Genomic DNA, 144,179 nt, shown 5'->3' on the forward strand with positions numbered 1-144,179 from the left:
TCTTTCTGATACAGTTATTTGATTTTGATATTTACTAAAGCAATTTTCTGTCTTTGTAGCTCACAACCATCCTTTCATGACTAGGACACTCAGAAACATATGACTTCAGTATGGAACTTGAGACAGCAATGGCAAAGGCTTTTGATGACATTTCCACCCAACTGACCCCTCAAATCATCACCGGCGAGGGAAACACTGTTTTTCATAGCGAGTGGGAATCTGAATAGAATCACAACCAATGTTCATGGCTCAAATGTTGTAAATAGCGCCGGGGGAATTATGATTCAAGAGGTGAAGGAAAGCCATGTGAGTACCAAGAAAAGGACCCTTCCTCTTTATGACAGGTCATCCAAGATGAGAAGCCTTAAGATCACGCCTCCCAAAACGTTCCCAGAGCTGGCCTTCAAAAGAGTAGGCCCCAAATTCCCCAACAATGCCAACTTTACCCCTCCTGCTGAGAACCAAGAGTCATATGATGCCTCAATGTTGTAATACAACACTCATCTCCTCTGCAGATGGTTAAGCGGCCAGGGCAAGCAGCAAGTGCCTGGATTTGGTGGTTTTATTTCAAGCACTGGGAAAGTAACTCCTAGGAAATCTACAATTGACTTTTATACCCCCATCAACCAGCCCATTACAGACAACGCAGTAGTGTATGAGATAATCAAGAGGTCCGAGGTCCGACAGCCATACACTATCAGCACGTTTGACCTGGGAGTGGTCATGAAGGCCTGTCCTATAGTATGGAAGTATGAGGAGGAATTCAGAAAGCATGTGATCCTCATTGGCAAGTTCCATACAGCCATGAATTACAGTACATGGGCAAGCTCACTGGGCGCAAGTGTCTTGGAGCTGGCTATGCAGAGATCCTCATAGAAGCTGGCCTCGCAACCAGTGGTTGCCTGAAAAGCATTCTGAGCGGCAAGTCATAGGTCAAGGCTCTCTTTAGTCTGAGGGCGGTCACAGAGGCGCTTGAGAGGTTACTATAAGATGTTTTCCTGGAGGAGGAGGACCCAGTCATTCCACAAGAGACCCTCATCAACCTGCACCGCTGTAGTGATGTGTCGGTCGCGAACGAATCAGTTCTATCGAACGGGTCTTTAAAAAGAACGACCTGAACTAGTTCACGTTACACTTTTTCTTCGTTCGTCCCTTCGTTCGTGCCTTCGTTGCTGTGTCCACGTCAACCTACTGCTGCTGTGCCAAAACAATCATAAATGTTATCTGTACTGATTCTAAGACGTTCTCATCGAATTAGCCAATGAGAAGCAGGAAAGCATAGCAACCGTTTCCATTAAAGAAAACAAATGTATTTCGCGAGTGCCAGAAACTTGGTTGCTAACTACATATTAGCCGAGTGTTAACGTGGGATAATGAAGGATCTTTGATATTAGTGGTGGATTGTACATGGCCATGGTAGTTCAAAACCTATGGCGTCAAAACGCTGCCAGTGTAATTGAGAATCAAAATCCAAAATTTGAGAAGCAAAGGCAAAAATCTGAGAACCAAACAGCAGAAAACAATCGCATTCAACAAAGAATAGGCCTGCAAATCTGTCTTTTTTTTTTTTTTTTTTTTTTTAAAGATTATTTTTTGGGCTTTTTATGCCTTTATTTGGACAGGACCGTAGAGAGAATGACAGGAAGTGAGTGGGAGAGAGAGTCGGGGTGGGATCTGGAAAGGACCACGGGGCGGGAATCGAACCCGGGTCGCCAGCGTACGGTGCAGGTGCCCCAGCCAGTTGCGCCACTACCGGGGCTGCAAATCTGTCTTTTACATTCGCTTAACAATCCCCGCTTTCAATTGTTCTTTCTCGGTTACGTTTTCGCCCTTTCGCTTTCAATTCTTGAAAGATTCTCGCTTTCAGTTTTTTTTTTTAAGGTTGGCACTGTTTTGACAGACATAGGGGCATGGGGGCGAGGTGTAGCTGCTGATTGGCCACTGAGCTTTTTACCTCAGAACCAGCGCGTGCTTTAACGTTTGGATGGCTTTCTGATCACTTGGATTTCACTTGCTGGGACGAGATGGCGGACCAACGAGAACAAAAAAGTTGTATATCTTCCTGCCGTATCAAACATTGTATTTGTTGATAATATAAATATATTATGGTTAAAATGGCATATTTTCACAGTGCTAGCACAGGCAAGTTTGTGCCTGGCTAACGTTAGCTAGCAGCTTGTTCACGACGAGTTGTTGATGCTAGCTGCTAGTCCCGCTAAACCAGCTACGTTCAAGCGTTAGCTACCTCTGCCGTTTCACTCCTACAGTATATTACAGACAGTTGTTACTATGTCTTGATATTATCAACAGTATTATCAACAAATACAATGTATTTGTATATATTATTATTGTATAATTATTACAGTGCATGAAAATGCACTGTACTGTTATCCCTAGGCTTCTTCTTCTACTACTTCTTATTATTACAGTGCATGAAAATGCACTGTACTGTTCTTCCTATTCTTCTTATTATTACAGTGCATGAAAATGCACTGTACTGTTCTTCCTCGGTCTTCTTCTTATTATTATAGTGCATGAAAATGCACTATACTGTTATTCCAAGTCTTCTTATTACAGTGCATGAAAATGCACTGTACTGTTCTTCCTAGGCTTCAACTTCAACTTTTTATTATTACAGTGCATGAAAATGCACTGTACTGTTCTTCCTATTCTTCTTATTATAGTGCATGAAAATGCACTATACTGTTATTCCAAGTCTTCTTATTAGAGTGCATGAAAATGCACTCTACTGTTATCCGACATCTTCTTATTATAGTGCATGAAAATGCACTATATTGTTCTTCCTAGGTTTCTTATTATTAGAGTGCATGAAAATGCACTCTACTGTTATCCGGTTTTTTTTTATTTTTATTTTTCCTCTAACGTTTTTGTGCGTGCAATTCAGCTTCAACCGTTTAACGTAGAAACTTCATTCAAACTGCAGTGCGTAGGTCTTACTTAGGTGACTTCAGCTATGTATTTTTCAACTTTGTAACTTTTATACTTTTTGAACTATTAAATAAAAACTATTAAAATTTCCCCATAGACTTAACATTACATTATGACATCATAATAGGGCAATTAGAATCTTATGCCAGGTGGCCAGTCCAGGTGCAGCAGCTCTCTCTCTCTCAGGCTTTAAGCATACAATCTCATTAAGACTACAGATCCTGTTTCATACTTCCTCTGTCCACAACTGTTTCAAAATAAAAGTCCTCACTGCAATAATACACTATTAAATCATTTAACCATTGAAACTACTCAACTATTGAACTGTTCAACCATTCCAACTGTCAGTTATCATCCACTATGCCTCCAGTCAACTACATGAAACCTCCATGTACCTAGCAACCAACATAGCAACCATTAAAATTAAGTGTTTATGACCGTTTCCATAGCAACCAACATGATTATACTGCAGTAACTTCTTGTTTCTTGATAGTGGCCACCATGGATACCATAGCAACAAATGTTTCAAAATAAAAGTCCTCACTAGCAAGTTAGCTAGTTAGCATGGTTAGCATAGTTAGCATAGTTAGCATTTTTAGCATAACTGCAAAAAATCATCAACTAAGTTAGCTAATCAACCTGGTTAGCATTATTAGCAAATTTAGCATTGTTAGCATAGTTAGCATTTTTAGCATTACTGCTAGAAATCATCGGTTAAGTTAGCTAATCAACCTGGTTAGCATTGTTAGTAAAGTTATCATTGCTAGCATAATTAGCATTTTTAGCGTAACTGCTAGAAATCATTACCTAAGTTAGCTAATCAACATTTTAACATGAATAGAAATCATTAGTTAAGTTAGAGCTGGAATGTTTCATCTTTAAACTGTCTACCTTCACACTATCAACTCTCTGTAAACTATGCAACCACCATGTTTACCCTAGCTACACCTTAGCAACCATATCTACATTATCTATCTATTTTTGCATTTTCATGCACTGGTAATTCCTTGGAATTGCATTTCTAGTTATAATTCTTTTTCTTCTAACGCTCGCAATTCAGCTTGAACCGTTTAACGTAGAAACTTGATTCAAACTTTGCTACGTAGGTCTTACTAAGGAGACCTGTGCAATATATTTTTCAACTTTGGAACTTTTATACTTTTTAAACTGTAAATTAAAAACTATTAAACATTTCCCCATAGACTTAACATTGCTCATTATGACATCACGGCAGCAATTAGAATGTTACGCCAGGTGGCCAGTCCAGGTGCAGCAGCTCTCTCTCTCTCTCAGGCTACATACACTGGCTCTCTTAAGACTAGCCAGTTAAATTGATTACACCTGTATCTGTATCCACTACTCTCAGTAGAGAGCTGTGTCTCTCCAGTCTACATTATAAGGCACATTCCATCCAACTTTCTATCCATTCATCTTCTTCAGACCATTCACTCATCCACCCATTAAACTGTCTATCAACATCTATTAAACAATCTGCCTATCAACATCCATTAAACTCTCTGTCTATCAACATTAATTAGACTATCTACATTCAACTTTTAAATGATTTACTCTGTCTCAGGCTTTAAGCACACTCTCTCTTAAGACTAGCCAGTTAAATTGATTACACCTGTATCAACTACTCTCAGAGAGCTGTATCAGTGTCTCTCTTAACAAGAATATAAGGCACATTCCATCCAACCTTCTATCCATTCATCTTCTTCAGACCATTCACTCATCCACCCATTAAACTGTCAATCAATATCTATTAAACAATCTGCCTATCAACATCCATTAAACATTCTGTCTATCAACATTAATTAGACTATCTACATACAACTTTCAAAGTATTTACTGTGGGTGCCTCTCAAGCAGCGTTTATATGTCCTCCCTCGCTCCTCGATCCTCAATGATCTACATAAAGAAAGATAGAAGAAGGGCTAGACTATCCCATTGTTGCCGCTCCATCATTCTTTATGTAGATCAGTGAGGATCGAGGAGCGAGAGAGGACGCGTAAACGCTATATGAGAGGCACCTTCTGTCTCAGGCTTTAAGCATACAATCTCATTTAGACTACAGATTCTGTTTCACTACTTCCTCTGTCCACAACTGTTTCAAAATAAAGGTCCTCACTGCAATAATACACTATTAAATCATTTAACCATTGTAACTACTCAACTATTTAACTGTTCAACCATTCCAACTGTCAGTTATCAACTATGCCTCCAGTCAACTACACGAAACCTCCATGTACCTAGCAATCAACATACCAACCATTAAAATTAAGCGTTTTTGACCGTTTCCATAGCAACCAACATGATTATGCTGCAGTAACTTCTTGCTTCCTGATAGTGGCCACCATGGATACCCTAGCAACAAATGTTTCAAAATAAAAGTCCTCACTAGCAAGTTAGCTAGTTAGCATGGTTAGCATAGTTAACATTGTTAGCATAGTTAGCATTTTTAGCATAACTGCAAAAAACATCTAACTAAGTTAGCTAATCAACCTGGTTAGCATTGTTAGCAATTTTAGCATAGTTAGCATTTTTAGCATTATTGCTAGAAATCATCAGTTAAGTTAGCTAATCAACCTGGTTAGCATTGTTAGTTTTAGTTAGCATTGTTACCATAGTTAGCATTGCTAGCATAGTTAGCATTTTTAGCATAACTGCTAGAAATCATTAGCTAAGTTAGCTAATCAACCTGGTTAACACTGTGAGCATAGTTAGCATAGTTAACATTTTTACCATTACTGCATGAAATCAGTAGCTAAGTTAACCAATCAACCTGGTTATCATTGTTACCATAGTTAACATTTTAACATGAATAGAAATCAGCAAATCAAAATGTTTCAGCTTTAAACTGTCTACCTTCACACTATCAACTCTCTGTAAACTATGCAACCACCATATTTACCCTAGCTACACCTTAGTAACCATATCTACATTATCTATCTATTTTTGCATTTCATGCACTGGTAATTCCTTGGAATTGCATTTCTAGTTATTATTTTTCCTCTAACGTTTTTGTGCGCGCAATTCAGCTTCAACCGTTTCACGTAGAAACTTCATTCAAACTGCGATGCGTAGGTCTTACTTAGGTGACTTCAGCTATGTATTTTTCAACTTTGTAACTTTTATACTTTTTGAACTATTAAATAAAAACTATTAAAATTCCCCCCATAGACTTAACATTGTGATTATGACATCATAATAGGGCAATTAGAATCTTATGCCAGGTGGCCAGTCCAGCTGCAGCAGCTCTCTCTCTCTCAGGCTTTAAGCATACAATCTCTCTGTGAAGACTACATATCCTACCTTAAACTGTTTCCTCTTTCCACAACCGTTTCAAAATAAAAGTCCTCACCGCAATAATACACTATTAAATCATTTAACCATTGAAACTACTCAACTATATAACTGTTTAACCATTCCAACTGTCAGTTATCATCAACTATGCCTCCAGTCAACTATATGAAACCTTCATGTACCTAGCAACCAACATAGCAACCATTAAAACTAAACGTTTATGACAGTTTCCATAGCAACCAACATAATTTTACTGCAGTTACTTCTTTATTCCTGATAGCGGCCACCATGGATACCCTAGCAACAAATGTTTCAAAATAAAAGTCCTCCCTAGCAAGTTAGCTAGTTAGCATAGTTAGCATTGTTAGCATTTTTAGCATAACTGCTAGAAATCATTAGCTAAGTTAGCTAATCAACCTGGTTAGCATTGTTAGCACTGCTAGCATAGTTAGCATTTTTAACATAACTGCTAGAAATCATTAGCTAAGTTAGCTAATCAACCTTGTTAGCATTTTTAACATAGTTAGCATTATTAGCATAGTTAGCATTGTTAACATAGTTAGCATTTTTTGCATTACCGTTAAAAAACATTAGCCAAGTTAGCTAATCACCTTGGTTATCATTATTAGCATAGTAAGTATTGTTAGCATGGTTAGCATTGTTAACAAAACTGCTAGCAAACATGACCTAAGTTAGCTAAGCAATCTGATTAGCATATTAGCATTATTAACATTAAACATCCATTAAACTATATCTATTGGCATCCATTTAAAATGATTTACCTATCAACATCAATTAAACTATCGGTCTGTCAACATTCATTATATTATCTTTTTATCAACAGCTTTTAAGCTATTCACATTTAATTTTAGACTGTCTATCTTCGCACTATCAACTTTCGTAAACTAAGAAACCACCATGTCTACCCTAGCAACACCTTAGTAACCATATCTACATGATTTATCTATACATTTTTGCATTTTCATGCACTCGTAATTTCCTTGGAATTACATTCTCTAGTTATTAAACTTCTTCTTCTAACGCTCGCAATTCAGCTTCAACCGTTTAACGTAGAAACTTCATTCAAACTTTGTTGCGTAGGTCTTGCTTATGCCATATGTGCTTTGTATTTTTCAACTTTGTAACTTTTATACTTTTTAAACTATTAGTTAAAAACTATTACAATTTCCCCCATAGACTTAACATTGCTCATTATGACATCACGGCAGCAATTAGAATCTTACGCCAGGTGGCCGGCCACCTGGGCACCAACTGTCAGTTTCTCTGGCTTTAAGCATACAGTCTCTCTGAAGACTACACATATCCTGTTAAACTGTTTCCTCTGTCCACAACTGTTTCAAAATAAAAGTCCTCACTGCAATAATACACTATTAAATCATTTAACCATTGAAACTACTCAACTATTGAACTGTTCAACCATTCCAACTGTCAGTTATCATCCACTATGCCTCCAGTCAACTACATGAAACCTCCATGTACCTAGCAACCAACATAGCAACCATTAAAATTAAGTGTTTATGACCGTTTCCATAGCAACCAACATGATTATACTGCAGTAACTTCTTGTTTCCTGATAGTGGCCACCATGGATACCCTAGCAACAAATGTTTCAAAATAAAAGTCCTCACTAGCAAGTTAGCTAGTTAGCATGGTTAGCATAGTTAGCATTGTTAGCATAGTTAGCATTTTTAACATAACTGCAAAAAATCATCAACTAAGCTAACATAACTACTTAGCTAATCAACCTGGTTAGCATGGTTAGCAAATTTTGCATTGTTAGCATAGTTAGCATTTTTAGCATTACTGCTAGAAATCATCGGTTAAGTTAGCTAATCAACCTGGTTAGCATTGTTAGTAAAGTTAGCATTGCTAGCATAACTAGCATTTTTAGCGTAACTGCTAGAAATCATTAGCTAAGTTAGCTAATCAACATTTTAACATGAATAGAAATCATAAGTTAAGTTAGAACTGGAATGTTTCATCTTTTAACTGTCTACCTTCACACTATCAACTCTCTGTAAACTATACAACCACCATGTTTACCCTAGCTACACCTTAGTAACCAAATCTACATTATCAATCTATTTTTGCATTTTCATGCACTGGTAATTCCTTGGAATTGCATTTCTAGTTGTATATATTATCAATATATACAATGTATTTGTATATATTATCAACAGTATTATCAACAAGTACAATGTTTGATACCCAAATACAATGTTTGAAATTCGAGAGCTCGATTTTATAAAAAGAGGGCATGATTTAATGAAAACGAATGCACGTTTTATGCAAATCATGCTCACGTTTTTATCTAATCGTGCGCCCGTTTATAAGAAAAACTAAAACGAGTGCACATTTTAGATTAGCGAGACCACGATGTAGTACTGTGAGCGCACGTTTAAGGAAAATGGGCGCACGGTGTAATGAAACGAGAGCACCGGCTGGATCCCGCCCCATGTCAGCTTCATAGACAAGCTGATTGGAAACTTCAGTCAACGATTTGACTGCTTCAACCTTGGGCAGCAGCTCCTCCTGCTAATTGAGAATCCATTCCTTATCAGAGTCAGAGGATTTTCAAAAGAAGTGACACAGACATTCAAGTGGGCACATCCTGGATCTTTGCAGTTAGAGCTCACTAATCTGCAAGCAGATGTTGCCCTGAGAGCACATTTCAAAACAACTGACTCTGCTACTTTCTGGTTACAGATTGTGCCAGAAACCATGTTCCCTGGTCTAACCAAAGTAGCACTACACACCTTAACCATGTTTGGATCAACTTACAGCTGTGAGACCGCTTTCTCTACAATGAACATTATTAAAACAAAGTACCGTTCTAGGCTCACCAATGAGCATCTCCACATGTGCATGAGACTGGCACTAACCCCATTTAAGCCAAGATTCAAACTGCTGGCAGGACAGTTACATGCCCATTTCTCTCACTAGGAAAGGAAGTTGGAAAGCGAAGGAGAGGTGGAAAGGAGAGAGGAAAAGGGAGCCCTGCACTATTCTGATAATTCAGTAAATTCTGCCCTGTTATATTTTACTTGAAATGTAGGCATTGGCCTCCTGTGTTATTTTATTTTAAATGTAGGCATTGGCCTCCTGTGTTATTTATTTGAAATGTAGGCATTGGCCTCCTGTGTTATTTTATTTGAAATGCACTGGCCTCCTGTGTTATTTTATTTGAAATGTACAGTAGGCATAGTTAATGTTCAAAAAAGGGAGTTGGCAGCTCAAAGGTCTTATATATTTTTTTTTTCTTAAAGATGCACTTTTATTTTATTCTAAGTACAAATTATAAGACTCTGAATTATAAAAATGATAATATTCTGCATGTTTTACATAACTTGAGGCCCTAAGTTCAGGCTGCTCTTGTCTGTTGTCTGTTACTTGAAATTGAAAGACAACTACAGTATTGTTTTCCATTCTAGTGCCATACAAGTTCAGATGTTTCGGTATGTTAATAGCATATTACAGTGAAAAAGCTTGAAATGTAACAATAAATTAATATACTGTCAAAATGTACGTGCATTATTGATTTTAGTGTACACTATTTTGAGTGACAATACAGAACTGCTTTCACTTCCCCGAGTCGCCAACGCAACATGCACAACAATATACCAATATTTAGCAAACACATGTATTTCCAGCTCTCAAAACCGATGAGGTCCAGATCTCAGTGGCCTCATAGCTGCCTACAGCCATGCATAGTAAGCCTAATGATAGCCTAATAGTTATGACATTAATAGCCTATTAATGACCTCATGTCGGAATGGCACGTTGTTTGAAAAAAAAAAGTTAAATACCGCCGAGTGGGGATATGTCGGAATGAACAGCGGATACCAGCTGGGTTGTAAAACATTCGAAAACTCTGCAACTGCAATCTGACATGCCGAGCGTCTGTTCAATACGGAAGAAGACTTTAACTTGACCATCTCGTTTCTCCGCGTTTCCCCCAATACCATGGCGACAAAGAGAAATACATATGATTTGACATTTAAGCTGATTGTTGTCAAATTTGATGATTAAATTAGATTAAGGAGTCGACTATTGACGGATATGCGGTCTTCATCATTAAATGCAGCTGAAATGCGGGTTGAAACTTTCTGCCACCTGGTGGTTGTTTGGGTACATTGCCTTAGCCTCGAAAAAAATCGGCTTGACAGCTTGCGGGATCTCTTCGGGAGTCCCGCAGGAGAAGGTGCATTCTCAACCCGTACCCACTGTAGATGGCGCTTCCTGCACGAATCAAATCGTTTGGTCATTCATACATTTGTCAGACCGTGTTGTTGATAGTCTGTGGTTGTTTCATTATGACATACAGCACGTTTGAGTTATCTGTTCATTTATTTGTGTTGATTTGTGTTGTTTGAGGTAAAAACTCTGGAAGAGTTCTTGAACAAACCTTCAGCAAACTTGACTTTCAACTTTTTCATAGTAGGCTGTTTCATTTTTTATATTTCGCTTTTACATTTTGTATGCTACTTAGAAATGTTATTTTAGGCTATTTTAAAACAGAGGCATACGCGTTCTGTGATTAAGAGCCTGACCCGACGGGAGAGGAAGGATGAAAAATGTCGACCCAACACCGGTGTGTTGGATCTCGAGATCCGTAACCCGCAGTTCGGGTTTGGGCAGATAATCTAAGCTCTAAAATGAATGAGTGGCTAGTTCTAATTCACTCCCCAAATTCACTTCTATTCATTTAATAGGTAGCCTATAGGATGTTCGCGCCGCCGAAAATGATCGGACCTGGAATAAAGAGCCTATACCTAGTCTGGTTTCTATTAGGTGTATTTAAAGCGCCCTATGTCACTGTATGTTCCATCTCTAACACACTGCAGGGAATGCAGCAACTCTCGCTGAATCCACCATGCTCCCGGTGTAAAAATGTCACTCTTCTGCTGTCAGGCATGCACAGCTGACAGCGCGGCCGCATAAGTAGGCTATCCTATGTGGTTGGTCATGCATTGTTAAAATTGAGATCTTAGTGTAATAATTTTTTTAAGGAAGGCATGATCAAAAAGTGATCTGTTAAGGCCGACGGTGTTCTTTCATAAATTAAAGGCTGTTTATCAAAGAACACCAGCCTTAACAGAGCTCTTTTTGAACATGCCTTTCGGTCATCGTGTTTGTAGGTTACGTGAGGCTACTATGTGTAGGCCTAGGCCTACGTAAGGACGGGGAGGTCGATTTTCGATTAATATTCGAATGGTTGTCATCGATTTTCGAATTGTGTTTTTGGCAAAAAGTCACATCCCTAGTCCAGGTGGGGCCATGTCACTAGAGTGTGGGGGCAATCTATATTGATGGTCGACAATGTCAAGTGCAGGGGCCGGTGTTCTCAATGCCTACGGCAGGTGCGTGATGTTGCGCATGGCTGGTGTGAGTTTTAGCAGGTCTTCTGTGTATAGGCTACTAGTGGTGGCATTGAGTCAAGGCTACGGTCAGGGAGGTTATGTAGCCTACATCGCGTGTACGTTGCTGAGAGTCTTGGATGTAAACTGGAATAAAGGGTTCATTGTGGTCATTTTCATCAATTTTTTCAGCAGCCGCCTCCAATACATTAGCTTCGACCTCGGCAACAGCAGCTTTCTTCTGCACGGTCAGCCCCATTCATGCTCAACGTAAAATACGGATACGGATACGTGTGGAGTGTTTCAAACGTTCATTCCGTTGATTTCGTCCGTACTTTGACACGAAATTGAGGGGCTTATGATTACGGATGAAACGGATGAAACGTTGCAATACCGAGCACTACCACACGAATACCACACGAAAAAGTGGGGGCGCTATGCATTCACACGTAAAATACGGACGGAGGTATGAATACACCACCGGATTAGCCTATCTCACGCAAAAATGGCGTCTTTCGATTTTCCTTTCCGGTCGCTGGAGCTAAACTTCCGGTCAGGGTAATAGCCGTTCATAGTGAATGACCACGGGGGAGCAGAGAAGCTAGAGGTGGTGTAATAAAACTCTGTGAACCGGTATCAAACAAAAATGTCCCGCTTTTAGCTTTCGTACATTTCTCCTTGATGTGGACCGTCGAAGAAAATGGATTCAAGCCACGAAGAGAGAGGAGGGAACACTATTTAACGTCTAAAATGTCACAGTTGTTTGTAGCATAGCATTTTCGTATTAGCGACCTGTTCGGAATAGCTAGCTTCTAACGTTAGCGCTTTAAGTAAAGCCAGGTAGATTTAAATAAGACGGTGCCTTGTGTTTGTTCAACGGTCTCTGACACAACCCAAGCCAGGACGTCTGTTTTCACGACGACAACGAGGGACTGGGGTTGTTTGAGAAGTCCAACCGTGTGGAAAGGAAGATGTTGCTGTTGCTAGCTTAGCTAGCTCTGCTTCGGACAACGAACGACCGTCCCGGTAAGTTTTGATCAACATTGAGTAGCGTTAAATGAATTGGCAAGGAGATAAATAGCCAGATGTACATTTGCAAATATATTATGTTTGTTTGGAGGTTTTTATTGGCTCTGTGCACTAGATATAGACGAACTTCCGTGTTTGTCTTATGGTTGGCGAACGTGTTTCTTGCCGTCTCTTCGTTGTCATAGCTGTCAGAAATGCACTGACTAATGAGCACTTCAATCATACCAAAACGTAAGAAATACAATGCATGCAACTGTGTTTTGAGCTCCTTAAAACCGTGGGCGACAGCTGTGTGCCAGTTTGCTCGGTTTCAGGTCGATTTTAGCTTCCAGCTTTTTTCTGAAAACACCACCCTGTGTGTGCACGGAGGAGGGCAGGATTTCGGTGCCTGCTTACGTTACACGTTAATACAATTGCTTTTTGACATCGGGACTTTGTCTCTATCTAGTGTACAGAGCCAATAAATTGCCCTAAGTAACAAAGCAAAGATATTCATGGGTTTCATTAGGTCACTTTCGACAGGTGTATTAACGCAGCACTCATAATCTAGGTTGATTTGATACACCTGTGGAAAGAGACCTGATGAGACTCATGAATAGCTAGGAATGTTAGCTCGGTTTAGACAGCATATTGTGTTAGTGTGTTTTTAAAACTAAAGCCTACCTTACACTGACAGACTTTAACAAGATTTGGGAAAGATTCTTGAAAGATTGTAGTCTTTTGAGTAGTTTGGATGAGGGGCATACGTTAAAAGACTACAATCTTTCAAGAATCTTTCCCAAATCGTGTCAAAGTCTGTCTGTAAGGTAGGCTTAAAGCGAGAGATTATTCCATACACGTATAGTTAATACATATTTACTGAAACACATATTTTTGTGGTGGTATTTGACACAGCACTCATAATTTACTGTCCTCATTAATTAGCATTGTTGCTTACAGTTTTTCTCTACTTGTTTATGTGTTTGCATCAGGTGCATTGGATGCAGCTCACACGAGGATAAAGGAACTGGAGGTGCTTGTGTTGACACGTGAGTATTTCTACTTCCCTGCTCTTATGCATACACACACCCATACACTCCCACAAAATCATTGACACATCACTCCCAACCATCACTGATCTTCATCACTCATGGTGTCTGCAACGTGCACACAAAATCATCAGGGACCACACACATCCCAGTCATGGACTGTTCTCCAACCGCCCGTCTGGGAAACGTTACAGGAGCCTAGGAGTTGCACCAGCAGGCTCAGAAACACCATAACACTGCTCAACACCAAGACCCACCACTAACCCCTGCCCCCCTCTCCCTTGCACATGGACTAGAGATGGTCTGACTACCGATGATAACTGCCCTTTATCAAATGCACCTCATCAATGCACTATTATACAGAATTCTGTTAATATGGACTGTCTGATTACTCTATGCACTTTATGTACATAATGAATCAAGCTGCATTTGGTGTTTTATCTATATGTATACTGCTATAAAGAAAATAAGCACTTTTTAATGATTGCACTACTGGTTTGATACTAAACTGCATTTCATTGTACTTACTTTTGCAACGACAATAAAGTTGAATCTAATCTAATCTAATATGTGAAGTTTCTAGAAGTAATCACTGAATCCAAAATCAAGAAAATACATGGAAAAATACCAAATTGAACAAGAGATGCATGCATGTATGCACACACATACACATTATTGAAGAAATGTTCATAAATGTGGAAATGATAAAAACGTACATGAATGTGGAATGATAAAAAAAAGTCTAATTTGTCTTTCAGGACATCAATGAGGGTAATTCGTCTCACCAAGTCCTCCCCTCGGAAATGTCTGACTTGGTGTCAGTGACTGTCACACCAGGGAAGGGAAGGCTAGTGACCACAAGCTAACCTTGCTCCCAGATGGATCACAACAAAGCCACAGAAACCTTGACCTGCCAGAGATCCATGTAGTGATCCACGTACTCCAGCCCCTGCCTCATAGCTGTGGTTTGCCATGTTTCCTTGAGGATCCTCCCTGCCAACCACTGCCGGGTCTTATTCCCCCTGGCAGCAAGGACTTCATGACTTGCTTTGAGCCTGCTCTCTTCACAGGTGGCTCAGAGTGTACATACATACATACATATATATAGATAATTGGGTTATAGTTTGTTCATTGTGTTCATTTTGTGTGTACTTTTCTATGTTTTGTATTTCTATAATGTCCACACGTTTTTCAATAAAACATGTGTCTTGTTGGTACTTTGACACTAACCTTTGTAGCGCATACCGTATAATGTAGATGTCACTTTGCAGCTTCCCAATGTTTTTTTTAAATGACCAACTGGTGTAGTTATGTTTACCTGAGCGCATGGCTTGTGCAACAATGTGATCACAAAATTCTCTACCAGCAGCACACAAAATAGCATATCCTCCGCGGTCTTGCTGGCCGAAGTTAGTGTCAGTAGTAGTGGGGTGAGTGGAACATATTAGCAAAAGTCTCTCAACCTGAACTCGTGGAACAACAACTAAAACTCTGGTGAAAGAAATAAGAGATTTGTCTTGCATAGTGTTGCAACAATTTGCCCATTAGGTGTGTTTCAATGTGGAGATGTTTTGGATACCATACAAATGATGACCATATTAAGGACAGACAGGCACACAAGGCACTTAAAAAATGATATACCTGCTTGGCGTTTTATGTAAGCTTGCCTTTTAGGGACACTCGCAAGTTAGGCTCCCTAATTGTAGACTACTGTTTAGCCTACACAGAAAGGTGCATATTAATACTGCAAGATACTCAAAGTCGCCCAGGTCTTAGACATCGCCCAGGTCTTAGACACTTAGACAACTGGGAATTTCTGGGAAAGCTCTTGACTGGTTCAAGTCTTACCTTAAAGGGCGTTCTTTTAGCGTGTCTTGGCAGGGACAGATATCAAAGTCTCATGACCTCACTACAGGAGTCCCCCAAGGATCAGTATTAGGGCCCCTCCTTTTCTCTATTTACACCACTTATTAGGTGGGATTATTCGCTCTCATGGATTTGAATATCATTGCTATGCGGACGACACTCAACTTTTCCTATCCTTCCCACCTGAGGACTCTAGTGTTTCCCATCGGATCTCTGCATGCCTGAAGGACATTTCAATCTGGATGAAGGATCAGCACCTTCAGCTTAATCTTTCCAAAACTGAGCTCTTGGTGTTTCCAGCAAAAACAGCTATTCCCCAACAGATCAATATCCAGCTTGATTCATCCTCACTGACTCCAACCAGATCGGCACGTAATTTGGGTGTCATAATTGATGACCAACTTACTTTCTCTGAGCATGTTGCCTCAATTGCAAAGTCATGTCGGTATACCCTGTACAACATTAGGAAGATCAGACCTTATCTGACACAAGATTCCACTCAGCTTCTTGTACAGGCAATGGTTAATCTCCAAGCTGGACTACTGTAATTCTCTGTTAGCTGGCCTACCTGCTTGTGTATTAAGACCACTACAGTTGATTCAGAATGCTGCAGCACGACTGGTCTTCAATCAGCCAAAGAGGACACATGTAACCCCTCTCCTAGTTACTCTCCACTGGCTCCCTATAGTAGCCAGAATTAAATTTAAATCTCTCACTCTGGCCTATAGGACACTGACTGGATCTGCTCCCAGCTACTTCAGTTCTTTAATCACGATGTACATTCCCAACCGCCCATTGCGATCTTCTGAGGAGCGTCTGTTATGTCGACCAACCATACATGCTAGGTCAAATTGTAGATCCTATTCTTCAGTGGTTCCGTGTTGGTGGAATGAGTTGCCCAGTGCTCTCCGTTCCAGCAACAGCTTTGGATCTTTTAAGAGGGGTCTTAAGGCATATTTATTTAATATGCACTTAGTCCTTTGAGTTTGTGATGTGTTATGGTTTGTATAATGTATCGTTTTGTTATAATTTGTCTATTGATAGAATTTGAAATTTATTTTGCTATTGTCCTTAAATTTAGCCATACCATGCTTTAGTTATTATTATTATATATAATTAACTGAGTGACTTATTTGATTGCTATTCTCATTTCACTGTTTTATTTCTCATTAGGTTAGTGCTTAAAATTATTGTTTTACTGATAATATTACTATTCTCCCTAGTTTGTAATTGTTCACTGTTAATTTAATTTGTATTGTTATTTATTTGTATGTCGCTTTGGACAAAGGCGTCTGCTAAATAACCATAGCCATAGCCATAGCCATAGCCATAGCCATAGCCATTGTTGCACGGAATGTGTAATCAATCAACTAGGCTTCAGTGACAAGAAACACGGGGTAAGTATAGCGTTTGTTATAGCTAATAGGCTATTGATGCATGCTCTCTAGACAACTCGTTTTGATGGAGATGCGTATGTAAACAATAGTTATTTCGGTGCCGTTGTTCCTTTTGCCCCTGACAGATTCAATGTTTAAAACACCTTGTTTGCGGCTCCTCAATCTTTCTAAGAGATCGGTAGCACAATGATCTCACAACGTCAGGCCTACCACTTTGAAGACCATACAAAGATATGCACATAAAATACTTAATAATTTCGTTACACAGCTTTATTGAAGTGCAATACAAGCTATGGGTTTTGATCTGACGTTAGCCATGTAGCTAGCTGACATCAACATTACCTTCACAACTATACAGATTGTTCATGGAACGATTTATATCCACAATCCAATATTGAACGTGTAGTAGAAGTACATGATACTTGTTTCGTTACGCTGCTTTATTGAAGTGCATTTACAAGCTGTTGTGTCTTATATTATATCTAGAAGCCTATCTGGCTATCTGGTATTAGCCGTCTAGCTAGCCGACTGACCTTTGCCTTCATGATCATATATAAATTGTACATGGGACAATATCCCCGGTCCAGTTTGGATCGCTTAGTTTTCGTGTGGAGTTCCACAATTTCCTCCACCTGTGATAGACTTATCTTTTGAAAATGCCGCAAATTCCTTGTAAACTTGTACATCGCTCCGATTACATTGGACTCTCCATAAGACAGTGTTGACCGGAAGTAGCACGACACCTAGCGAATATTCAAAATGGCGGCGTGATATAGAGAATGGGAATGTGACGTCGCGGACATTTCGCGGTTGCGCCGCGGTGGTGTCTGGGATACATACGTGAGGCCACTTGTACGCTGCTGCCAATGCTGTACCATTGTAAACATTGTAAAACATTGCTAACTCGCTGTTTCTAACACTGTTTTTCACACATCATGGGACGAACCTGTTGTGTTGTTGGATGTAACGTCCGTGCCCACGATCGTCAGGTAAAAAAAATCAACAACGGAGTGTCTTTGTATTACTTTCAGGGTCTCACGTCCACTCTCCAGACGGTCTGTCATAGGGATCCATGTTACCGATCAAAGATATCTTTTCTATATAACGTTTCCTCGCGTCTGGCAGGAGCTTGTCTCTGTACGGTCCATTACTACTTCTACTACTAGTTTTTAGCATAGTAGCCTAAATGTTTACATCTAGTGTTACTGTTTTGGCTAGCCGATCTTGTTCGAAATATCATAGGTTTCCATAGGTTTCTTGTTTATAATTCGCGCCGCGGCCTCACCTAATGGAGGAAAACGCCCTTTTTGTCCCAGAATGCACTGCGCCGCTAACTTCCGTTCCCATTCTCTATAGGCTGATAGAACGTGCGTACAAAATACGGACGTAAATTGCCACACGTTGAGCATGAATGGGCCTTAATGAAGCTTCTATGCGAGCTTTTTCAAACTTCATTTCCATTTCTCTTTCAGCAAACTTAACTTGGACTTTGGCTGCCTCGGCTCTAGCACGGGCTATGGCTGCTGCTGACCTAGTGGACGACACTCCTGATAGCTTTGCTGATCCTGATCTGTAAGATCTGGTTCTGTATGAGGCAGGGGACTGTTGCTCTGACATGGTGCATGGAGCGATCTCACCTGCTTGAGCTGTTGTGATTGTGTGAGCGGGGAGCGTTGTGACTTGGCTGCATTCGAGATATACGGTCCTTGTCTGCCCTCGTGTAGTGATGATGGCCCTTGTTTTACTGTTCTGTCCTCTTCACACACTGAGCATGATTTGACAGGCAGCTAACGCTTCCCAATCAACAAGACGTAAATACAAACTGTTGTTTTATTGGTAGGAAGGTAAAACTGAAAAAGGGAGAATACATTTTCCATTAATCTCTAGACAATCTCATACGTTCAATACAACTCATAGAAATAGCTAGCAGAGCCTAGCAAGGGCTAATGAAACGCACAAGCTAACACTGATAAACAGTTCATACATTTACTTAACTCAAAAAGTAGGTAAAAGTATCACTCAATAACATCACACACTCAGATACTGTATTAAATGAACATACCGAGGATGCTGACACACCGGAGGAAGACGCATAAAACCGGAGGAGAAATATCATAACTTGCGTGAGAATGTGATTACATTACAACTGACATCCACGCCGCTAGGGGGAGACAACACCCGCATTGAAAATACAGAACATAACACTTTATGTGAGAGTGATTTTGTGCAAAGAACTTCATGAACATGTTTTGTAGCCCATAAACCAATTCTAACTTGTTTAAAAAGAGGTATATGTCCCCTTTCATATAGCTTTTAAAAGAACCATATGGAATTCTGAAAGGTTCGAGTTGGGGTATTGAATGCAGTCTAGCTGCACTATTGACTGACTAAATACAATGCCATATGTACCACTAAGTGGTGCTACACGAGTGCCTGCCTTGAGCAGATTTCTGGGGTTTGGACTTCCTCTGGCCATTCTGGGTAACACAGAAGAATGGGGTTTGGACTTCCTCTGGCCATTCTGGGTAACACAGAATCATGGGGTTTAGCCCATGGGCTTTGCCATTTCTCTGCCCATTATGACGCTATTTCCATTTTTGAAAATGGGAAACAAAAAAAAGTACTTAACACATTTAAAGCAACACTAAATCACTTTTCCTCTGTCCCACGCACGCTATTTGTTTATCCAGCAAATAACGATGTCCACAGACAAGGTAGAGTAGGTTGCATGATTTTATGAAAGTATGATGTATTGCGATATCGAAGCAAGTCAAATTTGTAGTTTGAAATATGTCTAATTTCATCAAAACTACAGATACGCTACCCGATCTGGTAAAGTTGCATAGTACAGTTATAGCCGATAGAGGGCCGCAAAGTGAAAGCAGAAGTGCCGTTCACCCTGTTACGAGTTGATGAACTGCCGAAATGATTTTAGAAACATTATATCAAGGTACGAAAAACTCTTTAGTGTTGCTTTACAGCGAGAAATATAAGAATAATGGAAATTAACCATAGAAAGTAAATGAGAGAGTAAATAAAAGTAGATTTTATTTATATAGTTTGAAAAACATCTGTTCCCCTCCTGCAAATTTACAGTGCATACAAAGATCAATTGCAGAAATAATTTGCAGACTAGAATTTCATTAAAGTTTAGAATTTAAAAAAAAAGAATATGCTTTGCCAAGTGACGATACATGAAGAATGTTTTGACAATGTACAGATCACATTAGGCCTTGAGATGGTAATAAACACAAATTATGTTTCTTATTGCTTGAGACTACTACTTCTAAGCTGCAGACAAGGCTCATTCCAAAGTGCAAAGTCATCATACACATGCAGACACTCTTGTGAGGTACCTGATCTGGAATTTGTTATGCTTCAATCTCTCCTCAGAGGTATGATAAGTACACACATTAGCGTACTTTAAAAGAGTGATTTTCTTGGAGGTTAATAAGACATTAGTAAATTCTGAGTAGCTTTTGAAAGAACAAGGCAGATTGCAGAAAGTCACAAAAGGCCTACTGGAATACCCAAGGGCTACCCTGTGAGGACCAGTCAATTGTAGGACCTGTGCTGTAGAACAGTAGCATTAGGGTAAACTGCATTGTGCATATAGTAATAATTTGTGGATTGACACAGAAGTCCATCATCCATGTACAACTCTAAGAACACACTTAATGTCCCCATTTATCTCCCAGTATCTCAAACATGATTTTCAAATACACTTTACTTCTTCTGGCCATGTAAACCTGTAGAAAATCCTGTAACTCTATACATATGAACAAGGACTCACTACTTGTTCCACAGCCACCATAGCATGACTGAGGAGCTGTGCACAAATTCTATTGCATAAAGGCTGTTTTTTTTTTTTTTTTTAGTGAACACCACACATTCATATTTGAATAATTGTTCTGTATTCCAGTCACCAAACCCTCACCAATGTTCTGGTCTTAACCAAATAAGACTTAAATGTACAACATATTTAAAAAGTAAAACACTTGGTAAAATATATGCTTATCCTTTCAGATAGAACCTGTAAAAAGATGAGCCAACATGTAGACAAACACAACACCAATCAACATCCCTTCCCCATTACAAACAATAAAAGACATGATTAGGCTTTTTCCGCCTTAGTCCAAATTACAGGATCCATCCTGAGCTTGAACATTGTAGGGAATAAACAAAACATGACTGCTGGTTCTATTTTTGAATGTATATAACTTGATGTCAAATGAAGGCCATCTTTGGAAATTGAATGGTTCAAAGATCTGTGAAAATGTATGTGTATTTAACATGGCTGCATATCCATTAGCCACAAATATTTACAATGCCATAATTTTGTGCAATGAGATACATGCCATCTCCCAGAATTACCGCTTGGAAAAAGAACATTAGGCACAATAGTGATATCCTTTACAACAAACAAAAAAGAAGACCATCTCCCTTTAAAACAGCAAGGAAATATGTCATATCACTCCACATATATAATCATCTCTAAAGAGAAAGTGAATACATTGGTCCTCTGTAAGGGTGTGTGTGTGTGTATATACATCTATATATATATTTATACGCACACACACACGCACATACACACACGCACATACACACACACACACACACATATATATATATATATATATATATATACATACATATACATACATACACACACAAAATCAAAATGACTACATATAAAAATAAAAAATAAGGAACAAGGAAAATAATTTCCCATAACTTTATACAGAGTCAGTAGTATTTCAAAGCAATGTTCGGACATTCTCTCAGCACAGTAGTAATTTAAGGCCCCAGGAACTTGTTTTGGCAAAATAACCCATACACGTTTCCACTACAATTTCCTCTATTTCAATTACAATGATTATGTGCAAAACTGTAACCATAATGTTAAATAGAGCAGGGAATAAAAGGGCGTGAGAATGGCATCTTTCTCCTGTGGTAGGTCTTGATGACTATGTAGGGTTGCACTCTCATAGGCCATTTCTTTTCAGCTTCATGTTAACTGCAACATCTTCTTTAATTTGTCTATCTCAATCTATCATGAGGGAATAAAACAAGGAAATAAGTTAATCTCCACAAAAAACACAAACTTTTCATGAATATTTCTACAATTCTATGGCATATATGATGTGCTTGAATCAAACTAGAAATATTTGTTTGGAAAACTAAAGCCATGCACATTCTCCCATAGGCATGTATATCACACGCACAATGTGCAAGTTCAGAATCAAGGCGGCCTCATGAAAAGGTGGGATTTAGTTCAAATAGAACCAGACTGTACATTTTGGGACAAGAATACATGGGACATAGACTTTTTTTTTATGAATCTTAACATAAACTACACTTCTAAAAAAGTAAAACAGGTGAATTGTATAGCAAACAACCTCAAACAAAAATATGTATTTGTTTCACATATGCAAAGAAGTCAATTAACCAAATAATACATTGATTAGGAAGTATATTTATAAAGACTGAGGATGATTTAAAACTCACTGTTGAGAAAGAATGCATGTTCCATTGTCCCAACGTATGCATGCAGTGTAACATTGATAAATACTCAATAATAACAAATACCTCTCTATCAAGGACTGAAAATTATGATAGATATGAGCATCATTCCTGTTTTTTTCAGCATTATAGCACGGAAATAGAGGTACAGTACTATCTGAGACTTTTTTCCATGACAAATGAGGATAGCTTCTCATTATAGACTATAGGCCAATCAATTGATTTTTTTACAGCTCACAATTAAATGTAGACAGACACCTGTGGGTTTGAACGGGCTACAGTAGGACACCTGGTCAGTAAAAATTCAATAAAATAAGGACCCTATTCTAGGTTTTTCTTGGCATAATGATTATTAGTGGGCTTACTATAACGATTTTTTGGATCAATGGGCTCGACCACACCTATTTCTTTAATTGACACACCAGTGTTCAATTGAATTGAAGTGCATGGCAAAAATCACTGCCATGGATGGAAGGTAGGAGCAAGACTTGTGTCCTGCTTGGTGCTATGTTGTGTCGGATGAAGGGTCAATAGAGTTTGTAGTGTTCATTGCTAAACTATTTGAGAAAAAAGTGCTGAGCTTTCTACTTATACGGGGGTAAACTTGCTTTTAATCACCAGTGCTTCCCCTTGAAGTATTTCCTGTAGTGGTGCTGTTACACACAGTTATTATATACAACTAATAATTAAAGCTTAATCATAGGCCACATAGGCTCACATGTGAGCTAAACTACTAGACTTATCTTTCATGTCATTACATTGTATTGGTGGTGTGCAAGTCTAATTGAGTGCCTTAGGGATAGAAGAATGCACTATGAATCGTCTTAAAATCGATACACGTGTATAGATTATAACCTGTTGAGACAAAAGATTAATCGGCTTTTGATTTCATTTGTACATCAGATGTTGTAGGCCTATTCAACTGTTGGTTGGTTCAGACAGAAGGAGAGCATTTTGGAATGGGTGCATCAATTAAATAAAGAAATAATATTTTTTCAGTCATCATTTGTCTGCATGCAGCTCAATGTTTTCCTAAATAAAGACCTAAATAGTAAAAATGTCTGGAATATGCTAATTGACAAACATATATTTGTGTAGCCCAAGTATGTGGCTTCAAGGAAAAATAGAAAAATAGGAGTCATTTTTGGCCTATTTATGCCCCGTTGGGAAAAGAGTCTTTTTTACAAGGCAAATTTACTCAATGCACTGGCAGACAAATTTGCTTGCTTTTAGGACAAATTTATTTAACTCACTCATTGGCTGACAGATTTGCTTGTTTTCAGGAAGAGATGTCTTAAAATGAAGTCAAACTCTTCTCAAATTATCATTTATATATTTTTTATTATTTTTACTTATTATTTTTATATTAGATAGTTTGCAGTGTAGTAGGAAAATCACTGGTCACTACCAAAACTATCACGTCACTAACAAAACTTCAGCATTATGTTTCAGCTGTGGCTGTTTCACTAGTGAAATTTTCAGATAACTTTGAGCTTAATGTGCGTAATGCACATTAACACACAGTTGACTAATAGAGATCTGAACAATGAAACACACAGCAACAAGTATTTCAAGGTCACTGAGTACTGTCAGTACTAAAAAAAAAAAAAAAACGTAAACAATCGGTTTTTACTTAGCTCATATTGCTGCAGACAGCAGCTCAAGCAGCCAGGCAGCTCAGCACTACACTCTGGGGGCATGCTCATGAGCCCTCATGTTCATGCCAATGTAACACTGTCTTTGCAAATGTATTTACCTGTAGGGCCATACGCTTTGAACGCTCATCTTCCAAATCATTTCTCAGTTCAGCAAGTTCTCTCCTGTGGAAAGAAACACAGCAGTAATAATGTTAATAAGAACAACAATAATAAACTCCTCAGACTGTTGATCAATCATAAACCTATATTCAGTCAAAAGCTTACCAATACACCAAGTCATTTTGAATTTAAGATGATCAAATTCTAGTTATTAGAAAATGTAGACAATAGTACGAAGGACTGTCCAACTATCAACTGTTCATATGCAGAAGTAGTGTTAATGAGTAGTGTCAGTTCACTGGATATCAGTCACCGAGCAAGTCTATTAGTTTTCTAGAGGTTCATTCCATTCTTATTCACTTAAAAAAAAACGACACAAATAGGCGTTATCACTTGTATCATTACATGCAAATGTGTTGAACAAGTTGATATAGTCTAGCAGTAAGTACAGTGGTGCACAGCTTGGACCAAGGGGTGTTTTACTGTCTATTGGCCATTTTTCATTTGCACAATGCTATGAAAGCCTTTGTTTCCTTCATACTATCACAATGTCTGTCAACAGAAAAGTCTTGATTGAAACAGAAAACAGTGCTGCCTTGCACATTGTTCATTAGAAAATACTTACAGAGTTAACTTTTGTAGGTTGCACAGGTGCAGGTTGCACAATTTCTTTTGAACAATGCATTAACTGTTGTGCAAAAGTTCATTCTGATTCAAGAAATGCACCAAAGCAACTGAAAAAAGAAAATTTTCATTGCCACTGTATACACACACACACACACACACACACACACACACACACACACACACACACACACACACACACACAGACACACACACACAAATGTGACCTTGGATGTGTTTCCTTACATTTGCTGAGTCTTCAGTAACTCTACAGTCAACAGGACCTCCTTCATCTGAGTCCGAAGCTCATCCAGTTCCATGACTTTCTCCTTCTCCCTCCCAGCTCTCGATTTGATTTCAGGCGAGGTTGGTATTGTAGTGTTGACTTTACTGTTCAAGCCTGATGAGGCGGTTGAAACCAGTGGCTGATTGTGAATGACAAAGATCAGAAAGACAGAAGACGTTAAAGTTGTGACATTACATACCTGACTTTTCCACTTGGTCCAAAATGTTAAGAAAAGTGAAAAGGTTAGAAAAGCATTGAATTATTATTTTTCTTTAATTAATGCAAAGAGTACAGGTTCTATATGTATCAAATAGTTTGAAAATAGCGGTAGCCACATAGCTTAATTGATTTAAAATGTTTCAACTGATTTCAGCTTTGCTCAGCTTCCTGTTGTGCGTGGCTAATGCACTGCACATACGAATGTTGTTCATCTTAGAGAGATGTACACACCTACCAAATTTGGTGCATGTAGCTGAAAGTATATGCGAACCATAGGAATACAAATCATAAGGGGGCACCAAGAGTGTCCCTGGGCCAAACCTGAGGTCAAATTATTGTCCCTGAGTGATGACCTTGACCGCTAATGGGTCATTCCATGCCGAATGTACAAATGTCCCCACTCGACCGTCACAGATTTGGCTGAAGAAAATCAAGGTTTTTCACACACTTCTTGTAGTGTGTAATGTAGTGTAGTCCCAAGTATGAGCTCTCTACTCCCAACAGTTTTGTCACAAAACATGTCTTAGCAAGTACTCCCCCCCCCCCCCTGCATTTTTAAGCAGCGTTTTCTGAAGAGCCATTTTCAAATTGCTAATACTATAAAAGTGTTTAAGCTAGCTCATTCAAACTTCCCATGCTTAAAATACACTACCATGACTTGAGGAATATGGATTTCCAAGGGTCAGGGCCTGAATTTCATTTTTCACAACAGGGGGAATTCCCCCCCTCAGTGACTCCAATGGGGGGGATTTATACAGTTTGGGGGGGAGAATCATACAGTTTGCGGGAAACGCTACTTGTACAGTAGGCTTAAACCAGTGGCGGCTGGTGGTTTTAGAATTAACTGAGGAAGGTGTGCGCGCGAGGGGTGGTCTTTCAGAGAGGGAAGTTGTTAAACCCACATTATGGTTATGGATATGATTTAATGCCAAAGTAAGTAAACTGGAATTAAGAAATAAAATAATTTATACCCCAGCTTCTTAATATACTTTTAGTATCCTGTGCTGTTTTATACCCCTCCACTGCAAGACATAGTGCATGCACTGAAAATGTGCTAGGACTTTTATTTTGATATGGGTCCTAGAGTTTCTGAGTATAAAGTTTTTAGCCGTTTGTTAGCAGCTGGGTAGAAGTGTCAAACTTCTAAAGCAAAGGATTCAGGCTCTACTTTGATGCCCCCAAACCAGTTGTACAATCATGGCCTATCCCAAAACAATAACAGACAGAGACATGACATGTAGGCTAGTCTAACAAAAATACAGTATGGAGGCTCACGTTTTCATGAAAGCTTGATAGTGTGTAAAACAGCGACATGACGTTCAGCTAGTTACAATTCAAACCTTGCTAGTTAATCTTGTTAAAATTACTTAAATTTGTTTTCAACTAAATTAGACCTAAATAGTTACAGAAATGTCTTCGTCCAGACGTTCGTTCATTTGCTAGGTAAGCCTACGAGGCTTACCCTAGCTAGCTGCCTGCTACCATTGGAGTTTCGTAGGCCTGATGCGTCTTTCTGCCGCTCTGACCCTGTTTGTAAGTCCAGTGAGTGATACGAAGTTGGATGCTCAATAAAACGTTTGATTTATTAACAACTAAGCAACTGAAATGATTAAGTTAATTCAGTTTATTTTCGATCCACATGCTCGAATTTCCTGCGGCATGACAACTTCTGATATGTACAGTTAACCTGCATTTCTGATTGGATATTAGCAACACAATCAGCTCTACTGATGGTTCATTGACAGAGGCACTTCCGCGGAGGATCTTCCTCCCTTTGGCCATTCACTTCAATGATATTCACGAGCCGCGGGGGTCTGGAGAGTTTATTATGGGCACTTAAGTGTGCGGGAATCTCCCGCATTAGAATCATTAAGGTGCAGGAAATGAAAAAAATATGCGGGATACCCGCAATCCCGCACACAAATTCAGGCCCTGAAGGGTGCTTGGGTATATCATAGTATTTGTGGTGCTTGAATTTGCTTGAAGATTTTACTCTATTATGCTTTGTGGCAGCATCTTTGAAGGCCTGTGGAAAGTTTAATGTTTAAGCTAGAACCTTGAGATTGAATACAGACCTTCTAATGTATGCTCTGTATATTGTGTTAAAAAACTGTCCTTAAGTGCCGAACAGTGTGGAAGATATTGAAGCTTGAAAATTGATGAAAACCCATTTTGTGGCATTTTTTACATGCTGTTGCAAAAAAATGACAGCATCTACCAACATGAAACATTTTTCTTGGAAAGATTACATGTTTATTCTTAACATATAAAAAAAAATGTGATGGTGTTCTGCCCCATTTTCTCAAAATGTTTTTTTTGAAAATGTGGTATTTTTGGACTCGCCCAGCATTCAATGGCCTATGGAAGCATACTCAAATGGCAAAACATCGATGAAACAGAACTTACACTGCACAAAATACTTTATTTGAACTCCTTCATAAAAGATGTAGCAGCTTTGAGGTCATTCTCCTGAAGTACATACACTATTCATTTGTCCCACTGACGTCATTCCAAATTAGAACGCCGGCATTTTTCTGACCTAGCGGGGCGCTATTCTGACCGATCTCGGGCACTTATTATTGCCACGACTGAAATGAAAGAGAAGAGATACCGTGAGAAAATTGCCATTATTGGCAATGACCCTTATTCATTACCTCCGTCTTTGTTTTGTCCCTTATTATCCTCCCCGCGACTACCTAATTTTAATTTTCACGAGCTTTATGTGTACCTTGTACACAATCCCTCCCCTTACACTAGAGAAAGTTTGAAGGCACATAAAAGTACCGATGCCTACCAATATGCCGATGGGTCAAGGACGTCGGGATATGGTACCTGGAGACCAAGGATTTGTATTTAATCATCGGATATGTACGTTTTTTTTAAAAACCAACATTATATGTATATTTTGGGTGGCTTTTTTTACTGGCTGAAAAGCTGCTAACGTTACCTGTTAAGTTAACTCTAACTCCACTGAGCTCGCGGCTAGCTGTCACTTGATAATGTCATTACGTTGATCTCTGATTAGTTGTTGAATGTGTTTATCAGTTGAGAAACAGGTAGGGTTTTGTGTCAATCTTAATGTAAGCATGTTAAAGGAGCCGTATGTAGGAAATGTATTTCAATTAATCATAAAATGGCCCTGATATGTCACTAGACATTTAGAAATCATGCTAATTTCAAATACTTATATCACTGACAACAGTAGTCCGGCCAAGATATTTTCATTTAAAAGTGAAGTTACAGCCCTCAACTGATGTTGATGTTGTTATGTTGTGTTTTGGTTTGATGCGCCGCCCTACACTTATCTACGAATCACAAAGTCAGTAGTATTTCGCCATCCGGGTTGCCAGCTATGCTAGTTACCACCATAGACAGCTGCAGCTACAAACGTGTTGGATAAAATATGTCTACCGTTATGGAACCTAAAAGACCTTGTTATGAATCCGAAATACGTCTAAATAAAACAAGGATTTAGGAGATTGAGACGGCTGAAAACGGAGAAGAATTTGAAGACAGACGTCAGTGTTGTTAATTTGCTCCTGGACAGGTAAAGATTCATCAGTTTGGCTAACTTACTTGTAGGCTTACTTGTAAATGGACATTTTAAATAGCCTATTCATGACAGTTGAACAAATTATGCAAGTTCGTGCAAAGTAACGTTATGTTGACCATATGGAGGAGGTGGGTCATTGAATTGAAAAGGTAGGCTAAGGAATTGTTTGGGAAATAAAAGCAGCTATAGTCATTGCTAACGTTAGCAATGCATTATCAGAGTGAGTTCGTTTCTCTGTCATTATGCTGAGGAAAACTTGCCATTGAAAGCTAGCAGCCTACGTTCCTGCTGAAGCTAGCTGGCAACCGTGACTCAGAGGGGAGGAGGAGGCGATTCACCGCTCTACAGTATTTTGAAAGTAATTGCAGTACTCGTTTTGGCCAAAATCCTACATACGGCTCCTTTAACTAAACTGAACGGTAGCTCATCTTCATCTTAGCTTAATTTCAGTTTAACAACTAGTTACATTAGTGTTGCCCCTACATGTTCGCTACATTCTTCCGATTCAGTTGCCACTTTTTGATTAATTTGTTTCAGTCTTCTGTAGGCTAGATTAGGCCTACCGTAGAGAACAAAATAGGCGCTGTATACCATGCAATCCTGACTAAATTAACTCTTTTGTTTATTGTTAGTTCTGTTTTTGATAGGAGTAGCCTAACCTCGAATTTATGACACATTGTAAAACATGTCTTTGTCATTAGCCTTTCTATGATCATGCAGTAGCCTACATTGTGTTGATGTGTCTAAAACAAGCTGTTTTTTTAGGAGAAAAAAACAGTATGAATGTATTAACATAGCCTGACTACAGACTTTAGCCAGTGGTGTAGGCCTATGTTCATAATAAATTGCCCTCTCCTAAATGCAGTAGCTGCTACTTTTCCATTAGTGTTTTAGGCATAATGTCATTTGACAGCATAAATACATGCATGACCTTATCTACTTTAGCAAAATCAGAATAGGCTGACTAGTGTGTTCTTGATTTAACAGGTCCATCATTCTCAAGCCTTGAACGCTAAACCTACATGGCTATGGATAGTGGTGCAGGAGAATGGAACTGTGGTGATGGCACACTGCACGTGCATGGCCGGACTACGAGAGGTGTGCTCTCATGCAGCAGCACTAATGTACACACTATTAGCTGCCATAGAGCGCAGAGAAGGACAGTACAAGTGAACCATGTTCATGGGCAGAACCAAGCCAGTCATATATCAAATATGACGAGTTAGCGAACATCTTCGTAAAGAAGAAGGCAGAAAACCCACAAGTCAAGTCAAGTCCAACACATGACACCATCTTCTGATGAATTGCAAGACTTTTTTGAGCAGCTATATCAGGAAGCCATCCCCAAGAAAAGTGCCATCCTTTCTGTGATTGAGGGCCATTCCTTCAGATATACACCAAAGACTGCACAGCTGGACATGCCGCCTCTGCTCACCTCTCTGTACTTAAGCACCAGGCTTGAATCAGATTTGCCCGCACTGCTGGAGGAAGGTGCTGAAATATTTGAGGAGGTACTTCTCACACCTGAGCAATTAAGATATTACAATATAAAGTCCTGTGTTAGCATAAGAGAATTGTGGCATCCTTGCCGTTGTTGCATCATGAAATTATAGATTTGTTCAGAAATTAAGGAATTATTATGCTTTATAAAGTTTTTATTTTTTAATAATTATTCCAATTATTTTTTAAGTGCATGTTAATTGAGGAAAAGACAAGGGAACAGAGGAAGTCGAGGGTGTGGTTTGATCACAGAGCAGGACGAGTTACAGCATCAGTATTTCATTAGGCAGCTAGGACAAATAACTCTTCTTCTCTGATTAAGAGAGTTTGATATCCACGGTCTCACTTTTCCACAGAAGCGACCAGGTAGTCCTACAGTTTAAGGAGTAGGACTTGTTAGATTTGCTATCTATTCAGACATGAATACAAGGATATTTTATTATCGCATGCATATGGTCACTGAATGTAAAACATTCTGTGAAATTGTGTTGGTTTCTCAGTCCATTTGTGCATAAATAAGGGATAGGAAAGGTGCTTACTTTTTTACATTTACCCCAGAAACAATATGCATGTGACACCATCATTAAAGGAAAGATAGGAAAATCTGCAAATAATGACATGAGGCATGCTCCATAATATATTAATAAAAAGATAAATTGGGTGTACCAGTATAGTGTGCATGGGGTAACAAAATGAGGGGCAGGATGTTACTACACACCTTTGCAAACACATTAGCAATGAAATTCATTGAGGACTTACTTCGCATACGGGTCAAATATCCTCTGAAAAATAAAGTTTAAAATGTTATAGCTCTGACTATTCTGACTTGTGTTTTCATCAGATGGGATCTGCAAAATGAAGACACTGCGAGGGAGTCATACTGGAAGGCCATGCAAGATGTCCATGAAGACTTCCACATAACAGCATCAGGACTCATGATCAACCCTGACCTGCCGTGGATTGGAGCATCACCAGATGGTGTGGAGAGGTGTAATTGCCATGGGATGGGCGTGCTTGAAATAAAATGCCCCTTCACTGCTAATGGCCGCACTCTCAAAGCATGTTCCCGAGACCCACGCTTCTGCCTTACAGATACTGCAGAAGGTACAATGACACTCAGGGAAGATCAGTTACATGTATCAAGTGCAGACCCAAATGCGTGTAGCTGAGGTCATGTATGCTGATTTTGTGGTGTGGACACCACAAGAACTGTTCACACAGCGAATCTTGTTTGATGAAACCTTTTTTGATCAGGCATACATGAGTGTGGAGGAATTCATCAGAACAGGCATACTGCCTGAGCTGTCAGGTAAATGGTTTACAGTGCCACGCCTCTCCTCACCTGCTACTGCTACGCATTTGTGAAGTCACACACTGATGTTGGACAAGGAGACTGGCTCTCAGTCTCCGCTTTAATTCATCCCAAAGGTGTTCTATTGGGTTGAGGTCAGGACTCTTTGCAGGCCAGTCAAGTTCATCTACATCAAACTCTGTCATCTATGTCTGTATGGACCTTGCTTGGTGCACTGGTACACAGTCATGTTGGAACAGAAAGTGGCCATCCCCAAACTGTTCCAAATTGTCCAAAATATCTTGGTTAATGTTGAAGCATTCAGAGCAGGGGGTCAGGATTTGGAGGGTTAGCTTCAGCCAGTTAGCATGTCATTTGGCCGCCGACATCTTTGAAAAAATGGCGTTCCAAGGTTGCAACATATCCGGCACCAGCGCATGCACGAGACAGCTCATGCACGAGTTTGGTGTTGAGCACGAGCGTCCTCCCGCGTCCATGTTGATAACGCATTCTAGAAGACATAAATAAAATGACTGACGACTAGGATTAAGTTACCGATACTTGATGCCTGTGGATTATCATTATACCAGGCTTTGTGAATAAAAGAAAAAAGCAAATGTTGTTCTAATAGGTTACTATTATTTGCATTAGACTATGTATGAGTTGGCAAGGTATGATAAGACATTTTAGGAAATGCGAAGAAATTCTCTAACTAAACCCAATTATTAACCTACTCGCTGTCGTGTAGGCTAGGCTATGAAAACTATTTTAAAACGCTCAGCTGCAGACCTGTAGCCTAGTTCATAACAACGCAGCGTTGGGGGTCACAGCCTACAGTAGATAGCAGCAAAAGTTTCCGACAGTGACAGCAGACTTAAAATGCATGCTGCTCGAAACACAACACATGGATGCGCACTTCTATCGGTAAGCCTATAATATGCGTTGGCTTCATTTCGTCTGCCTGCAAATGTAGGTTTAAGCTGCAAATTCACACTGGGTGCAGCACAAATAGCATATCAGGTATCCACAAGTTTCTTACATCCCATACTTATTAAGAGTCATTTTCGTTGGGTAGTATTGCGCACATAACATCCTAGGTTCAAAGCATTTACTGTGGGGATCATATTTATGTGTATGCTAAGTGAATTCTTGCTCAATATTGACTCGCCATGTTCATCATATCATGACATATGAATATCACATTAAAGGATTTCGAGACAAGGTGCAAACTTCTCCACCACCATCCCAACTCAAATAATTAAATACATTTGCGCCTGTAACGATAGAAGCGCGTTCACGAACACCTTCTCTCACTCTCCAATCTTCATCAACGATATACCTTATGTTGTCTCGTTGTAACGTGGAACCTAATTGGCTCATTCTAGCTGGTGACGGAAATGAACACCCATGGAACGCCATTTTCTCAAAGATGGCTGCGGCCAATTTCAAACTTTTTTGGCTGAAGTAGCTAGCCTAGCATGGGCCATTGAAATGAATGGGGGCGGGACTTAGTCCCTCTCTCCAGTTCTTATAATACCTCCATAATTCAGAGTTCCTTTCTCTGGAATTAAGAGACCAAGCCCAGCTCGGGGATGGCCACTTTTTGTTCCAACATGACTGTGTACCAGTGCACCAAGCAAGATCCATACAGACATGGATGACAGAGTTTGGTGTAGATGAACTTGACTGGCCTGCACAGGAGTTCAAACAAAGTATTTTGTGCAGTGTAAGCTCTGTGTCGTAGATTTTGCATTTAAATATGCTTCCATAGGCCATTGAATGCTGGGCGTGTCCAAAAAAAATTGAGAAAATGAGGCAGAACGCCATCACAATTTTTTGATATGTTAATAATAAACATCTAATCTTTCCCCGAAAAATGTTTCATGTTGGTAGATGCTGTCATTTTTTTGCAATAACATGTGAAAAATGCCACAAAATGGGTTTTCATCAATTTTCAAGCTTCAATATCTTCCACACTGTTCACCACATAAGGACAGTTAATTAACACAATATACAGAGCATACATTGGAAGGTCTGTATTCAATCTCAAGGTTCTAGCTTAAACATTAAACTTTCCACAGGCCTTCAAAGATGCTGCCACAAAGCATAGAGTAAAATTTTCAAGCAAATTCAAGCACCACTATACTATGATATACCCAAGCCACACCCTTGGAAATCCATATTTCTCAAGTCATGGTAGCGTATTTTAAGCATGGGAAGTTTGAATGAGCCAGCTTAAACTCTTTTATAGTATTAGCAATTTGAAAATGGCTCTTCAGAAAACACTGCTTAAAAATGCATGGGGGGAGTAGTTGCTAAAATATGTTTTAGCAACTTGACTTTTTTCAGCCAAATCTGTGATGGTCGAGTGGGGACATTTGTACGTTTGACATGGAATGACCCTAATGGTAACCATTTCAAAAAAGTAGAAGTCTTTGAGAATGAAACAAACCGGGTAAAGCGTAATAATAACAATAACAATAACAATAACAATAACAAACATAGCTGCAAGCAGCAATGTGGGGGCCAAGCTTTGGAAATTTGGAAAGACAACCCCCCTCCCCCCGTGACCACCATAGAGGAGTATTTGTGTGCTTTTGTCTGGGCTTGAGAGAGAGAGAGAGAGAGAGAGAGAGAGATAGATGAAAGCATTACTGAAAAATGAGCTGACTTCCTGTGATTATAGCGCACCCCTAGCGGAGAGAGAGTGGATTTGAAGAAAATAGCCAAAATTAATTTCTATTTTTTTTTGTTTGTGTGTGTGTCGTTGGGATGTGTTCCTAAGTCCACTTACCAAGTTTGGTTTCGATAGGTGAAAGTGTTGTTCATTATAGCGCCCCTAGTGTTCAAACATTACCAAATTTAGTGTAGGTCCTCAGGATGTGCTCACAAGTCCACGTACCAAGTTTGGTGTTGATACGAGAAAGTTTTGCTAATTATAGCGCCCCTAGTGGTCAGAGTACACCAAATGTATTGTGCGTCCTCAGGGTGGGGTCCCAAGTCCATATACCAAGTTTGGTTTCGATACGTGAAAGCATTGCTGAGATATGAGCCTACTTCCTGTTACTATAGCGCCCCCACAGTTGTCAAAGGGCACCAAAGTTGTTGAGGCTTCTCTTAATTGGGTTCTGAGCCCATGTTCTAAGTTTGGTCTTGATACGTGAAAGCCTTGCTGAGATATAGGTTCACTTCCTGTGTGGCGGCTTTGCCGCCAATTAGGATTGGCTGTTACAGGCGAGCACTTCCGTCAATTGTTCCATAGAACAATTATAAGTCATGGTCTGAAGATGGTGTGTGCAAATGTTGGTGAGAATCGGATGAAATTTGTGACCTGTGAAACTTTTTGACCGTTTTTGACCTTGTCCTGCTGGTGGCGCTACAGCCTGAATGGTAAAGTATTGTTAATAGGTGGGTGGGGTCAGTACTTTTGCCTTAATCCACAGAGCAATTTTCAGCTTGATAGGTCAAAGCATTGCAGAGCTACTTGCATTAATGTTGTTGAAAAATGTATACATTTTGACCTGTTGGTGGCGCTAGAGTTTCGGGGTCTGGAGTCTGTAAATTGGGTAAAGTGGTCATTGGCCATAGAGGAATATGTGTGTTAAATTTCAAAACTTTTTACTGTATGGTTCTATGGCTTCCATAGAGATATAGGTTTAATGTCTGTGTGGCGGCTTCGCCGCCGATTTTGATTGGCTGTTAAGGGCAAATAATTTTGTCAATTCCTCCAGAAAGCAATGCAATAAGAAGGCATGGTCTGAAGATGGTGTGTGCAAATTTTGGTGAGAATCGGATGAAATGTCAGACCTGTGAAACTTTTTGAAAGTTTTGACCTTGGTCTGTTGGTGGCGCTACAGCGTTTGTGGAAAAGTCTTGTTAATTGGTGGGTGGGGCTATACCTTTTGTGTTAATACACTGAGCAAGTTTCGGCTTGATAGGTCTAAGCATTGGAGAGCTAATTGCATTAATGTTGTTAAAAAATTGATGATTTTTGACCTGTTGGTGGCGCTAGAGGTTTGAGGTCTGGAGTCTGTAAGTTGGTGATAGTGCTTAGAGTTGTGAGTAGAATAAGTGTGCCAAATTTCACAACTTTTTACTGTATGGATCTATGGGCTGCCATAGACTTCCAGAGGAGAAAAATAATAGGAAAAGGTACAATCACTATGGGTTCCTCGCAGCTTCGCTGCTTGGCCCCCAATAACAACAAACACCTTTCGAAAAACTGTAGGGCCCTGCGCCCTTCCAGAAAAAAGAGGGCTTTGCACTTCCAGTGCTCGGCCCCTAATAAAATAAAACTATTAAACATACTATTTTACATTAGAATATAATAAATAAAAGTGAGAGTATATGCCAACCATGGAGTCAAATAAGGGGACACTAGCGAGCCTTACATTTTAGTGGATATGGCTTGGTTGTTGATTGGTTGCTTTGGGATATCCCAAACCTATAGCACTAGGAATGTAACATGTCTCCTGTGTATAAGATTGTACAACTCAATCAGCAAAAAATGAACAACTCATTTACCTTCCCAAGGTCTGAAGGCTTGGTCAGATTAGACTGAGAGACTTCGTCCTCCTCTGCCCTCTGACTGGTATCACCTGCCTCTTTGCTTGGCTGGAATAAAATTAAAATATTCATAGATATTTTATAAAAAGACACTGTGCAAATATTTAACAGCAGCCCTTTTTATTCCCTCTGTTGAGATTAATTTACATCCATGCTTTCCCAATAGATTGCTTTTCACATAAATATGGTAGGAGAAAGAGGAGACCTTGACCTAGACCAGTGGTCCCCAATCATTTGTATAATTATTATCTAAGGGCCAAATTATGTACAGCAAGATGAGGCTGAGAGCCAACAACCCCTCCCCGTCCCCCTTAATAACAAACAAACAATTGTACAAATGAAACTTATAAAGCATTATCAGCTGCCACGCATTTATCTAAGTAACTGATGTGAACTGAGGCAAACTGTGGACAATTAAACCATCCACCCATGGGCTTTTTGAAAGACAGGTCAGTGGTGGTCCTGGGGGTTCTCTGGGGGCTCTCTCCCTGAAAGAAATTATGGGCTAGATGCAATTTCCTCAATTCTGGTATATTTTAACAGGTTGTTAGATAGGCTACTTCTATCTAACAAAGTAAAGCTTTTGTTTCAATGACTAATTCGGAACCAGCTTTAATAACCTCATGATAGGCCTAACCTTGCATGCAGTTGCAATATCTGTTAAATTCATTTCTTTAATGTTTTGAATGCAGGCGTCGTGTACGATTTTCACCTCAACGTTACGTTTTTTTTTGTACTTGTCATGATCTGTTATGAGACTGTAATAGATAATCATTCACAGTGATTGAAATGTTATCAGAGAAGTATGTAACACAGATGTGGAGATCGCTTAGCACGCATCGCCAGATAGTGCATGTCTGTTTACCTTTGTTCAAACATCACGTTGCGGGCCAACAAATTCCTGTGCGTGGGCCGGATCAGTGGTCCATTTGGGGACCACTGACCTAGACCTGACCAACCTCTCAATTCAAGTGAATAAATATCAAACATAAAACAATTTGGCAATGTTAAGCTCAAGTTCTTTACTGGATTCTGGGGACTGTTAAAATGTGATCGCTGCCTATAGTCAAGTCAAGTCAAGTCATTTTATTTATATAGCGCATTTAACGTAGCCTGGCAAGCCAAACTAAAATGTATAGTCTGGGGTCGGACCATTCACAGAGCTGAAGCCTGTGGGTGGGATGAACAGTTGTCTTTCAAACTGCCTCTGCACGTAATAGGCCAGCATTTGTGACCAATCGTAGCCGGTTGGTAAAACGGCAAATACATCCTTCTTTAAAACGAATGACTTGAGTGCTTCTTTCTGCTCAACCTTCAAAGAAAAGCCCAAGTCTTACTCATCCAAAGCCGATTCAAATGAGCGCGCTTCGTTAGCCTCATCCATCTTTTGTTTTTCTCTATGGTTGTTCAACAGGGTCTCACACCCAACTCGTCGAACGAGGACGCATGGTCCAGCCCCCTGGCGTCAATGTCGGAATTTGGTGTTGGTGTTTTGTTCAGTTTCGTTCAGTTAGCCTATTAGCCTGTTTGATGCTCATTGAACTCAATGCAAATCAAACAAGCTAATAGGCTAACTGAACAAAACTGAACAAAACACCATGCCTATGTCTAGGTATGGTGAAGGGTGTGTGATGATGTGGGTCAATTTTAGTTCTAAAGACCAAGGGAACTTTATCAGGATGCATAGTATCCTGGATCCATGAAATAAGTAGCCTTTAAAAATAAAAAACTGCCTGCCCCTATGTTAACCCTATGTGTTAAATTCCCATAGGGTTACATAGGGGTGACAAGATTTTTGACCCCACTATTTTGGGAAGAACATTTATCTATTTATGATACATTATTCATTCACATAGAAAATTGGTGCGTCCTTAAAGGTTGGATTTTTCCTAATTTTATTACATAAGCCATTAAAATCAATTTCCAAAAGATGATTTTATATTCCTCTTTTTAGTCAACTTTAGCATGGGGTGCCAACAATTTTGACAATGACTGTATATGAAATAACGTTAGCGGTCATTGAACACTATTATTAGCTATCCTAGCTAATGTTTATCCTAGCACTGAACTCGTTAAACGCGCCGTCCCATTCAGAGTTTATGGTTGCTATAACAACCCTTGCTGAGCTTAGTAGACGTACCAGATGACAGTGCAATCGTGGTTGAAATACTCCCGAAACACTCAAGGAAACATAGCAAGCGGAACGAGTGGAGAGTGTCCTGTGTTGCTATTATCGTTTCGCAACTCACCGAGCTAGCAAGTCAAGCAGTGCATAGATAAAACTGGTGGCACTGGTCAAGATCCCAGAGCTTCTTCGCGCGTATGACATCATTTTATCTGACCAATCAGTGGACAGCACTGTTCACGTGACATTTTAGTATCGACTAGTATCGACTAGACCCACCTCTGAAACAGGTACAAGTAGGTACTAAAAATCGAAACGGGTCCACCCTTCAATCCGCAGTGGAAATGCTCCCAATCAGGGTAGAGTCGCACCGTGCCGTACCGTACCAGTGGAAAAGGGCCATTTGTCATCCTCTGTTATACTCTGTCAACTTTTTCTCCATAACACTCAGTAGACAAAAACAGATCTTTTAGCTTCCTTTAAAGCAGCTGGACACTTCAAAACGAGTTCTTGGATTAGTGTCGTTCACAAGGTGGTGGTGACAAAGCACATGCATAACAACCTGAAAATACTGGACCTGAATGGCACTCACAGAGGGGCCTCCAAACTGTGCAGGAAGTCTTCTCCCAGGCATTTTGGGTCTGTTTGCAGTTGGATGAGAGAGTTTCTCAGAGGTTGCGGAGACGTCATCAAAGCTCATGAGGTCAACTATGGAAAGGAAAATGTCAATCAATAAACAATCATCCAAGCACAACACTAGACTGAAACAAAAGAGAAAGAGACACAACAGCAAAGGTCAAATGAGAAACCTGCAAACATCAAGAAAATACAGCTAAAATTACAATGGAAAAGGTCACATATTGACATAATTTTACATCATACCACACCACATTCACACCAGTTAGAATGAGAGGCTGGTTCTATAGCTGTGCTTTACTGTGCCACACTGGCGTAGGTTTAGGGGGGGACGCATGGGACTAGTCCCATTCAATATTTTAAGATGACAAAATTGTCCCCCCCAATATTTCCGCGAACTTATTTTTGCGTTCCGACGGCCAGCACGGCAGTAGGCCTACAAGGCACGCGCCGTGATTTGATTGGCTGAAAGCGCTACACACACGGGACTCGAGAGCATGGAGGTATTAGCTCGAGAGTGTCAAAGCAGATTAGCAGAGTCTGATTGGCAGACATACGAGCGTGCGGGTGTCGACGATATCGGTAAGTTACCATAAAAGGCCAGAGTAAAACATTTTAACATTCCCTTTGCTCTTCAGCACGTATATGTTTGCCCCTTTTTGTACTTTGTTTGTATATCATCTATGCCACCCAAGAGGGAACATACAAAGCTTGCACATACAAAGGGGACATAATGCTTTTTCACAAAGCAAATAATAGCCACACAAACTAGCAGTGGTAACGTTAGTGACCAGACTTTCAAATTTAGATTGTACCATGGAAAATATTATTAACTAGTGATAGTAGGCTATATGTTACCCAGGATATTGTTACAGCTAAACCTATAGCGTCTGTATTTCAACCAAGGTTAGGAGCATTGATTAGGGGTGTGCAGCACGGATAGTGGCATAGAAGTTGCTCTATCTATCTTGATAGAATGCCAACGTTTCCTTACCAAGTCACCAAGTAGGCTTAATTAGCCTACCTTAAATCTTACAGTCACAATAAACAGTGGATCTGAGACATTTTCGTTTCTATATTAATTCTGTAATGTATTAGTGTGTAGCATACAATGCAGAGAAATAAAAAGGAGACCACCGAATTCACAGTTTAATGAAGAACTGTCATTGCATTGCTAGACAAGCTCTGAAAGTAGCCTACTTCCCTGTGGCAGTACTTTTTGCTAGTATAATGTCCATAATAATTGATGTTAATAAAATGTTGTTTGTTCAGCATTACAGTCTCAGGTATATATGTATTATGTCTCATAAATGTATAGATATTATTCCTAAACTATGGTTCATACCCATACACAGTTACTTAAATAACAGGCTATATGATCTGGACAAATCTAAGATATGCGTAGCTTCTGTTATCTGAGAAACAACATTGCCATCTAGTGGTTAAACAGTGGATACTACATAATAATTGTTGTCCGCACACATTCCTCTACACGTTTTATATTTTATAGTAATATAAAAGCAAGAGGCTATTGTTTAAACTAAACGAAAACAAAAACAAATTACAGTCTTCCCAGTAAAAGTTCACTTCTGGGTGTCCCCCCCAAAGCTGAGACCAAACCTACGCCCTTGCTGTGCCATTACTGTGATCAACTATGATGCTATTTGTGATAATAAAAATTCTGTTTTTATCTTTTTATTTTAGAAGTACAAAGTACATTATTGCCTTATTTGCACATTATATTTTTGTTTGACAGACTTATAACGAATAAACGGCCCTACACATTAAAGGTTAACTATGCAAGTTTTTTTAGCTTAATTTACCCTGATCAGCTTCGGAATCATTGGAATGGTGAATGGAGTCCACAAGATTTCCTGCTTTTAATGAAGTTTTAACCTCTTTCAAATTCCTTTTACAACACCTAATTGTTCTATCTGTTTGTGCTCTTTCTATATTTATACTTTTCTTCTAATTAATATTTTAACATACTTGTTTCAGCGGTTTTCTCCCCCCAGTCACCAGACAATGTTTTTGGTTTTGTGTGTAGTGCTGGTTCCAGGTCTGACTTTGGTCTTGTGGTAGGTACCTCTCCATTATGTCTACAAGAGGACAGAAGAAAAGAAAAATGAAGACTGAAGGACATGTACTGTAGGACACAGTAAACCATTTGCTGTGTAATTCCAGCTCCTGAAAAGTACCCAAGCAACATCAGTCACAGACAGTGTACACTCCATCTCAATAATTAATGTCTTTTCAATATTTACCAACTGTTGCCACTGTGAATAAGTTAAAAACACCCAAATTAAATGAATATTTTTTCAAAAAACATCAACAGGCCTTAAGATCTGATCTGAGAAATAAACTATTTACTATCTGATTATACCACTGTTGTACCCACTAATAACGTCTGATATGTTTGCCGCCAGTGAAACTAATTTGGCGCCACACCAAAAGAGACCACTGGATGCCGTATGCCTCATTTTGTCACATTTCCATAAACGCGAACTGATTGGTTTGTCAGTGTTCAAAAATTTGCATACACAGAATTTCATTGGCTGGCGCTTGCATGATCCGTCAAAAGTTGAAAATTTCTCAACTTTTTAGCGGAGGCAACGTATCCCAGGCAACGCATCGGACCCACAATTCAGTGTGGCATGAAATGAAGTCCAGCCAATGTAAAGTGACGTTGGCGGACGCAAGCGTGTGACTGCACCGTTACTGCTCCCTGCGCACCGCTGTTGGGCAGGCAGCTGACTGCTCTGGGTTAGCGTGTGCTTCACCTCACTGTGTATTCACTGCGTGCTTTATATACTAATTTATGCCGTTAGTCTGCTAGCTTACGTAAGCTAATTTAGTTTAACGTCATGCTTTTGCTAACGTCATACCATAGTGTTAACCAAAACCTAAACAAGGAAGGGCAGGAAGTGCAGTTCAAGTGGTAGGCTACTTACATCTTTTAAAACAAAACAATTAAGCAAGATGCATTCAATGTCAGGGAAAACTGAGTGTATACATATATTGATAATAATGGAATGTGGCCATTCTAATCCATGATGGCCAAAACACGCATTTCCATCTTTGCTAGTAATGTTTCTAAATAAAATTCTATTCTATAATGTTTCTAAATAAAAATGCACTGTACCGATTGTGAAAACACAATGTGCAATTATTTTGGAAAGTAACCATTTTCGACATGATATTCATCGGACAGTGACAATATACTGTAAGTTGCTTTGGACAAAAGTGTCTGCCAAATACCATTAAAAACCCACCACTTGTTGTTGGACAGTTACACCTGAAATCATTGATTAATTTCATACTGATCATTTCATTCTAGGAGTGGTTAAATTTGGGGGACTAAAACGAGTTTGTTAATAGCTAATCTGTAGAAATTATAGAGACTAACTTAGCAGCAGGAGTGGCAGGAGATGATGCTAGAGGTTTCTCAGGTCGTTTGGGTGGTCCAGCTCCTGAGCGCCCTTTGCCAGGCGGAGGGATTGGCTTTTTAGGTGGAACCATAGGAGCAGCAGGCTTTGACGGTTTGTGATCTGGAACCATCTTGTCACCTAAACAGAACAGAAAATACTAAGTGAATGGAGATCACCTACAAACCAGAGTACTTATAAACAGTGTATATGACACGTATATGTATATGTCGACCTATGACACGGAAGTGAAGGTATCCTCAGATGCTGAAAGTGTGTTTGATAAAGTACATTAGGGCTCCACTTGTTCTTTGTCATCAAACTTGTGATCTCTGAATAGATTGGAAGAGTGCCTACTTTCAAAATGACACAAAAACCCTGCCTAGCTTAGCCTAGATTCCCATTTGATCATTTGATATACGTGATGGGTAAACTGGCGCACTACCAACATGCTACCAATCAAATTCAATATTAGTAGGACTACTTAAGACACTTTAGTCATAGGCAACGTTGCCATGTCAATTTGGGATAGAAGCCTTTCACAGCGATACACGTTTCCCGCAAACGCAACAACGCTACATTGCATTATCTTGATGGTTGTAATACATTTACACGATGTAGCCAACAGTGAGTTGGTATTGGTGTAGCCTAATCTTCAGCATGTTCTTTATGCTTGTGGTTGCGCTCCTGTAACCTGTCCGCATCGCATGCGTGTCCTGCATGGCGGTTCGATCCCAGGTGATAACACTGGTGTTTTCCCCAGTACACCTGTTTATTCCTCAACAACACACTTTAAAGCAACCATTCAATTTTTTTTTTTTAAGCATATTTTTTGGCCTTTTTGCCTTTATTAGTATAGGACAGTGAAGAGGTAGACAGGAAACAAGTGGGAGAGAGAGAGATGGGGCGGGATCGGGATATGACCGCAGGCCGGATTCAAACCTGGGTCCCCGTGGGCACTCGGACCCGTAGATGGTACGGATGCTGTAGCCTGCTGTGCCACAGCGCCCCCCGCAACCATTTAAATTATGCCATTTTCGCATTCTCTTTGGATCAACCGAGTAAGTCATGAATCACTGATCTTTATTAAAAAGAAGAATAATAAGGTTACAAAAGATGTTGAGCATATTCAAATCTGAATCCATACAATGCTCAATACTATTGCTATACAAAATATTATCAGGGATGCAGACAGACATGTGGTCAAAAAGGAGTGAGCAGGCCTAATATGGTCACTATGGTCAATATAGGGGGTCATGATAGTTTACCTTTATCCTGTTTCAAAGTTGCTGCACAACCATCATCTTGGTAAACTGTCCTACCTTGAGCATAGACTGTATGCCATAGCCACTGTATTGATGTTCTTACTGCATCTTGAAATGTCTTGAAAGTACACCCAGTGTTTATCCAAAATAAAATGCAAAATCTCTCTAAACCAGCTGTTTAGATACTCAGTAGCTTACAGCCTTTTAAAGTTTTGGTGAATTATTGGCACACCAATAATAATGTAGACAAAACAATGACTGCTGCCAAGTAACAAATGCTGGGAATACCATTTTCAAGGCTATTTATTATGTCCAACCAGCTCTTATATATGACGACAGCTCATTAGGCCTACTGTAGCACCTCTTGCAAGTACCATTGCCTAATAGATTCCTACAAGTTTTTTGTCAAGGCAAATTGCTACACTGCCAGCTACATCTAATCCAAACATAGAAGGCCAATAAAAAATAGAATCTAGTTGGTTGGTAATCCAAATACAAAAAAGTATAAAGGCTAAACCAAAATTATCCTAATTGCGATTAGCCACATTGCTAATAATTACAATGAAAACAGTGCTGACAGATACTGTAATAAGGCCATCATTTCCTATACAACTATAAACAACAGAACACTACTTGAAATTAACTTTACTCACATAATTAATGGGCAAAGTAGGCTAGTCATTGGAATTCTGTTATTCTCCACACAGCAGACAGATGTGCACTCTTTCCAACACTTTTAAGACATGGCTATTTTTGGACATGTTGCGGGAGACATAACGAGCTGATTGATCTGACTTTAATCTTGATTTTGTTGATGATGTCAGCAGAGCCAGCTTCTATAAGCCATCAAGAGGTGTGCATGATGAACTAAACTTATCCATATGCCAAGCGTTAGATGCGTAAGGGGTGTGTAAAATATCCCTTTCAGTGTAAATGCAATACAGTAAGCAGGAGGATGTGGTGCGTGCGCGCGCTGCTCCATTGGCTTTGCGTGCGCAGCTTTCTCATACGGTATACAGGCTACTGTCTCATCAACCGTACATTTACTTATTCGGTAATTTCCATACAGAACTATCTTTGATGAAATTATAATCAGACCCTCCTTTTTTGGTGAATATTTTTTTTTCATAAATGTCAAAGGAATATTATGCAGCGTAACAAACACAAATATAATCAGCTGATATTGGGCAGATGTGCTTCTTGTACTGTAATCTTACCTGTAGTTTTCAAAGGAGGTGGTGGCTTCTTTGGTTTCTGTGAGATAAGCAAAATTATAATTTCATATTGAAACAAACAGGACACACACTCTTAAGACATACAATCGAGATATAGATACAATGAACCTAATTTACAAATCAACTTTTATGCATAAATTCTACGCACTTTCAGTCAGAGATTAGGGCCTGCAATATGCCTAAAACATGCATGCATGGTCTGTCTCCTAAACACTGCTCACCCGTTATCCAGACATACATAAAAACATTTGAAAACAAAACTCACAGCCATAGGTTATTTTGATAATGATCTTCAGCATTGTCCTAACCGTTTAAACGAGGCAGAAATGACAAGGCATTGAAACAATGTTTACTAGGGGTGTAAATCATAGCCTTCATGACGATTCGATACAATATTGATTTCTTAAAGGAACACTCCACTGTTTCACGTAAGACTTGGGAGTACTTTGACTCAGTGCAGTAATATCATCACTCTTGCACTTTCAGTTTCACTTTGGAGTGAGGATATTACTGCGCCGAGTCGAAGTGCTCCCAAGTGCTAGTTCGCCACACATTATAGTTCTTCCTTCTAACCCGCTTAGAAAAGCGCCAAGTTTTATTTTGAACTGATCTACATTGGATCAAAGGAACATGCAAATCCATGACTCCACATTTAGATTTACTTCGTTTAGCCTATGGTAAACAAACATAAATCATTATATCTGAAGCATGTGTAACTAACGGGATAAACATGAAGAATTCCCCAAAACTTTACATTGATTAGTTTAGACACTAGTTTCTCCAATTCTACATCTTCCTCCTATAAAACACCTGCTACTCAGAACCAGAGCATGTGAGCGGAGCTGAGCGGCTAGAATTTTCGCTCCCCGCTTACGTCCGTGTTCTCTCCTTCACTCCATTGCTCAAAGTTGCATCAGACAGCTCCGCTCAAAAACCGCTCTCCGCTCACCTAAAATTTCATCCCGCTCCGGTGAAATCGCTCCTCGCTCGCTCAAATTTAAGAGGGAGCACTATCTGACGTTTTTTTTTTTTTTAAAGATATTTTTTGGGGCTTTTTATGCCTTTAATCGGACAGGACAGTAGAGAGTATGACAGGAAATGAGCAGGAGAGAGAGTTGGGGTGAGATCCGGAAAGGACCACGGGGCGGGAATCGAACCCGGGTCGCCGGCGTGTGGTGCAGGTGCCCCAGCCAGTCGCGCCACGGCTGGGGCCTATCTGACGTTTTTTCACCGAAGTATGCCTGGAAGACACTGCCCGATGTGGCCTGAACTGACGTGCACGGCTTTGTTGCTGGAAAGAGCCTGTGATTGAAACCATTTTCGGACTTTTTTTCAAAGATTAGGCTATGTAGGATGGGTCCTACAAATCATTTCATCTTGTGACCAACAACTCACATGTGTATTCACTTATCAGAGTCATTAAATAGGCTACAACAAAGCTAAATGATCGCACTGTTTTGTTTAATCATTACTTAAAATGTGTCACATAGCCTATGCCGGCGAATTAGGCTAAACAGCATTTTAAAAAGAAACCATTGACGTAGCTCAACATACTAGTGCACTCATCATTGCTATAATCTCACCTTATTTCTCATAATATACAAAATTCAAAAGTTCACCTCAGACATGCGTGGACTTCGAGGAGATAGCTGTAGTCTATAAATAACTCCCAGCAACGCGAACATCAGTAAGAAAATAGAACATATGTGACTCTCCATGGCAAACCCAGTCGCTTGTCGCAACAGACTTTTCTGAGAAAAATTACCATTTATGTCACTGGTGCTAATATCGTGGATTTTTTTTTTTTTTGTGTGTGTTTTGAAACAGTAGGAGGTCTACACTGTACGGCCATGAATACATTTCGCCGAAAAACTGACCTTTTCTAGTCTAAAAACGTGAGTTTCTTGAGGTGAGAAAGTTAGAGGAAGCAGGAAGTTAGAGGCGTCTCGTTTTTGCCGCTCTATTCCAATATTTACGGTAAATGCACTCATTGACAACCACCAAGCCATCCGCGTGCTGTGTCGTTGATACAAGTACTGTAAATCGTGTAATAGCGGTGACCTTACAAAGCGTTCGTGAGTGTTGAGCCGATGGTTAACTTCAGAGGCAGATTTCTCCGTTTTTCTCTTGGCATGACAGAATAAACTCAACTCCTTTGAATGTTTATATTTCAGTAATATGACGTTCAATTCATTAGATATAGGTATCGTTTTGAAGGTTGATTATGCCCCTTCCTGAAAAAGTGATAACTATGATTTTGAAAATTTGGACACTGTGACTGATTTCGCCGTGGAAGGCCACATATTTGTTTCATTTATTTAATAATATTTTAGAAACTCCATCTTTCCATCTCTTAACGAATGACCTCTAGTGGCACACGTGATTCTGTGTGGGCTTGTGCATGCTCTAGACTCGTGGTGAGAGCGGTATCGGAGCGCACACACAGACTGACACACACACACACACACACACGATCAAAATCATACGCCTGACACTTTAGGCTATAGTCTTTCCACAGGGGTTTAGTTAATGATCGGGCTATAATAGGACCACACTTTATTGCTAGCCGGTGTAGCTAACTACAAATACACACTTACCTCTTTGTCAATTTCAGAAATCAAGACCACAAAGTTATCAGGGAAAACTCCTTCTCTGCCATTTATTTCTCCTCTCCACCACCCAGGTTCTCCTGTGTCCTGTACAACAAAAAGACAGAATAGAACAAAATAAACACCAACATAATAATTATGGTTGATTTTACTGGTGTGTTTGCCACCTTCAGGTAGGTCATCCATTGCTGTATACAATTATCCCATACTGTTGCACCAAACTGATACACCTTTAAAAAGTTAGAAAACTACAGCAGTGGTGAACAGTTACGGACAGCTAGGTCTCTGAAGGCCTAACAGGGAAGCTAAACTAGGTGTGTAACTGAAGCATTCCATTCAACGCTGCGTGTGCTGCAACAATTAGCTTCCATTAAAATCAATGGAAGTAGCTACATCAGACATGATAGCTGCATGTACGTTACAAAAAAATAGACCAATCTTCTAAAATGTATTTTATATGTCATGAACATAACACTTCAGTTACGCACCTGATGTAATAATTTTGTAGAAACCTGTATATAAAATATGTAGAAACAATGATGCATTCATTGATCCTATCAATTATCCATCAATGGCTGCCGGTCATCTTGACTGCTTCCTTCTCTCATTACAAGTACACGATGCCAGAGCATGAAAACAGACAGTAGATGGAAAGAAAATTGGCGACCCTTCTTTTTACAATACAATTTACCTGTTCGATATGTGACGTATCATTGTATTGTCGTATATACAGTCTGTTGCATGGTAGTTACAGGCTCTTATCATAAGAAAGAGCACAAGTTATAAAGGAGTGGAGAAACTCTCAAAAGACCTGAGTCTTCAGGAGGTTTTTTAAGAGAGTGGTACATCCCTGCTCTAGTAGTAGAAACTGGTAGTGTGTTCCACCAACGGGGAACAACAGATGCGAAAAGTTTGAAATGCTTTGAACGTACGGGTGGCAGAGTCAGGCATCATTCATTGGAGAAGGGCTGCAGTCGGAATATGTTAAAGAATCATTTACTTTTTCAGAGCGTGAAACAGAGCATGGGAGTGGAGCAGAGTGGCAAGAATTTCCGCTCCCTGCTTATGTGAGTGTTCGCTCCTGCGCTCCATCGCTCAAAGTTACACAAGACAGCTCTTCCTGACGTTTTCCACCAAATTACACCTTGACCACACTGCCCGATGTGGCCTAAATTGACATGCAGCGGCTTTGTTACTGGAGTGGGACAAAGCCCCATTCCGACATTAACGTCTAATTGTCGGAGTGGAAGCCATCGTTTTCAAATGTCCCACCACTCTAACAGTGGGGGAAAAAATGTCGGAGTGGCGGTATTTCATTTTTTTTAATTAAATATTCCGCCACTCCGACATCAGGTAATAAATGTACATTTCCACACTGAGGCCTCGAGAAAGAGCAGAGTCGAAAAAAAGAAGACTATGCAAACATGTTATGTGCAACAACTGCAAGCGGGCCTGGCATGTAAAAATAAGTTGTTATTCTGTGGCTCAATCTATGGGGGGTGTGGTATCAAGGTATCCTTTTCATGCGCTTCTTAATAGGTAGCGTCTTGAAACTTAAAAGTCTTGTCAAAAAAGTCCAATCAAACTTCATCCAAAGGCAGGCCATAATTCAAATGAAAAAGTCCAAACTTCGGCTTCTAGAGCTCTATTTAAGCGCTTCTTCTTTTTTTTTTTTTTTTTTACAAATTTAGGACAGGCCTCCTCGCAAGATCCGAGATACGCTATTGCTTTCGGTTTGAGATCCAGTGAGGGCCAACCAACAAATTATGCCACCCAACCTTTTTTAAGTTGCAGTAACAGAAACAAATTATTTGAAATACTAGATAGGCCTATCCTATGTTAGCAAATTGGACCAGACAGAGTTTGCTGTTTAGTTTTGCAGTGTTAACACTAGAAGCGCCGCGCCGTTCTGACCCACTTATACCTAGAAGCGCTGCGCCCCGGTCATTTGACCGCTTTGACGACCTACTAGAAGCGCCGTGCTGTTGTGAACTACTTAAAGCGCGGCGAGGCGGTCAAAAGACCGCTGAGTCCTTAGACTGGGAGGCTGTTACTTACACAAAATGATCGCTAGATGGCGCTTCGTGCACGAATCAAATCGTTTGGTCATAAATTCAGTTTGCACTAGTATCATTCGTGTCAGACCGTGTTGTTGATAGGCTGTGGTTGTTTCATTATGACATACAGCACGTTCGAGTTATCTGTTCATTTAGTTGTGTTGATTTGTGTTGTTTGAGGTACAAACTCTGGAAGAGTTCTTGAACAAACCTTAAGCAAACTTGACTTTCAACTAAAATGCTCTAAAAGTGAATGGGTGGCTAGTTCCAATTCACTCCCCAAATTCACTTCTATTCATTTAATAGGTAGCCTATCTGTTTGCGCCGCCGAAAATGAACAGTCTGCCGACAATGAACAGTCTGGTTTCAGTTACACAGTAGCCTAGCCAGGATTTCAGGCCGCATTTTACAGGCTACCGTGGCTACTTTCTAAAACATTTTTTATTCATTTAGGGAGAAGCATCTTATAGGGTCTAGCTACATCGGAGGGAGGGAGATAGAGAGCTATGCTGAGCAGAAAGATATTCTCCGTTTTGTGAATGTGTATGATATGTTTGCGATGTCTGCTGAAAAAAGGCTATGGGCCTATTGTTTCTACAATTTAAGCTAACGTCTACGTGAATTCGAGATCCAGCATTGAGATACACATTTTAACCAAACTGCAGAGAAGAACTGTAGTCCACTGGTTAGAGCTTCAGCCCCACATCCAAAGGATTGATGGTTCGATTCCCGATTTGTCCATGACGGAAGTTCTTTTCAGCAAGGCATCAATAAATATAGGCTATGTTCTGTTTTTTCTATTCACACAACTACACGCACGCTGGCGAATTCGAACATTCTGAAATGCGCATATGCGATGAAACATGATTGCGCATTCTTCCACGAGTTGCCTAAATAGCCATGCCTAAAGCCTAGCCTATGCACAGAGAGAGGCGGTGGGGGTGGGGAGGCAGTTAATTGTCCTCGATGCGCGGTGATGTCTGTAGTAGCCTAGCCTAGACGAGTGTATGGGGGAGGGGGAATGATCGGTTTTCAAATAGGCTATGTTGCAATGGATAGTGTGTTATGTATAGACCCCGAAGCCATTTGCTTTGAGAATAACGGCTGGCTGATGAAGTAGTTGGCTGGCTAGCTGGCCCGGCCAAAACCTAAATGAGGCTGCAGCCGCCAACGTTTTCATGATTGATCATGGCTTTAGTTGCCACTTCATGTCTACAGATGTCTATATTGTACTAGATCTCAACACACAATGTTATTGTATTGTTTTGGACAACGTTCTGCACGTTTCACTTCAATGTAGACTGCATGCGTTGTGAACAGGAAAGGAAACGAAAAGGAAACGGTGGAAGTCGCATCACGGACTTCTGTTTTGTTCTGTAATAGGCTACCTCTATAATATCCTCTAGCCGCTATAGTATTTCTATAGCAATCTTGTAGTAGCCTACTTCTGTAGTATGTCCCAATTTACTATAGTATTCTTATAAGATTCCTATAAGATTCCTACAATATTTCCTACAATATTTACCATTTTATTAGTCCCAAAATACTATAAGATTCCTATAGTACTTTTTCGTAAGGGCGTAGCCTAATAACCTATCGCGTTCAATGTAGTAAATCCGTCTGTTCCAGAATATTTGGTTCATATCATCAATCTTTGGTTTTGGTGTTTGTGCAACCTGGCCCTGAAGATTTAACAAAAGTCTGACTAGCCCTACGTAGGAATTAGGAAAGTATGTACAGTGGGTACGGGTTGAGAATGCACCTTCTCCCGCGGGACTCCCGAAGAGATCCCGCAGGCCGTCAAGCCGATTTTTTTCGAGGCTAAGGCAATGTACCCAAACAACCACCAGGTGGCAGAAAGTTTCATCCCGCATTTCAAAATGATGAAGACCGCATATCCGTCAATAGTCGACTCCTTAATCTCATTTAATCATTACAATGAAGGTGATGACTGGCGAAATTATTCAAACAACGTTTCAATGAACCATTGTTGAAATGAATGAAAATGGTTATAGAAAATCGCCTACAGCCTAACGCCGACACAGCTGATTCTTTGATTGATTCTAAGCTGTTTTGATGTAGGGGATGGGTAAACTGGCGCGCTACAAACATGCTACCAATCAAATGTAATATTAGTAGGACTAGCCTACTTAGACACTTTAGTCATAGGCAACGTTGCCATGTTAATTTGGGCTAGAAGTTCTTGCTTGTGGTGGCGCTCCTGTCCGCTGCTTCTCCCGAATTGTGTGGCAAATTTGTCAGCAGTCAGCTTAAATATCAAATCATATTTATTTCTCTTTGTCGCCATGGTATTGGGGGAAACGCGGAGAAACGAGATGGTCAGTCCTCGTATTTTTTCTTCGCGTTTCGTTATAAGAAATATATAAGTAATAGTTAGTCTTCTTCCGAATTGAACAGATCTACGGGACGCTCTTTGTTCCGTATTTTAAGGAACAACTCAATGCACACACACTACAATGAAAAACACACAAAGAAATCACTAAACATATAGCCTACAACCTAATGACACTTTAATGCAGCGTTTCTCAAACTATGGGCCGCGAAAAGTGGAGACTGCTGCTGGTCCGCGAGACATGGAGTGAAATTAGGTCCGGTGATCTGATAATTTGCTGCGCAATTGACCAAGCAACCGCGGACCGACAGAAAAAGAAAGCAAACGTTGCTGCGGAAATGCTTGCTAATTTGATGTGTTTAAACATAGAGCCATACAATTAGGTGTGTCTGTTATTATGATCATTTTCGAGCATAACTGCTTGTCCATAGCTCAGTGACAGGTGTTAATAGCCTTGCCATAAGCACTGCTGCAGGTGCTTCTTTTATTATGCGGTTAGAGCATAAGCGCTTACTCATATAGACTATAACTCAGGGACAGGTGCAAAACCACCAACTGGGATGGATCGAAGGGCAAGCAAGCACTGCCACACAACGTGAAGGCCTTTGTGTTGTCAACACTAAACAGAAAGTTTCCTACGATGGGGAGAAGTGGCCGCAAGGACTGCATCGATAAGATCAACGAATACAGTAATGTTTTACAACCCAGCTGGTATCCGCTGTTCATTCCGACATATCCCCACTCGGCGGTAGGCCTAGGCCTATTTAACTTTTTTTTTTCAAACAACGTGCCATTCCGACATGAGGTCATTAATAGGCTATTAATGTCATAACTATTAGGCTATCATTAGGCTTACTATGCATGGCTGTAGGCAGCTATGAGGCCACTGAGATCTGGGGCCGGTTGCACAAAGCACCTTAAGTTTTGTTCCTTAAGTATCAACCTTAAGGCTTAATTTCTCCTTAGGTAAGGAATTTATTTAAGGGCGTTGCACAACATTTCTTAAATGGTATCCTTAGGTAAGGAACTCCGTTAAGTGATTTACTGCATTGAAAGCGGTTTTCTGGCACGAAAATTCTACAGTTTCCACGGAGATTGTTTGTTTGCTAATTTGCGCTTGCTTTTCTGAGGGTGAAATGCGGGACTGTCCAAAATAATATTAAGCTGTGTGCATTTGTCTATGGGATAGCGAATAACACATTACAAGTCTGAGTGTAACTAGTGTAACTAACTTTGACCAGTTTGACAGGTGACGGCCAAACACGGCGCACCTTCGAGCAGTGACATTCACGAAGTTATCGATGTATCTACCTACCGTTAGCAATAAATAACGTAGCCTAGCTGCTACGTTCAGCCAAGTGCCTCTGGTTCAGCACACTTGTTGTAGCAGCTAACTAGCTTGCTAGTAAGTTATGCTATTAGCCAGCAATCCACCAAACACAATAGCCTAATGATCTTATATTCTTACCGTAATAATTTTCGGTGACATTTATCCATTCATCAAGTAAATCCTGATATAGACATGAACTGAACAATACTAGCTAGCTAGTTATTATCCTGCGCTGTGTGTGCGTTATGATTTTTTGCTGTCATCTGCACCAAAACAAACATTTTTTTGTTACGTGTTGTTGACTGGGGCACCGAACCAAAGCCCATCGTAAGCTTCAGTTAGGGCGAATTGAGTAGCCTATGTTACCATCGCTAGGCCTAAATAAACTAGGCTACATAACGAATTCTGGTCGGCCTATTTGATAGAAGAGTAATGATATTAGCTAAAGTTTTATTTTCAGTTGCCAAAAGTGGTTAATTAACTTAAATTATCAGCATTAACTCAGATAATAATATGCTTAAGGTAGGGTCAGAGGTCCCTTAGGTTTTTCCCCTTACTTAGGCTCTTAAGGTCGTTTGTGCAACGGTTTAAGGGATTTCTTATAAGATAAGTAGAAAACCTTAAATACTTAAGGGAAAATGTTAAGGAAAATACTTAAGGGTGTTTGTGCAACCGATCTTATCTTAAGGGGGCCTTAAGTCAGATTTTAAGGGAAAACCTTAACTTAAGGTGCTTTGTGCAACCGGCCCCTGGACCTCATCGGTCTTGTGAAAGCCGATTGGAGTTTAGAGCGAACGTTTCAACTATGTTTGCCATGGTAGACAAAAACACTCAAATAAAACAATAGCCTAAAAAATAACTGCATGCGTAATGGACACGGCTCTATATCCTAAATAATTTTCGAGGTTCGCCATTTGGTAATATGACCTATCCTTACTGACAATAACTTAGATTGAGCACAACTAAAGTTGCACGAAGGCAAAATACAGTCCTAAAAGCCTATTCTATATAGCCTGGCCAATATTGTAGATGTGCAAAAGCAGCATTTGCGTGCGTGCTTGCCGGTGAGGTGTAGCCTACAAAAATGAGCATAACATCTGATTATTAAAGTATGGCTATAGGATATAGGCTAGAGAAGAGTTGGTTTAAAATTCAAGTGTAGTAAAAAAGTTTGTACACATCCCCGGTCAAGGTGCAGAACAAGAGTAGGCTAAATCATAAAAAAATGGAAAAAGGTTCGCACACTTGAAATCCTTCTTTTTTGATTTGATTGTATTTTCGTGTGGTCTTCTTCAGATTAAAATTCAAGTACGTGCGCTATTTAACCCCTCGAGGCCGACTGCAGTCTGCTGACACAGCCGACTCTCCCAACCCATTCATTCGTTTTGTGCGTATATTCCTGCATGCTGCATTACCGTGACCCTTAGCCTACCTTGTGGATGATTTTTTCTCATTGGAATACAGCAGGGCAGAATGCCTTTTATCTAACAAACGCAAAAGCTGAGATTGTTGGAAGGACTAGGCTACTCAACAAACTTGTTTTTCGCTTCTGGGAGATCTCGTTATCGTTTTGGATTGTCGGATTTTTATACTTATTGTTTGGACTTATGGACAATGAACTTTGAGGGGTGGTTGTTAGTGCTTTACAAAGCTTTGTGTTAATAAGTGTCGGTCCTCCTATCCTTCAGCTCACTGCGCGATGCAGTTGCGCATAGTGGCCACGAAGTCATTAACTGTTTACGACACAATACATGATATTTGTGTTTTTCGTTTCTTAGATCTAATGCATGTTTGACATGTAAACAGGCCTTCAGTCCGTTAACTTAAGGCCTTCTTTTGCATGGGGTTGCTCGCATCCGCCCGTAACCTAGACTATTATGTGCGTGGCTGCATACTCTTGATTATAATAAGAGGCAAATTGTTACAGGACAACTTAAACTGACTTCCCCAATGCTTCCCCGCAGCACATTACATTTTAATATAGGCTAATATAGGATGAACAAATAATATAGGATGCTATATTAAATCCAGTAGCCTAATAATTATATGTGCCACGTCCGATTTCGCAAGTGATGTAGTAGGCTACGTTTAAACATCGACAAACGTCTGTGAGACTACCCATTTCATGAAGAGCAATTGTCTTGTGCGATCATTCCCCCTCCCCCACACTTGTCTAACCAGTTCACTAGACATTATAGCCTAGGCATTGAGGACGATTGCCTCCCTCCCCCCTCTCTCTCGACAGACACTTCCTGACACTAGGGCTCGGGATCATGACATCAAAACTTTGCGGGCACAGCCACATTGGCAGCTTCACTCCTTAGTTTACTATGGATTACTATGGATTTACTCCCGCCTTTTAGTGTGTTCCTGTTACTTAGTTTTTGCCTTCTTGGTAGTATGTTGCTGTGTAGTGGGGTGTAACAGTGCAACCCACGATCGCAAGAGGAAAAGAATAAATCGCTACTATATTTCTGCTTCTTGTCTTGTGCATCTGAATGAATGGATATTACGTTCAGTGCGCTACCAAATGGCGGCGATATTCCTAGAATGCAAGGCGTGTGCCCGAGCCCTATTATGTACAGTGAGGAGCACATGTATTTGATACCATGCTAAAACAGGAATATAAAATCATCATTTGACAATTGATCTTAATGCTTTAATTCAGAAAATGAGTAAAAATCAAACCGCCAAGGACACCAATTTTCTTTGTGATTGAAGAATGTATCGTAAATAGATAAATGTTTTCCTTAAATGCTAGGGGAAGGAAGTATTTGACCCCCTATGTAACCCTATGGGAATTTAACACATAGGGGCAGGCAGATTTTTATTTTTAAAGGCCAGCTATTTCATGGATCTAGGATATTATGCATCCCGATAAATTTCCCTTGGCTTTTGGAATTAAAATAGCCCCACATCATCACATACCCTGGACCATAGCTAGAGATTGGCATGGTGTTTTTTCCAGTGGGCCTATTAGCCTGTTTGATTTGCATTGAGCTCAATGAGCATCAAACAGGCTAATAGGCCCACTGGAAAAAGCACCATGCCAATCTCTAGCTACGGTGAAAGGTATGTAATGATGTGGGGCTATTTTAATTCCAACGGCCAAGGGAACTTTATCAGGATGCATAATATCCTGAATCCATTAAATAGCTGGCCTTAAAAAAATTAAAATCTGTCTGCCCCTATGTTAAACCTATGTGTTAAATTCCCATAGGGTTACATTGGGGGTCAAATACTTCCTTCCCCCTAGCATTTAGGAAGAACATTTATTTATTTACGAAACATTTTTCAATCACAAAGAAAATTGGGGTACTTGGCGGTTTCCTTTTTACTCAATTTTTTAATTAAGACATTAAGATCAATTGTCAAATGATGATTTTATATTCCTCTTTTTAGGCAACTTTAGCATGGTATCAAATACATTTTCTCCTCACTGTAAATGTAAAAATGTGTGTGTGTGTGTGTGTGTGTGTGTGTGTGTGTGTGTGTGTGTGTGTGTGTGTGTGTGTGTGTGTGTGTGTGTGTGTCGCAATCATAAAAAAATCGCAAAACTTTTTAATAAAATAATGCCTCTTGTCTTAATGGGTTCCGGAGGTGCGTAGAGTAAGTTTTGAACCCCGGTCGCTGACGTATGATTAAGATGCCTCAACCAGTTACGCCACAGTTCAAGTGTCAATCTCTTCGCACTTAGCCAAGAAATATAAAGGATTCAGTCAGTCATGTTCATTTATTCGCGGCATGCACTTGAAACGCCGATCAAAAGTTCTGACATGTTAAACTGACGTTAGTCATTAATTCACCACATGATAAAATGCTGTTATATTGACGCACAGTAGCCCACGGTAGTCTATGTCTATCTCGGAATCAACATGAACATGCATAACGAGATCCATATATTCTAAGTTGCTAGAAACTTCTTTTGCGGAGCTAGGCCTACTAGTCGATGGTTACATTGAATCACCCTCACTGCCCTATCGCATATCTGACCATCCATTGTTACAATGTTACAAAATGCGCGATCTTCTCCATGCATGTAGCCTACGGTTATAAGTAAAGTGACATGATAGGCATGTAGGCATATTAAAGATATTTCTGTTAAATACATTTTATTTTCAGTTGTCAAAAGTGGTGGGGACAAAATCTGTGATAAAGTGCTGGGTAAGCTACCCAGCGTCGCCGGTTAAAATGAACATGCCTCCGTTTTAAAATAGCCTATAGGCCTACACATTTCTAAGTATTCCTAGCATAAATGTAGCCTAAATGTCCATCTTGTCCATCTCTTTCGTCTTCGCCTTGACAATAATAGCCTATTCACGGAAATGCGGTCTTGTAACCGTAATGAATTAATGAATTAATCTAAGGTTGCCTATATCGAGTCTTTCAGGTTGAATTGAAGGCTTCTAAAACCATTTTCATTAATTTCAACAATGGTTTATTGAAACGTCGTTTGATTATAATTTCGCCAGTCATCACCTTAATTTTAATGATTAAATGAGACGGATTAAATGAGACGGATATGCGGAGCATTTCTCTCCCTCTCCATTGACCAAAACGTTGCTCTGGCATCTCTGCTGGACTGACTGAGTTATAGGCTACGTCGAGTGAGAGAGCCAGCTGTGAGGTACGCTGTAAAACATTCGAAAACTCTGAAACTGCAATCTGACATGCCGAGCGTGATGTCTCTTTTCTCCGTTTGTCACCAGCGCGGTGTCTTCGGGTTTTTCCGTGTTTTCCGGTATGAGCCGAACCTTCATTTTATTAAGGCGGTCTTATGTTGCCCCCTTGCGGTTGCAGTTTTAATTAAAGTCCCGATGCTTCGGGAGTCCCGATGTGCGGGAAAGAAAGGAGCATTCTCAACCCGTACCATCTGTAAGGCGAGATCAAGATTAGGCTACGTTGCTTGCTTCTTTCCCCCATGTCAACTCACTGTGAGTTCTGTATATCGTAGCAACGAGCACAATACTGATGTGGTGTGTCCAGTGGGAAAATCTCATGTAGCCTAATTTCTAGGCTCGTTTATTTTTCGCGTGTCTCTATGATATAATTATTTTTAGATGCAAAAAGTATAACTGGCTTAGTCAAAGTTTGTCAGATGGCGGCTCAATTTGGCTAGTATTGTGATTCATCAGTTTATTTCAGATAGTTTGTTATGAAAAACCATTAACAAAAAATAATTGTTCGTCGACGTTGAAAAACAGTCTGCGAATTCAGTCTATATAAGCTACATTTTTCGCTCGTGCCAAGCTGCGAACCCAGGTCTCCTGCGTAGTGGTCGAGAGAGTTAACGTTGCGCCACTGAATGAATGCACTGGAATTCTTTGGAAATATATTTCTTTGTCCAGCAAATAGGCTATGTAAGAAAATGCTTATTAGTCTGAGCTTTAAAAGATAGCCTACAAATAGAAGATAAGATACAACTATGAATGTACGTAGGCATACGCGCCCTACGTACATAAATAGGCTTCGACGAATTTCAGCTGAAAATATTTTTTACACACGTAGGCCTGCCTAATAGAACGTCGCAGAACAACGTTTTCAAAACAAACTCGCATTTTACCACTGTAAATCGCCTCCATAGACTATGCCATGTAAATGATGCCATGTAATAGTTATTAAAATAAATCACATATATAATACATATTGCACATATATAAACTATATGTTTCATGGTAAAATATTATTCTCATGCCCGACTGACAGGAAACCCTTGCGACATCTGCTGTGAGAAAAGAGAATAGCAGCCTGGACAAACATGGCCGAACGCGAGACAACATAGTGTTGTCACATAAGTGAGCGCAAAATAGCTCTAAACTAGCTTGTACCGGTGTGCTTTTGGTCATGTAAAAATTCTGGGTGACAAAACACGCATATTTAGGAAAAGTCGTGAACGTAGGGTCCTGGAATTGAATCGAGTGAAAAGATTTTTTTTTTTTTTGTAATCACTGCGGTCAAATGACCGCAGCCCGGCCGTTCTAGGTATATCTAGGTCAAACCTGCACAGCGCTTCTAGTAATACGCGTCAGCGGTCAAATGACCGGTGCTTGGCGCTTCTAGTGTTAATTTCGTTAACGAGAAATATGACGAAAATCTTTCGTTAACAACCTTTTGTCCATGACTAAGACGAGATGTTGACGAGCTAAAAATAGATCTTTGATAATAAAAACTACGACGACATTTAGGTTTCGTTTTCGTTGACGAGACTAGACGTGACTAAAATGATGTGCTATTGGACATTCAAAATGCATGATATTTCCCCCCAATTGTGCTTCTAGTCTGTCTGTCAAAATGCATCCCTGTTTACATTTCAGCATTTGCTGAGCGAGTTTTTAGCATTACAGGTGACCTCAACCATGGTCGTTGAAAGAGCAGGAGTGTTTTTAGAGAGAAGCGCTTCCTCAAATTGAATCGAGATCAGATTCAGTAGCCTAATTCTGCTTTGGGAATATGTGTGTTCATTTTGAAGTTCCAGAAAATACCATTTTCACTTACATGTCCTTAACAAAAGAAGCTATGGCAAGCCCTGAACATGCATTGTAATGCATTACTATCTAGTCAAACTTTAATTAGATATTTCTAAGATTACACAGCAAATATTTAAAAGATATGTGTGACTCTGCAAACCGAAACCAGACGTACGGGTTAAAATGTTGAATTTCACGTTTTCGCATAATTCGACAGTATACTGTCTACACTTTTCACGGAAAAAATACGCTTTCTTTCCTAGACCCGGTGAAGATTCAACACATTACAGTCATGCCCATTGTCCACGTCGCTTAAATAGGTGATTTTCTCCTCTTTTGGCATATCGTGACGGGAGAACCATGCAACTTTAGAACTTTAGAGGTTATCTTAGCGATATAGATTGGCCAAATATAAAGGGAAGCGCTTTCCTCAACTGGATCGAGATCAGATTTAGTAGCCTAAATTCTGCTTTGGAAATATGTGTGTTAATTTTGAAGTTCCAGAAAATAAACATAACCACATTGGGCAAATACAGAAAGTGTTGCTTCTTGACTTAGTAGAATGGTCTTTACTCCATATCACCATGTGTAATGCACTTACTTAGCCTGGCAAGCCAAACTACACAGAAATGTATAGTCTGGGGTCGGACCATTCACAGAGTTGAAGCCTGTGGGTGGGATGAACAGTCGTCTTTCAAACTGCCTCTGCACGTAATAGGCCAGCATTTGTGACCAATCGTAGCCGGTCGGCAAAACGGCAAATACATCCTTCTTTAAAACGAATGACTTGAGTGCTTTTTTCTGCTCAAACTTCAAAGAAAAGCCCAAGTCTACCTCTTCCAAAGCCGATTCAAACGAGCACGCTTCGTTAGCCTCATCCATCTTTTGTTTTTCTCTATGGTTGTGCGATATGGTCTCAATCCCAACTCATCGAACGAGGACGCATGGTCCAGCCCCCTGGCGTCTTATCGGAAGCCGAAGGTGAGCTAAGGCGGGCTCAAGGACTCCGTACACAGATAAAGCATTCTGATTGGCTAGGCTGAACTCCAGCCTAGCGCAGGCTTGGCTTCAACGGTGCGACTCCCATCCCGCTAGGCAAAAGTATTTTTGGCCGCTAGGGTGCGTCTAGATTTCTAGGCTGGCACTTACTACCTTAGTAGATCAGAAAGGACGGCACAGCAGCATCTCGTAGATGGTAAAGTCTAGTCTAGATATTCAACTAAGGTAAGGAGTATGTATATTACAGATTTAAGTGTTAAGAGTGAAATTTCAGCACTTGATACAACTTGTCACCTTTATTGCAATTTCAGATACCTGTATTAGCCTAATTGAATTAGTTTAAAAAGAGAAAACATTTTGACTAAAAGTAATGACTAAAAGTTACCTAAAGTGTAAGGACTTTTCGTCGACTAAAACTAGACTAAAACTAGGAAGGAAAACAAAGACTAAAATGTGACTAAAACTAAAAAGCATTTTCGTCTTAAGACTAAGACTAAATCTTAAATAGCCGCCAAAATTAACACTGCTGTTTTGCTGGTTTCACTTTGCTGGTGATAACATCATCACACAATCAAGACATAACCAAGGTAAAACACAACTGTTGAGCTTTGAGGGCAAGCGACTGGGAGCGTCATGTCTGCATATAGGTTAGGCTACTATAATGAATGATGATGGGTAGCGGGTGGTTGTGGATATCAATTGTTGATAAATTGATTAAGAAAAAAAAAAAAAAAAAAGGCCTACTGTGTGGACATGTGCATGCCCTAGACTCTTGGAGAGTGGTATCGGAGCGGAACTGGAGCGAAACAGAACCATCACTCTGGCCTTTGGATTAAAATGTGCTCTGAGCTCCAATGATATTTCACACACTCTGTTCCTCGCTCGCTCCGCGCTCCGCTCTCTGCTCACATGCCCTGGCGAGAGATGAATAAATGGGCACTGAGTACACAAAGTTGGGCTACTCACGCAAGCAATAAATTCTGCATGGAAATATTTGCATTACTGTATTTTACTGCAAGTAAGTTTTAAACTGCTACAACAAAATTCCATGAGATTCCAAAAATTCCATGACCTGTTGGAACCATGAGGTAGGCAGTGGAGCTCAATGAACAGCCCCACCTGTGCCACCACATTCCGGATCATCTAGAACGGTGTCACGGTGCCGGCAGGGAGACCCAGCAGGAGTTACAGTAGAGGTCGAGTCACAAGATGACCCTAGCCTGTATTTGGAGTATCTGGGTAGCTTGAGTCAGGTACTGTTTTTTCTTTTGTTATAGTGATAAGCGACCCGACCGCAACAGAGGCAACATAATCAGGGACGTTTATAGTTGATCATTGAGGTTAAAGGAGAAATGCGGTGTTAACCCTCTAACCGCCCGGGTTTTTTTGGATTTTTGCATAAAAAATTCAAAAGGCCATGGCTTGAAAGTGGTCAGAGATAAAGTCCTACTGTAAATGTGAAAATCATTGAGTATGAACTAAAGTTTATAAAGGGAGTAAATTTACTCATCTAATTAGCATATTATGACGTCACAGGATGGCAATAGCGTCAAATTATGCACATTTCAGTAAATACTGATTGTTGAACACATTTGAGCAGTTTTACTTTGATTTTTGTAATTTCTCCGACATAACAAACAAACAGGACCACAGCCACATGTAAACCAACAATAGTATTATCACAATCCCTATGTTACTATATAATAAAGTAGCCTGGTCAAATCAGTTCCTATCGCGGATGACTTTGTAGTTCTTCAGAGCCCTATTTTTACTAGACCTGCTGTCTGTACCATGTCAATTACAGACACTATCATCATGATTATCACTGGCACCAAGCACACCATGCTTATTTGAACCCTTTGGTCAACATTGCTGCAGGTAAACATTGACGTACACACGCAAAGACCCACCTCCATTCACAGACGCATCTTGACCGTCACTGCCAATGAACGACCGATCATAATCTCCAAAAGGCAGATATTCTCCTTCAGAATCAGAGTAGGTGAATGGCAGACCCAAGACTTCATAACACACGACTTTGTTTTTTAACATTTGCCGTTTTTCTGCTTCAATTTGTGCATAGCGATCGCGCATTTCACTTCCGCGTTATAAACAGGAAATGCGTCTTTTTTTTTTGTTTCTCGCGAGTAATACAGGCACTTCCTGAAAACTTTTTTACTCGAATTTGGGCTTGAATCGAAGCTCTGGATGTCTGCCAACTAGTGGTGGAGAGTACAAAGGCGATTTGTCACCCTACTCGGATCTACCGTCTGTTTTAATCAGTGATGTTGCTTGTCGCCGTACGGCGCCTTGGGCGGTTAGAGGGTTAAATGGGTTTTAGACATGTTAAGTATGATCTAGTCATAAGCTAGTCATGGATGAGGGGGGACCCTATCCTGACCCGAAGCATTCTGGACCAGTTTTAACCAATTCTTCCATATGTGTTCATATGTTTTCCAGGCGACCCCATTTTAAATTTAAGACCCGATAAGTCTATCGACGAACACAGATCTCATGCTGTTGACGGAAGGAGGACTGTGTGTGTGAGCATTCAAAAAGAGGAGTGTGTCGTGCATGGGAAAAGCAGTTTGCTGGAATGGTGGAACTAGAATCTGGAGTATGCACAGTTCTCCTTCGGCTCGTTCAAACCCTGAATATCCAGAGTTCGAATTTTGAGCCGTATATATGCACTGTTCATTAGGAATTTGGTCCTATTTTTGTCTCATTAAATCAGCCGTTGAAACAATAATGTCCAATCCCTATCTGCTGCTTTGTTGCTGTGACATTTGTGTTAAATGTTGTGTAATGTTTAGCTACGAACTGGTTTTGCTACATTTGGTAACAATCGTTACAGATAATTGCAAACAAATGGTGGCATGTTGTGCTTGCGACAACTGGAACACAACTCCAACTCTGCTTTAACACGGATGTGACTGAAAATGAAGTACATTAATATACCAAATTACACATTTCTAGAACAAAACAATAAGGCCCTTACCATTTTTGCCTAGCCCTGTTCACTATGGCTCTGTTCGAAACAGGAAAAACTGCTGCCTTCTAAGATATCTAACTAGGGAGCAAGGCAGCAAGTGCAGTTCGAAACCGAAAAAACGATTTTTGCTGCCTTCTAAGATATCTTAGATTTCCCGAATAACGGTCAATTTTGAAGGCAGCTTGGATGTACACTTCAAGCTGCCTTCTACCCACAATCCTTTGTGGCAACATCTGAAACAGGTGTGAAAACAAAACAAAACATGGCTGTCGACATCGGTAAATGCCTGCTGAATCTGTTGAAATGTCATTTGTGTGACGGTATTTAGCTTGGATTTGTACAAAGTAGATGACAAATAAACTACTTACAATCTGATTATACCATTGTTGTACCCACTAATAACGTCTGGTCTGATATATTTGCCGCCAGTGAAACTAGTTTATACCGTTAGCCTGCTAGCTTACGTAAGCTAATTTAGCTTAATGTCAGGCTTTTGCTAACGTCATACCCTAGTGTCACTGTTAACCAAAGATTCTAGAGTGCTACGCTCATTTTTAAAAACGCATTTAATCTAAAGTCATTTAGACAGCAGCTGCCTTCCCTTTCGAACAGAGCCTATATTTTTGCTTTGCAATGTTTCACGAGTTACAAGTGTCTGCTGAGCATTCCATAAAACTGACAGCACCTTGGTGAGAATCTCAATGACGTCTCCTTCCTTAATGTCCAACTCATCTTGATTTGTGGCATCGTAAGCATAGGAGGCCTTGCAGTACTCTTTCACTTAAGAAAGGTGAGAAGAAATAGCTTTACATTAGTAAAGTGCCATTTTACAAATGTTACAACATTACTCTTTACACATATTGAACATATAATTGATTATAAACATTGCTCTTTCATCTCCCTCCATAGAGCAGGAAGAGATCTGCCTTGAAATGTGACTGGTAGAAGATACTAACAAACACTAATAAATGTGTCCTTCCCACATCTGAGACTCTAATGTTAAATAATGCATATAAAGATGACCATGTAGCCTGAATTACCTCTTACCTTTTGTTTTGCTCTCCCCATCTATTTTCAGGGACTCTGTCGTGTTGGAATGGGTGATTTTTGCAGCTGATGGTAATGATGGAACTGGCTAAAATGAAGCAAAATCACAGGTGGCTTTACTGATTCTGCAAAAAACATAGAGTCACGGCACAACAAGACCAGAGTTTTTCAAACTTTCTGTAATATCTTTTTAATGTAATAGAAGTCTTGTTTGGAAGTAAGTTTGGAACCATAGACATGAACATGAAAAAGTGAACATAATTTGCTCATTTCAAAAGCCATGGGAGAAACTTTCAGGGAGAGCAAAACAAAGGTGCATGGCTGTCAATGCAGCATTCAAAGAATGAGAGATGCCCAGTTACATTTGATAACCAGATGTGGAAATTTGGTGAAAGGACACGGCAGACCCTGATTCTGTGGCACGGTACATTGGAAACCTACCATAAATCTGTGCCATACCTTTTCTCATAGCTGGGGGAAAAAAATACCATTTACAGCAGATAACGCAATATAGTCTGAATCTGCATGCTGTTGCATATATGCCATTTTTCTTCATCAAAAAGTTTTTTTTAAAAAGTCAGCCTTACTTTCTCTTTCTTCTCATCTACTTCTGTGGGCAGCCGGACCTTAAGCTTCACAGAGCCCTGGCTGAAGATGTCACCAAAGCCAACTCCTTTGACCTTCTTGGGTTGAGCTTTGGTTTCATTACCAGAATGAGGGGACATGGGAGTACTGATGCCATCTTTGCTACTGCAGTCTGCAAACCAAACACAAACACAAAGACGCATAGAACCATGAGAGAGGATACAACACTACATATTGGTGGCTATGGATTTAGTCGTAACAGTTAAGCAGTGAAAACTGCATTTAGTCGTCTAGTCTAATCGGGCTACATGCCCACTAATTTTCATGTGCTCCAGTGTTTCCGTCGTCACAGCCCCTCTACCATGGGCAGGGCTGTACAGTGCGAGCAGGTCGTCGCAAAATATATTAGTGCGAGTAGAAAAAATAAAATGCTCGCACATGTGCGAGTACTGATTTCAACCCTTTCATTCGCATTTTGCTCCTAAAATGAGTCCACACCAAGTGGATCAAAGTAGCCTTTCAGCAATTTCGCGCAAGTCTTACGCACCTGGCTGGACACTCACGCTTTCAGAATCAACCTCATGCTCTCACACACATGCAAGAAATGTCACTCCACATCCATTCTTCTTTTTCTTCAATCTGTTCGTTATCCGTTGGTGACTATGTAGAGATTACCGGTGAAACGGTAAACCATGATAAAAAAGTTGACTATAACAATTACGGTGTTCATTTCAAATATTATTTTTATCACGGTTGATAACACGGTGTGGAAACCGCGTTAAATTCCTCCCAGCTTCACACGAGCCTGAATTTGACATAGCCCTGGTAGACTTCTATGAAACAAAAATGGTATACTGATTCTGTTGTCTAAATGATGGATTTAACCACAATTAGGTGTAGGCTACACCTGCTTTAAAAAGGCGGAACATTTTCATCGCAAATGTGCGCTGTATCATATAGCCACTCTGCGTCTTTTATATACGTTCACATTAAATCCATTCCACTAACGTTATCAGGAGAATACCCTAACGCTTTATTTTGAGCATTGGTTGTCACTCATTGGATATAACAGATATACAGTAGCCTACGAAACTCCAAGTCAAGTCATGGTAGAGTAAGTTAAGCACCCACCCAGCCAATTAAACATGACCAAGAAAAAGTGAACGGGACAACTCACAATGCCATGCCACGGTAGGCTACCTAAATCATAGAAGTTAACATTGCTTGACACTCATCTTTTCTATTACACCAGAAATATTTGTCTTTACCTTTGTTAGTTTTTTGAACATTCATGTTATTTAATGAAAACATGTATCCTTGAACTATGCGTGACTATTTTTCTAAAACCAAATGACACCTAAGTATGTTCACGTAGGCTACGGTTCTTAAAGTGACAGGCACTCAATTAGACCTACACACCACCACTGTAATATCATTAAAGACAAGTGTAATCAATATGAAGTATTCAAATTAGCTTACTGAATATTCTAAGCTATAAGTAATTATGCAGATCCTAAAATGCTACAAATTGTTAACAAAACGTATACAAATTCTGAATTCAAAATGAAATAGAAACAGGACAAGCCATTTTCTGTGTGTGTGTAGGGTTTGAGCAGAGACTAGGATGGCCACTGCTGTGAATGATCTGTATCCTGCTTAAAGGAACACTTCACCGTTTTTTTCATATTAAACTACGTTATTCCCTTCACTAAGACGATTTGATACCTCTCACGTTTCAATGCATGCACTCACTGGCTCTGGCGCGTGGCGCAACTTTGCTAGCATTTAGCTAGCCCAATGCATTCATTAGGATCCAAACAGAGATGAAGTTAGAAGCGACCAAACACCTCCATGTTTTCCCTATTAAAATACAGTTACACGAGTAGTCACACGACCAAGTATGGTGAGACAAAAAAAAACGTGGTGCATTTCTAAGCAGGCAAAAGGGATAACTATATTGTGTGGCGGAATAACATTGGGAGCACTTAGACTCTGCGCAGTAATATCCTCACTCCAAAGTGAAACTGAAAGTGCAAGAGTGATGATATTACTGCGCCACACAGTATAATATACACAATATAAGTAATATCATGACTCTTGCACTTTCAGTTTCACTTTGGAGTGAGGATATTACTGCGCAGAGTCTAAGTGCTCCCAATATTAATCTGGAATTTGGAAAAAAAGAAAACGGGATTTGAAAAGAAAAAAAGAAAGCGGATTTCATAGGGCCCTATAGTAGTCACACCAGGCAGGTAAGAGACAGGCATCTATTTGGGACTTTTATTTGAAGTGTTACAGTAATCGTTTTGAAAAGGCTATAACTCTGGAACATTTATAATGACCTCATATGCTTAAGCAAGAAGTTAAAATAAGTTGGGTGCATCTTTACCTGCTTCTGTGTTACCATTGTCAGCATCTGCATCATCACTTTCCTCCATTTCCTTCACAAAGTTAGAGGGGAAGAGACCAAACTTCCCATTCAACACACCACTCCACCACCCCTCTTCCACCTAAAAAGAGATTTTACAGTTTACAGTTACAGTACACCTTTCACAATATCACTAACTTTGACGTTCTCAATCCTGCTCATAGGACCACATTGTCTAGGAAATGTTCAATCTCCCTGCTCTGTACTCTGGAACAATCCTTAATCAGATGTGCTGGGAGCATGTATAAATAGAAGACTTTAAGTTGGAAAAAGAAGCAGGAATGGGATAAGTAAAGGGAAAAATTGTTTATACAGCGCCCTCCATAATTATTATAACATTTTCAAAATAATAGAGGACCACAATGGAAAAAAAGCGTAAAATCCAACCTTCAAGTGCATTTATTCAGAAGGGAAAAAATCCCACATTAAGAAATAATTATTTTATATCAAATCATGTGTGCCACAATTATTAGCACCCCTGATGTTAACACCTTGTACAACCCCCTTTTGCTAATAAAACAGCACCTAATCTTCTCTTATAATGTTTCACAAGATTAGAGAAAACAGAAAGAGGGATCTTCGACCATTCCTCTTTGCACAAAATCTCCAAATCATCCAGCGACCTGGGTCCTCTCCTCTGCACTCTCCTCTTCAGCTCACCCCACAGGTTTTCAATGGGGTTGAGGTCTGGGAACTGAGATGGCCATGGTAGGAGCTTGATATGGTGTCTGGTGAACTATTTCTGCGTAGATTTGGCCATATGTTTAGGGTCATTATCTTGCTGAAAGACCCAGTGACGACCCATCTTCAGCTTTCGGGCAGAGGTCACCAGATTTTGATTTAAAATGTCCTGGTATTTCAAAGCATTCATGATGCCATGCACCCTAACAAGGTTCCCAGGCCCTTTGGAAGAGAAACAGGTCCACAGAATCACCGATCCTCCCCCATACTTCACAGTGGGCATGAGGTGCTTTTCTGCATACTCATCTTTTTGTTACGCCAGACCCACTTAGAGTGTTTGTTGCCAAAAAGCTCTATCTTTGTCTCATCTGACCAAAGCACACGGCCCCATACCAGTCGAAGGCCCAGTACCGCTTAGCGAACTCCAGACGTTTGCGCTTATGATTTTGAGTGAGAAAGTGTTTTTTCCGTGCATGCCTCCCAAACAACTTGTTGGCATGTAGATAGCGCCTGATGGTTGTTTTGGAGACTTTGTGACCCCAAGATGCAACCATTTGATGCAATTCTGTAACAGTAAGCTTTGGAGATTTTTTTATTTCTCCTACCATCCTCCTCACTGTGCATGGTGGCAAAATAAGCTTGTGTCCTCTTCCAGGCTTGTTTACCACTGTTCTAGTTGTTTTAAAAGATTTGTCTGACCGTAGATATGGGCAGGTGTAGGCGAGTGGCTATTTTCTTGTAGCCATTGCCTGACTTGTGAAGGTCGACACACATCTGCCTTACTTAAATGGTGTGTTACTTTGTCTTTCCCATGTTGAAGAGAAATGGCCTCTTTGTCACGTCATATTTATACCCCAGGGAAACAGAATGTTAAGAATTACTAATCAAATGTTCATCTAATGAAATGTTCATGTACATACTCTGATCAACTTATTCCCAAGGAATTGTCAGGGGTGGCAATAATTGTGGAACAGGTCATTTTATGAACAATAATTATTTCTTGGTCAGGGATTTATTTTTTCCCCTTACAATTCACTTCAGTTTAAGGTTACATCTTTCTACACTGTTCAGTGTGAGAGTATGCTTCTACAATAAAAACTTAATTTATTTTAAGGCTTTTAACACATCTTAACCAGGGGTGCCAATAATTATGGAGGGCACTGTACTGTATGTATAAGACAGTGTGTGTGTGTGTGTGTGTGTGTGTGTGTGTGTGTGTGTGTGTGTGTGTGTGTGTGTGTGTGTGTGTGTGTGTGTGTGTGAATATTTCCCTTTTAAAATAGATGGGGTCACAAATAATCTTATAATTTATCTGAATTTCTAAAAGAAAAGGTATTTAAATATCAGCAACATTTTTACACATGTTTACAGAACATGACACTGAAACCAGTTACATTTGAATATTCATAAGTGTATATATAATCCTAACACAAAAACATAGGTCATCCAACAAGGAAAATTTCAAATTTAAACCAACTCACTTCTTCAGTGATCTCAACGACGTCTCCAACTTTTAACTCCAGCTCATCCTCATTCTGAGGTACATAGTCAAATAGAGCTTTACACTGCCGCTTCTTGAGTTCTAAAATAGGCCAAACAATTTCAGTGAATGATCACTACAGAAGAATATTATCAATGTTCAACTATCAGCATAAGACCTGACATAGATGACAGAGTTAGGTGAAGTTATCTAAAAGGCACTGTCAGGAATCTTAAGTGATAAAATGATGCCCATAAAATGTTTTGTCAAATTCAGCAATCATCTCCCCAAGACTGCTAGCTGCCCATTCGGTGAGTACACTGTAAATAAAAAAGGAGTCTATAAAGGCAGCCCAGGCTCCAACAACTGGAAACAAACAAACCTGTCCCCCAAACAAAAACAAAAACCTGCATGGAGTGTCTCTGGGAATACTTAGAGTAGGGGTGAGCTACCTCTCTAGCATGTTTTGTTTGGCCCTTGGTTAAGATATAATGTATTTTTGAACAAAAGGGTCTGCTATTAAATTTAAATATAAACAAACACAAACAAACGACTTCTGCACAATTCCTCATCTTACCTTTAAAAAGGTCTCCTAAAGATTTGTTTTTTTTTAACCTTAAAATAACGTTTCCAAAATAATTTTGATGGCACATAAACTCCTAATAGGGCGAACGGCAATTCCTCAAGCAGATCGTATCGCTTGTAAATCAGCAATAGGAAGTTTAGTGTTTGGGTAAGAATTGAAATCTCTCGCTTTGGCCAATAGGACACTGACTGGATCTGTTCCATGCTACTTTAATTCATTGATCAAAATGCATATTCCCAACCGCCCACTGCAATCTTCTAGTGTAGTCTGTTGTGTTGACCAGTCATAAACGCGAGGTCATATTAAAGACTCCTTTCCACAGTAGTTCCTTGTTGGTGGAATGAGTTGCCTAGTGGTCTCCGTTCCTTTGATACCTTTAGTTAGAAGCATTTATCCTGGTCATTATAAGTGCCATTCACACATGCTACATATTTTTTTCAGCACAGTCTAGGCTACCTAGCCTGGGTGTTCCCATCCTGCCTTGCGCGGTGATTTCTTTCACGCTGCTATGGCAGTCTGGAAACTAACACCCACATTTTCGCCTGATGTTGGTGGCCAATCACAGAACAGGGGAGAAAGCAAGACCATGATGAGCTATGCACAGACGCATTTGATAGACATCCGTGGCGCCCAATGAACGGATCTGGGCATTTTTTCAAATACGAGAAAATGAACGTCTGGTTGCCAGACCACGTCTCATTTGAGAAGTGGTAGGCACTAGCTAGGCTATAGGCTACCCAGATCTGCCACAATATCATGTATAAATACTTGCATTGATTTGATTTAGATTTTTAAATAATAAAAATGTAAAAAGCATATTATACAAATTCTTACATTTTGACGTATATCTTACCACAGCAAGCTGACAGCTCGACATGACTTGCATGGTTGTGTAGGCCTGACTGTCCTGAAAATGGCAATATAAGAACCGTGGTGGAGGTATATTTTGGGGCTGAGTAATTTACAGAAATATGCGGTGTGTGCCTTCCATAAATAAATGCCAATTTTTATTTAGTGAGAAATTACTCTTTGCTCTCCATATTTGTGACACTAGCTGATCTGACCTGACTTGATGTGCACAGATGCTCTAGCTCTCCTCTTTCATCTGACATGCGTGCCATATCTTTCTGATCGCGGTTTCACGAGTAAATCAAACGAGAGTAATGGTAGCCGAAGCTATATGACATTATTATTTGTTTGTCACTTTGTCTGTTTTTATAACACAAACGGATCGATGTCCATGGTATCAATGGAAAGCTCAGTTTCTCCGCTTTCATTTGATATGCGTGGCATGTCTGTGCGATGCTGGGTTCGCGAGTAATTCAAGCAAGAGTACTGGATGCCTGGGTGAACGCAGAGCAATATAGACTGTAAATATGATATACTTTGATTTAACTTCATGATTTTATTTTATTTTCATACTTGATCATACAGACAAGTGTCTAGTCTCGTTGGAAAGCCCCGGTTCTGCTCTTTCGTGCAATATAGGTCTCATCTCGCTGTGACTAATAATCGCGGAGTAATGTAACAGAGAAGAATGGGTGGTTTTTTTTACGCACTTTGCGTCCGTCAGGCTCATAGGGTTAAATTGAACTATTGTATTGCTGTTATTTGTATGTGTCTTCGAACAATGTAACTTGCACGATTGACTTGCAACAATGCCCATTTGATCCTTAGGATAGAGCCCTATAGCCTACTATTCATATTACAACTCAACCTCTTAAATTCAGCCGTCTGGTTGAAGCCTCTACTGGTTGGACTGTTCAGTTTCCCCACATGTGTTTAAGTTTCAAGGTAAGCTACTTTTTCTCCTTGGGACAGGCCCTTTTAAGCCTTGGAGTTGAAAACATTGGTATTGAGATGGTCAGTCAACTTGAATGCAAGTTTTTTATCAAATGTCTGCAGCATAGCCTTAGCCAGCATAGCCAGCATAGCCTTCTAATGATGCTAACCGAAACGACTGGTTCCGCTTTACAGGGTCACAAATGCTAATAAATACAATACAGCTGTCTCGCTGCCAGTGGCAAGCTAACACGAACTGCTAACCAAACAAACACGAAAAAACTGCAGAGAGCTAGGATAGTTAGCGAGCACTACCGAAGTGCACTCAGCTCAAGCTGCACGACACACTACACAAACGTGAGCATTCCCATATCTTCGACCACCTCAGGTGAGCAGTTTTTCAGGGCTTTTTTGGTTTGAGGAAGTGCGAACTGTATGTTTTGTTCTGTTTTTGTGACTCAAGTGTTCGTTTTTTTTTTTTTTTTTTGACTCGCGTGTTCGTGGCGATATGTCGACGCCTAAATATGACGTCGACGATATTTTGAAGCCGGTTAGTCGACGTCATCGACGCATCGCTACAGGCCTAGTGAAAATGTTCCGCCTTTTAAACGCAGATGTAGCCTAATCAGAATCCCAGTTATTCTCCATTCTCTAAAGAAAATTGGTGTCCTTAAAGGTTGGATTTTTACTCATTTTTTTTAAATTAAAGCATAAGATCAATTTTCAAAAGATGATTTTATATTCCTCTTTTTAGTCTGCTGCATTCAAATATTTATGAGCCTCACTTTATGCTGGCCATTTTTCAAAATGTCCGTCGTGACCGACCCCCCCCCCCCGGGTCCAAATCCAAGGCGCCTACACTCCTAAATCTGATTTGGCCCCCTTTGTGATAAAGCATTTGGTAGACAAACTCACAAAGTAATCAAAGTGATATAGTAGTAGTTATAGTACCGTATTAGTTTACTACTGTTGACATTTTACATTTTATAGATTTCCTATTCATGTTATGTAGATAAAAACCATTGGATCAAATATGTTGAACATCAACTATTTACTGAAGGTTGAGTCATCGTAGATAGCCGCCACCCAGTGACATCATGATATGCAAATGATATTAATAAATTGACCTCTTACACTTTTTTGATCATACTCAATATTTCTCTCATTCACAGTAGGACATTATCTCATTTATCATCATTTTCAAGCCACAGCCTTTTTAAATCGTAATTTTCAAAATCCAACATGATCAAGTTACATTGACAAATTTTAACTACAACTGTAGTTAACAACAATTTCCAAATAATTAGAGCATTTTATTACAGTAGTTTCCTTTACCACATATCTTAAATTAATCCATCTTAACAGTTGTGTCTCAAAACGGCAAATTCCTGTTAAGAGTGTAAATACTAAAATGAGCTCACCTTGATGGAAACCGGTAGTGTGCTGGGTAGAAGATAATGGAGTAGCTGCGAAAGAGATGATGCTTGTAAATAAATGGGTCCCTGATGATCTTTAACAGCTCATATATTGTAATGCAAAACATTTTTTTATATTGTTGAGTATTTTGTTAAGACCGATGAAAGCCAAGGAGTTTGCTGTCAGGGATGTTTGTGGGTAATGTGGAATGTGTGGGCAACCCATTTGATATTTGTATTTCACATTTTATAGGGCTTCTGCATTCTCACAAAATAAGCAGGCATTGCATCTAACTACTTTATATGAATTTCAAATATACACTGGAGAGATGTTCAGTTCCTAGTAGGGGTGCATCCTTAGTACATTCACATGAATCCTTGTTTCAGTATCTTTAGTAGATTTTACTGTTCTTTTTAGTCATGTGGATTTGTTATTTTATCATTCTGTTTAAGTTGTAATGTATGTTGTGTGTGGGGTCATAAGCTACTGCAACCTTGAATTTCCCCATCAATCAAGTATCTATCTATCTATCTACAGTATCTATCTATCTATCTATCTATCTATCTATCTATCTATTATAGGAAGCAACCATCGTGATGGCACACCCCCAGAAGGCAGATCCGCACTAATTCTATAGTCCCTGCTTTAACATAGGCTAAAACATAAAAAATGTTTCCCTGGAAAGGAAACTGAGCCTAGAACTGATGCATATGCAAGGTACTTTGAAGACCGTCAGCCAGAGAGGAGATAAAAATGTGAAATCTATGTGAAACTACCATCTTATACAAATAATTCCTGATTGTGACATTGTCATCGTCTTTTTTTACATGTCTCACAATGTAGGCTACATTGATCTTATATTCAATGTTTCAGCAGAAAATATTCCTAATGAACTAGGAATGAATGCTTGCTGATTGTCATATATAGCTCTAATATTTTTCCAAGGCTACGGCAATGAAGCGCAAAATGCACGCTTCTCCATTGTGTTACAAGAAACCATTTCTTAGAGTTATAGGATCTAAGACTATTTAAATTCTAACTGTAATGGAATACAGTTAATCATAATTTGTGTTCTGAATACATAACACTGATAAATGGTATGTGTGTGTGGCAATGACATGGTCTAGCCAGCTACACTAAAGAAGATGGATATGTGTAACAGTTTCCCAAGAGAAAGTTGAAGCTGAAGTTCCCTTCAAACCTTTACTTAGGATTCAATATAAAACTAAGCAGACCAACAGAGTATGTCTCAGTTATTTCCTTCAATGCTTTGTAAAAGAATGCTTGACGTTAATTATTCAAGTCATAAAAAAAGATTATTTCTTGATATAAAGCATGACATAACACACACACATAAACACATCACACTTTCCCAGATATGGGTAGGCCCAGACAGTCCTGAAATAGGAAGATATAGCATCTATAGGCTTACATTACAATTACATTAACTAGCTGAACAACACAGGTGACGTCTGCATAATTTCACAGAGTGCTGAAACGTAGCCTACACAATGTTTGACTATTTCTGAACTGTAAAACAAACAAAAAGTTGTGAACTTATTGTAGTTTCATCAAAACTATTCCACCCGGTTAAAATTCTGAAGTGCAAAAAAGTTAATAGTTGAAATAATAGACATATTTCCATCCATAGATATAAAAAAAAAAGGCTAACCTGTTTTTTTTCCCCAAAGTGCACCAGATGGATGCATTTAAATGTTTATATATTATGTGGGAAAACTTCTTCTGAACTCTCAATCTGTCAATTTATTTCAATTTCATTCAACAAAATCTGCTAGTCAGTTTAAAAAAAATTTCCTCAAGGGGGCGGAGGGGTGGGCGGGTGATGGTAGGGTAGAGTGCAATAAGAATCAGTGAGTGCTGCTTTTGAACAGCCAAATGTTAGTTGTAGTCAGGATAGTCAGGTTGTAGGATCAGCAAGATTAGTTGTAAGTAGTGCTACCAGAGATATTCTCTTCAGAAGTTTTTTGAAAAAGGAGAGGAAGGTCCCTGCTCTAGCAGGAAGTGGTAGTGCATTCCACCAACGAGGAACAACAGATGAAAGAAGTTTGGATTATCCTGAGTGTAACGATGGCAGAGCTAGGCATTGTTTGTCTGAGAAGCAAAACAGTGAGGCAGTAACATATGCCTGTACGAGGGCATTTAAGTAGGTGTGAGCAGAGCCGGACACTACTTTATAGGCAAGCATTAGAGCCTTGAATTTGAGGTTGACATTATGGTGGTGGTTGCCAGGGTGTTGTTAGGATAGATATGGTGGTTGCTATGCTAAAAACAGCGACTGCTATGTAGGTTGATAGGGTAATCATACTGATTGCTACAGAGGTTGCTAGGGTAATATTATAGTAGTGGTTGCTAGGTTGTTGCCAGGGTATTTGAGATAGCTGATTGGGTGTTGCTGGGTAATCATAGAGGTTAGTATACTATAAAAAAGTTGTTGCTATGGAAGTTACGAGGTAGCAATTGAAGTGGACATGAAATGAATGAATGTTGATACAGTGGGGGGACTCAGTATTTGACCCCATGTTAAAGTTGACTAAAAAGAGGAATATAAAATCATCTTTTGACAATAGATCTTAATGCCTTAATTCAAAAACTGAGTAATAATCCAACCGCTAAGGACAACAATGTCCTTTGTGACTGAAGAATGTATCGTAAATAAATAAATGTTCTTCTTAAATACAGGGGGCATAAGTATTTGACCCCTATGCTAAATTCCCATAGGAGCAGGAGGATTTTTTACACTTTATTTGTTAAGGCCAGCTATTTCATAGATCCAGGATACTATGCATCCTGATAAAGTTCCCTTGGCCTTTGGAATTAAAATAGCTCCACATCATCACATACCCTTCATCATAACTAGAGATCGTAGACAGTATTTTTTTTCTAGTTAGCCTATTAGCCTGTTTGATGCTCATTGAGCTCAATGCAAATCGAACAGGCTAATAGGCTAACTGGAAAAAACACCATGTCAATATGTAGCTATGGTGAAGGGTATGTGATGATGTGGGGTTATTTTCATTTTAACCAATTTAATTATGCGGTAGTGTTCCGCAAATTGAAGCAGAAATACACCAAATGTTGATAAAAAAAAAGTTCACGTGTGGGGAGAAATTGCCCCTCGGGGATAAATAACATTTTTGAATTATATGTTATGTATTTATTATATTATTATCACTTATTTTTTTATTATTATTATTTTTATTTATTTGTATACCTCCTTCCTCCTCACACACACACCTGACTGCCCTCCTACCCCACCTTAACCTAACTCCCCCACTTAACTGCATCATAGAAGGCCACACTCCTTACAGACATACAGCCCACCAACCCACTGTATCATCATAAGACACTGCCCCACATACACAGAAAACCGGCCACTAGGTTAAGTGTTCAACATCAGTGTTCAACATGTATTAAATGTATTCATTGCGTAATTTAGATGGGGGGAGGGGGGGGGGGGGTTATGTCAGGGAGAGTGCTCAGTGGCATGTTTGTACGGGCCTGGCCCCCTAAGGCTCGCCCATGATGCCGACACTGCATATATAAGTCTATAAACAAGAGCTATGTGTAATTAAGTGGAATGACACTTTGTACAATTTCAGCTGTACACCAAAGACATAAACGGACATAATGACAGACAGTAATTAAGAAACAGAAGACATTGTGCAATAAGAGAACTAACTCTTTTTGGAGACACGGGGTTGAGAAGATGGCTGGAAGCCACCCGCTGGAATGCCATAAGTGCTGATTCTCTGGACAAGACTGGCCACATTTCCAGCCCCACGTCGTGTGGGCTGAGATTCTTCTTTGACCTCTTTGGTTTCCTTTGATTCATTTTTAATTTCCTGAAAAATTAAGCGTTGAACGTTAAACGAGTAAAAGTTAAGTGAGTGCAAGATGTGTGGATGATTATCATCTCCGACCTCAACAATACTGACTCTTCAGTATTGCAGAAACTGATGACAAACCTTTCTGTGGTTTGCTTGAACATTTTACATTGCATTACATTACATTACATTACATTAGGCTGACGCTTTTTAGCCAAAGCAACTTACAACATGGTAAACAGTTTAAGCTTTTAAGAGCCAAAAGCACAATATTGTGTTTTTAGCTTAAAAAAAAATAAATAGACACTCTAACACACCTTAAAAGCGATTTTGGGAACTCTATGATGAATTAAAGTGAAATAGATGATGATCGAAAACTCATGACAACATACGATCTGGACATTTTATCATAACTCAAAACTAAATTAAGCTTTTGATGGTTGCCGCTTTGGGTCAAATCATGTCAGGTCAAAACCAGGCCATTTCGTGGGTTTATCACAAGGTGTCAGTATGGCCAGATCTCACTATAGCACTTCCCGGAAACTTTACTGGCATATTCCATGAAAGACGCTATGTCTCCATTTCTAGAAAACAAACAGGGATTGAAAACCTGCTACACTGCTTCTCTGACAAGACTATCCCAGACTGATTTTATGGATTAAGAGTACTGGACAGTTGGTTTTAGACACAGGACTTCCTCAAGGCTGTGTCTTATCTTCCATTCTCTTCTCAGTCTACACTAACAGCATCTCATGTGGCAGTGAAAGAATGATTCTTAAATATGCGGAAGGCATGGCCCAAGTGGCACACCAGACTGGCAATCAGAGGCGATTGCTCTAAGAGTACAGGGGAAGCTCAGCCTCCTCTAAAATATCATGGACAATTGCATCAAATAATGCCTATTACATTAGCCAGCCTAGCCTACAATTACAACTAGAACATGCTAAAAATGTGTTCAATTTAATGACTATTTCGTTCAGCGATAAGGTTTTGCTGGTCATCTATTGTGATTTCGTACCCCTAATACATTGCTGTGATGACATGATCCAGAAAAAAAAAACCCATAGACGCTTGGCTTCACTGGGGTTCAGTGGCACTTCAGAGTGGGCTGGTCTCAGTGAGGAAAAAGCTACATGTTCACTGGACAAACGCAACAAAATCATAATTTCCAAGGAAGCCCAGCTTCTCTGGGAGTAAATGGGACAGTGGGAGGGCCACAGCATAATAATCAAGGAACAGCATGGGCACAACAGCAAAATGATAACATGCAGCACCTGAAAATAGTCCCTGTAGGCTAACTTCCAGCAACAAGGTTGAGCTGCAGCAGACGTGACTGGATTATTATGCCTGAATGAGAGTGTAGTTCCATGTCAAATCATCCTAAAAAATAGCCACGTTTCACTTTCCGTTGGTCTTATTACACTTTCTAACTTCAGAGGACACAAGTATTAAATAGGAAAATTGCCGGAAGTCTTATTCACTTTTAAATGTGATGCTGGGGGGGGGGGGGGGGGGGGGGGGGCGCTGTGGCGCAGCAGGCTACAGCGCTCATACCATATACGGGTCCGAGTGCCCACGGGGACCCAGGTTCGAAACCGGCCTGCGATCATGTCCCAATCCAACCCCATCTCTCTCTCCCACTTGTTTCCTGTCCACCTCTTCACTGTCCTATAATAATAAAGGCAAAAAGGCCAAAAATATACTTAATATATACTTGTGTTGAACCATTGCGGTTCAGCCCTACGCCCGGACTCGAACCCGTGAAACAGCAGCACCGACAAGTTTTTTCTTGGGGGGGGGCGCGCTATACAATCGCATATATTTGAGTATATTGCTTGATATTCGATATCCATTCGAATTTGATTTTTCTCAAAAATGACAACCCTATTATCTTTACATTAACTAGGTCACCAAGTGGAAACATTTTCAGTGCTACCTGACCGCCCCTGCTCCTCTCTGCAGCTGACACTGGTCTACTGTCCATCCTCATCCTTGTAGACTTCAGTGCTGCCTTCAATTTCACACCAACTTCTACTTGGCTTTCTTGAATTTCTATAAAGTATCTATCTATCTATCTGGAGCAGCTAGCGAGCATTGGAATATGTGGCACAGCTCATGCATGGTCTGCTCACTATTTAGCAGACAGAACATAATTTCCAATTCAGGACCAGCGCTCAGAAAGCTCTATCCTAAACCACGGAGCCCTTCAGGGTTCACATCTCACATCGACTACTGCAATGCAGTCCTGATGGGCATCCCAAACAAACTCATCCATCGCCTCCAACTCATTCAAAACTCTGCAGCACTGATTATCACCAGCAAAAAGTCCTCCCAGCATGTTACACCTCTCCTGATAGAGCTACACTGGCTCCCGGTCTCTCAACGGATCACCTTTAAAATCCTGCTGATGACATTCAAAGCACTCCATAAGTCACAGAACCCCTACAGACGTATACACCCTCCCGTTCACTAACGTTATATCTACAGCTGGATTACTGACAGTACTAAACATCAAGCTCACTATAGTGGGAGCAAAGCCCTTCTCCTATACTGCACCCAAACTGTGGAACTCACTCCCCTCAAACATCCGAACTCTCCATTTCACAATACAACACGGCTCTTGAAATCCGCCATTTTTAGCGTATGGACTTTAACATGCCTTTTACTATAACTACAGTATGTTTTGTTTTTGTTTGTGTGCTGATTGTTATTATTTTTCACTGTGACCTTGGGTGCTTTGAAAGACGTTGTGTAACAAATAAAATGTATCATTATTATTATTACACAATAAACTCAACCAAAACATTCATCATTATTCCGTTCTCCTTGTCTAGAGGCATAACAGTCAACGGCCCTAATCATAAACAATCATAAGAGTTGTAAGCCATCATACTTTGTACATCACCTTGACAAAATTGTCAGGGAAGAGTCCTTTCTTTCCTTTGAGTTCTCCTTCCATCCATCCTTCTTCCTCCACTCTGCGCACATTTTTTATCACATCCCCAGGCCTCAGTGTCAGCTCATCCTCATGTGCTGCCTCGTACTCGTACTCCACCACAACTTCGACTGTAAAGAGATATGAGGTTAGCCTACATGGAGCTATAAAGCATGAATACGTACCATTTCAACCGGGGCGATTACAACAGCAAAAGTAGAGTGTAGTCCATAGCAGATTTGGCAACCTTCAAGAAATGTTTCGAGTATGACCTTGAGCTGGAAAAAACAATGTCGGCTTTCATAGTCCAGCAGCCATGGGGTCAGACCTTTTTTTTCTTCAGAATTTTGTTGACTAGGGGAAAGTCTTTGGGCTCTATTATCAGGATCAAATGGGCATTGTCGCAAGTCACTCGCGCAAGTTACTTTGGGGGCGGTCCTAGGGCAAAAGGCTATAATGACTGCGTGAAAAGTGAACATTGCGCTCAGCGCAAAGTGAAAAGGGGTTGTCTTACTTGAGTTAGTCGTGGGTGTCTTTTGGGCGTAGCATGCAATAAACCAATTAGATTTCACACTCTCATTCCCTTTAAAAGCCTGGCGCATTGTTCAATGGTCTGTTGGTATTATCATGGCGGAGTTACCTGGGCGTCTACTCCAGAAGAGACCGACTTGCTCCTGCGTGAGGCATGGGCGGCGCGTAATGGAGGCTAAGCCTTCCCAAATTTTATGCTGGGAAATTGTGAAAATAATGTACACGATGTGAGAATATTATTTTCTAACACGAATAGTTCCGGTCCTTGATGATGAGTGGCTGAATCACGTTCGATGCTGTTATAAAAACCAACACAAACATACACCTTGACCGCATTTTGTTAATGCACTACCACAACTTGCACAAAAGTTAAAGTGGCTGCGTCTCGATGTTGCATGGCAACCATTCATATTGGCGGAAGAATGATTATCTATGAATACATCGTTACATTTGTCGTTGCTGTGCCTTTGTTTCATGAAATCAGATCGACATATTACCGTTTTAGAAAAGCAAGCTTATGACTTAAATAGATGATTTCAGAATGAACGCAGTAGCCGCAGCAGTAGCCAGAAGCCAGTTCTCACTATTGATCATTATCATTATTACATTTCCCTTGTGTGTGTGTGTGTATTCACACCAAATTGGCATGCCATACCGTACCCACCCAATATGCACAGCATCCCATTAGCTGCCTGACATCAGGCTATTTACAATTTTCTATTTTAAGAAAAAGTCAGTCAACACGTTATCAAAATGAACTTAATGCGCTATAGAGCTATATCCACGCACACATTTCGTCTGAACAGGAGAGATTACGCACGCAGGCACGCAACTAGGCTATTTGTTGTTTTCTTTTACTCCGCTATCAGCACACAATGTGAAGCTAATTTACTAACTCAATAGCCTACTCATCATGGATATCGCAAGTTCTTTTAAACAAACAAAACAGAAAGGATGGAGGATGGAGGCAGCTAGAGGAGTTATTCCAGATGCAATGACAAGGTAGACAGTTGTCAGAACGCTACAGCTGTTTAATGCAAGATGTTAAAGGTACCAGAACAAAACTAAAGGTAACTTAGCCATAGGGCTGTGTAATGTTGTTTAAATGAGCAGGTCAGTGTTAGACGTTATTGTTGTATTATTGCATGTGGATGTTGTTATGCTATGTATGCTACTTTTTGCTGACCAATACACAAACCTAAAACCGAGAAACGGACAAATATTATTTAATTATATTCCGGCTGCACGCTCCTGCTGATGAAAGAAGTAGGGTGTGTGCGCGCACTGTGCAGTCTTCCATATCCCCAAGCCTCAGGCGCTCATAAAATAGCCTTTCAGCTATGCGCGAGTGATTTCTGACTAGGTTTTTCCTGGTCAGTGGCACACTTACTTTCTGCATCCATATATTAGCGACTGGCGAGCTTTGCGCCGGACCACACCTCTTCTCTTCACTGACACGCCCGTTAGGGCGCAATATCATCTCCTATTTAGAGAACGTACATTTGCGCTGGAAAAATGAAGGATGCGCTCGCAGAGAATAGTAATTATAGGTCGCGCAAGTGGCGAAAGCTCATTGCGCGGTCGGCAAAATAGGGCCCTTTAAGATTTAGGAGGGTGTCCAGTGATATGCCTTGGGCAATTCTGTATATTATAGGGGAAATCCGGTGTTAAATGGGATTTAGATATGTTAAAAATGACCATAAACTAGAGTCATGGACGAGGTGACCCTATCCAGACGAAAAGCAATCCTAACTCATATTGAAAGATGTCAGTCAAAGAAAAAAATGTTATTTACCTAGAGTCTATTCAAATTCTACCCGTGTTTAATAGCAATAGTCAGAATGTAAAGGTCTAATTGTTGCAAGGCTAGTAGGCTAGTTGACTGACAAAAACAACCTATAGACCTACACATCCTAACAAACGTAAGTGGCCTAGGCTGCAGTTACCATTCCTCATGAATGGTGTCCTGTCTGCAGGCTATGGGTCTACATATATGGGTCTATGGGTTGTACAGTAGGTGTTGGATTCAATTGGCCGGCTTCACGTGAGATCCTCACGAGACCTAACGTGTGAATCACGCTTATTTTATTGATTTTTCCCTAGTGAAGCTGCAATGACCCAAACAACCACCAGGTGGCACTTGTGAGCAGGTTTAGGAATGTCGGTGTTATGGATCTCGATGGGATCATCAGATAGATAGATAGATACTTTATTGAAAATTCAAGGATAAACCATAGATAAACAAATAGCACGTCATCACGAGCAGGCAGTTTATCTAATTTACTGAAGATTGGTGACTCTGATTCGACAAATAGTCAATCATAAAACCACAAGCCTACTTCTGCGCGATACAGAAGTCTGCGCAAACATAATAGCCTATTATATGGTATTGACGTGTCCATAATACAATTTACAAAAACAAACCTTATTTCTGCGATCAGTTGAAGACCAGTTATTGCTCCACAGCCCTAAGTTCGTGTTGATTTGGGAGAGTGCAGCCTGCAGCTCTTACTGATTTGGGGAAAGATAGGTCCTTTGGTAGACCACGGAAACGAAAGCAGTGGTTCAGCTGTTTCGCGTCAGTACATAGCGTGCACGGCCAAAGTTTGCATCTCACCCTTCCATGTCACTTTTGAGTAAAAGGAGGCATACCACACATAACAATGGATTAGACCCTAAATATATTTGAGTATATTTGATTGAGTGCAACATAAAACAATGATCGTTTTAATTTTAGAATCCTTATTAATGCCAAAACGTTACATTAATGTCTCTCTATCTTTGCTGCACTACTTCCTGGAGGGGGTGCAACGAAGAGCAGTGAAAGCGCGGAATTCTGAGATTTGTTGGCTTTTATTGAAAAGCGCCAAAAATACATTTTCGGCTTTTTCTCCCATCTCAGATGAAAATGAGGAAATTATCCATGACCATTCAATAGTATGACTGGGTTTCTAACCATATAAAGCTTAATGCCAATGGGTGAAATGCTTCTTTAAGTGGAGTATAAAGGCTATGTCGCTGCTTATTGATAGCGCTTATGGTTCAGCTGTGGGCATGCAATTAGCGGCAAGGACGGGCTTTGATGAGCGCTGTAACCTGAAGTGACAGCTTAGTAAATTCCACGCAAAGCACAGCGTTCGCTGCATAGAAAAACTCAGTATTAGCGCTTTATCCAGCCCTGACTGTTGGCCTTTGCTAGCTTCATCAAACTTTGCAAACTCAGCTGTGTGATGTTGTTACAAGTAGGCTACGTGCGAGTGCATTTGACCGGCATAAAATCGGCAAGTCTCAGACTGACCGGCCGGTCGCCGGTCCTATAATGGATGGAATAAGCAGAAATAGGCCTAGTAGTGGGGTACGAATTGTAATTCCATAGGATTTTTTTGCTAAAATTAATTTTTTTGGCTTTATTTGCTTTATTTGGGGTCCTTCTGTTGAAAAATGATATGGGGTCATTCCGTGTCAAATCACCCAGTGCCGGAAAGTGACCCTCTCCGAAAAAATCTGAAATAAATCACAGGTGTTTGTAGACCTATGCACAAATCTGAAATAGTATACCTGGATCACTAATGGTTTAAAATCTACAGCCCTTTGAAGCTTCAAGTCATTTTAAGCATTGTGGTGAACAATCCTTTTTGGTCAACTTGCAACGTTATTGGTTCTTTTGGTATTTCACACACATCAGTGAAACTATGTGAATGGAAGCACATTTTCCTGTTGAATTAAGAAATCTAATCAGATGAGACGTGTCTTGTGTAATTTCCCCTCTGCAAAGCTCTGAAAATGGCTATAAATTCATTATATGAAAAGACATCATCACTTTTGAAGGCTTCTCATTCGAAAGGTATGTGCCACAAATTTCATCAGGTTTTTTTCCCACTCATATATGGACTATAAGGTCATGTCCATGCATCAACTTTGGTTGTAATCGTTGTCATATTGTCAGAGCATTTTGTTTTAAAGGGATATTCCGCCATTTTTGGAAATACGCTCATTTTCCACCTCCCCTCGAGCAAAACAATCGATATTTACCTTGCTCCCGTTCATCCAGCCATTCTGTGAGTCTGGCGATACAACTTTTAGCTTCAGCCTAGCATAGATCATTGAATCGGATTAGACCATTAGCTTCTCGCCTGCTAGCTTCATGTTTAAAAGTGACCAAGATTTCTGGTAATTGTCCCATTTAAAACGTCTCCTCTCAAGTTAGAAAGTGCAATAAGACCAACTGAAAATGAAACCTGGCGTTTTTCTAGGCTGATTTGACATGGAACTACACTCTCATCTGGCGTAATAATCAAGGCAACTTGCAAACGTACCATAGGCGCAGTGATATCGTATGCAGCATCTGAAAATAGTCCCCATAGACAACAAGCAGTAGTAGTGCCAGTAGTTTGCAAGTTGCCTTGATTATTACGCCAGATGAGAGTTCTGAATTTTAGAACTTATTTTCTCTAAATAAGATTTATTTATGAGTAGTATGTTGTTCATGTTGCAATCATTACTTGGAGAAATTCCCATGAACCATAAAATGTGTGTTTAGATTGTGCAGTTAACAAGTGATCTCTTACTCTTCCATTGACTTCCATTGTATTAAAAGAGCATCCCATGTGTTGCAAAGTGGTACTGCAGATCCAATGCAAGTTCAGTGGATTTATAGAGAATATTTTCCAAAAATCATATCTCCAATAAAGAAACTCAGCAACAAGCCCAAATTTTGGACAGATGATCCTCACATACAGAATGTGATATGGTCAAATAAAAAAAAATCCTGTTAACTGTCCACATGGTGAAATGATAGGACGAAAATGGGCTTTTTGAAAATCAAGCCCAATTAAAACAAAATGCTCTGACAATATGACAACGATTACAACCAAAGTTGATGCATGGACATGACCTTATAGTCCATTTATGAGTAGGAAACCTGATGAAATTTGTGGCACATGCCTTTCGAATGAGAAGCCTTCAAAAGTGATGATGTCTTTTCACATAATGAATTTATAGCCATTTTCAGAGCTTTGCAGAGGGGAAAATACACAAGACACATCTCATCTGATTAGATTTCTTAAAGGGGACATATCATACCTCTTTTTAAACGAGGTTAGAATTGGTCTCTCCCAAATTGAGCCGTTTCTGGGCTGGCCACGCCTCCGGCTGCATGTATTGATTACGCTGCTCGTTTCACAGGTGAAAATGACTAAAACAGAGCCGGCATCCAACCACATATGTTAGACCCTGGTGCTAGGGTTGGTCTATGCAAATTCCCTTAGTATGACATCAGAATAAGGGAGCCATCCAAATGGCTCACAGCAGCATACTTTCTTGACACCAAAGTCTTTCTACTGATCTACAGAAAACGGATGGATGGGTTTTTTTCACGCTTGGACTGTTTATAAGAACAGTAGAGGCCTAAATATGAACACAAAGGCCCGCAAAAAGTGAGTTTTGCATGATATGTCCCCTTTAATTCAACAGGAAAATGTGCTTCCATTCACATAGTTTCACTGACGTGTGAAATACCAAAAGAACCAATAACGTTGCAAGTTGACCAAAAAGGATTGTTCACCACAATGCTTAAAATGACTTCAAGCTTCAAAGGGCTGTAGATTTTAAACCATTAGTGATCCAGACATACTATTTAAGATGTATGCATAGGTTTAGTCTGCAAACACCTGTGATTTATTTCAGATTTTTTTGGAGAGGGTCACTTTCCAAATGTAGCTGAAATTGGGTGATTTGACACGGAATGACCCTATGAGCTAGAGATATGATATCAAGAAATCAGCTCACTTACTGTTTGGCGACTTTGCCCCATTGGATTTGCCTTTATTACGGCAACAAATGAGTCATAACAACTTCTGATCACAGTGAAACTGTCATAAATGGACTCAGCATCCTCAATAACCCCTAAATTGACACCAAGATTGTGAAAATGTGATCATTATTAGTAGCTGTATGTGTGCAGTCAGTATCCTGGCCAAGGTGAGAAAGCGCCCCCCAGAAGGGGGCCAAAACGGGGTCAGAAAATTTGCACCCCATAATTTTTCAACAGTAGGACCCCAAATAAAGCAAATAAAGCCAAAAAATCAATTTTAGCAAAAAAATCCTACGGGACCATTATTTCATGACAATTCGTACCCCACTATAGGCCTAAAGTTTCAGTTTGCTTTTCTACCTAAAAATGAGGTAGACTAGTAATAGGCCAGCACAATAAATTTAATTTTACTCTTGATCTTGAGTTCCCACAATGATCGACTGTGTGTGTTCTGCCCACAATACTCTCCGCTACAAAACAAGTACTCCCAATCCACCTGCATGCTCAGTTGTTCCATGCACTGCACAGGCTGTGGATAAGTAGCATTACATTTACAATCCAGATAAAAGATGGTCAAAAATGTGATGAGATCTGGGAAAACAATCACAAATTGAAATAAAAAAAATCCTTGATTTCTGCTCCAATTCAACCCTCTTAAATACCATCCTAGCAACATCCTGGATACCATCCTGACAAAATCCTGGATGTTGCTGGGATGGAATCAGAATCATACGTTTGTGAAATTTCATGATGGGTTTCCCCAGATCCCACCACAAATAGTAGAGAAAACCTGGGATGCACAAAAACGTTTTGACTAGATCGTCCAAATAGCATACATCAAAGGGCTAAATCCGCTCTAGAGCATACAAAGAAAACAAGCGAACAGATATGTGTGCCTGCATAGTTTCACCATTCACGCTAACAGGCCATCCTAACTGGGCTTGGCTCCCGACTCCAAGATAGGAACAAAGAATGAAGGTGGCCTACACAACCTCTATATTTAGTCACAAAGATCACTCAGTCAACCCAAAAGAAAATAAGGGAATAAATCTCTGAATGCATTTCTCTCTGATTTGCATAAATCTGGTTGTGAAAACTTTAACTCAAACACTTCCTGGTAGCGTCAGGGTCAGTTTTTTTCTATTTTCAAAAGTAAGTGCTAGTTACTGATGTAATCAAATGACATTCGCAGATTCAACAAGCCATAGAAACCAAGCAGTAGCCTACCGACAGCAAGCATTCTACCAACTTTTGTACATTTGTGATAATACCGCGAGTAAAAACAAACATAACAGGCTATTAGGCTGTAACTTCAAGCTCAATGACTTTAGGCTAACTTCGTTCGAGTGAAAAATTAAGCTGTCGTGGTGAAGATGAGCGTTAGGTAGTTAGATGTTTTTAAACTGAGCAATCGTGTTCTTTCATACCACAATTCTACGTTACAAAACATGACTAACTTTAGAGAAAACTTAACGTTGACGTTACTCAAAAGCCATCGATCACCTGAATTAAACCTCCACCATATACAGTAAGCTCATGTTAAGCAACTCTGCTATGTTGCTTAGGGTTTACACTGTGATCTAACTTTAGGCTGTAAAATTAACATTAGATTCGAACCATTGCACTGCAGTGAGGACAGTTTAGCTACAACTTGGGTGCAGTGACACCTCACGCTAATTAGATGAGCTTAATAATAGCTAATGGTTTGTAGCTAGCTAGCCAGATAGTAACGTCAACCTTATATTGCACGGGACATTCTGGCATCGTGTTCAAAGATTAACGTTAACGTTTTTTGTTGTTGAAACAAGTCTTTCCAATGTACACCTTCCCCAATAAACGGTCCCAAGAACATGATTCTGGTCATGTGATTCCATAATGAAAAAGTATTGTACGAGGACTCACCCATAGCTACTTCAATTCAGGACAGCCTTCCTCTGTGATGATGTCCTGTCCCGTGCTTTACGTTGGCTTCCTCAATAACTAGCCAGCTATCTAAGTGGCTACTCTTGCCACTTATTTGTACTTAACCCTATATTGCAACTAGATTGCTTGAAACAGGCTATTCCGATGTCATATAAAGATGAATGTAATGTCAACGGATTTATTTCACTTTGCGGAAGGCCTACGACGGTAGATTTTAAGATTATTTTGCAGGAACTGTGCCCCAGTCTCCGCCTGTCTTGGGTTTGCTAACATTACACCATACCAACTTCCCGCGATAGTTCAGACAAGTTACCTTTACTGTCACATGACCAATATGCCAAAAACCAACGGCGCGTTCAACTTAATCCGGCGCGGTAATGGTTGAAGTGCTGCACAGTTTAGACATTGCAGAATCAGGTTTGAAAATGTCTATAACAATCTGTATTTGCAATCGAATGAAGAAGGTCTGGCAGGAAACCATGGGTAGGGTACAGTGGGCCGATGGAATATAATTTGTATGAATTTAATTAGTTGGCCAATGATCTGCACAAAAATGTATTTGCCATCGTGACACTACCCAGATAAGATAACAATTTCCTTTGGGCCGGATCCGCATGAAAACCTTTTAAAATACAAAATACTGATTTGATCCAAACCTGTGACACGGATATGAGCCGAAGGACCATTTTTCACCGCAGACCCAGGTGGTAATAATCACATTAATTAAGGCGCTGATTCTGCTAAATCGACTGTCCTTTCCCTACTTCATTGTCATCTGGCTGCTAAAGAAAAGTGGTAACCTATTTTGGAATGGCACACATGGGGTGCACTATCCCATAGCCACTTAATTTCTACAGTAAGCCTGTTGAAATAGCATGAGAATTTCATGAATGACGTGATAGATATCTTGTAAAAACATGAAAATATCACATCTTGAAATAACATGATATTTTCATGTTAGCCTATAACGTCAAACTTATCTTGTTAAAACGTAAAAAGGTTTTGTTAGGCCTATAACAAGAAACGTTCATGTAATTACTTGATAGTGAGCCTTTTTTTTTGTGTGACAGCAATACACCACCGTACTACAACAATCACAAAATAAAAACAATGTAAGTAACAATCAATAACAAGACAGTCAAAAAAAGAAGGGAAAAAATACAAGACAAAAGATGCCGGACGGAGCGGCGTAATCGCCAGCATAGGCCTACCCGTGACACTAAGGGCGTATTCACACCAGGAAGGTCCGTTAGTTCACTTGCTTTGGTCCGGACCAAATTAGTTTTTCTTTTTTTTTCTTAGTGCGGTTCGCTTTCACACGTGATTAATTGCAACTGGACCAGAATTAACTACACTGTAAAATATGACACAGTGGAAATGCAAGAAAAAATTTAGGCAATTTATTACGAGTGAAAATATTAGGGGAAAATATAACCCTTTTATTTTCAAGAAAATAATCTTAAAAAATCATGGAAATTTACTCAAATTATTCATGTATATCAAAAAAAAGTTGTGTAAAATATCTCAATGCAATTAAGCATTTTCAAAATAAATCAAGGAAATGTCCCTGATTTTTTCTGGTTTATTTCACATTCTATAAAATCATGCGTAATATAGTTGCCTTACTTATTTTGAGCAGTTACGCGTGTTTAAAATAAGTCTGTTACCATATTTTTTCAAAGGATGTGGAATGTGGTGTTTATACAAAATTAGACAATCAGTATTTCAATTAACAACATTTATTCGGTGTACATTTAACCTGACATACAAAAGATGACCTTCCAAGACGACCGCAGCATCGTTCTGCTCACATACACTAGCCTATATTGGCCAAAGTATTGAGTTGCCTGCCTTGACTCGCATATGAACTTGAGTGACATCCCATTCTTAATCCATATGACGTTGGTCCACCCTTTGCAGCTACAGTATAAAAGTTTCTATTCTTCTGGGAAGGCTTTCCACAAGGTTTAGGAGTGTGTTCATTTGAATTTTCGACCATTCTTCCAGAAGCGTATTTGTGAGGTCACACACTGATGTTGGATGAGGAGACTGGCTCTCAGTTTCCACTGATTCATCCCAAAGGTGTTGGATTGAGTTGTTGGACCGCTGCCTCTCACTGTAGAGCACACAAAAATACCAAAGATCATTCTATGAGTCTGTACATATAAACCAGAATAGATTAGTACAGTACACTACTATATCATCACAGATACTTACACTGTACTCCTGGATTAAGTCTCCTGGTTTCTCACACAGGTATCGAATCAGCCCTTGCAAAACCATCTCTCTGCTTCTGTCAATGGAGGAAGTCTGAAATTGGTGAAATACAAAAATACAAAAATAAATGGTAGTCCTCCTCGACAAGATACAACTTATAGACTGACTGCCTGTCTATTTCTGTGTGTACACTGCAAAAAATAAAAATCTGCATAAGTGTAATTGACTTGAATTCAGCATTTTAATCTTGTAACAACATTTTTAGGATTTATTTTCTTAGTAAGACTGAATATTGTTGAGATTATTTGACTTGTTTCAAGAAAATTCATCTTGAGTTATCCTACCTAGATAATACAACCAATTCTGAGCAGTTTTTTTCTTAAAACAAGCTGGTAAAGGAGTTGAGTTATCAGGTAACTGTAATTACATTTTCACTTGTTTTAAGAAAATTAGCCAATCCATTTTAACTTGTTTCAAGAATTGGCCACATCTCATTAAGATACTGAGACTAATGAACTGTTAGGACTGATTATTGCTTACAAATTCAGTGGGGTTATAATTCCTCTATATGTGAGACTGGTTTTCTACTCTTTAAGTATGCACATAAATAAATATTTCTGCCATCTGTGCTGATAGAAGCTTTATTTTCTTTAACATATCACAACTTCTTATACAATAACACATCAGTCAGGTGATATTTTCTCAAAACATAAATTTTGCTAGGCCTATTGAACATTAGAGGGTGGTATGCAGTGTAATCAGGTAGTTTCTCCAAATCTATGAACTCTGTTGCCTGTGCAGCATTTGGTAGAGCAATTTCATATGACAGTAAATCTCTATTGCATTCCAATGTATCATAGACTTGATATTCACAACAGAAAAGAGATGAATCAATAACATAAATATTGCTTATTAATCCAAAAATAGGCAGGCCATCATTTGAGTCTGTTATTATTACAGTCTTTTCACTGATGTACCTGTTGCCATTAAGAGAAATCCACTTTACAGAGATAACATGATGGAAACCGTCAATATTTAAGAAATCTCTGATCTTTGAACTGACATATGATACATTTAACACCTCTGATGTGGGGCCTAATTCTTTTTCATGAGCAAATATATTGTCAGTTTGATAGGTACTTTCGACAATTTTACTATGATTAACAAGAGATTTGCAGACATTCTTGTAATTTAATTTAGAAGACCACTGTTTAAAGAAACGGTGTTTAGACTCAAATCTCATGCACATGTGTCTCGTCAAGGGACCCAGAGCCTCAATTTGTGAGGGCAAATGTAGCATAGTGTAACGAAGAGGCTCTTGTGTGGGGGCGGGAGCTGTTCTGTGGGGGAAATCAGTGATTTAGAATGATGCCTGAAATTGATAACACCTGTGTGCTCGTCGTGATTGGGGAAAGGAAGTTGGTAAAGGGGAGCGAACGAGGCATGGTGAGTAGTTCTGGGAAGCGGTATCGTTTGGAGCCTATTGTCCGAGCTAAGCACTCAATTGTGGCGGGTGGGTGCCGTTCGCATGCTATTAGAGCTGCCGGCGGTGAAGCTAGCTAGCGGGACTAGGGAAAGGTTCCAGCGCTAGGTAGGGCGACGGGTTAGCTAAGGCCGGGGGTAGGAGTGCGAACTGTTTGTCGCTTCCCAGTTAGAGAGGTTTACCACGTCCGCTGTTGTGGAGGCCTCCACACGCGCTGGATCGGCGTTTACGGGGCAGTCACACGCTTGCGTCGGCCAACGTTCGTCCGTTGTTTTCCCATTCACTTTACATTGGCTGGACTTCATTTCATGCCGCACTGAATTGTGGGTCCGATGCGTTGCCTGAGATACGTTGCCTCCGCTAAAAAGTTGAGAAATGTTCAACTTTTGACGGATCGCGCAAGCGCCAGCCAATGAAATTCCGTGTATGCAAATTTTCGAACACTGACAAACCAATCAGTTCGCGTTTATGGAAATGTGACAAAATGAGGCATACGTTGGCGGACGGAGGCGTCTGACTGCACCGTTAGCCTACTTCCTCTATTACTTTGCAGTGCCGGCCAGCGCCAAGCCTCAGACCCCGGGGGAGGGTCTCAAGCCGTGGGGAAAGATAAGTTTTAACATTTACATTGTGTGTGTGCGTGTGCGTGTGCGTGTGCGTGTGCGTGCGCGTGTGCGTGCGCGAGCGTGAGTGTGTTTTAAGCAGTGTAGCCAACGAGGTTTCGGGTGGGAGGATGTAAAGGGCCTGTGCTTCTCAGGGACGTGCACAGGGGGGTTGCTCAGGTTGCTCGGGCAACTGCCCAGATGGCCTTCTCGACTCATGTTGCCCTTCCAAGGGCAAAAAAATAATAATACATCGTAGGCTACAATGGATGCAGAATTTCACATGGGCCTAGATTTGTTAAAAATCGCAAAGTAAAAGTAGCCTCATTCACTTCCATTGAGGCACCGAGAGCGAAAGTCAGAAAGAGGGCAAATTCTGATTACGTAGGCTACTGTAGTTGCAGCGCTGCACGCGACCGGCACCTGAGTTGAGCCTGCATGACAGTCTATCGCGGCCCTAGACGAAAGATATTGTCGCGGTTGACTGGTGAGACCGACTGCCTCCTCAACGTTGTCGGAAAAGGTTAGTTTGTGATGTATAACAAACGAACAATAATCATCATGAAGATGTATGATATTAATTACAATCTCCATAAATCCAGGCTGAGTTTGCTACGTTTAGCCTAAATAGGCTAATCAGACAGCCTGCAAGCAGACAAGCACAGAGCAGCCCGTTGTCCTAGCCTACTATTTTTTTGGTATTGGCATAATACAGTTCGTTTCTCACATTTCGTTTTAGCAAGAAGAATGAATGATGGAAGTAGCCTAATGCATCACATTCATTATTTCATTCAAAATGGTTGAATGCCTAAATCCTATCACTATTGGGGTATTGAAGTAAAAATGATCACTGAAAAAAATCAGGAGAGGGAGAGACAACTCAAGTAGGCAGCAATTAAAGGGCAGCACATCAATGCAGGGTTGGCTACAAAAAAGCCAACCAGCAGGTGAGACAGAGACCATGCACTGTGATAAAGATGACACTGTGTAGGCGAATTGATTAATTAGACTCATATTTTAGCCTAGTAATGACAATTTTTCATAGGCTACGTTTACATCCCTGGAAAATGTGGACCAGGTAGAGGCATATAGGGCAGATAGGCCAAGAGATGAGTTGTGTTTTTTTTTATTTTTTTTATTTTTTAGGGGGGGTGTGTGTGGGGGGGCGGGGGGGGGGGTGTGTGTGGGGGGGCGGGGGGGGGGGTGCCCTTTTTTCAGGTCCGAGCAACTGCCCCTCAAAATTCCTGTGCACGTCCCTGGTGCTTCTCATATGTCGCCTGTACGCGCTTCGGTAGTGTTTGAATTGTTGCAGTGCATAGCCTATGTGTGCAGTGCCCTAAGGGGGTGTGTGTGTTATGGCGTCCGGTGATTTTGTAGTGTGATCTATTTATAGAGTGTGATGCCCTTGTCTGTATTTCATCTTAGTTAATTCGCTGCAAGGAGTAATTTGTGAAGTTGAATAGTGCTCTGGATTTTACCCATTCTGGCCAAGTTTGGCAGCTGCATGAATTTGTATTTAATAAAAGTGTATTCTGGTAATCTGTTGTGAAGCCTGTGTGTGGGGGTAACTGGGTACTACAATCCTCTAGTTCTGTATTCTAGGTTTATTACAATATAATGCTGCTTAGGAGTTATGGTGTTTTCTGGGAAAAGTTGCCTAAATTGTTTTAGATGCCGTTCTATCATTACTTTAAGTTTTTGTAAGGTTTCCATCATCAGAATAGGAGCAAAAAGGATCTGAGTTATCTCAATTAATTCTATTATAAACTGAACATAAACATTGTCCTTGATGCCATACAAAATAAAGGGAAATATCTTCAGAAATATCAGCACCTGCCCAGAAAACTGTTTAATTTTATTATCATTAGATGCCATTGTACTGACACTGATTGGACATGGTTTGTCTTGTATATCACTAGGTGAGTATGGAAAACCTTGTATAGCCTACCTGAATTTATACTGTCCAGATCAATATTTCCTGACAAAATTAGATGCTTCAATACACATTTTATTTCCATGGGCACAACACCCTCAAGCATGACGTGCATTATATCTTGAGGGGTTTGCTGAATAAGATCATAGGCTGGAAAATTTATAAGTTTAGACCTTCTATTTATACCATAGGTAGTCATGAGGGCATTTTTAAGAGAGTATGTGCTGGCCCTCTCTATTTCTCTGCATTGTGTGATGTGACTTTGTAACGTTCTCAGGGTAAAACTATTTTCATCAAAATGGCTTTGCATTGTCTCAAAGTCACACTCACAATGCCTACACTTACTGAAAGCAAACCCAACTCCAGATTTAAACCCAGCCAGATCATGCTGAGCAAGGGTATCACCACACACTGATATCACTGCACCATACAGCATAGTTTCACTATTTCCTACTTTAATTTTGACACCATTGTGCAGCTCCTTCAAATCATTTTCAATTCTTTTTAATATAACATCAGCACCAGCCTCTGAGATATCCTTAGCTTTTGCAATGGCAAGCAGTCTGATGGCAGTAAGCTTAGACCTATACATTTCCTAAAGTATAATAAAACATAAGTAACTTGTTCCCAGAGGTATGGGGTCCAAGAGGATTGCATATCTCTATTTCATCTGAATACAAAATTAATTGTAAAGCAGTGGGCTTAACTGAAAATAACAGGTGTGTTTTGAAAAGGCTCCCATCCACAATGTCATAGAAAAAACATCTTTGTTGCAACTCTCTGGAGGAATACTGACCATACTAAAAGTTCTTGGGTTGGATAACAGCTGTTCAAGACTCTTGATAAGGGTAACATAGAAATAAACCTTGTTTTTTATTGTCAGAACCCTTGAAGAGCCTTGCTTAACTCTACACAGTCTTTGCGATATGATGACTTCCTCTGGTTCCACTGGATTAAAGAGTTCCTTAATGGTTTGGTCCTGCATATAAGTTGTGGTCAAATTGGAGAAAGGATCTGGAAAATCATCAAATGTTGCCAAAACCTCATCCCGGAGTTGGTCAATGCTGACTGAAGGGTCATGTCTGTCAAAGACGTCCCTCACTCTGTCCTGCAAGGTTCCAACAACAGTCAATTGTAACTGCTGTGTTTTCCCCACAATCTTATTGGCTTTGGCCTGTAGAGGGAAGAGGTAGAAAAGCACACCTAATTCAGCATGCTATAAAATGAAAGCACTCTCAGCTCAGAGCCCTCAACTCAATTAATCTTATGAACGGCAAAAATGTAAAGTAGGAGCCACTGATTTTCCCTCATTCCAGCCGCCTTCCAACCAACTTCGGTGCAGTTTCCAGGTGGGCCAGTCAAGGACCAGTCATGGAAATGTTAGCTTCAGCGAAAGTTCTACTAGGGAGACTCGTAGTGTATCTTTTACTCCTCCTATTCATTATGTAACGAATCGTAGCCTTTGTTTACATTTTCAGGGAACTCCCTCATTCGATTCATCCAATCAGTGCTAGCCTATAGGAATTCAGCGGGGGTTTTAAAACTGTTTTACTAACACTTCTCTCTGCTACTCAGTACGCCGACTTTGTCGTTCCCTCCACCACCCCTCCAGCCACCACGACCAGCAGTCTTCGTCTTGTCGGCCGCTGCATGCTATCTACACCTTCTCCCTCACAGCCAACGCCACCAGTTGGTCCCTGTCTCGTCATCGGGGGGTAGGCTCGTCGCCCCTGCTTCTTCGATCAGCAGGATCCGAGTTCCGTTCATCCCTGGACGGAGCCGAGACGGGGCCTACGCCAAAGATTGTTGTTTATCCTGAACTTTTATATGCTTGAAGCTACTCCTTTCCAAATTAAATTGTTATCTGCTTCTATTCTGTCTACTGAGTCTTCCTGGTAGAAACATGGGGAAAAATAATGGCTCCTACGGTACAGTAGTGCTCATGTCTTTATTAGCCTACAACAAATGATTGTGAAAAAATGTGATTTATCCTCTGTAAAACCCATTAAATCACAAAGTGTAGATGTAAAGCATAGCCTACCCGAGAAAGACAGCATGTTTCACGAACATCAACGGTAAAGGCAGCTGCTTGTCTGGACAAATCCTGTTGAAGTAGCAGATTCAGTTTGTTAATGACTGTTGTCAAAGTCATTATACACTATATTACCAAAAGTATTCGCTCACCTGTCTTGACCCCCATATGAACTTCAGTCACATCCTATTCTTAATCTATAGGGTATGGCATGACGTCGGTCCACTCTTTGCAGCTATAACAGCTTCAACTCTTCTGGGAAGACTTTCCACAAGGTTTAGGAGTGTGTTTATGGGATTTTTTGACCATTCTTTCAGAACCGAATTTGTGAGGACACACACTGATGTTGGATGAGGCGACTGGCTCTCAGGATCCTCTCTAATTCATCCCAAAGGTGTTCTATTGGGTTGAGGTCAGGCCAGTCAAGTTCATCCACACCAAACTCTGTCACCCCCCCCCCCCCCCGTCCCTTTGATAGCCCTCAGTTCAATGCTGTGTTGCTAAATAACCCATTGACTTCAAGAACCCTTGATCTAAAATGAAGGCCAGGCCTCACCCACCCCCCTCGCATATCCTACCCAGTAACACTATTAAATAGACTAATGCCAAAACGTATAACAATAATTCTTTGGGCATCATTAGCATTATTTATTAACACTAATTGAACTTCAACTGCATTACAAGAAATGGCTGAAGAAACATTAAATGTTTAGGCCTGCCTTTTCCTTGTTTGGTAATTGAGGTTGAATGTAGCCTTGGTTGAACATTCCCGCGCTCTCTTGACCATCTTCTTGCCCAGCATCTTCTTGCCCAATGGTACCCTCGTAGCAATTTGCCTCTTGCCGGGTGTTCTGCCTCGTAATGGTACTAGTAGAATCTTGAACTGGGTGGGTAGTGGGAGTAATGCAGTTGGAAAAAATTGGTATGTCGAATCGTTCACCTCCATGACAGTTTGAGGCAAATGTCGAGCATTCCCTGGGTGGACGTCCACTGGCCAAGTACTCTGTGTGCCTCCGCCTAATGTGATAATAGAAGGAATTGTATACTCGGTATTCTTCTTTGCATCCACCAATTCCGAAAGTTCTTACTACGTCCATGAGCCCTGTTAATATGGCTTAACAACACCTTCAAAGTCAATGCAATAAATGCGAAACAAATCACACAGCGCCAGCCAGCCATCCTCACGAAATTCCCCTCTACTTATCAAATGCGAAAGGACTAACGGCGGAGATCCACTAGTCACGTCAAGTATTCTCGCGTCGCGATCGTCATTTTCAATGGAGCCCGTCAGGACGTTAACGTCGCCACCGCAAAGCATCTCGGGAAGGTAGCGCGGCTATTTCACCTGCGCCGTCACGTCAAGAAGTTGGGCTCTGCTGAACTTTATGCAAATTAATCCGTCAGACGTACCGTTATTATCCAATGAAAGCAGAGATCTTCTGTTACGTACTAGTTCTCGTCCAGTTCGCCACTTCTCTCGGGAATTCATTTTGCGCTCAAATTGGAAAAGATGGAGGACAAACTGATTATAGCCGTGTCTGGTTATCCAGCTCTGTATGACCCCTCCTTGGCAACGTATCGGTACTCAGATTTGAGAGAAGACTGTTGGAAGAAGGTGGCAGAGATTGTCGGTGAAAATGGTGGGTTGAATGTTGAATGTTGAATGTTGACTTTGTAATCAGCATAACGGACAAAATAGCTAACTCGTTCACAGTTTTAACATCAAAACACATCAAATTAATCCACAATAATGACACACCAGCAAAACATGCACAAACGGCGTACAGCTGGGGTTCAGGTTCCTTCCCAACTCCTACAAAAAGCAACAAACGAAAATGCTAAGTAATAGCGATTCATGCTAACTAGCCGTTAACAATCATGCTGGCTGGCAGCTAAATGTCACACACACACACACACACACACGTTTATCAAAAAAACGTAATAAAACGTGTCAATAAAACCATTAACAAGACGTAATAGATAGTAAGACAATTTTAGCATCGGGACTCAGGGTAAGATAAGATCAGGATAGCCAGATGGCAGCCCCTCTCATCCCCACCCCCCAAGAGCAACAAGGGCAAGGGAAAACTCCCTTGTCCAACGAAGATCCACGGTTTACGGTTCAAGCGGCCAACCCAAATGCCTTGGATCATGCCGGAGGGAGGGAGGGAGCCTAGGTGATGTACAGTGTGTATGGAGAGAAAGGGGCTCCATCTCTTTTCATTAAATCAGTTGCTGATTTCAGACTAGCTATAATAATGGATGGTGATTCATAACTAATGTTAAAAGTTCACACATGAACAAGGTCAAAGTAAATTTAACCAGTTTCAATAAAGATGAGTATTTTGTCATTATCAAAATGAACCATTTATAGAAAAAGGGAAAAGAAAACAGGGATAGTGCATATTAATAACATTTGCATGCAAAATATGATATGCTAGATTATAGCCAGTGGCTAATTTGCTTCTTTAGTACATAAACATAAAGTCTGTAGGGCCTACTTCACCTCTTTCGCGCGTTAGACAATTCCATATAAAAACCATAGGGGTGGCTGACTGACCTAATGTGAATAATTCATCTCCAGCCTCTCTTACCGAAATAATACATATTTTTTTGCAGAAACAGATACACATAATTTTACTGACTGGGTACATCATAATCATCCCGTTAATATTTCTTCAATTGAATTAAATAATAACATGCGCCCCTCATTCACACCACTTGGATTCGTCCTGTGACAACTCCACTGTTCCATCCACTCTACTCGTTCTTTTCGCTGCAACACAGAGACTGGATCAAGAACCACAGTAGAAGGTATGTATGATAAAACATTTCCAAGCGCAAAGGATTAGATATTATTGCAGTCAAACGTTATTTGAGTTGAACCACCAACCGAGTGGAGGTCTTGGTAAACCCAAATCTGACAGAGAGAGGGAAAAAAAACTCTTGGGCACGTTGCACAATCTCCAGATTGCTAATGCTAACTACCTTTACTGCTAACATGTTTTCACCTTATGTAGCAAATCACCAGAAGATAAAGTGCTGGAGTGTATGAAAAGTGCAGTATTTAGGCCAGGTGATATAAAGTATAATGTAAAGTATTCTTAACAAAAGCAGACCAAAACTGTGCACACACAGATATTGGTGTGAATGCAGCGTTGATTGATATGTTAGTAAAATATCTTTAAAGGAATTTTAATCTGTAAAAAGGAACTCTGACATGAATCGTCTAAAATGAGCTGCTTTACTTACAGCACAAAACGATGCAATGGAGTTGGATGGAGTGTCCATCAACATTTTAAAAGGTAAGAATGATAACATGATACATTGATGGTCGCTATGGTCCTTAGTCTCTGGCTCTTTAGTGAATCTCATCTCTTGATTCATCTGATTCAATTCATACTATATTCTAGTGTTAAATTTGTCACCCATTTTTAATTAAGGTGTAGTCTTAGTCATGTGACAAAATGTTCTTTTTAGTCTTAGTCATATCTAGTCATTTAAATATCATTTTTGTCAGTCTAGTTTTAGTCGACTAAGGTTGCTTTCACACTAGGTCCGTTTAACTGGACCGGACCCGAGTGCGGTTACTTCTACCGTAGTTGGTCTGTGTTCACATTACATGTTTGTCTGCGCACCCGGGTCCGTTTGCGTCATAAGCACCATGCTTCTAGGCACAAACTTCGAGAATTCTGTTTACAAATATCACTTGGCAACACAGCAGAAGGCAGTGCAATGAAGAAGACAATGGTAAAGATTCTTTAGATTCTTCAGAACGTTTGCTTAGCAACCTGCTCCAGCGTTCTAGCGAACTGGACCCGAGACCACCTTTTCAGGCGGACCCGGGTCCGGTCCCGGGTCCGCACCCGAGTTCGGTACGGTTGCGTTCACACTATCAAAAACAACCGAACCATCGGACCAAACGAACCCGGGTCCGGTCCAGCGGACCTAGTGTGAATGTGCCCTAAAAGTCTCATCGTTTTAGTCTCGGTTTAGTCAAAAGAAAACTCAAGGTATCTTAGTCAAGCTTTAGTCAAAACATTTTTGTCTTTTTTTATATAACAAATTACTTTTGAATAGGCTACTATTTCATTCAAAAATAGTGACAGTCAGCTATGTGTTTCACACATCTCAATTTCCCCCCAACATCTTATGTCCACAGCAGTAGACCCAAAGTAGGCCTACAAATGTTTTACTCCGCTACACTAGATGGTGCTATGCGCCTAAACGCCATAGCCTACAGCCCAAAACATTCCATATTAGTAGGTGCATTCGAGTTCGGAAACGGCTGACTTCGGCTGACTGCATACCGTCAACGAGAGCTTGAGTGTCACCGGGAGGGGCGAAAGTTTTAGGTGCAGATGGTCCCGAACACGATTTTGCAAATTTGACAGACGTGATTCGCGTGAGACCTCGCGGGAGATATGGCGGAATTTGTGTGCATTAAATACAGTATTTAACTTTCATTCTTACTCATTAAAATGAGCATGATGACTGACGAAATAAATTGATATAAAGTAGTTTAAATAAACCACTGTTGTCATACAGTTAACAGGCCTGCATTGTAGCACATTAAAGGAGTCATAGAACGCATTTTTTGACCATTACAAATTGATCTTTGAGCCTAAATAATGTCATATGTAAATTTGTGGGGCTGAAAACGCCCCAGGAGCACTGCTAGATCGCCTAATACAAGGTCATAAATAAGCCTTGCAATGAAACAGTTTGTTTTTCCCGCCCACTCAGCAAGTTCATGAATATTCAAATGAGATGCGCGCTGATTGGTCTATTGGCCGATATGTCCTGAAAGTTGATTGGCTCAATCCACCGGTCTGAAGCTAGAGCAAAGTGAAACTACGTTTACTGCTGGTAAATAAAGCCAAAGTCTTTGATAAAGCTATCAACAATGGATTTAAATAAGGAATACAGCCGTACATGTATAAACCGAGTCAGAAGAAGGTTCTGACGAAGATGAAGTGCAGCAGATTCCCCAACAGAATGAATGTGTTAGATTGGTAAGTTTTATCAGTACATTTCTTAGTATAGTAACTCTCCAAAGTTAGCTGTAATAACGCTAGCATTACAACGTCTCTGCCATAGACCACATATCTAGATATTAGCATCGTAAGAGCAGTTTAACAAGAATTATTAATCGAAGGTATGCAAATGAGAGGGGGTGTATCTAAAGGGGGATGGGCGCCTATTACGTGTTATCTGAGCTCTGTTCAGATTGGAGCATTTTAACACGGCTGTTTCTATTTCCCAATTTGCATACGAAAGCAGGCGTGGGACGCGGTAAAGTCTTTGGTGTTGTCCTTTAGACACTGCTCGCAGCCTAAATTCAACAGGAACAAGGTGAATGTGGTTTTGAATTCTAGGACTCCTTTAATTAAATATCAAGTGTGATTTTCCGTGTACATGTAACCAACAGCATAAAATAGCAGAATATCAAAACCTTTTCAGTAGGATAGCCTACCGCTGTTCCAGAAATCACAAATAAGAAGGTATCCCTTCCATATCTGTTCATTTTAGTACATTCTAACGTAAGGGGCAAAGATTCTGCAACAGAACAAGATGGATCACTTTTGACAAGCTCAGGTGTCATCCCAGACGCTGGCTGTGCTGGTCCTAAAATGTTAACTGCATCCATCTTGCTCCGCTATAGAATCTTTGGTAAGCAGGCAGAACGAGACCCCTGTCATAATCGTCATGGGGAGATTCCTTCCAAACCTGTTCCAAACGGACCTATCACGTCTTTGAACTGACGTCATGGGGTGGGATCCAGCCGGTTGCAGGCGTTTCAAACTAGATGCGCAAAGTGACTGTTCGCGTCTTCATCCCGCGAGTTTTGAGTGACGTGACATGGTCGCATTTTTGTGACATGATCACAACTTTTCTTCAAGTCGAACAACACGTCTAACCAGCATGCACTGCATATGACTCAAATTACGTTTCGACTGCATGCGTTTGCAGCCGACTTGACATGTCGAGTGCACCTAGTTTCATTAGCTTTCTTGCTAGCGAACTTTGCATCATCAGTGTAACTAGTTAAATTGTTGACATTACTTGCTGAATATATTGGTATGGATATTCTGAGGGATGTTGATTTATATATGTAAGAGAAGCTGCAACTTTAACTCTGGCAGAAATCTCCGGTGCGCTTGCATATTTGGTGTTGCAGCCACAAGGTTGCAGCAACAGTGCGTAGCCTAGCCTACAGGAAAGCTACTGTGCATGAACTCATTTGGACTATTTTGAACGCTTAACAGGTAGATATTCTGTCTTCTCATTTTGTAGACGAAAACTAAGAGAGATTTTATCTTAGTTTTTATATCATGCAAAACATTTTAGTCTCGTCTTTTTTCGTCCACAGTAATGCATTTTATTATAGTCTTAAGCCCCTTTCAGACAGACGTGTATTTACGCAATGTTCACGGACATTCTACGGTAGTTTTTTTTCCGTTGTGCTGTCTGAATGCATAGAGCTCCACAGTCCCGCCCCTCCTCCGAGAGAGGTGCTTGTCCGGAAGTAAATTTCTCATTCATTTCTCCCATTGACTTCTGGAAAAATCCGTATATAAAGAGTTTTAGACCATGCCTTAGGCTAACCAGCTACAATGTGACTGATAGGCATATAACTTATAATTTCGAGTGAAAAAATGAACAGAAAATGTAAAAAAAGCGAAAGGTACAAGACTGTGAAGTGTGTACATATCTTAAATTCCGAATTAGAAAACTCAAATCCCGTGATGCTTTGCAAACGTACACACATTTCCAACATTTGCAGCCTAACGATAGTTTAACATGGTTCCATATTAATCTAAGAAAAGAGGATGATTAATTCCTACCGTTTCCATTGAGTAAATTCAACCTTCAAGATGAGAAACCCGTTCTTTTTCGGAAGACCACACATCGGTCCTGACAGCCCTGCAGCCATTTTATGTTTTGAAGTTCCAGCGAGACGAAGCTGCAATCAAAGGCTCTGCTTTCACCAGTTTTACACGGTAGGGTGTTGGGTAGTGTAGTACTCTCTCGTTAAATCGTGAATAAAACATTGTTTTCTCAAAACAAGGTTGATGCCCCGTTAACTTTTGACATCTATATGAGCAGGTATAATCGCTTAGTCACATCGTAGCTGGTTTTAAGTCTACCATGGACGGTTACGATTTTATGGCTTATTCTCCAGTTGTCAATGGAGAAATTGTATTGGATTTTTACTTCCGGACAAGGCTGTGGGTGGGACTGTGGAGCTCTATAGCAGAGCCCGTCTACGGAGAGCCTTAGCCTGACTCTCGCCAGACCCTTGTAGTTCCGCCATGCTCCACCAGAGGCGTTTCGCTGAGCTCCACACAAGGGTCTGGACTGAGGGCAATCCAAACCCCTGTGCCAGTGCTCAAAAAATGAGCAACCAATCAGGAGCGCCGAAGCGAGTGTTTGATTCAAATAACAATGGCGGCACGCAGCGAGGAGTCTTGTGCTGACATTGATTCTGCTATTTCAACCGTTTTGTCGAATCTATCACGTATTCATTCTTTAAAAGATTAACAGAGAATAGTTTTGAAGACATTTACTGGTGGCAAGGATGTTTTTACTCTTCTTCCGACCGGGTTTGGCAAGAGCTTGAAGAAGCCTAGCACGTCATTCAAGATAACAGGCAAGTGGTTTATCAAATCACATGCGAGGATGTTTTACAAGGACCCGCCTTCAGAAATACATCTCCTATCGAGAAGTCCCAGATCCTTGTGTGAAGCAGACAGCGAACTACAGGATCTGGCGAAAGTCAGGTTAGGAGAGCCTTGCCACTCGCTATTAATTCCCATTGTAACGACTTTTGGTTGCAGTTCCACCAAAATTCCACTGGGGGCGGTCGCCTGAGTGCAGAAAGAATGGGAGCCTATGGAGCTAAACGGCTAAATTTGGCTCTTTCACCCAATTGTCGTTGAGAGATCTCAGGCCCTGTTTACACGACAACGTTTTTTTCAAAAACTGAGTTTTTTTTCATCAGTTAGGCCTTTCGTTTACACGACGACGCCGTTTTGGCGGCTGAAAACGATGGTTTTGGAAAACTGCTTCTAGGGTGGAGGTTTTTGAGAACCCCGTTTTCGTTTTGCCGTGTAAAGGCACATCTGGGGTTTTCATGACGACATAGCCCCACCTCGAACCTCTAGTCCAGCCCCCGCGCTTGACCTCACCTGACTAGACACTTGGCAGAACAACAACAATGCTGGAGCCGTGTGCTGCTGCAATTCTGCATGATTTCGACGACCAGCAACAACGCATTAACAATAACCTGCGCCAAAATAGTCTCTAGGCTACTCTTAAATCCACCACCTTCCCTGCTAGACTGCTAGAAGAGTTGATGAACACGTAGCCGTAATCAACTTAATGCAGAGCCTACGAGCACACATTTCGTTTGCGCAGGAGGGTTACATGCCACTCAGATATGCCACCACTACGACATGCTTCCATTTAGACATGCCTCTATTTCGACATGCTGCCATTTAGACATGCTGCCAGTCCGACACATTTTAGTACCCCCAAGTCAATTTAACGGACCCGACGGACGCAAAGTGCGTCAAAAAACACACCCATTCTTCTCTGGTACATTGCTCCGCTATTATTAGTCACAGCGAGATGAGACCTATATTGCATGAAAGAGCAGAACCGGGGCTTTCCAACGAGACTAGACACGTATAAATAAAGTAAAATCATGAATTTAAATCAAAGTATATCATATTTACAGTCTATATTGCTCTGCGTTCACCCACGCAGCCACTCTCACTTGAATTACTCCGGGACCAGGCATCGCACAGACATGACACGCATATCAAATGAAAGAGGAGAAACAGAGCCTTCCATTGATACCAAACACATCGATCATTTATCGTTATAAAACAGACGAAGTGACAAACAAATAAGAATGTCATATAGCTTCGGCTACCGCTACTTTCGTTTGATTTAGCCTACTCGTGAAACCGTGGTCAAAAAATATGGCTTGCATGTCAGATAAAAGAGGAGAGCTAGAGCTATCCACAGATACCAAATATAACCTTCTAGGCCATAAAACAGACGAAGTGACAGCAAAATAATCACTTAATTTAGCTCCACTTAGTCCGCGAATAATGCTGGCCTCCTTTACATTTCAGTAGATAATGTAGGCGAATGTCCGTCGCCTATATTAACCGTGCATGCGAAATACAGGGTTGCTTCAGGTGTTTGGCGGCTGGCAGTTCTGATATTCTGACATTCGATATTATTCTAGGGGGGCATATACAATAACATTACAAGATAGAAATTGAAAAGCAATCCTGTGTATTAGCTCTCAATGGTTGTGCAAACATCCACGATGTGCTTGACATAAAGGGCTGCCACGTTTCATAACATGACAAGCGTGAGAGTCCATCCGGCGAAAGTTTTGTGACACTTGACAGCTCCGATTAGAGTCGCTTTTTTTGAGCGCGCTCATTGAATGACGAGGAAAGGTATTTGCATAGCTACTGTTGGGAACACCCACTGGCATGCTTCTTCTGGGCAACTTGGCGTTTTCACCTCTGTGTGTAAACGCAAATGTTTTTTTGACCGGTATCGTTAAAGGTGTGAAAGCGGTGAAGACAAAAACACCCATGTAACACCCTCGTCATGTAAACGGGGTCTCAGATTTGATTGTAGTTTTTGCAAGTTCAACATAGGTTATAGGTCAAAAATTGAATGAGAGTACTTATGTGCTTCCGATTTCATACAGGTTGAGTTGTTGTTGCCCATACCACGCTAGCATTCTGCTAATGAAGCTTGAGTGTATGACGTCATGTACATTTTAAAAGACGTTTTAAAGCAAACAAGTGACTCTAAAAAATCAAACACCACGCAATACGTAATTTCTTTGCATCCCCTTTCGAAAACAACATTCAAATTCATTGACAAAAAATTATATTTTGAGAAAAGTGGATTTTGAGGGGTATTGCTCCATAGACCTCCATGCATTCTGCACTCCAAATGTGAGCGCCTCTAATGGAACCAGCGTGGAACTGCAACCATTTCAAAACCGGAAGTATAACGACAGTGGCAGTTCTCCCCTTATTAGACATTCTTTGTCGATAGGGAGGGAAAGTAATCTCATCGCCATCTGGTGATTGCGTTCCTAGAGGCTAGCGGGAGTGGATGGGATTTTCTTTTAGAAAAAATATATTTCGGTCCACGATGGGAAGTTAGTTAAATGCCTTCAATATGCTATGCATGTAGGTCAGCTCTATTGCTTCTAGTGGTCATACTTTATTTTTTAGGATCAGTTTAATTGTTTTGAGTTTGTTTGTAACATGGTGATAACGAACTACAGTAGCTAGCTACAGTAGCATTTGACGTCACCAGTTTGGGCGCTTCATCTCCAACTGATCAAAACGGCAATTTGCTTAACTGGCTTATCATATTTTGTAATAACAGAGAGCGATGTAAACCGCGTGGTAATTACCTTTCTGTTGGGATAACTTGTGTTGTGCTCCTACTCACACAAGAGCTGGCAGTAAGTGTGATTGTCTACTAACTAACCAACTAGCTAACAGGCTAATAAACAAACCATGCTAGGCGAGTAACGTCGTGGAAGTGTGTCACGTCACTTGTAGTTGTAGTCCATTTATGAAATGAAACGAGCAATTACGTTTGTTTAAGTAAGGCGAAATAGGGTCTGATATTTTCATAGTTAGTCGATTATTACAGTATGAAGACTGAAAAATATTTTTGGTGGATAAGATCGCTGGTATAGCTGCGTAGTATTTATTTGAAAAGTCGGTCTATGGGACTTAACATTGGAGCTGCTCTTCAATAGGAACGCAACCGCTTGGGGCGCTGGTTTTCACTTTCCCTCCCTATGGGACCTATCTTTGGATTTTTTTTTAATGGCAGTCAATGGAGAAATATAAATTATTTTCTGGTCCCATCATCACGTAAAGCCCGCCCTGACAATGTGATTGGTCCAAACAGCTCTGTATCTCGAATAGTAGCAGCTGAACGGAGCAGTGCCAGACCGAAGTTCCCTGCAGAAAAAGAATGTAGGCGGGGCTAAACTTCGGTCTGGAATCCAGGCTAAATCTATTGGTCAATACATTTATTTATATTGTTTCAAAAAAATACAATATAGTATTCAATGTATTATTCAAAACAATTTGCCAATATTTATTTAATAATTTATTCAAATATTTATGCAATTATTCGATTGAAAGATAGAATGCAAGATAGAATGCAAGATAGATTGCCGATTTGAAGGGTTCCATATGCAAATTAGCCACGTTCTGATTCGTCTGCGGTAACTGCTGCTGAAGTTTTCAAATTGAGATCTAAAGAAAAGTCCAGAAAACTCAAGAGAGTGGAGTCAGCATGAGGAATCTTTCAGCAATTTTGAGAGAAGCAGCCAACAGGTTGGAAAGGCAAGGTATGTGAATGAGCACAATATTTTGACTGATATATGTACAAAATGTGTATGTAAATAGAACAGAAAAGCTTACATCCTTTTATCTCATTGTAGAAAGATGGAGGCTCAGGCGTCGGAGCTGTCAGCAATGCTAACTGTGAGTAGCCTTAAGATTTGTGAAAACACTATCAAGGTCTTTGCGACGTTTCTGTCGTTCGATGTCTGAACTGTCAACTGTTAACTGTTTTGTCTGTATCTAATTTAGGTGTAGCAAAAAAAAAAAAAAAAAAAAAAACATAAAGATTTAGCTTACATAGTTTCTTTCTGTCAATGTAGCTGGGGGCTCGAGCAGCACCAATGCTGGAGTGGACAGCCCTGTCATGTTATGTTATGTTTTGTTCCGTCTTCGTTTGAAACATTTGAGGTCAATGCCACCGACATGTAGGTCCTTTTTTCAGCGCGGTTTGTGGCTGGCATATCGCTTTTTTGAGCCTAAAACAGTCCGGCCCGCAACATCATTGCCAACTGAAAGAACTGCCTAGGCTACCTGTCGCTAGAGTCATTTTGAGTGCACTACGAGGCGGCTTTCTCAGCGTCTGGCCCTACGAACTTCAATCGGGACAGCTCTAAACTGAACTCGTCAAACATCTTGACCGAGAAGCTACCGGACTGCCTGCCTTGATGACTAGCGATCTGGATGAGGATGTGTGCAGAAGGACATGCTATAGCCGGCTGGACTGCAGCTGCTTGGATTTGCGTTGGCCAGGATAGGAGGGGTTTCTCGGGTCCAACGATCTGTTTTGGAGCTCTCTTCAGTAGCAGCCTTGGTGGGACTCGTGAAGGACTCAATGTTGCGCCAAGATTGCCTTTTTGGACTTATTGAGTGTTTGTCTATGTTTGTCTGACTTTACTTGTTTGTAGTGGTTGTCTAATGTCTGTCTTGATGTCTGTACAGGAACGCTGTGCGAATACGCCGCTCTGTCTGGCACCTGGCTATTTTGTGTCAGTATTTTCAATTCATTTGTGAAGCGACCTTGGGTGTCTTGAAAGGCGCTATATCAATAAAATGTATTATTATTATTATTATTATTATTTGTGAGTTTACTTTTTTAAAATATTGTTCTTATGATTAACTTGTTCATGTTGATTCATTAGCAGTAACAGCAACAGCAAGCTTAGTGTAAAGAATCTCTAGAATCAGGGATTTTTGCCATTTTCGTCATTCAGCGTCGAAAAACAGATTATGTTGTGCCAGGGAAAACGGTAGCTCAGTTAAAGGGAGAATTGTCAACATTCTATCACCTCCGGAAATGTTAGCTTAGCTTCTGTCAAACTAACTAATGCAGAGGTGCGTTCAAATTCGCTAACATACAGTAGGCGAAGGTTCGCAAACATTGGCTTACAGTTTTGATTTCCTCTGAAGTTCTTTGGCTAACGTTAGCGAACGAAGGCAAACAGTTTTAGGATGTAGTGCGCGGCTAACAGTTACTACACCAAGCACACACTTTTGATCCTTTCTTGGTCGAATGTCAGTGGTGGGAAGTGTTTAACGGGGTCGGGTGTTCATCGGTAACCCTGCAGTCATACTACAAGAGACAGGGACAAAGCGGCAGGGTACCCTTCCTTTTCAACGGGAGTGGAGGTTTTTCAACGTCAAGCTACAAGATTGCCGCTGTTGCGAGCAAGACGGGGCCAAAATAGACATAGCAATACAATGTAATGGGCGAGTTGATGTCAAAATCTATGATCAGAGGATTAAAGGGACACTTCACCGTTTTTTCATATTAAACGATGTTATTCCCTTAACTAAGACGAATTGATACAGACCTCTCACGTTTCAATGTGTGCACTCACTGGCTCTGGCGCGCGGTGCTACTTTGATAGCGCTTAGCTAGCCCAGTTCATTCATTAGGATCCAAACAGAGATGCATTTAGAAACGACCAAACATCTCCATGTTTTCCCTATTAAAATACAGTAACATGAGTAGTCACACGACCAAGTATGGTGAGACAAAATAAAGCGTGGTGCATTTCTAAGCAGGTAAGAGGTGCAGTGTGTGTGTATCTAACTGTCGTCGAATTTTAAGTTTGATTTAAAGTGGGAACCCAGCAACAATTATCTTTAATCAACGTGATGAATTACATATTATATTTTACACCTTACACTAGGTGCTAGGAAGAACTCTGCTACAGGTAAAACAGATGAGAAGGGGCTTGAAAGAGGCTAAGGTCTGGACACTAATCGCAGAAAGACGCAACCTTGTTAAAGCCTACCTTACATTGCCAGACTTTGCAAAGATTTGGAAAAGATTTTTGAAAAACTACAGTCTCAGACCCTCTCACATCTAAAGACAATTCATTGAGATTTTAGTCACAGGCCAGTCTCAGATTAGGATTTTGCTGCTAGATTCCTTCAAATTATTTCCATCGTGCAATAGGCTACACGTCATCATTCACAGGAAATCACATGATAGCCTACTCATATCAAAGTAATTTTTTCGCGTTTCTGCAGCATTGTTTGATGTGTGACATCACTATAACAGATATAGAGTTGTTCTGTCACGTAGAACAGCCGACTAATAAATTATAAGAAATGAAATAACAAATAATCATAAAGGCTACAGCTGTCGCCTATTTTGCCCCTTCCTGTTTCATGTTCGCGCAAGGTTACTATTGGTTTTTAATGTTCACGTCACTATTTGCATGAGCCACGACTGAAAAGACTTCCGATAATATCAAACATGTTTGATATTGTCGTAACGGCAAAACTAGAAAAAGACTGCCTCCGACGGACTTAAAACAGCTAAGATTGGCACCTTACACTAAACGATTTAGATGACGGGAGCGCGCTGCGATTTCAGTACAACTCCCAAGATTTCCGCCCGATTGTGGAAATTTAGTCGCCGACTGTTAAAACAGACCAAAATCATGCAATGTAAGCCAGCGTTAAGCTGCATTCACATACGTCGCTACTCGCCCATCTCTGAGCGAGAACTGTCATTGTAAAGTGAATGTGTTCTAGCTGAATGTGGCCAGGACAGGCGATGCGAGGACTAGCGATGCGATGTGGGCGGGTACAAAGTTAAAATAATTTTAACTTCCAGCGATGCGAGTGAAGCGAGTGAAGCGAGTACCAAATCAGAATGTAGAATAGAGATGATTGACAGTTAACGGAAGCGAGGAGCGATGTGCGAGTAGCGACGTATGTGAATGCCCCTTTAAGCTGCATTCACATACGTCGCTACTCGCCCATCTCTGAGCGAGAACTGTCAATGTAAAGTGAATGTGTTCTAGCGGAATGTGGCCAGGACAGGCGATGCGAAGACTAGCAATGCAATGTGGGCGGGTACGGAGATAAAATAATTTTAACTTTCAGCGATGCGAGTGAAGCGAGTACCAAATCAGAATGTAGAATAGAGATGATTGACAGTTAACGGACATGTTTGCAGTGAAATAAACTAGCGGGGAGCCATGGCAACCGACGCCGGCAGCTGTTATTTTTTTTCAGCCAGCGAGTAGAATTTTGGCGAGGAGCGATGGGCGAGTAGCGGCGTATGTGAATGCCCCATTAGTGTCCTGTTCCCCAGAACTTCAGAAGAGGTGTACACTCCACAGGTAGAGAGTTTGGACAATGTTTGTTTTTGTTTTACATTTTTTTACAAAAAACATGTCAAACAAACCATCACATCTTCTCTTCTGATTTTCTCTGAATGTTTTTTTTTTACATTTCATTTCTTCAGATGATACTTGATGTAATCTCCTGGCCTGGTGATAATGATGAGGATGATGATGACGAAGACTGTGATTTGGAGACAAAATGTCACATGGCCAGTTTCCTGAGAACATTCATCGTAACAAGTACGTTTTTGTGTCAGCACGTGTGTGCATGTGCCTGTGTGTTGCAATACAAACCAGATCAAGTTCATATTTTTGCGTATTTGTTTTTTTTCCATTGTTTGTTTTCCCAGGTTCTTCACAACAACTTATCGACCTCATTAAGTTCTGGAGCGGGTGGGAAGTTCTCCCCAGAGAGCTAATTGTGGTTGTTTCACAGGACTTAACGTATCCGGTATCGGCTACATGTTTTGACACCCTGAAACTTCCTGGACACTACGTGGATTATGACCAGTTTGCTAAAGAGTTAATAGCGGTCATAGGAACATGGGAACATGGATTTGGCCTCATATAGATTGTTAGTGAAAGCAACCTTAATTGCACCAAATGCAATCATTTGCTCATTTCAGATGTAATTGTATATTATTTAGAATAATTATATATTTATTATAAATATATATTTGTAATAATACATTCCAGATCCCAATGCATTTTTTAGCTTCAAAGAAATAAAACGTAAGAGTATTTACTTTTGTTTAAAATAGAGTTGTAATTTCGATTTATTTAGTTAATGTTTTACTACATGTTTAAGTGCATTGTCACTTTTCTTGTGATGACAAATGGTTTAATTTCACACTGTAATGGTCGCCTGGCTCAAGGCCACCAAAACATAAAAGAGGGGAAGACCACACCGAAATATATAACAAAATAGGTTTATTTAACGAGCGAACTATATACAAAAGTCAGTAATTGGAAAGCAAAGCAAAACTGTGGTGTATGTCAGCATATGTCATGCGTAAAGTAAACGAAAAGCAAATGGGAAACGCAGCGGTTGTCGAGCCGACCAAGCCAGAGAGAGACCCTCGCGGACTGGGAGGTCCTGGTTTTATGTCGTGCGTCATTAGGCTTCCAATTAGCCACAACTGCAACTCAGAGCTCCCCCTGCTGGCACACACACACAAACAGCGACAGCAGCCAACAGACCAACAAATAGACCTGGAGGGTCAGGGACAAACCCAGCACGGGAAGGCTGGGTCGTCACACCTCCCCCCTAAGAGAATGGTGGCCCATTTTTATGGGACTCTGGACTCTGATAACTCCCGTCACCAATACTACAAAAATCAATAAAAAACTAATTCAAAAACATAACAAATAACTAATTCACTCTGGAAGACCATACACACGCACACCCACTCCTCCGTGATCAGACACTCATGGTGGCACCCATTAAATCCCAGACTGGACTCTCACCCCCCAGCCTACTCCATGTTCCACCTTCCAGCAAATTAAGGACAGATAGAAGCAGAGAAGACAGAGAGAGACATGTACAGTACACGCAATCACATTGACCCATCCATGGTGCCCGAGACAGCTGTAGAAAGTGGCAGAAAATGTGAACCGTGGAAAAGTCAAAAGATTACATGAGATAGTTCACTAGATAGAAGTCTTGATATAACTGCTTTATTCAAGCTTGCTCTAAACCAAATAAAAATGTGCAAATGCGGCAATGATATAGCCTGATGAGCCAGACCCACATCAAGATGTAGGGTCTGGACACTCACCGTAGACAGGGCTCAATCGAAGGGGTGGGATAAACAGTTGTCTTTCAAATTCCCTCCCCGCAATAGGATAACGCTAAACGAATCACCTTCTTGTTTTCAAGTAGCAGGATGCGTAACCTTCCCTCTCCACGCAATAGGATAACGCTAAACGAATCATCTTCTTGTTTTCAAATAGCAGGATGCGTTACCGTCGCAACTTCTGGTCGCATGTCAGTCACCATTATGTTAAGCCCACCCACCGACTCTATACACGCTGTGATTGGCCCGCTGGTGCTGGGGGTTCTCAGCTCAATGGATCGTGTCTAGACTGCCCCGCCAGCCAAATTACATTTGCTGCCGCTAGGGGCGTCTAGATTTCTAGGCTAGCAATGATAGATAACTCGTGTGAAAAAAATAAATATTTACTTAGACTAGAAGAGTGATTTTACCTAAAGCTTAAGTGTGGTTTTGTTTAACTTTAGAGTGTGTTTTTGCTTAATCCTTTAAAGAACGATTGTTTAGCCTTTAACTCTTTAACCGCCCAAGGCGCCGTACGGCGACAAGCAACATCACTGATTAAAACAGACGGTAGATTCGAGTAGGGTGACTAATCGCCTTTGTACTCTCCACCACTAGTTGGCAGACATCCAGAGCTTCGTTTCAAGCCCAAGTTTGAGTAAAAAAGTTTTCAGCAAGGACCTGTATTACTCGCGAGAAACACAAGAAGAAGACGCATTTCCTGTTTTTAACGCGGAAGTGAAATGCGCCATCGCATTTCACAAATTGAAGCAGAAAAACGGCAAATGTTAAAAAACAAAGTCGTGTGTTATGAAGTCTTGGGTCTGTAAGTCACCTACTCTGATTCTGAAGGAGAATATCTGCCTTTTGGAGATTATGATCGGTCGTCCATTGGCAGTGACAGTCAAGATGCGTCTGTGAATGGAGGTGCGTCTTTGCGTGTGTACGTCAGTGTTTACCTACAGCAATGTTGACCAAAGGGTTCAGATAAGCATGGTGTGCTCGGTGCCAGTGATAATCATGATGATAGTGTCTGTAATTGACACGGTACAGACAGCAGGGCTAGTGAAAATAGGGCTCTGAAGAACTACAAAGTCATCTGCGAAATGAACTGATTTGACCAGGCTACTTTATTGTATAGTAACATAGGGATTGTGGTAATACTAATAGTTTACTATTGTTGGTTTACATTTGGCTGTGGTCCTGTTTGTTTGTTATGTCAGAGAAATTACAAAAATCAAAGTAAAACTGCTCAAATATGTTCAACAACCAGTATTTACTGAAATGTGCATAATTTGACGCTATTGCCATCCTGTGACGTCATAATATGCAAATTAGATGAGTAAATTTACTTCCTTCATAAACTTTAGTTCATACTCAATGATTTTCACATTTACAGTAGGACTTTATCTCTGACCACTTTCAAGCCATGGCCTTTTGAAATTTTTATGCAAAAATAAAAAAAAACCTGGGCGGTTAGAGGGTTAAAGTGTTTTAGTCAAGCTTATAGAGTAATGCTGTGTTAGAGTTTTAAGTGTAATAGTTTCTGCGTAGAGCCATGTATAGGCAACATCTGTGTGCTGTATCGGAATTTTAAGTGTGAAGAGTTGTGGAAAGCCACAGAAAAAGAAACAAGAGATAGACAAACAGCTGACTGTGATAAAAGGTGATAGATTGAGGTTCAGCTGGAGAAATACAAAAGCGTCCCGTTACCGGGGCTCGAGAGACACACACAGCTCTCCACCACCTCTTCTGGACTTCATCGACTGAGAGCAAGAAGTTTTTATTTTTTAAAATGTTATCTTCATTAAAGTCAGAACCCTAACCCTTGGTTAGGGATTCTGTTAAAAGGTAGCAGAGTCTTTCTTCGAGTTTTCTTTGCCTCCCCTGTGTCAACGAGAATATTGAACTTCTTGCAAGAGGCGCACGCCTACAGAGGAGACCAGGCAGGAAGCTGGTAAGTTTGTCCGTTTGAGGGCTTACTTTCTAAGACACTGTTAATGGGCAAAAACGAACTGCACAATACACTGACATACACTGGAGTAGTGAACTCAGCCGTGTATTTAGGAAGGTCCTATGCACTGTAGCAGTCACAAAACCAACCAGACTTTATTTAGCGGGCATGGTTCTGTAAAGAATAAAGGTCGGGGGCCTTTAAAGGGTCCAAATGCACATCACACAAGCAAAGATACGGAAATCTGTTTTTAGTAACTAATGTATGTAAAAACGGAGTACAAATTATCAATTAGATCTGTTATATGCCATGAGTGCTATACAGATTTGTCCTAGAAAAGGCCCATATTGAATCACTTGGCTCTGTCAATAGAATTAGATTAAGTTTGTTGCATGTTTCCGGTGGGACAAGAGAAACTGTTTCCCCCAGCCGTGTTACACAACTTACAAGTAGGAACATAGGACCCCTTTAAACCTAACTATTCACCCTCGTCACGAGGAGGAGAATATTATCTGAATTCCCAATCCCAAATTAGATTTACTAGTTGTCTTCTATGTCATAGAAATCTGTCACTAGAACAGTTATATATGAATCTTTCTGTGACCACAAGGAATAGGTCCCCTTTGTCACTCCATTGACGGGCGACAGCCTTTGTAACAGGAGGAAGACTTTTAGAAATCATTGTCACAGATTAGTTTATGCAGTAAATGGCCAAGTCCTCCTACAGTACAGAGCATCGTTGAACCGAGAGAGGATTCTGCCTCCAGTTCTGGTCTTCCAACCACTCCCACTGCTCCTGATCCCATCCTGATTCCCGCAACACCATCTCCCAGGAAGAAACGCAAGACGAGCAATCCTATCCTGGAATTCCTTCAACAGGAATCTGCCAAGGAGCAGAAGAGGCACGAGGAGACTGAGGCCAAAACAGAGCGTTTCCTCAGCCTATTTGAGAGGCTTGTCAATAAAATGCCAGAGCAGTCATTTCTTTGTTCTGTCATTACTTATTTATATGTTATTGCAAACATAATAGGAAAGATATATTATTTATATACCTCTAAAAACAAACAACTCACAACATGTTTTGCAAATGTTTTATCTAGAACAAATATATAAACAATAAATAGGGAAATACAGTGCAAAATGATTTAATGATAACATGTGGATATGAACTATTTACAAGTTTATAGAATCTACTGAGGCACCTCTATATTGCCAGTGATCAGGGCAGCAAGCCTGTCCCTCGTGGCATTCCCAGGCCTCTCATGTGGTGCAGGGGCCTTGATGTCCTGTGCCACATCATCATCAGATTCAAGGACATCCCCGTTGTCTATGCAGACATTGTGGAGGAAGGCACACGATGCGATAACCTGTGGCGCAAATGTGGGCTTCACCTCCAAGGCTTTGAAAAGAGTAGACCTCCATCGGGTCTTCATGACACCGAAAGCTCTCTCAACTATTGTACGCGCCTTTGATTGATGGTAATTAAATCGTTGCCGCTCCCGTCCATTCACTGGCTCCTTGTATGGTGTGATTAGGCAGATAGGAGTCTCCAGACATGGATATCCATCATCGCCAAGCAGAAAGTATCCATCGGGGGGGTACCCTTTAGCTGACGGGCTGGCTCTGGTCGGCCGAATATCAATCCAACAGAGGGGGGAAGAATAGAATAGAGCTATATGTCGATTTTGCAACAAATTATTCCGACTTTGCAGTGTGGCTGCTGGCCGTGTTCAATTGGAAACTCATAGAAACTCTGGGGCGATTTTCATCAACAATAATCAACCCCACGCACATAACCAGAGAATACCGATATGGTTATACAAATAAGATACCAAAAATCAACTAAGTAGCAACGTTGTGTGAAAAGAGAAATGCAACCAGAATATAACGTTTTTTTCTTTAGTTGTAATAACGTTCGGGAAACTTTTATAACCTGGAGCTAACGTTCTCTCCAGGGTATTATAAGGTTACTGATAAACTAACCACAGGAGAACCAGCGGCTAACGTTATTTGCTTGCTGGGATTCAACCAAAATATAACGTTTCTTTTTTTAGTTGTAAAAACGTTAGGGGAACGTTATTTGTTTTGACAACCTGGAGATAACGTTCTCTAAACGTTTTTAGTAGGTTGCTGAAAAACGAACTATAGGGGAACCAAAAGCTAACGTTAGTGAAAGTTAGCAGAACGTTAATTGTTTGCTGGGGAGACTGCATCTTAAACAGCACAATGTTCCCGGGGGAGAATTGTTTTATATTAACACATAGTCCAAGTTAGCCTATGTTACTGTGCTGTTCACTCAGCCTATCCCACAATTCCCAGTCCCAATTTAAAACGAAATAAACCAAAATCCATCATAATTCTGAACAGAGGACTTTTAATGGCATACGATGCAATAAAAACAGCCAGTTTTGAATGTTGAAACAGTGTGTTAGGCTAGTGCCTGCTCTGCTTATGTTTTGATCTGACTAATCGTTTATTATAGGAAAAGACACCGTAGACAAGAAAGTATTAGACCTAACCGCATTTAGATACTTAGCTGACACAAATTCATGTTAAAGGAATACGCCACCCAAAAATGAAAAAAACTCTCGGTCACCCCCAGAGTTAGAACAGTGAAAAAAAACCGGTTAAAATCCGTCCGGGCATTCTCCTGCTTTGGGAGCAGCGATTTTAGCTTTAGCTTAGCACAGTTGCTGTAGATGAAGGGTGTCAGTGAGCACGTCCTCCAAAAAAGTGACCGAGACGTCCAAACTTCCATCTCGGGTCCGTGAAAAAAACAGCCAGTTCTGGGGTGTTGGTGTTTTAGCAGACTCAACCTCGCTAACTTTAAGACATTTGGATAACACAGAGATAAAGTTACTCACGTAGGCTACTGCGGTTACATGCTGCCACTCAGACATGCCACCACTACGACATGCTTCCATTTAGACATGCCTCTATTTCGACATGCTGCTATTTAGACATGCTGCCAATCCGACACATTTTAGTACCCCCATTCCGACAATTTACAAATCCTATTTTTTTCCAAGACAATTTAACGGACCCTATGCCCGACGGACGCAAAGTGCGTCAAAAAACACACCCATTTTTCTCTGTACATTGCTCCGCGATTATTAGTCATAGCGAGATGAGACCTATATTGCATGAAAGAGCAGAACCGGGGCTTTAACGAGACTAGACAGTGTCTGTACGATCAAGTATGAAAATAAAATAAAATCATGAATTTAAATCAAAGTATAGGCCTATCATATTTACAGTCTATATTGCTCCACGCAGCCACTGCTCTCGCTTGGATTACTCCGGGACCAGGCATCGCAGGCAACAGACACGCATATCAAATGAAAGAGGAGAAACAGAGCTTTCCATTGATACCAAACACATCGATCCTTTTGTGTTATAAAAACAGACGAAGTGACAAACAAATAAGAATGTCATATAGCTTCGGCTACCGCTACTTTCGTTTGATTTAGGCTACTCGTGAAACCATGGTAAAAAATATATGGCTTGCATGTCAGATAAAAGAGGAGAGCTAGAGCTATCCACAGATGCCAAATACAACCTTCTAGGTCATAAAACAGACGAAGTGACAGGAAAATAATAACTGTAACATTAATAGCCTATTAATTACCTCATGTCGGAATGGCACGTTGTTTGAATAAAAAAGTTAAATACCGCCACTGCGACCATGAAAAAAAAATATGTCGGAGTGGTGGGACTTTTTCCCATAAGGAGACATGCCTCCACTACGACAATTGGACGTCAATGTCGGAGTGCTGGTATGTCGGAATGAACGGCGGATACCGGCTACTGCCCAGCTAACAATTTCTGGTTAGGAGAACGTTTTTTTCCTGGTTAGGAAAACATTGCCTGAAAGTTGCGAGGTTCTCACGTAGCAGTTTGTAAACTCCCAACCATAGATTCGACTGGAACTTCAAGGGATAGATTCAAGTGGTGCTACGTGAGAACTTTGCGCCTAGCTAGCGGTGCTTCGTCGGCGATGAGGCTGAATATAGTTCCAAGTAAAGATCTGCCCAGGTAATAGTCTCGTTCGATTTTGCATTATGATTTGTACTCGTTTTGAAAACACGGCTCCCAAGATATATTTAGAAAAAAATGTAGACGTCTCGGTCACTTTTTTGGAGGACGTGCTCACTGACACCCTTCATCTAGAGCAACTGTGCTAAGCTAAAGCTAAAATCGCTGCTCCCAAAGCAGGAGAATGCCCGGACGGATTTTAACCGGTTTTTTTTCACTGTTCTAACTCTGGGGGTGACCGAGACTAGCTTAATTTCATTTTTGGGTGGCGTATTCCTTTAACGAGCCGTATTCGTCGCAGTTCAGCAAGCAGCTAATGGTAAGTGAATTAACATGCGTGTAGTATAATGTCATTGCCTTAAGCTGACCCCACACTACAAGAGAATCGCAACGATTTTAGTCCCGATCTGCCCCCTCCGACAATCGGGGGTGGCGTTTCCATGGTAGCTTGGACGGGGCCGACAATCGGACCCGATCTGCCTTTCTCGCCGAGTGTTCTGAGATAGAATTCTACACGTTCCAAAAGTGCCCGATCGTAGAATCGGGGTTATCAAACATGTTTGATATTTCAGTCGGGACATAGGACGTCATCACTGCAAGAGCCGTTCTATTTCACTGATGTCTACACTGAACTTCAGACAAAGTGGTCTACTGTGCGGGGCAGCTGGCGCATGGGACAGTTTTGCACCTCTGTAAAGCATCTTTTCTCTTTCTTTAATAATTCAAAATAAAACACGTCTTTGTTGTTCGTTTTGGTTGCGGAAGTCGCCCATGCTTCCGAGCACCACCTTTCATTAGCCTAGGTTTTCACTGCTTTCAGGAGGTTATGAGCGCAAATCTCGTTGAATAATCTGCTCAAACGAGGGTTATGGAAATAAATGGGCAGGCCAACAATGAGCATTAGCACATCTACCTCTAGCATACATCTTTTACAGTTTTATGATTTTTCCGCCCATTTACTGTGATCAGATTTTGATGTTTTGCCTTAACGTTAGATCAATGGGCTATCAATGTAGGCTAAGGGATGTGAAGCATGAATTGTAGTGACTTAAGTTTAGTAATGCAAAGAGCAAACCTGTTGCCAAGATTCTGAGCGTTACAGCCAGTCGTTCTTTGGCACTGACAGACTGTCTCATCTGTGTGTTGAGTTTGTAAATTTAGCAGAAGCACGTTTTTGCGCTTGTAGGCTACCATTTTATGACGTGACGTTTGTTGGGCATGTAACTTTACTAACATGTCACTAGCATTGTACGCGTAATGCTCATCTAGTAGGCTTTATAGGGTAAGTGTTGTTTCACTCTGAAAACGGCTACTGAAGTGGAAATGTAATTTCCCTTGTTTAATATGTGGATAACTTTCAATGGACTAAACCAATAAAAGGTATGTTTTTGTTTATCATAAGCTAGCTGGTTTGTTGCATGGCAAAGCATACAGACAAGTTACTTGCAGCAGTGAAGCTCAGATCGTTATACTGTTCTCCCAATGTGTTGTACTTCCAGTACGTTGACAAAGTTTAACAGCAAGCCAAACTCGAATTCAAGTCAGGAAAATGAGCGTCTTGCTCCTTTATTGATGTTGGAATTGACGAGTGAAACTAAACAGAAAGAAATAAAAGACACTTAGTCTCTCGTACAAGCTATCTCATCCTAAACATGACAGATGAACAATGTGCTAATTGCCCACTTCACACGTTACATGCTAATTAACATAAAAAATAGCATAAACGTAACATTACGCTAGCATTCCGCGAAAGGTAACATTCATTCAAACGAACTGTCAGACATACAGCTAGGTAAAGATAACATTCATTCAAACGAACTGTCAATAAGAGATATTACAGCTAGGTTACTTAAATTAAGCAAAGAAGAAAGAAATATTAAACTTACAGCCAATGCTGTCGTGGGTGCGAAATTCAACAGAGAAGATGCGACCATGCTTTAACTTCTACTAAACTCAGACGTAAACAACGTGGCCTACCTACGTGCCCTGTGTGGCAAAATAAAAGTCCCTATAAAAGTCTCCATGAATATAACCCTGGATAATACATACAATTACTATTGTACATACAATGACTTGAATCAAACAAATGTCAAACTACATATCTGAGGACAGAACACTCCCCGTCTGGCATAATGCCACTAAATAACTTTTTTTTTTTTTTTTTTTTTCAGTTCATGTATTTTCAGTCACTTTCTAGAAGAAGGACGACGTCAGAGATGGGGCGCAGGTAAGTCCGGGAGGTGCCCTGAGATGATGTCTTCACTTCAATTTTGCGGACTTTTCCATCACGACTTGGGAAGGTCGACGTGACCAGAGCCATCGGCCACTCGTTCCTTGGTGCTTGACTTTGCTTTAACAGCACAACGTCTCCAGGTTGCAGGTTACGGTGTGTCCTGTGCCACTTGCGTCTTGGATGGAGAGTGCTCAGGTATTCGTTTCTCCAACGACCCCAGAATTCATTTGCAAGCACTTGCACTTGTCTCCACTGGCCCTTCAGGAGATCTTTCCAGGTGAAGTCACCTGGTGGAGCATGTAGGCCTGGCTTTTGTGTCAGCAGCATGGCAGGGGACAGCAGAACTGGAGAGGAGGGGTCTGATGAGATGGGGACCAGCGGCCTTGCGTTGATTATTGCTGTTATCTCTGCCATCAGAGTACACAGAACCTCATGTGTCAGGTGAGCATGTTTGTTCTGCAAAAGCATAGAGTCCAATATTCTGCGTGTCACCCCAATCATCCTCTCCCACACCCCTCCCATGTGGGATGCGTGTGGGGGATTAAACTCCCATGTGCAGCCATTGCTGTGGAGATAGTTCAGGATGCTGGTCTGCTTTCCATCAGGAGGACCCATACCCAGTTCTGCACTGGCAGCAATGAAGTTGGTCCCTCTGTCTGACCTGAGCTGCTTTGCTGGGCCTCTGACTGCAAAGAATCTCCGTAGTGCATTGATGCAGCTAGTGGCATCCATAGACTCTATAACTTCGATGTGTACTCCCCTCGTACCCATACATGTGAACAGAATGGCCCACCTTTTGCTTTGCGCTGCACCTCCTCGCGTGCGTCGGGTCACCACTGTCCACGGCCCAAATACGTCCAGCCCCACATAAGAGAAGGGTGGAGAGGTGTCAAGACGCTCTGGAGGGAGGTCTGCCATCTTTTGCACTGCAAGTTTCCCTCTGAGCTTACGGCATATCACACAGTGATGAAGGATAGAACTGATCAGCCTTTTTCCTGCAACGATCCACAGTCCAGCCGCTCTGATGGCTCCTTCTGTGAACTGCCGCCCCTGGTGTTTCACTTCTGTGTGATGGTATTGAACAAGTAGCTTGGTAACATGGCTATTCTTTGAGAGGATGACTGGGTTTTTCATCTCTGATTCAAGTGAAGCATGTCTGAGACGCCCTCCGACCCTTAGCAGGCCATCACTGATGTAGGGGTCAAGGGTAAGGATTGGACTTGAATTAGAGATTTCTCTCTTACTCTGCAAAGCCACATATTCGTCTGGATATGTATCTCTTTGAACAGTCTCTAATATGAGCCTCTTGGCTACTGCAAGTTCTTCAGGAGTGCGAGGCCTCCTACACTGATGCCATCCTTTACACATGAGCTGTAATGTGTCTGTGGTGGAGATTGACTTGTGAGAACGTGCCTGATGTATCAAAAAGGAAACAGCTCTCAGCAAGGAGTTCCATGTGGAGAAACGCAGAAATCGTTCAGAGGTAGGTCGTTTAGCTTCAGTGTGGGTAACTAGAGCGGTCACTTGTGTTTTGATTTCCACATCCATTTCAGGGTTTATCAGTCCAAAGTGCTCATGCGATTCTGGCTTTGGAGGCTTATAGAGGAAGGCAGGTCCCTTGAACCACATTGTGTCCATGAGCTGTGATGCAGCCACAGATCTGGTGGCTAAGTCGGCTGGGTTCTGTTCCGAAGGGACATAATTCCACTGCTCAGGGGATGTTGTCTGGCGTATACGATGCACACGATTGTGCACGTACACAAAGAAGCGCTTTGAGTCGTTACTGATGTATCCAAGGACCACCTTGCTGTCGCAGTAGAATTTAACAACGTCTGGCTTGTGGTCCAGTTCATCCAAGATCAGCTCAGCCATCTCAACAGCCAGAACAGCTCCACAGAGCTCGAGACGAGGGATTGTGGGTTCTGGTTGCGGCGATAGCTTTGCTTTTCCGAGCACAAATCCAACCTCACAATGGCCTTCTTCAGTGACAGCTCTTAAGTAAGCTACTGCCCCTATGGCCCAGTTTGAGGCGTCAGAAAAAAGACACAGTTCTGTGTACATGGGTCTTGAGAGTGACACAGGAACATAACAGCGAGGCACAAGGAGGCTGCTGAGCTCCTCAAGCGATACTTTCCACTCCTCCCATTTGCTCACCTTTTCATCAGGCAGCGGAGCATCCCAATCTTGAACACCACTGGACAGTTCTCGCAACAACAGTCTGCCTCGGATCGTCACTGGCGCTGCCAGACCCAAGGGGTCAAAGATGCTGTTGACTACTGACAGCACCCCACGACGGGTGTAAGGCTTGTCAGCGACGGCTACCTTGAAGGTGAACATGTCTGTGTTCAGGTCCCAGCATAAGCCTAGACTCCTCTGAGCAGGCAGAGTCTCGTCATCTAGGCCTAAGTCTTTGATGCCGGAGGCCAGTTCTTCAGGTTCAAAGGCTTTCATCACAGCGATGCTGTTTGATGCAATTTTGTGCAGTTTCAAGTTAGACTCTGCCAATGATGCACAAGTACGCTTCAGTAGGTCTATGGCTGCAGACTCTGTGGGAACGGATACGAGCCCATCGTCTACGTAGAAGTGTCTTTCAACAAAACGCCTCGTATCAGCTCCGTACCTTTGTTCTCCTTTTTGAGCAGCTCGCCGCAGACCATAGATAGCAACTGCCGGGGACGGGCTGTTGCCAAAGACATGTACCCGCATGTGATACTCCTCAATCTCTTTGGACAGGTCACTGTCTTTATGCCACAGGAATCTCAGGTAGTCTCTGTGTTCACGCCTCACCAGGAATCCATAAAACATCTGCTGGATATCGGCAGTGACTGCGATGAGGTCCTTCCTGAACCGCAACAACACACCCAGGAGAGTATTGTTCAGGTCGGGGCCTGTGAGCAGCACTGAGTTGAGGGAGAGGCCTTGTTGTTGGGCGCTTGAGTCAAACACGACTCGTATCTGCCCTGGCTTCTGGGGATGGTACACCCCGAAAAAGGGCAGGTACCAGCACTCTTGTTTCTCATGGATGGGTGGTGCTTTCTCTGCATGCTTGTTTTCAAATAGCTTTTCCATGAAAGAGGAGAACTGCTGCTTCATCTCAGCATTTTTGCTCAGAGTGCGTCTCAGAGAACTTAGGCGGGACAGCGCTTGCTCTCTGTTGCTTGGGAGTAAAGGTCGAGGTGACTTGAATGGTAAAGGAGCTATCCAGTTGTTCTTTTCATCCTGATGGACTTCCTTTACCATGATTTTCAAGAAGAGTTCATCCTCAAAGGACATGGCACACTTATTGTCGTTGTCTGTACACTGAAAGACCCTAAGCCCGAGCTGTTCCTCAGCTGGCATAGGCTTTGGCATGTGTGTAGACTGGCCATACCTGTGCTCCCCGCCGTAGCTTGGTTTTTCTTTCACCCAGATGCTGTTATGGCAAGGAGCGAGGAGTGACGGGCGTCCATTCTGAAGAATGTGGGTTCTGAAGACACTTAGTGTTGGTTTGTGAGCGTTGTCAATACACACTTCACCTATAATCACCCAGCCTAAGTCTAGGCGCTGAGCAAAAGGTGCTTCATGGGGCCCATTGACTTGCTCTCTCACCTTGTGCACGCGTATCATGTCCCTCCCTAACAGGATCATCATCTGAGCATCAGGATCCAGATCGGGGATATGGGGAGCAATGTGCTTTAGGTGAGCATGCGCGAGAGCGACCTCTGGTGTTGGGATTTCAGATTTGTTAGTCATTATTTCGTTGCACTCGATGAGGGATGGGAGATCCATGCAAACACCGCCATTCACTGCTTCGACTTGAAAGCCTGCTGCCTTTCTCCCAGTCATCTCCGTGGTGCCAGCACACGTCTTCAACAGATATGGTGACAGGCTGCTCTCAACTCCGAACAGGTGGAAAAATTCAGAGCGGGCCAGTGAGCGGTTACTTTGATCGTCAAGTATGACGTACATCTTGATGGCGCGCTCTGGTTGACCCCGGGGGAAGACTCTCACCAGACACACCTTCGAGCAGGACCGGGCGGGGCCGCCTTTACCACAGACCTTGGTACACCGAGACGTCACTTCGAGTGGATGGCTACCTTGTGCTTCTGCAGCTGGCTGTAGAGTGGGTGATGGAGGTGGAGGCTGAGAGGTGTCTGGGTGCATTACAGAGCAGTGTCTTTCGCTGCCACACTCACCACATTTCAGTGTCGCCTGGCAATCCCTGGCAAGATGGTTTGGAGAGCAGCATTTAAAACAACGTTTGTGTTCTTTTAGGATATTTTTTCGTTCCTGCATTGTTTTCATTCTGAATGACCTACATCTATCCAAGGGATGAGTTTTTCTGTGTACAGGGCAGTATCGTGCTGGATCATTGTCTTTTCTCTCAGTGTCTGTAGCGCTTGAAGAGCCTGTGTCGACAGTGGGAGACAGGTCTGTCTTGTGCACAGATATAGCAGTGTTGAATCCACTATGCTTTAATGGAGTTCTCTCACCTTTGCTGTATGGCTGGCTGCTGATTGACAAGGTGAAGCTTGGGTCGTTTCGGGCCTTTGCTTGGCCATGCACAAAGTCAACAAAGAACGAAAAAGGTGGGAAGGTTACTCTGTGCTGTTCTTTGTATTTAGAGCCAGTGTGGAGCCATTTGTCCTGCAGGCCTGTAGGTAACTTTTCCACTATAGGCTTTATCCCACGAGGGGTATCGAGGTAGGCCAGGCCAGGGAGATAGCCATCGTTTTTGGCCGCCAGCAGCTCCATGAGAAGATCACTGAGCTCTCTCAGCTTTGTGTTGTCTTTAGCAGACAGACGGGGAAAGCTGTCTAATCTTTTAAACAGGGCATTTTCCACAATTTCTGGTGTGCCATAGCATTCCTGAAGTCTATTCCAGGACAGCTGGAGGGCAGCTCTGGGGTTGGTGACATGAACAGCACGAATTCTCTTCACATGTTCAGATGACTCTTTACCCAACCACTTCACAAGGAGGTCTAACTCTTCACTATATGAGATCCCCAAGCCATGCGTTGCATTGAAGAATGATGACTGCCATGCTCTGAAGTTCTCTGGTGTGTCATCAAATTTTGTGAGGCCAGTAGTCACTAATTCTCTGCGTGCTAGGAACTTTGCAAAGTCTATCATGGGTGGAGGGTTGACCTGAAGAGGGGGATGTGGATCATATTGTCTGTGTGGATTGTCTGATGGTCTTGAGGTAGGTATGCGTTCTGTGGCGTGCACATGGTTATTCACTGGGGTTCTGAAGGCATTCTGTGGAGGCTTCTCCTCTGCAGCTACGGGTTCTGACTGCCGTGTGGGGTGGTTTTCATTGTACCAGACTCCGTGGTATGGTGAGAAGACAGGAAAACTGATCTGTGAATGGCATTGCACATACTCTTCTGTGCGCTGTCTAATCAAGTGTGGCGGTACAGCACTTCTCTCACTTTGCATGTCTTCATTTTCTAAAGCTGCAGCCTCTTCTAAAACTTCAGCTTTTACCCGCGCTGCCTCTGCTTCCTTCTCTATTTCTAATGCTTCCAAATCTGCTTCTAATGTAGCCTTTTTTAATTCTAGCTCAGCTCTCTCCTTTTTCATTTCAAGTTGTCTTTTAGCATAGGCTACCTTGGAAAGCGCTGCTTCAGCCGAGGCTCTAGCTTTGGCAGCAGCCTCTATGACGGACTTAGAAGATGACGAGCGCTTGGAGCCAGCATGTGAAGATTTTGGAGCAGACGGACGTCGTGAATTCGATTCAGACTTCGCCTCTTCATTTCTAGCACTAATATTGAAGTTAGATGCCATGCCTGAGTCTTTTATTCTTTGTATTCTTCGTGCATCCACTGCTAGTATGGCTTTTCACTATACTGTTCTCCCAATGTGTTGTACTTCCAGTACGTTGACAAAGTTTAACAGCAAGCCAAACTCGAATTCAAGTCAGGAAAATGAGCGTCTTGCTCCTTTATTGATGTTGGAATTGACGAGTGAAACTAAACAGAAAGAAATAAAAGACACTTAGTCTCTCGTACAAGCTATCTCATCCTAAACATGACAGATGAACAATGTGCTAATTGCCCACTTCACACGTTACATGCTAATTAACATAAAAAATAGCATAAACGTAACATTACGCTAGCATTCCGCGAAAGGTAACATTCATTCAAACGAACTGTCAGACATACAGCTAGGTAAAGATAACATTCATTCAAACGAACTGTCAATAAGAGATATTACAGCTAGGTTACTTAAATTAAGCAAAGAAGAAAGAAATATTAAACTTACAGCCAATGCTGTCGTGGGTGCGAAATTCAACAGAGAAGATGCGACCATGCTTTAACTTCTACTAAACTCAGACGTAAACAACGTGGCCTACCTACGTGCCCTGTGTGGCAAAATAAAAGTCCCTATAAAAGTCTCCATGAATATAACCCTGGATAATACAATACATACAATTACTATTGTACATACAATGACTTGAATCAAACAAATGTCAAACTACATATCTGAGGACAGAACAATCGTTGTTAAAGTGTTTTCAGTTACGAGCCTTTTACGCATTTTGCATAAGCTAGCCTATATGCATGAAAGCCAGATTTGAGGGAGCTGTTAGCATCAGCATAGTCATATTAACACAGCGGGACACAGTCAGTGAGGAAGGATCGAATAAAATCCCCATCCCCAGAACGTTTCGGACCAAACTTGCACTGATGCAGTAGGCTAGCCTATGATGATCACACTGATCAAATTGCTATTTTCTGACACAACCATTCCCAGCGTCTCTCTATTTTGAACACTGATAACATCTTGCTGGCTAAACACACCACGGTCAATGACAACGATGACAACATCATGTTTCATGTCCTACATGTAGGCCTATTATGATATCATTCATTGCCATGGGGTTACTGTGTAGGTGATGTTACGGCTAACTCAACATGTCCACCGAGTTGGAAGTAGAAAAGATAGGCTACCCTTCTTTTTTATTCCCCCTCGATTTCTAGCTCAGATCAGTGGGAGAACTAGCCTATAAAACGGGGAGACAACTCAAACAAAGTTGGCTAACGGTAGACCTGTTTACAACTCTTCGAGATAATGGGTAATTTTTCGGTAGGTCGACAACCAGAGAATGTCTGATAATGGCAACGTAAACGATAAATTACCTAATTAGCCTATCTTTTACCTTACATGGGGCGGGCGCTGCGTCTCTCCCAATCTATCTTGTACAGAAATGACACTCACGTTAGCCTAAAGGACGGAAAAAAGCCACCATCCGATATTTACCTGCTACAGATTTTAGTAAATATATTGATATAATAGTAGGATAGGCCTACATATTGTACACAGTAATTACACTGTGAAATACATGTGGCACGATAATGCGTTTATTGACTTTTAATTACCCAAAGTCGTAGCTGTCTGTCTCTCAATGTTCAACTGCTCAATGATTTTCTAATCAATTGTCGATCACTTTCGGGAACTATTGGAAGCTTACATGAACCACCTTAAACTCTGTATGGCCCTGGTAGTTGTAAAGGCACAGTAGACATAACTCAAAAATTAGGTTCATTTTGCTTAGACAAATGGCAGCGAAAAGTGCGACAATCGGGCACGATTGTCCTGTAGTGTGTGGTGTTCCCTTGTGCGTTCGAATCGTATGCGATTATGTTGACGTTCGGAGAGAGGAAATATCGGTGAAGATTCTCATTATGTGTGTGGTGTTGTCCCGATCCGAAAATCTTATCCGATTTAAAAATCGTGTAGTGTGTGGCCAGCTTTAGTCATCAAAGACGTTCGCTCTCCCAGGTTACAGATAGGCTGTCGCCGCAGACGGCGAGTGTACAGCGGAGCCATGCCTGGATGTCAAGAAAATTCTACATATTTTTTCCCCCTTTACACTTTGTTGCTGGGAGGTTAGGGGAACGTTAATGCAACCAAATATAGTAAAGTTCCCTAAAGGATAGGAGAACGTTCTGCTAACCAAAATAAACAACCAGAAAAAAACGTTGTATTTTCGTCAAGAAAACTTTCCTGGGGAACCTTGTGGCAACTTTCGCAACTTTCAGGCAATGTTTTCCTAACCAGGAAAAAAACGTTCTCCTAACCAGAAATTGTTAGCTGGGCAGTAGCCTACGTGAGTAACTTTATCTCTGTGTTATCCAAATGTCTTAAAGTTAGCGAGGTTGAGTCTGCTAAAACACCAACACCCCAGAACTGGCTGTTTTTTTCACGGACCCGAGATGGAAGTTTCTCAACCTAGCTTCTTCTCGCGCTGGCCCCTTTAGCTGACGGGCTGGCTCTGGTCGGCCGAATATCAATCCAACAGAGGGGGGAAGAATAGAATAGGGCTATATGTCGATTTTGCAACAAATTATTCCGACTTTGCAGTGTGGCTGCTAGCCGTGTTCTATTGGAAACTCATAAAAAACTCTGGGGCGATTTTCATCTACAATAATCAACCCCACGCACATAACCAGAGAATACCGATATGGTTATACAAATAAGATACCAAAAAACAACTAAGTAGCAACGTTGTGTGAAAAGAGAAATGCAACCAGAATATAACGTTTTTTTCTTTAGTTGTAATAACGTTCGGGGAACTTTGATAACCTGGGGCTAACGTTCTCTCCAGGGTATTAGAAGATTACTGATAAACTAACCACAGGAGAACCAACAGCTAACGTTATTTGCTTGCTAGGATTCAACCAAAATATAACGTTTCTTTTTTTAGTTGTAAAAACGTTAGGGGAATGTTATTTGTTTTGACAACCTGGAGATAACGTTCTCCAAACGTTATTAGTAGGTTGCTGAAAAACGAACCATAGGGGAACCAAAAGCTAACGTTACTTAAAGTTAGCAGAACGTTATTTGCTTGCTGGGGTGCGACTATTTTGGGGATCGGGCCGAATTTTGGAGAAGGGTCCAGCTGCGGCATGGGCGTACCTGTCATTAAGCTAGAACGCCCATAAGTGTTGTTCAGTAATCTTATGCATGCTATCGCGTTCACATTAGTAGCTAGCCAGAAGAAACAACGTGTTAAACTAGTTAACGCTACATGTTAGATTTAACAACGAAGACTGCTAAGTCCTTTCCTGTGCGGCTGAAATCTCCAATAATAACGTTAAATGAAACGATCCCAGTAGGCCTACATTCTTGTTGGATGTCCTTATTAGTTAGCACGGTAAGAGCGTTAGTGCTAGCTAGCAGTGATGGGCAGTAGCGTCGCTACTTTTGTAGCGACGCTACTATAACCACATTTTTCAGTAGCTTGACGGTAACGTCGCTACTTACAAAACCAAGTAACTTTTCTGTAGCTAAGCTATTTTATTGATCAAGTAGCGCAGTAGCGTCCTCGAAAGATATTTTCTCCTGGACATTCCTGATGTTCGTAATCTAGCGTTTCCTGCAGCCATCAACACCCTATGATCAACACACACAAATTAGGAAGACAGGATGTTTATTGTGTCCACGACAACAAGCCGGGTACAAGCGCATGCGTAGGCCTTGGTGAGTGGTGACGACACACACACACACACACACACGCGGAGGGAAAAGACAGGATGACAGAGAGCCCAGGAGCCGTGGAGGAGTCCGAAGATGTGAGACCGTGGCCATACCTTCACAAGTATGTCACTCTAGTCGAAACGAGCGATAAGAAATATGTTTTCAGATGCCGTCTTTGTAATCCAAAGAAAAAGTTCCTGTCGACGTCAACGACATCCAATACAAACATAAGAACACACATTCAGGTGATGGAATTTAATTGACCGTTTTTCTATTTTGCATCAATGAATGAAATTAAGCTTAAATCAGCTAACTAAACGAATTAAGTAGGAAAGAGGTGTGAGAATGGAATATTATGAAGTTAAAGCAGTTAGATAACTCATGCTAACCAGCAGAGGGAACAAGCTAGGTCCACTGCTAGCCTACTGTATGCAAGACAAAATATATTTTAGCGTTTAGTTGATTGAATGGGCCTTGCAGTTGCCTACTAGAAAATAATGTGTAATTACAGCCACATACATAAATCAAATATTTAATACAGTATTTCTTCTCTAGAGAGTTCACCCGAATAACTTTCCTTGCATGGAGAGGGAGCGTGAACAAGCCAAGAAGAGGAGTGTGCCTGAGGATGACGAACACGTGCCACAACAAGGCAGTGTATCGCAGTATTTCAGGGGTGGTCCACCCTATAAGTCAAGAACATTTCAATAACTTAGTTCTTAATTTTGTTATTCAGGGATTGCACCCACTGTGGACTGTGGAGAGGCCAGAATATATTGAACTATTCAGAGAAATTCTACCCTCCAGGCAGTTAATATCAAGACGCACATTGGGGAGACTGTTAGATGAGCAATATTCATTGGTGAAGAGCACACTGGTCAAAATGTTGTCCAAACAGAGCCATGTATGTGTAACCTGCGTTGTGTGGAACCACCGCGGTCCAGCCCTGCACACGCCCGGACTCGAACCCGCGAGACAGCAGCACCTCGGATCTGGAGTCGAGCGCGCTAACAATCCAGCTAAAAGCCCAGGCTACTAGCTTTCATGCCAGCAGCGCTCTTGAAGTGTCGGGGAGTGAGGTTTACTAACGTTCCACCGCATAGCTAACCAGCTAGCACCCGTTACATATGTAGCCTACAACAACAGATGCATGGTCATCAAACAAATGAAGCTTTCTTGGCGTGACCATCCACTGGATAGATGAGGAAAGCTTAGGCATTTGCTCTGGAGCATTAGCCTGTCGTAGGCTTGCAGGGCGGCACACGCATGATGTTCTAGCAGAGATGCTTGAAGATATCCACCGAGATTTCAACATAAAAGAAAAAGTGACCGTTACAACCACTGATAACGGTTCTAATTTTGTAAAGGCAGTGTGTTCGCAGAGGCTCAAAGAACCATCTGTGACAGTGGAGAAGAGGAGGATGAAGACGACGAGGACGAGGAACAACCTGTCTTCATCAATGTCACAGATATCCTGAATGAAGCAGACTCAGAGGAAGATTATAGTCTCCCACCTCACCAGAGATGCGCCTGCCACACCCTTAATCTGGTTGCTACAAGAGACATTGAATGTGCCTTAAGCCAGTCAGAGCCCTTTAAGAAAATATCAAGATCGACACTTGCCAAATGCCAGGCGTTATGGAACAAGCAACATAGGAGTACTCAAGCTTCAGATACCATTAAGGAAAAGTTAGGTCGCCAACTGATAGTGCCCGTTTCAACCCGGTGGAACTCAACTTACCATGCCATGGAGCGCTTGAATGCTTGTATACTGACACAAGAACATGAACTCCACGAAATCTGTGAGAAGCTGCAGGTGACTCGCTTCAAAGCCACAGAACTAACCTTCGTATGTCCAGGTAAATGTATTTTGATATTCACTACATATATGTTCCATGTATCCATGTTAACATAAATGCAACAACAGTAGTAGTCTTCCAGGTTAATAATAATAATAATAATAATAATAATAAAAATAATAATAATAATTTACACTTAATTATTTTTTTGTGTCTCTATCAGGTGATGATGCCCCTAGCCAAGGCCCTTGATGTCCTACAGTCTGACAAAATGGCCTACACAGGAGTGTTGGTGCCAACGATCTCAATTCTTCTTGAAAAGATGGAGCAGATGAAGCATGGGATCCACCTTCATCACTGTAACCCGCTGGTAAATGCCATCATCAGTCGGGTTAAAAAGAGGTTTGAATACATTTTTCAAGATCACAGGTTGCTCATAGCCTCTGCAGCTCATCCAATGTTCAGGCTGACCTACATTCCTTCTGGAAAGAAGACGCATGTTGTGTCAAACCTAAAAGCGGAAGTGAACCAGTTACAAACTCAGGCTCCAGATCACATGGAGACAGAGCATGAAGACCCAAGTGATAATGGTGATGAAGTAACAGGGTACTTTCCATCTCTGAAATCGACAACAGTTCAGAATGAGGTGGAGATCTTCTTGCATTCGTCTGAAACCAAGCTCGTCAGTGCATTCCAAAACTTGCCATTGATGAAGAAGATCTTCCTCAAATACAACACAGGAGTCCCTTCAAGTGCTGCCTCTGAGAGACTCTTTAGTGTAGGAAGCGACATTTTCCGTCCAAAGAGAAACCGCCTTTCTGATGCCAATTTTGAGAAGCTTCTCTTATGTCGTGTAAACAAACACCTGTTGTGAAAAAAGTTGACAGACACTCACACACACACACTCACTCACACTCACTCACTCACTCACACACACACTCACTCACTCACTCACTCACTCACTCACACACCCCAAAGAGAAACCGCCTTTCTGATGCCAATTTTGAGAAGCTTCTCTTATGTCGTGTAAACAAACACCTGTTGTGAAAAAAGTTGACAGACACTCACACACACTCACTCACACACTTACACACTCACTCACTCACTCACTCACTCACTCACTCACACACTCACACACACACACACACACACACACACACACACACACACACACACACACACACACACACACACACACACACACACACACACCCCAAAGAGAAACCGCCTTTCTGATGCCAATTTTGCAAAGCTTCTCTTATGTCGTGTAAACAAACACCTGTCGTGAAAAAAGTTGACAGACACTCACACACACACACACACACACACACACACACACACACACACACACACACCAAAGAGAAACCGCCTTTCTGATGCCAATTTTGCGAAGCTTCTCTTATGTCGTGTAAACAAACACCTGTTGTGAAAAAAGTTGACAGACACCCACTCACTCACTGACTCACTCACTCACTGACTCACTGACTCACTCACTCACTCACTCACTCACTCACTCACTCACTCACTCACTCACTCACTCACTCACTCACACACACACACACACACACACACACACACACACACACACACACACACACACACACACACACACACACACCAAAGGGAAACCGCCTTTCTGATGCCAATTTTGAGAAGCTTCTCTTATGTCGTGTAAACAAACACCTGTTGTGAAAAAAGTTGACAGACACTCACTCACTCACTCACTCACTCACACACAATATTTATTTTATTTTATTTTTTCAATTTCAGAGGGCATTCTTGCTTAAATAGAGCAGTTAATTGGCTCTGATTCACATTTGTTATGTGTTTATTGGGCTATTCTTAGTATAAACAACAGTTAAAAAACAGCAATGTTGTTAATAATGGAAAACACAATTAATAATGTTCATTTGCGATAGCTCATTGCTATCATTTTTTCTCACTTAATTGTATTTTACAATTTCAAAATGCATTCTTGTGTTTTGCTTTTTGTGTATTGGACTATTGTTCAATAAATAATATATATAAACATATTTTAGCCTTTATCTGACTAACAGTTGTATTGTTCACTAAACTTGCGTTGCAGTTTGTTTAATTGAAAGTAGCTACTATGTATCAAGCTACTTTTGACAGGATTTTGTAACTTAGCTTGCTACATTTTTATGGGTGGTAGCTTCTGTGTAGTGAAGCTGAATTTATTGTAGAGTAGCTGGTAGCTTAGCTCACTACACAAATCAAGTAGCTTGCCCATCACTGCTAGCTAGCATGGAAGTAACGTTACCGCCGGCCACCGTATATTGATGGATGTCATTCGTGTATCATCAGCTGTTAACTGTGAATTATTTGACTGTGTGTAGTTACTACACTAATGTTAGCTGAAGATAGAATGTTAAGCGGTTAGCTAGCATGGTTAGAGGCTTCGTTTTGACAGTAACATCACTAACGTGGTCGTGTTTGTTTTGGTGGTGTAATGCCTTTTTACACGTAGCTTATAGTCCTACTATAAACGCATATTATTTTTGCCTTTGGACTTCGTTTACACGTTGTTAGCTTCCAAACGAAGTTTTAGCTTCATCAAACAAGGCTTTTGTGGATCCAACGAAGCAGGTAGACTACAGGAAGAAGGATGATGGGTTACAAAAGAAAAACACTATTTTGGTCACTTAGCTAATGTTCTCCGTATGTCTCTAATTTGTAGCTAAATTTTTCTATACCATAGCCTCAGATTTGGAGATGCTTTGAGCCAAACTACCAGCTTGTCCACTGTGTGGACGCTGCAAGGCTCTCTTATTGTTAGGCCTTGTCTTTGTTACAAACTGACTCTCTTTTACATTTAATACATTTTCATTTCAGTTATGGAAAAGTGTTTGACCCAAGGAATGTCAGGAGCTCCTTGAGGGAAAGACAGAGGGAGGGGGAAGTGGGAACCGCAAGACACTGATAATGTGTGCTGACATGTTGTGAATGTTTGTAATAACTTTGTATCCCCTCCTGCAGAGTTGCCAACCGGCCGGTCCATTGGACATATGCATTTTGGAAAGCTCCACCCTGTACGCTCCACATGTGGGGTAAGAGAGAGAAAGAGAGAGTGTGTGTGCGTGTGTGCGCACGTGCACAGCCCAAATTATCCAGTAGAGAAAACACAAAGGGATGTGATGAGACTGGAAGCTTATTTGTGTGTGTGTGTGTGTGTGTGTGTGTGTGTTTGTTTTCAGAATGAGTTGAACGATGATGAACGACAACTGTGCATGGCTGATCCAAAAAAGTTCTGTATTTTCCAGACATCACCAAACACAGGACTGAGGTGTGCTTAAAAGTTAGGCAGAAAATGTTAAGGCCTATTCAGTGTTTTTAAGAAAATGTCATAAGGACTACGCTTACATTTTTTTTGTTAAATGTAGAGTTAGAAAATGCATGCACTGTCCATGGATAACATTTTATTTAATTAAACACATACACTGTCCAAATGTTCACTGTTATACCCAGATGCTGAGTCCTTGGAATGGGCTGTTTACATAAAGATTGTGCTGGATATCTCAACAATGAGTCATTTAACTGTATATGCACAGAAATGGATGACCACCCAAGATACTACACCATTTACTAATATGTCTGTCTCCATGACCAGCACAGACAACATTACATTCCCAAATTAGTTTTAAGTTATTGTAAAGAATATTTTTAACTTTTAAGTAGACTGTGCTGTTAGTGAGATTCTGCCATGAATAAAACCCACCTCCCTTCCATACTGGTTAGTGATGATTCTGTCCTAAATATGACACCTACAAATGAGGCAATGGTTGGCAAAATACTGTCATTCCTATCCAACAGTAAAGCAAGAGCTACAGTGCCTATAGAAAGTCATCATACCCTTTTGAAATAGTTACTTTTTCTGTCTTACAGCCTGAAATCAAAACCCATTTTAAGAACAATCTTTTTCAGTTTCATTCACAAATTTAGCTGTACAACATCAAAATAACGAAAAGAAAGTCAACAGTTCTGAAAATTAATTTAAAAAAAATTAAAACTAGAATAACAGGTTTGGAAAAGTCATCATACCCCTGACTTAATACTTTGCATAGCTTACTTTTGCTTTCATTAGAGCCCTCAATCTGTTTGGATATGTCTATTATAGCTTTCCACACCTAGATTGGGGAATATTTGCCCAATCGTCCGTGCAGAATTGTTAAAATTCAGTCAAATTCTGTAGGGAATGGTGATGGACTGCTCTCTTCAAGTCAATCCACAGATTTTCTATAGGATTTAAGTCAGGGCTCTGACTTTGCCACTCAAGGCTAGTCACCATCCTATCCTTAAGCCACTACTTTGTTCTTTTGGCAGTATGTTTAGGATCTTTGCCGTGTTGGAAGGCGAATGACCTGCCCATATTCAGCTGTCTAGCAGAGGGCGAGGGTTTTCCTCAATCATTTGGGTGTACTCGGCAGCATCCATTTTCCCTCCTATCCTGACCAATTGCCCAGTCCCCACTGAAGAGAAACATCCCCACAACATAATGTTGCCCCCACCATGCTTCACACTAGGTATGGTGTGTTTTGGGTGTGTTTGGGTGTGTATACTGTGTTTGGTAAGCGCCTGGAGCTCAGTCCAAAAAGTTCAATCTTAGTCTCCAAAAAGTTCAATCTTAGTCTCATCTGACCACAAAAGCTTTTTCCACATGGTAGCAGAATATTCCAGATGTGTTTTTGCACTGAACTCCAAGCGCTATGTTTGGTGAAAACCAAACACAGTACACCACCCAAAACTCACCATACCTAGTGTGAAGCATGGTTGGGGCAACATTATGTTGCGGGGATGTTTCTCTTCAGCAGGGACTGGGCAATTGGCAGGGGCGTAGCGTGCGACGGTGCAGCCGGTGCGTTGCACTGGGGCCCCTGAGCTTCGCAGGGCCCTTCACGTTCCGGAATTTGCCCCGCGTCTCCTAGATTTGCGACATAAAGTCAATTATTGTCATCAATGACGCCGTCTCTTCCTATATATCCTAGTGGGCGAACTGATTGCTTTTTAAATCCTTCACTATCTCCTACGACTTGGTCTCATGGTGGCACCTATCCCTTCATTCCGACATACCAGCACTCCGACATTGATGTCCAATTGTCGTAGTGGAGGCATGTCTCTTTATGGGAGAAAGCCCCACCACTCCGACATTTTTTTTTTTCATGGTCGCAGTGGCGGTATTTAACTATTTTTTCAAACAACGTGCCATTCCGACATGAGGTCATTAATAGGCTATAATGTCATAACTATATCCAATTGTGTAAAATAATAAAGATTCACATTTAAAATGTCATTGTGAAGACTTCTTGATATGGTTATGTGTCTGTTGCGTGCACGATTCGGGGAAGTTCTATAGACATGGCAAGTTTTCTTCTCTGTCTCATTATTCGCGGACTAAGTGGAGCTAGATTAAGTTATTATTTTGCTGTCACTTCGTCTGTTTTATGGCCCAGAAGGTTGTATTTGGTATCTGTGGATAGCTCTAGCTCTCCTCTTTTATCTGACATGCAAGCTGTATCTTTTTAACCACGGTTTCACGAGTAAATCAAACGAAATAGCGGTAACCGAAGCTATATGATTCTTATTCGTTTGTCACTTCGTCTGATTCTATAACACAAAAGGATCGATGTGTTTGGTATCAATGGAAAGCTCTGTTTCTCCTCTTTCATTTGATATGCGTGTTATGTCTGTGTGATGCCTGGTCCCGGAGTAATTCAAGCGAGAGCAGTGGCTGCGTGAGTGAACGCAGAGCAATATAGACTGTAAATATGATACTTTCATTTTATTTTTATTTGCATAGGCTACTTGATCGTACAGACACGTGTCTAGTCTCGTTGGAAAGCCCCGGTTCTGAGCTCTTTCATGCAATAGGTCTCATCTCGCTGTGACTAATAATCGCAGAGCAATGTAACAGAGAAGAATGGGTGTGTTTTTTGACGCACTTTGCGTCCGTCGGGCTCATAGGGTCCGTTAAATTGACGTGGAAAAAAAAAAAGGATTTGTAAACTGTCGGAATGGGGGTACTAAAATGTGTCGGATTGGCAGCATGTCGGAATAACACCATGTCTGAATAGCGGCATGTCGGACGAAAGGGATGTCGGACTGGCAGGATGTCGGACTGCCGACATGTAACCCCATTCCCCAATTCTTGTATTTTCTCCTACTTTCCATATCATTTTGATTTTACTAATGACATTTCAATGTTAGAATCAAAATTAATCAATAAAACTAATACCATTAATGATTATTTTATCGTCAACTTACAAGATGTTGTAACATGGCCTGCTGGGAAATCTGTTTGTCCAGTCATAACATTTTTACGTCATCTCTGATCATAGGCTGCTGCACATGCTAGCAAATGTAAACAGGTGTAGGCTACTACTCTTACTAAAGTCGTGGAAAGTCAGCAAATTAATAAAGACAAATCTGAGGAGTGCTATGGGTCAGGAGCGACTGAGTGGATTGGCCATACTCTCCATCGAAAATGACAGGGCGAGGAAATTGGATTTCACCACAATAGTGAACGAGTTTGCTGAGCAGAAGACACGTAAAGTAGGCCTACACTTCTGACGGGTGAGTCCAAGGGTTTTTGCTTATACGGCAACTGATCGGCGAACAGGTTAGTTAAATGGCCGCTGTGCCATAATTTATGTGTCTGTTTGTTCTTTGATGAGTTTGCAGAGAGAGGCGCGCTCAAACTCCAAGATATCTCCTTCTTCGGGTGCGAGTTAAATATCGTATTCCAATGTGCAAAAGAACCGCACTCACTAGCTAATTATCTTATACTTTATTGTAGCACCATGCCTATAAAACAAACGCGTTTCGGCGTCAAGCCGTCCTCAGTGTGTTCTTTGATGAGGCCATTGTTGTGCTGCAAGGGAACGTGGTGTGTTCAGTTGAATGAATTTGTATGCATTCTGTTTTTGATCGTAGCCTACTAGGCTGTGTGCAAGTTACGCAAATAGTCACTGTCCATGTAATAATGACCGTGCGTGTGTTCTTTCCCTCTGTGGTCGGTCGGTGTGTGTCTTGAGATATACAGGGATGGGTCGAGATAGCGGGGGGGGGGGGGGGGGGGGGGGGGGGGGGGGGGGGGGGGGGTCCAGCGCCAGACTTGCACCGGGGCCTTGCGCAACTACGCTACGCTACTGGCAATTGGTCAGGATAGGAGGAAATCCATCCGTTATCAAACTCAAAGATAATTGACTCAAACTAGCTAGCTCCAAAGCCATATGCTAGCTCACTAGCGATTCAACCGGATGTTGACAGCAGAACAGGCGAAGAAGAAGAAGGGGGCGTTCTTGTGTCATGGGAGCGTTCTTGTGTCATGACGGGAACGCCCCTTTATGGCTGCAGCTGGATGATATTGGAATTTTGGCTCAGTCGTGCGTCTCGCATCGTGTAGTATACATGGGGTAATGAGAAGCGACGACCACCTCCCGATCGATCCGGAGAATATCAAACCTGTTTGAAATCCTGGTCGCCCCTTGTGAGTCTATCGCACTGTTAAAGCAGTGTTACGAGACGATTTACCTCAACCTGTCACACTACACATGCGCGAGCACAGATACGGACAACAAAACAAACAGTGTTGCCATAGTCTACTTATTTTAAGTGACTTGGGCTTGATTTTGTGTGAAGTTGCTGGTTGCACGCAGCGCATACTCGTAGCCTACACAGAGGGCATTTTGAATGGACCTATGCAGCTGCGTCAACTCTACACTGTAACTATATGCTCCTCTATGACCACCCCAGAAATGTAACAGGGGTTCGGGGAGGGGATGCTAACTTTTTGGGGTCGTGTCTTTATTATGGCTTATTTTCAGAGACCTGCTGCTTATTTCTACTCATGTGACCTGGCAACACTGAAAACAAGTAGACAACACGGGGCCACATGGTAGCACAGCTGATAAACTTCCGGATAGATCGAGTCTGACGAGTTGGATATGGACGTACAGTGTGAGCAGTCAGATCGCATCTGAACATCGGATCGTGTAGTGTGAGAACAGGAATCGTGAGCTGCCCTTGCGAATTCACTCGTACAGTATGAGCAGCAGCTGCCTGCCGCGATTGAAAAAATCGTACAGTGTATGCCCAGCTTAAAACAAACAAAATTTGGATTTGGAGAAATACATTGACTGGTGTTTCTGGTGAGGATTTGAGATTGCATTGCGTAATTTAAATAAAACAAGATTTCAAAATGGCTTACATAGTTTGTATGGGCTATTAACCCTTTCATGCACGCATTATGAAAAAAAGTGTCTAGATTTTTTTTGTATTGATTTTATTACTCTATATGAGCCCAATATTGAAAATCAGTTGGAATTTTTTTAAAATATGCTTTTATATAGAAGTTATGTTATTGTCCACGTATGTGGACAGTGCGCAACAAAGGGGTAAAAAAGAATAAAATGTAATGACAGAAAATGTGGAAACTATGGCCCTCTACTTCCTCCATACTACCCACCCAGCCCTCTACTACCCCCATACTACCCACCCACCTCTCTACTACCTCCATACTACCCGCCCAACCCCTCTACTACCCCCATTATTGCTCACCGACCCTCACCCACCCCTCTACTACCCCCATATTACCCACCTCTACTACCACCACTACCCAACCACTCCTCTACTACATCCCTACTACCCACCCCTCTACTACTAACCCACCCACCCCTCTAGTACTCTCATACCCACCCCTCTACTACCCACCCACCCCTCTACTACCCCCATATTACCATACCACCTTGGCATTACCACATGTGATTAGGTCATTATTTATAAATATGTGTACCAAATGTTTGTTTCTTTGTAATTTAAAGCAATTAAAATCATATTTGAAAAAAAAAAAAAAAAAAAAAGTCCTAGTTACAAAATCTAATTTTTGGCCATTTATCTCCTCTGTTGCGCAACGTCCACCTACGTGGACAGTTGCTTTTTAGGGTCTACAAACTCTATTTTACATCCAATTTAATTTCTGAAAACATAGAGTTCAACACTGTACAGCATAATATTTTTTTTTTACATGATTTTGCCTTCTTGCTTTTTACAGATATGCCTGGAGCATTCAGCATATGCCCATTACTGTCACTCATGTTGAATTGATGATGTCATCAAGCAGTCAATATTCCAAATATAAGATGATACATATTGTTAATATATTGCCAAGGACCTACTAAAACTGCCCTGAAGTGGATTGGTGTATATCAACATGATAAATAAGTAGAAAACAGAGTTAAAGTTACTGTCCACGCATGTGGACGTTGCGCATGAAAGGGTTAATATTTTTGTATGCTGTTAAATACATGCCTAAAATGGTGGTCCATTTGTGAGAAACACTTGAGTTAAAATGAACTGATTATGAGCTGCAAACTGACAATTCAAATGAAACGCCCACTCACAACGAACGAGGGGAAGACGCGCGACACCATGCGTGTGTCTAGTCATAAAGGTGGATCCGTACTGAGATACCTATATATTTAAGGACACAACAATCAGTATGCAAGTAGATAATTTTTATTATTAGCCTACTTCTTCCTTGGTTGTCATACATTTTACCTAAACTATTCAGAGTGCCATTATGTGGCCATACCATGCCATTACACTGTCAAGAGAAAAACATAAACGCCTCCTGGATCCAGACGGTGATACGGATCACTCCCAAAATATAATTGTTTCTTCCTTGGGTCATTTCAGACCTTCCCTGAATCGAAATCCATCCATAACTTTTTGAGTTATCTTGCTAACAAACAGACTAACAAACCGACAAACCCCGATGAAAACATTAACCTATAGCTGAGGTAATAATAACTAGGCTACATTGGCCTTTCATGATTGTGTGCATATTGCATTGCATAGCCAGTTGGTGAACTGCTGTTGGCTTGACCGTGGTTCAACATTGTAAATCCTCTTGTCATAAGAGACTGTGAGGGAATCCTTGTTTTATAATAAATGCAGGTGTAAGGTAGGCCTATCACTTGATAAAACCCGAATTGTTTTGTTATTGACAATAGCTGCTGCAGTTTCAAACAGCCAGTTGGTGGACTAACATTGCCGTGACAGTGTTTCAATGTTGCAAATCCTCTTATCTAATATCAAAGTCGACATTGCAACTAACCATTGGCACTGTCACAGAACATGACTAGGAAACATACATATTCTATTGGCCTATAGGCTACAATTGCTTGAGGGGCTGCCGTTGTTGTAATGTTGAAATTCCACCTCTTAGGTTGCTTTCACACTAGGTCCGTTTAACTGGACCGAACCTGAGTGCGGTTACTTCTACCGTAGTTGGTCTGTGTTCACATTACATGTTTGTCTGCGCACCCGGGTCCGTTTGTGTCTAAGCACCATGCTTCTAGACACGAACTTCGAGAATTCTGTTTACAAATATCACTTGGCAACACAGCAGAAGCCGGTGAAATGAAGAAGACAAAGGTAAAGATTCTTTAGATTCTTCAGAACGTTTGCTTAGCAACCTGCTCCAGGGTTCTATAGCGAACCGGACCCGAGACCACCTTTTCAGGCGGACCCGGCCTGAAAAGGTGGTCTCGGGTCCGGTTCGCTATAGAACCCTTTCGCGCAATTTCATTCACGCTGCTAAGTCTGGAAACTACCGCCCTAATTTTTGCCTGAGATAGGGGACCAATCACAGAACAGGGGAGACAGCAAGACGATGGTGAGCTATGCACAGACACATTTGATAGACATCCGTGTCACCCAATGAATGGATCTGGGCATTTTTTTTCAAATACGAGAAAATGAACGTTTGGTTGCCAGACCACATCTCATTTGAGAAGTGGTA

General features: G+C 41.0%; 2 protein-coding genes and 1 long non-coding RNA gene across 6 annotated transcripts; 1 reads left to right on the top strand and 2 right to left on the bottom strand.

Moving 5' to 3' along the window:
* Positions 1-12,255: 12,255 nt before the first annotated feature.
* LOC134098469 (uncharacterized) lies at positions 12,256-14,589 on the top strand. Its single transcript, XR_009941050.1, has 3 exons — positions 12,256-12,659; positions 13,634-13,690; positions 14,449-14,589. It is a non-coding gene; the product is annotated as an uncharacterized LOC134098469 (long non-coding RNA).
* A 5,387-nt stretch (positions 14,590-19,976) lies between these two features.
* Positions 19,977-89,078, bottom strand: cd2ap (CD2-associated protein). 4 transcript variants are annotated; one of them, XM_062550556.1, is made up of 19 exons: positions 88,796-89,078; positions 80,521-80,681; positions 79,170-79,283; positions 77,471-77,633; positions 73,776-73,820; positions 69,988-70,088; positions 67,787-67,907; positions 65,400-65,569; positions 64,813-64,900; positions 64,451-64,545; positions 47,556-47,654; positions 44,941-44,977; positions 42,440-42,599; positions 41,023-41,132; positions 38,990-39,105; positions 36,231-36,320; positions 25,104-25,282; positions 24,233-24,296; positions 19,977-22,003 (listed from the first exon to the last, which is right to left on the bottom strand). In XM_062550556.1, the coding sequence occupies exons 1-19, from the start codon at positions 88,797-88,799 to the stop codon at positions 21,962-21,964; spliced, it is 1,959 nt and encodes a 652-aa protein (XP_062406540.1). In that variant the 5' UTR covers positions 88,800-89,078; the 3' UTR covers positions 19,977-21,961. The 4 variants fall into 4 exon arrangements, with proteins under 4 accessions (XP_062406540.1, XP_062406539.1, XP_062406542.1 ...); XM_062550555.1 differs by having other exon boundaries at positions 38,975-39,105; XM_062550558.1 differs by lacking the exon at positions 79,170-79,283 and having other exon boundaries at positions 38,975-39,105.
* A 32,265-nt stretch (positions 89,079-121,343) lies between these two features.
* LOC134098465 (uncharacterized) lies at positions 121,344-124,152 on the bottom strand. The gene is made up of 2 exons (XM_062551518.1): positions 121,753-124,152; positions 121,344-121,460 (listed from the first exon to the last, which is right to left on the bottom strand). The coding sequence occupies exon 1, from the start codon at positions 123,969-123,971 to the stop codon at positions 122,049-122,051; it is 1,923 nt and encodes a 640-aa protein (XP_062407502.1). The 5' UTR covers positions 123,972-124,152; the 3' UTR covers positions 121,344-121,460; positions 121,753-122,048.
* Positions 124,153-144,179: the final 20,027 nt, after the last annotated feature.

Source organism: Sardina pilchardus, chromosome 12, assembly GCF_963854185.1.
Source record: "Sardina pilchardus chromosome 12, fSarPil1.1, whole genome shotgun sequence".
Classification (NCBI taxonomy): domain Eukaryota; kingdom Metazoa; phylum Chordata; class Actinopteri; order Clupeiformes; family Clupeidae; genus Sardina; species Sardina pilchardus.

What these genes read in the sequence shown, in the direction of transcription:
- cd2ap (XM_062550555.1), bottom strand. An exon ending in ACCTCCTTTGAAAACTACAG is followed by an intron (nt 42,600 to 44,940) that starts GTAAGATTACAG and finishes TGTTCTGTTTAG; the next exon opens with GTGACAAGATGGTTCCAGAT. An exon ending in CCTCTGTGAGTGCCATTCAG is followed by an intron (nt 36,321 to 38,974) that starts GTCCAGTATTTT and finishes ATTTTATTCCAG; the next exon opens with CCAAGCAAAGAGGCAGGTGA.
- LOC134098465 (XM_062551518.1), bottom strand. Translation starts at nt 123,971, where the DNA reads ATGGCTGAGCTGATCTTGGATGAACTGGACCACAAGCCAGACGTTGTT.